The sequence below is a fragment of the Vanellus vanellus genome (genome assembly GCF_965231255.1).
Source record: "Vanellus vanellus genome assembly, contig: HAP1_SCAFFOLD_34, whole genome shotgun sequence".
Taxonomy (NCBI): Eukaryota; Metazoa; Chordata; class Aves; order Charadriiformes; family Charadriidae; genus Vanellus; species Vanellus vanellus.
The window spans coordinates 3,167,144-3,308,000 of NW_028128340.1; the positions used below are offsets into that span (position 1 = coordinate 3,167,144).

The window sequence follows — 140,857 nt, forward strand, 5'->3', positions numbered from 1 at the left end:
GTCTTTTACAAGTTTTTCATACAGAAATTTTATTGATTGAGTGTATCCTTTAACCCATAATTTACAGTACTCTAGTAACCTTAAAATATTCTTTATTTCACATTTCGTTCTTGGGACACTTAATGCTGTAATTCGTTCTGGATTGATTTTTCTTTTTCTTTTGTTAATTAGATGCCTTAAATACTTTACTTCTTTTTGTACAAACTGCAGTTGTGTTGTTGAGACTCTTAACTCTTGTTCTCCAAAAAAAACCATTCAGCAAACATATCGATGTCTCTTTCTGACTTTTTGCTCCCTCTCTCCCAATACCAACAGATCATTTACATATTGCAAGATTCGTACTGCGGGTTCTGCCTGGAACTCCCCTAAAATTTTCTCTAGCGTCTGTCCAAATAGATTTGGGGATTCTGTGAACCCTTGAGGCAGGGAGGTCCAGCGGAGTTGCTGCTTCCTCCTGGTGTCCGGATCTTCCCATTCAAAGGCAAATAAGTTTCTACTCTCCTCTGCTAATGGACAGGCCCAAAAGGCATCTTTAAGGTCTATTACACTAAACCATTTACGATTCTGCGATATTTTACTCAGGAGGGTATATGGGTTCGAAACCACAGGCTGCCGAGTCTGTACTCGTTTATTGACTTCTCGTAGGTCTGCGACTAATCTCTATCTCCCCTCAGCCATCCTGACCGGTAGAATTGGACTATTGTAAGGTGACATCCAGGGTTCCAACAATCCATCCTTCAACAATGAATCAATTACTGGTTTTAGACCTTTCCTCCCCTCATAAGATACGGGATATTGTTTTATCCTTACTGGCCGGTCCTCTTTAACTTCTAGTTTCACGCAGGTTCATTTACTTGTGCTGTTTTCTTCTCCTGGCAACGCCAGCAGCAGAGTGGTCGGAGGAGAAGGGTGAGTGCCAGGCTGGTGGTGCGGAGGGGCGTGTGAGTGTGATGTGCGCGGTGGCCCCGGAGGGCACTGAGAAGGGTCGGTTGGTCTGGCTGTGCGGGAGGATGCTCTGCCTGCAGCGACGGCCCGAGCAAGCGCGGCCTTGGGGAAGTGTCTGGTTGAGCGTTTGTTGGTGTGCTGGAGAAGAGCTGGGCAGGTGTCCCAAAGGGCAGCGTTTGGTGGGACGTCCTTCACCCCAAAGCTTTGTGGGACCTTTTTGAAGCCACCCTGGTGAGGCCTCTGCTCCTTCCACCCAAGTACTTTACGTTTCACACCGTGGAGTGGTCATTTCTGACTGCATCCTCAGCAGGACCTGGGGCCGGTGGCAGTAGCTTCAACTGTGGAGCTGTAGAGACCTGGGAAGGATGGAGGAGAAGGAATGAGGCTCCTGGTGAAGGGAGGGAAGTGAGGAGGTGCAGTGTCCACGCTGGCCTTGAGGACTGGCTGGGCAGGAGAGGACATGTTGGTGTAGGAGCCATGGAGCAGCCCGTGGCCAGAAGCAGAGGGTGGACATGGGGAGCACGGGCTCAATGTGAGAGGGAGCATGACCTCGGCGCAGCGGGTTTAACTAGAGGGCTGGGAGCGAGAGTGGCGTCCAGCCTGGGCAGGGGAGCTGGGTCTGCTCCTTCTCCATGTGAGCAATGGTGGTTTGCAGGTAGCATCTGGTTGCACTTGCTGGAACGCAGAGCGGGAGAGAGTTGTGTCCTGGTTTTCCCCTACAAAGGCAAGACATGGGTGGAAACGTGGCAGTGGGGAGGGACTGGGAGTAACTGGGACCCCCCATCCGCCTCCCAGCCCCATCGCGCTGGGATGGGGCTGCACATCACCCCAGGGTTTCAGGGCTTGAAGGGTTGTCCCCGTGTCCCTGCCGGGCTCACAGTGGTGGCACGCTGCTCTGTGTCGGGCTGGGGGTGGCTGGGAAAGGTCTGGCACGCTGGGGCCATCACTGACTCTCATTTTCTCTCCCACCATAGAGCTCCTGGGCGTACCTCTCGGGTCTGTACGGAGCCCCCCTGGCCGGCGCCTGCTCCAGGCTGAACAACCCCAACTCTCAGCCTGTCCTCCCAGCAGAGGGGCTCCAGCCCTCACAGCATCTCCGTGGCCTCCTCTGGCCCCACTCCAGCAGGTCCATGTCTTTCCTATGTTGGGGGCTCCAGAGCTGGATGCAGTACTCCAGGTGGGGTCTCACCAGAGCAAAGCAGAGTGACAGAACCCCATCCTTCGCCCTGCTGGCCACACTTCTGATGCAGGCTGGGATATGTGTGGTTTTCTGGGCTGTGATCACGCATTGCCATCTCATGTTGAGCTTCTCATCAGTCAGCACCCCCAGGTCCTTCTCCTCAGGGCTGCTCTCCATCCATTCTCCGCCCAGCCTGGATTTGTGCTTGGATTGCCCCGACCCAGGTGCAGGACCTTGCACTGGGCCTGGTTGAACTTCATGAGGTTGGCATGTGCCCACCTCTCCGGCCTGTCATTAGTAGAAGGCCAGGCCTGCAGCACCCCGGTTATCAACCCGGCTCGGGTGGCAGGGGATGCTCCTACATGGTGGGGTTGCCCTGCGCTGGGGGGGACATCCCACCGAGGGAAGGTCTTGCTGAAGTGGGGGCCGCGCTCATGCTCCCTCTCCCTCATCCCTCCCCAGATCGCCCCGTCAGAAGGTCCCAAGGCCAGTGAGCGGATGGTCATCATCACAGGGCCGCCCGAGGCTCAGTTCAAGGTGCGCTGGGTGGGGGCTGTGGGTGGGGGAGACGGTAAGGGACAAGTCGAGAGCATCCCTGTGGTCACCACGGTGCTGCCAGCCTGGCTTGGCCTCCCTCAGCGCCAGGGGAGCTCTTTGCTGGGTACCGTGGTTTTGATGCTGCTGGACGTGGGGACATCATCAGCTTTGGGGATGGAGGGGCACAGCGGGCGCTGCCTGATGGTTTTCCTTCCTGTCCGTCTCCTCCCCAGGCCCAGGGGTGAATATTTGGGAAGCTGAAAGAGGATAACTTCTTTAACCTGAAAGAAGTGAAGCTTGAAGCCCACATCAAGGTGCCTTCCTTCGCCGCCGGCCACGTGACAGGCAAAGGTGGCAAAACGGTGGGGGGTGGTGCCCCGGGGATGCAAAGTTGGGCATCACCCATCACCCCTGCCCACCCCAGGGGGACAAATCCCGGGTGCTCAGTGGCCTCAGTGATGTCTTGACCCTCAGCCCCCATGTCCTGGTAGTGGTTCTCGTTGGTCCCAAGGAAGGGGGAGACACACAGGGTGCCTGGTGCCGTTGTGACTGTGGCAGTGGAGGATTTTGGCTCTGCCACAACAGAAGCCTCTTGTGGTTCGCTCCAGGTGAACGAACTGTAAAACTTAACCAGCGCGGAAGTCCTTGTGCCATGAGACCAAACCCCGGACAAGAACGAGGAGGTCATCGTTAAAGTCATTGGGCATTTCTTTGCCAGTCAGGTACAGTTTGGCCGCGGCTTTACCCGATCCTCCCCGGCCGCTTTCATCCACCGAGGAAAGGCGTGGGGCTTGCTGAGCCCAGCACCACCCGAGCACCCTGCCACTCTTCTTTTGGGAGGTCCCTGTGCCCCCAAGATGCACTGAAGGTGTTTTGGTAGCTCCCCCTGGCTGTGCGAGCACTGAAATTGAAGATTGGCTTGATTGAGCTAAAAATGTGTGTTTTGAATGCCGTGCAGAGCAGCACCCAGGGTGTGAATGGACTCCTCTGTGCAGGCAAAGCCATGCGCATCCCATCTGGGTGCATTTTCCATAACCTTGTCTCCTGTCCACTCGAGCAGGATCGCAGCCCCCCAGAAAAATTCAGGTGCTCTCGAGGAGCAATGGAGGAAGCACAAGTTAAAAAAAAAAAAAAAAAGAAAACAAAAAACAACACCCAAAACCGCCCCCCGAATTAATTATGGCTTGTCCAGAGTGACAAGTTGGGAGCAGCAAGATGCTCGGTGGGGGCTCGGGAGTGGTTGGTGGTGGGAGAAGCGGTGCCCTGACCCCCACCTCTTGCTTTTCCCCTCTCCTCCCCAAGACTGCACAGCGCAAGATGAGGGAAATGCTCCAGCAGGTGAAGCAGCAGGAGCAGCAACACGCTCCGGGAGCCCCGGCCTCGCAGCACAGCAAGGGAGGCTCCTGCCGTGCCGCCCAGCACCGCCCGATGAATGTAACCCCACACACCCCCTCCCCCACCCACAGCAGGTCAGGGGAGCAAACCAAAGACCCCCCCAAACACACAGCCCCCCATTGCCCGCGGCGCTGCGAGGATGCACAGCCGAGGGGTACGGGGAGGGCTCTCTCCATCCCACAGCCTCCCCCTTCCTCCTCCCTCGCCTCCCGACGCTATCCCTTTAGTTGGACTAACAGAGGCAGAGAGAGAGAGAGTTTTTAGTATTTTTTTTATTATTTTTAATTTACTAAAAGCCACCTGTTTTTCACCTCAGGCACAGCCGGAGGAGCCGGAGGATTTTTCACTTTTGTAAGGATTTTAATTTTTTTTTTTTTTTTCAGAGGGGGTGGGGGCGGGAGGAGGATGTTTGGTTTTTAGCCAAAGCTGGCTTTTCTCGAGGTTCAAGGACAGGAACTAGTCCAGTGGTTCTCTAATGCCCGGTAGAGCAGGGATGTAGGATTGCCAGCAGGGGGTGAAACCCCCCATAATAATTAAAGGAGCGTTAAAAAGCGATTTCTTAAGGGCTTTGAGAAGAGCAGTGCCTGTATGAGCCAAGAGAAGGGATCCCGTCTCCTCAAAGAGGCATTTCTCTTTCACGCGCCCTTTCCTCTTTGCTTCCCTGAGTCCCAAACTGGGGTTGGCATCTGCTGCGTCCCCCTGTCCCGGCTGTCCCTCTGTCCCTTCGCTCTCCATCACCGCCCCGACGCGGCTGAAAGATGCGGGTTGCAGGAGAGAAGGGGGGAAAGAGGGGCGGGGGGTGTCCTGGTTCCGGCAGGGATGGGGTTAATTTCCCCGAGGAGCCGGCAGGGACACAGGTATCCCATCCCCTGTGAGCCATGCCCGGGGCTGGGGGGAGCTCGCCGGGGGAGGGGGCGGGAAGTGGCGGCTGGGAGCGGGCTGCGGCGGTGCGGGGCCGGTCGGTGCGCGGAGGCGCTGTCATCGCGTCCGTCTATTCCTTTACCGCTGTTATTGGGATTGTTTGCCCTTCCCGTTGCTCTTCTCTTAAACTGCCTTTATCTCAAGCCGCGAGTTTTTTGCCTTTTTCTTCCGATTTTGCCCCCGGCTGCGGGAGTGGAGCGAGCGGCCGCGTGGTTCTTTGTTGCCGGCTGAGGCCAAACCACGACGGGGGAAACACCGGATTTCCAAGAGGTTGTCAGCCCAGGGCTGGGAAAAACAAAAAAAACAAACAAAAAAAAAAACCTAGCAAAATTATTATTTTTTTAAAATTTCAAAAATAAAGCACACACAACCCCCAACCCCAGATGACACACACACATCCACACAGAAAAAAACACCTCAGGTTTTCATACCTCAGCACCTTGCGTTTGTGTTTCCCTTCTAGAGATTTTGTGTCCCTTGTAAAACTGATACTTGGAGCTTTTTTTGTTGTTTAATTTGTTAAAAAAAAAAAGACGAGTTGGAAAAAATGATCTCTACCGAGTGTGAAGCAGGAGAAGGAAACCACTCCCACGGGTGCCAATGCTCTTCCGTAGTCTCCTTTGGCTAGCTGAGAGCCAGGGGCTGTTCCTTTGGAGAAAGCTTGAGAAATGTTAAAAAGGAGGAAAAAAAAGGGGAAAAAAAAGTGGTGGAAAGAAAAAGGGGGAAAAGAAAAAAAAGCAAAAGAAAAAAGGAGAAAAGAAAAAAAAAGGAGAAAGAGAAAAAAGGGGGGGAAGAAAGGTGGAAAAAAAAGGGAAAAAGAACCCCAACTCAAATATAAAAAAAGGTTGTAAGGAAAAAAAAAAAAAAAACCAAACACAAAACAAAACCAAGCAAGGAAAGTGGTGAAAGCCGCTGGGAAGAGGAGGGACGAGGGACGGGAGCGAAGGGGGGAGGGGGGTGAGGTGGCGGTGCCAGTGTGGCCCCAGGGGCTGTGACACCATATTTTTGTCCTCTACTGCAAAGTGTTCCGTGAAAAAAAAACAACCAAACCCCACCCAACGACAACATCATCACAAGAAAAAGAGAAATCTCTCCAGCTCACAGGAGCCTGAGCTTGCTCTCCGTTGCTCTCTTTCCAGTGTCTCGGGGGGGTCATGGCCGAGCTGAGATTGGGGGGTGGTGGTGGTGGGAGTTTGCCCCATGGCTGTGATGGGGGGAGAAGGGGTGGGTGGGGAGTGGGGGCTGTGCTGTGGGGTTTTTTTGGGGTGGTGGTGGTTTTTTGCCAGGTGCAGCTTTACCCAGTGGCTTGGGGAGGTGTTGGCATCAGGAAGCCTGTGCTAAAGCGGGGTGGGGGCCTCGCCGCAGTTGGTTAGCAGAGCCAAAGTGGTTACTAATGGTTATTAATGGTGCACTAATTACGCCCGTGTAACTGGGAAGCTCAGATGCCCCCAGTCACACACCCCCACCCCCCACCCCCCCCCCCCCCCGGTGCTTCTCTAGCCAGGCGAGCGCTGGGCGTCCCCCCCGCAGGAGAGGAGCGCACCTCCGGGGTGGGTGGAAGGGCATCACCCAACGGGGAGAGGACCAAGATGGGGCTTGGGTGTCCTTGGGGTGGCCGTGTGGCGGGGTAGGGCTGCTGGGGGCTGCCACGATGAGGGACACCCCCACGCCTTTCTCCATGGCTCCCAGAGCTCTGCTCCCTCCCTCCCTCCCACCCATCCAGTGCCACCGGAGAGGTGGTGTCCCCCCTCCCAGGGCGGGCAGGGGCTGCTGCCACCCCATCTAACACCTCAACGCACCAAACCAGCTTTCAGCAGTCACAGCCACCCGGGCGCTGCCAAGGGGGCAGCAGGGGCTCCCCAAAGGGGGCTTACAGAACACAGAGGGTGTCCGTACACCACTAACCCCTCTCCAGGGGCGGATTTTCGGGATGCTGCTTGCTCATCTCACCGCTGAACGACACCTCGATTGCCCCTTCAGCACGTTGTGACAATCGCTTCGCGGCTTTTGTGCTCCGATACTCATCCTGGCTCCAATCCTCTTCCTGGGGGATTGTGAGGGAGCGAAAAACCACATCGCTACATCCAACTTTTTTCAGTTAAATAAAAAAAAAGAATAAATCACCCTCTCTCATTACCAGGTAGAGGTTCGTTCCCTTAAGGCTCTTTGTATGAAAATAAATATTTAAATTATATAAAGAAATAAATACTTCTCTTTTCACATTAGATAACTCCCTGGAGACAGCAAAAAACAACCCAACACCACTGTGCACCAGTGTCCACCAGGGCTTTATACTTTTGTGGCTCTCATGTGCCAGGCCATCGAATCCACACAGTCCAATAAATTCGGTTGTCCCTCTCCTCCTCCTGGCTGGAGGCAGGGCACCTCCACTGTTGACCGTAGTACCTACGATTATCAGATTGGTTCCTACCTGGTCCGTAGGATCGCCTACCGTAGGTTGGAGCAACCTTCTTCCTGTAAGAATCCTTTCTTCTATCGGCTTCATTCTGCAGCTCAAGCACCCGTGCCTGTAGGGCTGAGGTAGGTTCTCCATCCCTCTTCTTCATGTCTTCTGCATATTCACAGAGGCAAACCCACAGGATATCTCGCATCGGGTTTGATTTGTCTTGAGTCGGAGGGTGGTTTTTCTCTTGAGTAGGAGGGCGTTTCCTCTTAGCAGCTGCAACATGAGTCTGTACAGGGAAAGCATGGAGTTTTTCCTCCACCTTGGTTAGTTTATCAAACAGTTTATCGGTTTGCTCAACTAATCTCTGGGTCATTTGCTCTATTTTCTCAGTCAGTTTCTCAGTCATTTTCTCGGTGGTCACAGTCAGCTTTTCTATGGCTGCCATAGAGAAGGGACCAGAGAGACTGTCTTCATACTGTCGTACCTTCTTAACCCCTTCATTTACAGTTGGTGTGTCAGTATCGGATCCTCCCCAGACCATTGTTGACAATGGGTGGGAATATGTTGATGGTGCACTTTGTACAAACTTTTTGAGCAGAGATCCTTTGCATGGCATTTCCTCAGGGTGTACTATCACTTTGCCCATCACTATAAATCACCTCTCGCACAGCCATTTCTCTCAGGTACTTAATACCTTTTCCCATGTTGGTCCATTTACTTGGACGGCATTCGATATCGTCCTTGAAGGGATACCTGCGCTTTATGGCTGACACCAGTCGCCTCCAGAGACTGAGAGTGCTTGTCTTTCTCCCAATTTCTTTATCAATCCCCCCATCCTTGGCCAGGTTTCCCAATTGCCTAGCTTCTCTGCCATCTCAATCTAGGGTATCTGCCCCGCTATCCCAGCATCGGAGCAACCAGGAGACAAGTGTTTCACCTTCATGACGACTAAAGTCCTTCCTGATATTTCTCAGATCTTTCATAGAGAAGGATTTAACAACTCCCTCTACATCTGAGTCCTCCTGTGGTGAGGCTGCCCCAGAAGGGGCCTCTCCAGCATCTGCTCTAGAAGGACTCTGGCCTTTGTCTGTTTTCAAAGGTCTCTTTCCCTTCTGTGGTCTTGAAGGACCCTCCCCTGGATCTTGTTCAGAACTCTCCCCCAAGCTATGTGACTTGAGGTGGTCTTTGTGGTAAGGGGCAGGGGAAGGAGTTGACCTCCTCTTCCTGCTCCTGGTTCCCGGGGCGGCTTGTACCGATTTTGATGGAGTTGGAGTAGTTTTGGTACTGGTTGTAGTGGCTGCAGTAGGTTGTGCCGGGAGAGGCGGCGGCGTGGCTTGTGCCGCTGCAGGGGGGGGCGCGGCTTGTGCCGGGACGGGCGGCGGAGGGGCCGGTGTTGTTGCGGTGGGGGGGGCGGCTGCCGGTGGTGCGGGTGCCGGTGCCGGTGCAGGCGGCGGCGGAGGCGCCTGTGCCGTGGCGGTGGGGGGGGCGGCTGCCGGTGGCGCCGGTGCCGTGGGGGAGGCGGCTGCCGGTGGTGCCGTTGCTCCGGGGGGGGCAGCTGCGGCCGGGCCGGGCGGGGCCGCGGTTCGCGCCGCTGCAGATCGCCGAGCGGCTGCGCGGGTCTGAGTGGCGGCAGCGCACGGTCCCCTCCAGCTCCCCCTGCACAGATGTTTCACATGAAACCACCCCTGCACCACATTCAGGAGCATCAACAACAAAATCACGATCTTAACAAGGTACCAGTCCTTATCCTCAGAGCCCAGAAGGTTGCCATGCCCCAGCTCTGATGGGGTCACATCAGCATAATTATCAAAGGGCGAAGTAAACATTCCCCAGGTAGAACCGAAAGTGTAACTAATAACAGAATCCATCACCTGATGCCCGAGATATACAGGTAGAGCCGTTACCCAACTCATCATGTTACACATCTGAATTGCGAACCACACTAAAACAGCACCTTTAAATCTTCGCATAAAAAGACAAAGAATAAATGAACTTTGTAACACATTTGGCAGGTTAGACCAAGTTGACTGCATTAAGGTCCAACAAAGCTGTTTAAAGGCATGATACACGATTTCATCTAAGAACGACATGATGCAAGCTGTCTGTTCTAATCTCTGAGCAAACTGGAATTCAAACTATTTGGACAATTTATCACAGCTCTGGTGGACCACTGCTCGGGCCCCACGTTGGGTGCCAATTAATCTGTCATGGTTTAGGCCAAATCCACCACTGGGGACCCGAGGGACCCCAAATGGGACCGACAGATGCTCCCCTCTACCCCTCTTCAAAGAGAGAGGCAGAGGAGGAAAAAGAGACTTAGGAGTTTAGAAGGAACTAAACTACTTTAATGAAATATTAATAATAAAATAAAAAGAAATAATGAAAAATATATACAAAACCGTATCAAGCTCCCGAGATGACAATCACGTCACCGGCTGGCACTGGGGCAGTCCCAGGCTGGACTCAGTGACGGACGGGAACTGGATTCCGGATCTGCATTCAGGATGGGGATCACAGGCAGACAAACAGAGTCCCCCTCAGACATCGGCCATTGAAGGAAGAGCACTGACCCTTTGATCCCTCAGCTTTTCTACTGAGCATGAGGCAGATGGGATGGAATACCCTGTTGGTCAGTTTGGGGTCACCTGTCCTGTCCGCTCCTCCCTGCAGGTGGGACCCCACTATGCTTTTCTGCTTCCGACCCTCCAATGGCGCAAATCACAAAGTTGTTTGGCCGTGGGGGTTATAGCAATGAGTATAAGCAGAGCCTCTCTGCATCCCATGCCCGGGCATCAGCTGTAACCATTGGTCTGACCTCTCTGAGAGAGTGAACACTGTCTGCACAATATGCAGTTAACTTCAGTAGTTAGAAGAGGCCCCGCTAAGAAGCGAAGTTACTGAACAAAATTGGTTCTGTTTTACCTCAAACCAGGACACAGGTAGAGTTTCGTTCCATTAAGGCTCTTTTTATTAAAATAAAAATTTAAATTATATAAAGAAATAAATACTTCTCTTTTCACATTAGATAACTCCCTGGAGACAGCAAAAAACAAACAACCCCAAACCAGCCCAAATGACAGGGGCTTTGGTGAGAAATCAAGAGATGGTAAATGCTTTCTTTCCGTGGTCATGACAAATCCAGTTTTAGGAATCAAGTAGACGGTAGATATTCCAGAAACAGAGGAAAACTCTCTTTGAGGAGACGGTAGTTCAGCACGTTGTCGTTGGGAAGGTAAGTTGGGCAAACACGACTGTAACCACCACCACAGATGTTTCCCATTTGTCTGTAACGTGGTCGCGTGCGCTGCGAGGCGCGAGCGTGCGGCTCAGCCATGGAAGTTGACGACGTTCCTTCTTCACTCTGCCCTTAACGAGGTCACACCCATCTTTCTGGCTCTCGCTTAAGGTGCGTTAGCTAATTTCAAAGACAGTTACTGTCTCCAAAATAAGGGGGGGGGGGGGGCGGGGAAATAAACTGTCTTAACCCACTACTTCATAACTTGAAGAGGAAAATTTGTGTGCCTGCTGCTGTTCCAAATGAGGTCTAAGAAATGTAACTACAATAACAACTAGTCACCCGGAGGTGATCACAGCGTTGTTCTAATAGTGCACATCTCACAGCAGCTGTTGGTGGTGTTGGCAAAAAAAAAAAAACAGAACCCCAGAGTTACTGTCTCCAAAATAAGGGAGGTGGGGGGAATAAACCATCTTAACTTCTACTTCATAACCTAAAGAGGAAAATTCATCTAAAAAATGTAACTACAGGCCTAAGAAAACTAACTAAAGGTCTAAGAAATGTAACTAAGGTCTAAGAAACGTAACTAAGGTCTAAGAAACGTAATTAAAATAAGAACTCTAATAGTCCATGTGTCACAGCAGCTGTTGGTGGATTATCTCCCACACCATCTTCTTGCGGAAGTATGGCATGTGACTCTGAAAAGAGAAGAGAAATCCATTACATAATGACGTCACGGTAGAAAGAGGCAGCAAACAGGCATAAACGCCCAGCGGAGTCCTTAATATGAAGTTCCCTTTAAGAACTGTCAACCGTTTGGGTACAACACCCCACGCGGCTCCTAAGAGGGTGACACGACAACCCGACAAAACCAGATTGACTTGACTGCGCGACAGCTTACAAGCACGCTAATAAAAGACCGGTCTAAAACGAAATCAAGAAAAAGAAGCGGTGTCTTGACTGGTCAAAGGGTAGAAGCCATTTCTCCAAAAGATACCGAGCCCAGATATGCCAAACCCGCTGGCAGCAGTATCTTGCCCAAGAGGAATCTCACCGGCAGCAGCTCCCAAAGGCGGGGATGGAGAACCACAGCTCTGCCCTGCCCAGGCCACTTGGAAGTTCTGACCCCAGCAACTACGCACCGAAACGGGGCACGAAACCTCAGCCCCTGCCCCGGACACAATTAAGAGCTGCTGCGTAACCTCCCCGGCTCCTGTCCCTGCGCGAAAGGGGCTGGAGGGGTTTATGACCTTCACTCACCTGGGTAAAGTTGAACGGTTTCTCTCTGGCGATGTAATCTGCGTATTTGCACATAAAGACGCCGCAGTCGCTTCCGTTCAGCTGCTGAGGGATCTCCTAAGGAATGCAAAGAAGATGGAGGATTTCCCTCTGTCTCAAAAGAAAAGCAACTTGGAAATAGCGCACATTACCCACACCGACACTGCGCTCACCGCACACTCCTGACCCTACTTGCGTAATCCCCGATACCCACTCCCGCCCACGAGGAACAGACCCAGTTCACTGCGCACCATCCCTCCCCTCTGCCTCCCGGACTTGGACACTACAATCCAAATTCTTGGCAGGCCCAGAAGGGGCAGCAGCCCTCCTCCCTGCGAGGCCTCTCGAGGTTCGCACCGCCTTTTTCTTAAGTGACCTTTCTTAAATCCAGTCTTTAGGGACTGCTTTTTACTATCAACTCCTCGAGAAACATCAGCTCAGCCCTTTCTTTGTCACGGGCCAGGATCTGGGCCCCAAAGAAGCACTGACAGTTCCCATTTCAAACCCAAGTGGTGCTCACGTACACGTGGCTCCATGCTGTGAAGAGTCCACTCCGAAACATTCAGCTCCAGGTTTCTTTTTTCCCGGCTTTCTTTTTGCAGGTATTGGCTGGTTAAAACAAAAGGGAAAAAAAAAATCCCTTTTCATCTCTGTAATTTAGGCCAACAACAAAATAAAGTGGCTGAAGGATCACAGGAAGACGGATGGCAGGACGGTAAAACGTCAGAGGATCCTCACAGCAGCTGATTTAAGGCTGATTTTGAGGAAAAATCCCAATCTGAAACTTACAAACACGGGGAGAGGCTGTGAGCTAATGGTCAAGAACTAACAAAGTTGGCACACGTGTGCCACGGGGCTATGGCGTATTTGGCTGTGCCTCTCACGGGAAGGTGGCAGAATCCAGGCACCCCAGACCCTGGGCGGAGGGGACGCTGTGACACCAGATAAGCAGCCGATGCCAGACAACTCGCAGCAAGCAACTCCAAGATTCCGGGTTGGTTATCTACAAGCCATGTGAAAACTTGCAGTCGCCTTACAGGGACTCAATCTAAAATCCCTCTCCTCATTCACACCAGAAAAGCAGTGACGGAGCGGTTACTTACAGCAAAGTCTGACAAATCTTGTCCCCTTTCTGGCCCAGAGAGTCCAAGTACATGATGGTCTTCCTCCTGAGATCTATGACCTGTTATTAAAAGGTGACCATTAGACAAAGCACAACCTTCTGCCGCACACCCCCCAACACCTAAATGACTTCTCTTGCCAGTTTTTGCTCCCCGTCCAATTCTAAAGAAAAAGCCCGTGGGACTCACGGCTAGTGTCCAGTGTGCTTGCAAGTTCACAGGCACGAAGATGATGTCCTGCTTGAAGACATCGACACTTCTGGTCCATCTTCTTACTGCTTCGTAGCCCCCAGATGTTAGTTTGGCATAAAAGAAAGTACTGAACGCGTGGACCGCTGGATAGCCTTCCTTCTTGCCTCTTTCCATCAGCAGACCCATGTAGAAATTAACAACCTGTACCATAAAGAGGAAACGTGAGGTGTCAAAATAAGACGCTGCCTTCCCCAACCAAAAATACAGCACCATGTCTTTTCTGGCCACCCTTAAGCACGCAGCGGAGAGAACTCCAGCCTCAGCTGGAGGCTTTTGTTCCCAGAATTTCACATGGGGTTACATCGGCAGTTTGATCAAAACACCTGCCACCCACACCAAAAACCCGGACGAACTCCGGGAAGCTGCGTCATACAAGAAGTAACGGAACTTCCAGAAACACTCGACCCTTCAATACCTCAAATAAGACCTGTACAGAGATTTCTAGGATCTGCCGCGGAGGTCGTCAAAGAACGTTGACGCGACTTCTGTACACGGCGGAGGGGTATTTTTCAATAAAGGCTGAGTGAGACTAGCCCTGTGCTGCAGCTGGTTTTACCTCATCGTTTAGCCAGCAAAGGTTCCTGAGCGTGTGGATGTCTTCGCGAGTGACCTTTAGTTTGAAGGCACTGCTCATGATCTCATCTGGCTCACCTCTGCCAAATGCGGCACTGACCTCTCTCTCCATGGCCTGAAAGGAACAATTCAATGGGGAAGGACTTGTGAAACAGAGCATGGAGCACGCTGACCTGGGGGCAGCTTTCCACTGAAACACGGCCTGTAAATTCAGCTCAGCTGACAGAGAAACTGCCTTCGACGGTTTCCTGCCTCAGTGAGCGATAGCGCTTTTGCCTTGCTTGGTTGGTTTCAGCATCCCAACTTTGAACTTTAGAGCCCAGGCTTGCTGCCATTTCTTTTCACCAAGGACGTTGGGATAAAACCCGTAAACTCAGCAAACACGCTAAAGCAGCTGAAAATGGAACACAACTCTGGCAAACCCCTTTCCCACGTGCTGCCGCGGCCCTCGCAATACCCAGGTTTAAGCCAACCCCAGCGGGGAATGCAAAGAAACCACTACGGATGGTGGTATAAAATACTCTGATCTGCAATAGCATCTCCTTCTTGCTTGAATCTGGGCGAGCAAAATAAGAAAACCACCCGGTTTCCCTTGTACCCAGCATCAACGCTGCAGACCTTGTAAACTCTGCATTTGCTCGCCCTTTCCAAGTCCATCCTCAACAGGCAGGAAAAGGTGGGGGGAGCTCAATTAGACTGCAACTCCGAAGAATAAAAGCAGCCAAAATTCATACAAGCAGGGGAAACTGAACTCCCACTCCCCGGTGGACGGCACCACGGATCAGCACAAGCTGATCTTTCAGGTTCTATCACCACGGTAGGACAAGAGGCACATCCAATATAACTGGATGAGTCGGGTTAGCACTGCTCTGGAGACTGGTGTTCAACCTGGACTCATTTTTTGTCCTGCTAACAGAAGGCCCACAAACCCTCAGGGCAGCACAACTGAAGGAGCGCTGGAGCACACGAAATCCTTCAAACCAGCTTTAGTGCTGACCCTCGCACTGCAAAGTCACAGCCGCAGACACTCGCTAACAGGTTCAATGCAAGTTCTTCAGATTTCAAAGAGCCTTAAGAACCACCGAGAATAAGAGGAGTTCCCTGCAGCTCTGTCACAACCTTCTCTTTTGTCTAACAGACTGTCGGCTGTGGTACCTCTGTGAGCGGAGGAAAGCGTTCCGCTGTTTTTCCCAAGCCTGGCACTTTCTTTCCTTCCACATTGAGGCTGGCTGACTTTTTGGACTGAACACGTGTTGGGTGTCCTCGGAATAACGCATCTTCTGAGATTTCAGTGCCACGCTGCCTCTGTTAGACAAACGGACGTTAAGCTAGCAATCAAGCACAGATCTGTTTGCTTGGGAATAGGACAGAAAATCTTGCTTATATAGGAAACTGGAAGGGTTTTTGTACACACATCCAAACAGCAAACCCCAAAGTGACTTTTTATTGACGACTGCATTCCAACTGTGCACCCATGGAGTGCTGCACTTGGAGGCAAGAGAGGCAGAGAGCTCGTTTGGCTTGGGCTAGCGTTAAGAACCCCAGCAAAGCCTCCACGTGTAGGTATTAAGTTGAGAGTGAGACTACTATTTATGATTTCCATGATTAAAATTTTATTTTTGACCTCAATCCTGACCAGAGGTGGAAGTCGGAGATGTACTTCCCATCCCAGCAAACAAGATAAGACTAAAGACACCCCAGTCCAGCTTTGCAGGTCAACTAAGGCTGTGCGCTAAAGATTTTGAGGCTATACCCAACACATGAAAGGGGAAGAATCAAAATGCTATAGTGTAGTGTGCTCCTAATAGTCCAGAAACAAAATTAACGGTAGCGGAAAACACTTTGCCATAGCGCTACTCATCTAATAATGCTCCCGCTTTCCCGGGGAAAAACAACCTGGGCAAATACAGATATTGTTGAGTAAGTCACGTGAAGTGGAGAGTGCTGAAGTTTCTGATCACAAAGAGCTCTATTTTCCTTGTGAATAACGCAAGCTTACCCCCGCAATGGTTTGTTTCGCTGCTCCTTCCTCTTCCTGAGAGTTTTCTTCTGGTGTGCAGTACCTGCCAGGAGAGGGAGAGAGAGAAGTGAGCTTTGTATCCGTCCTCTCCCATGGAATTCTCAGGAATTCACCTTCTGGACAAGAAAGGCTTTTTCAAGGCTTATTCTGACTACAGCCCCAGTTGCACACATCAACACGTGACAATATCGCCTCAACGTGCAGCACCATTCTTTCTTAGCAGCAGGACTGGGATAGAATGAAGAGCTGGGAGCTTTGCAATTTTTTTTTTTTCCATTTACTTGTACAAGACTCCTTTTCCTTCTCTTTATCAGTTGCATTATTTAGAAAACAGAGAAGCAACCAGCACTTCCTCTATCGAGGGCTTTGTGATCTACTGCTGATAAACACTGCACGCTGGGTGTTCTACTGCAAGGTGTAACAGGAACATCTGCAACTAGACTTGCACCCAAACAGAGTGAGCTTCGGGAAACTAAGGCCAGCACACTGAATTCCAAATGGGACAGCCACAGGATGTTTACTTGCCTTCTACAGGCCAGTCAAGAGAGTGACTATCCCCATTTGGAGAGGATTGTCATTCAAACCACGCAGACTCTGAAGAGCAAACAAATACACAGACATTAAAGTTGTCCAGATATATGTCCCTGCTTCAAAAACAAGAATTCACATTGTCACCAAAAGACCCCTTTGAGAGAGGCTGCTGGCCTCTCAAACCCAACCGCACGCTGCTTTTTTCCCCCTCCTAGTCAAACCCCACGCATCCTCTAAGTCCCAAAAACTGCCCCAAGTCCCACCAGGCTTTACAAGCTCTCTCATCCTTATGCTCAGGATGCGAGTTTCCAAGTGAAAGAAATGAAATGTCAGCTCCTTGATGGCTCGGCAGAACGACTCACAAACAAAAACGGATTCTGCACATCCAAGGACAACTTGGGACGGCCACCACTCGCACCCTTACTGGCTTTCTTCCCACAGCAAACACCACACCAGCACAACCCTCTTTGTCACGCAGCACGGCTCTCGCATGGCAGCTGTGTTGGAGATGCAACAGGCTTGCGAGCAATTCCAGAGCCGCAAGGTAGCTACTCATTACTACATTAAAAGAGACTCTACCTGATCGTATCACCTCTCTGCGACCGCTGTGGGCAGCAAACATCTATACATTCGACACCTGCACAGAAAAGAAGTAGTAAGAAAACAAGAAGTTGATTTTCAATCACCATTGGATGTACATAGCTCTCCATTTCTGAGTGATAAATAAAAAAAAAAAGAAAAACTTTGAATGCTGACTGTATGGTCAGGAAGTTCGAATTCTGGCAAGCGCTTTGAACATCATCTGCCAGTGTATAAGAAATGCCCTATTCCGATTTGAAGTCTACCTACAAAGTGGAACGGATTGGAATCAGGGGGATACTCACCGGTCCTTAGTGTTGGACGTGGATAGACCTCTCCTCCGTATTTTGGTTCTTCCCGGTGACTCACAGTCGTCACTGGTTCCTTAGAGGAGGCTTGAACGCTTTGGGGCAGGAAACAAACAACAGAGGAGAATCACAATTTTTATATGTGGGGCATTTGTTATCAGTGTATACCAATTCACAGTGGCTTTTGGGGGTTTTCTTTGAAAAGAAAAAAATATTCTTTGCACATCCGACAAATATCTGCATCAACCTGAGGAGGCCACTTTACTCTGCGGGACAAGACAGCGTTCATTTCAACCAGCCTTGACCAATTCTGCTCAATCTATTTGTTAAAGATTATGCTGACAGTGAGAATGGCAATGTCCACAACATCCACACTGCTGGGACATTTTACTTCAGACCTGCCCTGCTCTGACCTCAGGGACTATATGCTCAGTAGCAGTTGGAGTGCATTAGACACGTTCCCCAGGAACCTTCTCTGGTTTAGCTTCCTCTGAAAGGAATCTCTTTCTCATGCTCCAGATCTGCTCCAAAATATGAGCCAAACCACAATAAGCAACGACTGGCAGATTAGACGCCGAAAGCAGACTCTTGACCCGCTCTCAAATGCTATTGCCAGCGCACTTAAGATTACATGAGAAACTGTTTTCTGTATCATTTTCATGATATGGATTTTCATCTGAAGTGGCGGATTCTGGCACAGCGCGCTCCTTAATGGGCGGCCTCAGGGGTAAGAAGCTGTCTGGAGCAGCTTTGATGCTCTGTTTGCCGTTCCGGCTTGTGCTGAAAACATCAACGGCAAAATAAATGGTATCCAGAGAACATTCCAATATGCACCTCCACCACCAACTACTTTGTCAAGCACGTACACCGATGATGATGGAGACAGACACGAGATGTTCATGACTTTCAGATGAAGACCTGATGTCTTCAACTGGCTAATGGGGAATTACAGAGAAGTGAAAGTGAAAATCACAACAACTGCCTTGAAGATACGCTGTTGATTGTGTCCTCAGCCTCCTCTCAAGTTCAACACTTCCTCTTACCGCAGACCTTTAATCTCTACCTAATCTCCTGCATCAATTAAGTAGCTGGGTTTAAAGAAAATGTTGAAAATTGGTTCTTCTGGGAGGAAGCAGCTGGAGACCTCCCTTACCATAGGCAGTAAACCTTTTGGGGAAGAAGTCGAAGAAAACAGAAGGATTTTTACCTCAGACATGGAATTATCTTGTGAGGACGAGATAGTGTTTCCTTAGTCAAGTAAGCATGGGTTCCACACGGCATTTGACCTACGAGAGAAGAGCGTAAGGCATCAGGAACTATGAAAGGGAACTGAAGAGGTTCATGAGTTTACAGTAACGAGCACACACCGGCAACTACAGCAAGTTGTGCGCACAAGGTATTGCCAGCCAAAACCTGAAATACAAAAGGCTTCTCGGGATCTACTACATAAAAGGAGTATTGAAAACAATTTACTTCTGGCAAGCTAACAGTGGACGGATCAGAATGGAAGGACTGCATCCAAGGCAGCTCTGGCACTGAGACGACAAGATAAACGCTCAGCCCCACTCCAGAAGCAATGCAAGGATGCAGGTAAGAAACAGACGTCACGCTCAAGTCTTCCCAGATGCTGCCTCGTCCTGTGCCTGCAATAATCTGTACAGAACCCCAGGGGTAGGCTTGGACGGTACAAAAGGTAGGGTGAAAATGAAACAAGTCGTATAACTTGATGTCAGCCTTACCAATTTGCAGCATTGCTACATCGAGCGATGAAAATCTTGGTCTTTTACTTGAAGTCTCAAAAGAAGTGGACCGAGTCTTAAAAGAAAACAAAAAAAAGTACCAATGTGAGTATAACCTGAATGTGAATCCAAGCAAACACACTTCCTGAGGCTTAGTCAGCTCTGCTATGACTCGGGGACCATGACTTGCTGGGTCAGATTGCAGAAGAATGCCAATCTTTGCAGGACCTTTGACAGGGACGCTTTAATTTTTGAATACAGGCTCTCATACGTGCAGTCAGCTCCTAAACATTCCAAAGTGTGATAATTCAGCCCTTGAAAAATATATTTCGTACAAATAAGAGTTAACGACTCTCTCAGGAATGAAGAATTAGAGCCCGACAGTCTCTTAGCCCTCTAATCCCATGGGGTAATAAGAAAAATAGCACTACACCTTTGAACCAAACTAGGGAGTCAAGCAGTCGGTGGCTCGTTTTTACAGAGCCAAAGTCCTACAGGAATCCTCTCCTGAACTGTTGGATAATGAGCAGAAATAGGTTTATCCACAGAAAGTATGCAGTTTTTCTTGTAAGGTAGTGTATTTTGATTCCTTAACCACAAACTCGAGAAAGAGAATAACGCAGACTTGAGTAAGGCAAACCCAGCCCACATCATAGCTGCCTGCTAGAAATGGAAAAGAACCACCTACAGCTGTACAGGCTCAGAGCAGGCTCAACCTCAAGATGCATTAGGGAGAGCCGCTTGCTCTTGCACCTTGCACAGATCCTAATATTTCAAACCCCTCGCTAACCTCTTCCGCACACTCTGTGCCTGGAGCATCTTTGCTGACGGAAGCCGCCGGGCGTTTGGTTGCCTTGGTCGGCAACTGCACCACAGCAGAAACTTCTTCAGCTTTCTCCTTCCGCTCAGAGATGGCATAATCTAAAAAACAAAGACAGGCCATGTAAGAACATGATAGAAAACCAACAGAGGTACATTGCGAATACAGCCAGGAGGGAGCACACAGCTTTGATTTAAAATACTCTTTCTGCTGACACGCGTGGGCTCACCGCCAGAGACCTGGGCTATCTCCTGCTGGCAGTAAAAGTACTGTGCCCTGCCACAGTCACCGCAGATAACGTCATACAGAGGGCTAAGCCCTACCGTACACCCTCAAGCCATTGGCTATAGGGATAGATAGCCACAAGGAAAGAACAGCTTGAAAAGCCACAGTTTCAGGAACAATGCCAGAGCACAAAAGCCAGACTTTTCCAAGGGACACGAAACCTCAGAAAAATCAGGCATATTCAATACTTCTGTAATGTGCAATACCTGATGTTCTCTTTTTCGGCAGACTCTCGTCACCATCGTCCACAGGTATCCAAACGCTGAGGAAAGAACACACACAACAGTGTTTTGCAACCCTAGGGAAGCTCCCAAGAGGCTGACTTCCCTTCACAGCGCCCAAACTTCCAAAGTTACCTTTCCTATCCCGAAGGTCTCCCCCTCCAAGCGCCCCTGAGATCATCTCAGGCACACACACACCTAACTGCACCCCTCCTCAACACCCCCCAACCTCTCCCAGCCAACGACCGCTCTCAGAGAGCTAATTATCCCGCTGCAGCACATTAGGCCTCTTTTTCTCATTCGGTTAATGCTTCCTAACTTTTTACATTTGTTCCTATCGCCAAAAACTTAAGTTCATATGTAAAGTTTTCCTCTTTCCTCGGGGAAAGCAGCACACCAGAGATTACTACGCCATCTCATTTCGTAAATCACTACACTGAGTTGCAAAGAAAAGTCTAAGGAGGACAGGAAATAAAAGGTGGGAAAGCAACTCGTGCATACACCCACTTCAATCACTTTTTCCTTTGGGAATGGAGCACAAAGGATGGTCCTAGGTGGGTTTTTGCCTCTATTTGCCCCCCCAAATGTCATGACAGACGGCAAGGATTCTTTGAAGAATTCTTTGGTCTTTCTTACACAGAGGAATTTCTTTGAAACTGTTATGCCCCCAAACCCTGCTGATATCATTGCTTCTGGACTATCTTCTCTCTGTATCAGGAGCACAAAAAAGTCCCTAACGGCACCTTTCATACAACGTCAAGAGTATTGGCTATTACTATGCTATTAAAGTCAGGCAGAAAATATTGGGGGGTAGGCATTAGAGGCAAATACCCTCCCATAAAGATGCATTCTTACTCAGCATATTTCATACTTCAGAAGGCAAAAGTAAAGAAGGCAAAATCTTTGTATCCTCCTGCTCAATTGTTCGCAGGAGCTAACTCCTTCTGAGCTGCTCTCCAGGCTCAAGGCTACGTCCTGAGAGAAGCGCAGTTTCAATACCTGACGGCACTTACGGCAACTGCCTGTGAACAGAAATGCCGCTTTCTCCAGCTTTACCAGAGCACCCGGCACCTGGGAGAGCCTTGTTTTGTCCTTTTTTACCTTACCAGCCACTTGGAGGTTTAGAATCAGTTTGATGGCGAGAAAAGAGGAATTCTCTCCTGGGAAGTTGTACTAAGCTGCTCCCCGCTCCTTCACCACTCCAAGTCTCCACCCCCTCTTTTTCCCTTTTCAAGCCCCCGCTGTGCAGACGGAAAGCCAACGAGGGGGTGGCTTTGCCCACGGATTTGGGGGGAACATCTGGAAGCCACAGTCATCTCAGCATCACAGGGGAACGACTCTGACTGCGGCCCGGGGCGAGCCCACAGCGGCAGGAGCCAGAGCCGCCGCACAGGGCCGGAAGGACGGGGCTGCCGGGCTGGGAGAGGGCGGGGGGGGCACGGGGCTGCCGGGGCCCACCACGAGCCCCACCGCCCCGGAGGGGGGGCTCTGGGCGGGCAGAGGGGCCGAGGCCAGAGCCAGGGGAGCCCCAGAGCAAGACCCCGCCCTGCACCCGAGCCCACAGAGCGACTAACGCCGCTCCCGGCCGAGGCGCCGGGCGGGCTCCCGCCAAGGAGCCCCGGGGGTCCCGCAGGCCCCAGGCGGAGGGGGGAGTGGGCGCCGGGGCGATGCCCGGAGGCGGCCCTGAGGCGGCGGGGCGGCTCGCTGACCTGGGGGGCGGCCTCTTGCGCGGCGGCGGGGCCGGGGGCGGCGAGGAGGGCGCCGAGGGCCCCCCGCAGCCATCGGTACAGGGGAGGCTGAGGGGGGAGAGAGGGGCGGGGCGGTGGGTGCGCGCGCGCAGGCGCGCCGCGTCTGTGCTCTGCCTGAGGGAGCCGTTAGCGGCCGCCCGGCCCGCTTCTGCCCCTGCCCTGCGGTGGGGCCGGGCCGGCGCCGTCCCGCCTCGCCCTCCTCTGTCTTGGGGAGGCACTGGCCCTTCTCCGGAAGCCCCGAGCCGGGCCCCGGCTGGCAGCTGGGCGCCGGGAGGCGGGGGGTGCCCGGAGGCGGGGGAGACGCCTGTCTGCCCTCGGGGAGAGGCCCCCCCAGAGGCCGGAGGGGCCCCCCAGAAGCCCTCCAGAGACGGAGGGGCCCCCCAGAAGCCTCCCAGAGAGCGGAGGGCCCCCCCCCCCCGAGAGCGGAGAAGCTTTCCGGCGTCCCGCAGGACTGAGGCGAGCGGCACCGCCCGGCGGCGCGGGCTCTCGCGCGCCCCCTCCTGCCTCCTCTGCCCTCGGTGGGTGAGGGAATGCCAGTCCCGGGCTTACCGAGCCCTTTCCTGCGCGCTCGCACGGCGCTTTGCGCCCCTCTGGCGGGGAGCTCCGGTAGCCGCACCCGGCTGCGCCATGGCTGCGGCGCGACTGGAAGGACGCGGACTGCGTTCGGCGTTCCACCATGGTGAGCGGCTGTGACGGAGCGGCGCCCGACCGCCGGCCGCGGGCAGCCCCGCTCGAGCCGCTGCTGCGGGGGCCGGCGAGCGTGTGGTGAGCGCTGAGCTGTGTGCGGGGGGTTGGCTGGCTCTTGGGGCGCTGCCTCGCCCTGCCCTTGCTCCTAAGGGGGCTTTTCAATGCGGTGCTCGCCCGTCGTTAACGGGGGGTGGACATGTGCGGGTGTTGCTGCAGCCCCGTGGCGGAGAGGCTTTTCCAGAGGGGTTTTTAAGTGTAAGAGGAGCGAATGTTCTGAGCAGGACGTGGTGTCGGTTGTTATAATTTGATCCCACAAATTGATGCGAGACAGAGTCAATTAAAAATTTGGAATATTTATTTAGCAAGTGGCAGCAAGCAAAACAGCGCTGGGCGGCCCGGGAGTCTCACTCCGCCGACGGCTCGCGCCCGGTTCCCGAAAGTCCCTGGTTTTATACTCTGCTTTTTCCGGTAGAGAGGTACTCTGCATCTGCACGACACGACTTGTTGCTAGGGGGTCGTTTTCTGCTTTCCTTTTCCTCCTGGTGGTCGCAGGGATGAAAGATTCATGTCTTCCTCACATCATGTACTCTTCGTCTTCATGAGCCCCCCTCCCCTCCTCCAAGTCTTTTTCACATCCTACTTTGTTTGCATAACCTGACCTTTGCAGTTTTAGCCTTGCTCGCTCAACAGGATGCTGGCTATCTTGCAACAGCAGGTTCAGCAATTGCCTTTTTGTAAAACAATGTAACAGTGTAAGTTTCTAGTTTTGGTGAACAAACAGCGCTGAGCTTATCACATCGGTGGCTGTAGCTTCATCTGTGGAGCTGTAGAGTCGTGGGAAGGATGGAGGAGAAGGAACGAGGCTCCTGGTGAAGGGAGGGAAGTGAGGAGGTGCAGTGTCCAGCCCGGCGTCGAGGAGTGTCTGGGCAGGAGGGGACACGTTGGTGTAGGAGCCATGGAGCAGCCCATGGCCCAAAGCAGAGGGTGGACACGGGGAGCATGGGCTCAATGCGAGGAGGAGCACGAAACCTCGGCGTGGGGGGTTTAACTAGAGGGCTGGGAGCGAGAGCGGCCCTCAGCCTGGGCAGGGGAGCTGGGTCTGCTCCTTCTCCCCCTGAGAAATGGTGGTTTGCAGGTAGCATCTGGTCGCACTTGCTGGAACGCGGAGCAGGAGAGAGTTGTGTCCTGGTTTTCCCCTACAAAGGCAGGACACGGGTGGAAACGTGGCAGTGGGGAGGGAGTGGGAGAAACCGGGAGCCCCCATCCACCTCCCAGCCCCATCGCGCTGGGTTGGGGCTGCAGCTCACCCCAATGCACCCTCGGGTGCACACACCCTCTGTGAGGGGAGGAGTTCAGGGCCTGAAGGGTTGTCCCCGTGTCCCTGTTGGGCTCACGCTGGTGTCACACTGCTGTGCATGGGGCTGGGAGCGGCGGGGAAGGATCTGGCACGCTGGGGCCGTCACTGACCCTCATTGTCTCTCCCACCATAGAGCTCCTCAGCATACCTCTCGGGTCTGTATGGAGCTCACCTGGCTGGCACCTTCCCCCATCAGCACCCGGTAAATGCCTGGCACCCCTTCTTCGCTTGGGCACCTTGGGAGGGTGGGCAACTACTACCATGGGATGGTGGCATGGGACCTCCGGCAGGTCCCCTGACCCTCTCGCTCTTCTGTGCCCCCGCAGCTGCTGGAGCAAGAGGCTGTGAACCTGTTCATTGGGACGCAGGGGGTGGGGGCCATCATCGGGAAGAAGGGGCAGCACATCAAGCAGCTGGTGCGGTTTGCGTAGCCTCCACCAAGGTTAGGAAGGTGCTGCGGGGCTGGTCCTGTGCTTCGTGCCTCAGTTTCCCCTCCCCACTGCTGAGGGCAGGGAATGGGAGTCTGCGGGTTGCGGTGTTGCTCTCCAAATTATCATAGAATGGGTTGACAGAGACCTTGAAGACCATCCAGTCCACCCTGCTGCCCTGGTCAGGGACACCTCCCACCACCCTAGGTTGCTCGAAACCCCGACCAACCTGGCCTTGAACACCTCCAGGGATGGGGAAGCTACAACTTCTCTGGGCAACCTGGGCCAGTGATTTACCACCCTCACAATGAAAAATTTCTTCCTGATATCTCATCTCAATCTCCCCTCTTCCAGTTTGAAGCCATTCCCTGTCGTCCTATCACTCCATGCCCTTGTAAAAAGTCCCTCCCCAGTTCTCCTGTAGCCGTTTAGGGACTGGAAGGGGCTCTAAGGTGTCCCTGGAGCCTTCTCTTCTCTGGGCTGAACCCCCCAACTCTCTCAGCCTGTGCTCCCAGCAGAGGGGCTCCAGCCCTCACAGCATCTCCAGGGCCTCCTCTGGCCCCACTCCACCAAGTCTGTGTCCTGCTGCTGTTGGAACCGCCTGAGCTGGAGGCAGCACTGCAGAGAGGTGTCCCCAGAGTGCAGCCGAGAGGCAGAATCCCCTCCCTCGCCCTGCTGGCCACACTTCTTCTGATGCAGCCCAGGATACCAGGATACGGGTGGCTTTCTGAGCTGTGATCACGTGTTGCCGGCTCATGTTGAGCTTCTCATCAATCAGCACCCCCAGGTCCTTCTCCCCAGGGCTGCTCTCCATCCATTCTCCGCCCAGCCTGGATTTGTGCTGGGGATTGCCCCGACCCAGGTGCAGGAGCTTGCACTTGGCCTGGTTGAACTTCATGAGGTTGGCATGTGCCCACCTCTCCAGCCTGTCGTTAGTAGAAGGCCAGGCCTGCAGCACCCCAGTTATCACCCCGGCTCAGGAGGGAGGGGATGCTCCTGTATGGGGAGGTTGCCCTGCGTTGTGGGGGGGACATCCCACCGAGGGAAGGTCTTGCTGAAGTGGGCACTGTGCTCATGCTCCTTCTCCCCCATCCCTCCCCAGATCACCCTGGCAGAAGGTCCCGAGGCCAGCGAGCGGATAGTTATCATCACGGGGCTGCCCGAGGCTCAGTTCAGGGTGCGCTGGGTGGGGGCTGTGGGTGGGGGGGACACTAAGTGACAAGATGAGAGCGTCTCTGTGGTCACCACTGTGCTGGCAGCCTGGCTTGGCCTCCCTCAGCGCAGGGGGAGTTCTTTGCTGGGTACCGTGGTTTTGATGCTGCTGGACATGGGGACATCATCCGTTCTGCGGATGGAGAGGCACAGTGGGTGCTGCCTGATGGTTTTCCTTCTGTCCGTCTCCTCCCCAGGCCCAGGGGTGAATATTTGGGAAGCTGAAAGAGGATAACTTCTTTAACCTGAAAGAAGAAGTGAAGCTTGAAGTCCACATCAAGGTGCCTTCCTTTGCCTCCAGCTGTGTGATAGGCAAAGGTGGCAAGACAGTCGGGAGGGGGGGGGGGGGGGGGCGGGGGTGCATGGGTGCCCCCCCCCCCCCCCCCCTTTGCCCCGGGGACGCAGAGTTGGGCATCAGCCGTCACCCCTGCCCACCCCAGGGGGACAAATCCCGGGTGCTCAGTGGTCTCAGCGATGTCTTGACCCTCAGCCCCCATGTCCGGGTGGTGGTTCTCGTTGGTCCCAAGGAAGGGAGACGCACACACAGGGTGCCTGGTGCCATGGTGACACCAGCAGCAGAGGATTTTGGCTCTTCCACAACAGAAGCCTCTTGTGGTTCGCTCCAGGTGAATGAACTGCAAAACTTAACCAGTGCGGAAGTCCTTTTGCCATGAGACCAAACCCCGGACGAGAACGAGGAGGTCATCGTTAAAATCATTGGGCATTTCTTTGCCAGTCAGGTACGGTTTGGCCATGGCTTTACCCCATATTCCCCAGCCGCTTTCGTCCACTGAGGAAAGGCGCGGGGTGGCTGAGCCCAGCACCACCCGAGTGTCCTGCTGCTCTTCTTGGGGGCACAGGGACCACCCAAAAGAGGCACTGAAGGTGTTTCATCAGCTCCCCCTGGCTGTGCGAGCGCTGAAATTGAAGATTGACTTGACTGATCTAAAAATGGGTGTTTTGAATGCTGTGCAGAGCAGCACCCAGGGTGTGAATGGCCTCCTTGGTGCGGGCAAAGCCACGCGCATCCCACCTGGGTGCATTTTCCATAACCTTGTCTCTTGTCAACTCGAGAGGGAGGGCGGCCCCCAAAAAAAATTCAGGCGCTCTTGAGGAGCGATGGAGGAAGCACAAGTTAAAAAAAAAAAAAAAAAAAAAAGCAAAAACAAAACAAACCAAAAAAACAAACTTGAAATTAGTTACACCTTGTCTGGAGTGAAAAGTTGGGAGCATTGAGATGCTCGGTGGCAGCTCGGGTGTGGGTGGTGGGGGGAGAAACAGTGCCCTGACCCCCACCTCTTGCTTTTCCCCTCTCCTCCCCAAGACTGCACAGCACAAGATGAGGGAAATGCTCCAGCAGGTGAAGCAGCAGGAGCAGAAACACGCTCCGGGAGCCCCGGCCTGGCAGCACAGCAAGGGAGGCTCCCGCTGTGCCGCCCAGCACCGCCCGATGAATGTAACCCCGCCGCCGGACACCCACCCCTCCCAAATCCTCCTCCTCCACCCCCAGCAGGTCAGGGGAGCAAACCAAAGACCCCCCCCAAACACACAGCCCCCCATTCCCACGGCGCTGCAAGGATGCACAGCCGAGGGGTACGGGGAGGGCTCTCTCCATCCCACAGCCTCCCCCTTCCTCCTCCCTCGCCTCCCGACGCTCTCCCTTTCGTTGGACTAACGTGGGCAGGTTTGGGTACCTCAGCACCTCACGCTTGTGTCTCCCTTTTAGAGATTTTGTGTGCCTTGGAAACCTGAGAGTTGGAGTATTACTTTTTTTTAATTTTTTAATAAAAAAAAAACGAGTTGGAAAAGCGATGGGGATAGGCAGCACTGTGGTCATTCTCTCCGGGGCGTTGTGGAGGAAGGCTGCCAGTCTTCCTCCCAGTGTACTTTTCCCCGTTGGCTCCAGACTGCTGCTGGGGCTGAGCTCTGAGCCGCCAGAGCGGTTCTCAGCAGACGGTCACTCGGCGCAGACAATGAGGCCCTGAATAGCCCTTCCTGTGCTCTTGATGGCTCCGGACGGCTCTGCTCCTCTGCTGCTTCTAAGGTGGGGCTGCCCCAGTGCCCTCACTCAGGAGCCTTTTGTCTGTGCGGGTCTCACTCAGGGGGTGGGGGTGTTGCCAAACTAACTGCTGTGTTGCGATGTGTGAGTGGGTGTTCCTGCCCGTGTCAGTGCCAGAGCTCTTCCGTAGGCTCCTTCTGCCAGCGGAGAGCCAGGGGCCGCTCCTTCGGGAGAGAGCTTGTTTAAAAAGAGGGGGAAAAAAAAAGGGGGGGGGGGGGGGGAATTGTGGGAAAAGAAAAAAGGGGAAAAAGAGAAAAAAAGGGGAAAAAAGTGAAAAAAGGAGAAAAGTGAAAACGGGGGAAAAGGTGAAAACAGAGAAAAAAGGGGGGGGGAGCAAAAAAAAGGGAAAAAGAAAAAAGGGGAAAAAGAGAAAAAAGGAGGGGGAAGCAAAAAACAAAAGGGAGAAAGAAGAAAACCCCACATATTAAAAAAGGTAGAAAGGAAAAAAAAAAAAACCAAACAAACCAAGGAAGGAAAGTGGGAACAGCCGCCGGGCAGGAGGAGGGACAGGAGCCGGGGGAGGGGGGGGCGTGGGGGGAGGTGGCGGTGCCAGCGGCGGCCCCGGGGGCTGCGACACCACGTTTTTGTCCTCTACTGCAAAGTGTTCTGTGAAAAACAACCAACCAAATCCCACCCACCGACAACATCAAAACCCAAAGAGAAATCTCTCCAGCTCACACGAGCCTGAGCTCGCTCTCCATTGCTCTCTTTCCAGTGTCTCGGGGGGGTCACGGCCGAGCTGAGATTGGGGGGGGTGGTGGTGGGAGTTTGCCCCATGGCTGTGATGGGGGGAGAAGGGGTGGGTGGGGAGTGGGGGATGTGGTGTGGGGGTTTTTTGGGGGGTGGTGGTTTTTTGCCAGGCGCAGCTTTACCCAGTGGCTCGGGGAGGTGTTGGCATCAGGAAGCCTGTGCTAAAGCGGGGTGGGGGCCTCGCCGCAGTTGGTTAGCAGAGCCAAAGTGGTTACTAATGGTTATTAACGGCACAGTAATTAGGCCCGTGTAATGGGGAAGCTCAGATGCCCCCTAAACAACCCCCCCCCCCGGTGCTTCTCTAGCCAGGCGAGCGCTGGGCGTCCCCCCCGCAGGAGAGGAGCGCACCTCCAGGGTGGGTGGAAGGGCATCACCCAACAGGGAGAGGACCAAGATGGGGCTTGGGTGTCCCTTGGGGTGGCCGGGTGGCGGGGTAGGGCTGCTGGGGGCTGCCACGATGAGGGACACCCCCACGCCTTTCTCCATGGCTCCCACAGCTCTGCTCCCTCCCTCCCTCCCACCCATCCAGTGCCACCGGAGAGGTGGTGTCCCCCCTCCCGGGGTGGGCAGGGGCTGGTGCCACCCCACCTAACACCTCAACGCACCAAAGCACCTCACTGGGGGAGGGACCCTGTGCCTGGTAGCCCCGTGCGCCCCAGCACTGTAAGGATGGGGCTGAGCCCCCACCACGGCCACCCTGTGCAAACCAAAGACCCCCCCAAACACACAGCCCCCCATTCCCCGTGGCGCTGCGAGGATGCACAGCCGAGGGGTACGGGGAGGGCTCTCTCCATCCCACAGCCTCCCCCTTCCTCCTCCCTCGCCTCCCGACGCTATCCCTTTAGTTGGACTAACACAGGCAGAGAGACAGAGACAGGGACAGAGAGGTTTTATTATTCTTTTTTTTATTATTTTTTTATTTCCTAAAAGCCACCGGTTTTCATCCCAGGCATGGCCAGAGGAGCTCGCCCAGCGTTGAGGGGGGGAGGTTGGGCTGCGTCACGCAGCGCAGCGGCTCATCAGTTTTTAGAATTAATGTAACGATAACGAAACTAACGGTGATTTTTAAGTTTTGTAAGGATTATAATTATTTATTTAATTAATTTCAGAGCGGGTGGGGGCAGGGGCAGAGGGGGTGTTTGTTTTTTAGCACAAGCCGGCTTTTCTAGAGGTTAAAGGAAAGGCCGTGCTTGGATATAAATGCTTTGGGGAAAGATCCCGGTTGCAAAGAGAGAAAGGGGGAAGAGCCAGATTTCCAACAGGTTGTCAGCCCAGGGCTGGGGGGAAAAAAAAAAAACAAAACACTAGCAAAATTATTATTTTTTTTTAATTTCAAAAGTAACACACACACAACCCCCAATCCCAGGTGACACACACATCCACACACAAAAACTACCTCAGGTTTTCGTACCTCAGCACATTGCGCTTCTGTTTCCCTTTTAGAAATTTTGTGTGCCTTGTAACACTGATAGCTGGAGCATTATTTTTGTTTATTTTCTTAATAAAAAAAAAAAAAAAAAGAGTTGCAAAACACGCTCTCTACTGAGTGCGAGGCGGGAGAAGGAAAGCAATCCCACGGGTGCCAGAGCTCTTCCATAGTCTCCTTCTGCTGGCTGAGAGCCAGGGGCCATTCCTTCGGAGAAAGCTTGAGAGATGTTTTTTTTTTCTTTTTCTCTTTTTAAACAAAAGAAAAAAATGGGGGGAGAAAAAAAAAAAGAGGGGAAAGAAGAACAAAGAGAAAAAGAGATAAAGGGGGGGAAGAAAAAAGGGGGAAACAGAAAAAAAGGGAAAAGGAAAAAAGGGGGGGGGGAAGATAAAAAAAAAGGAAAAGGAAACAAAACCCCCAAATATAAAAAAAGAAAGGTAGAAAGGAAAAAACAAAACCAAACAAACCAAGCAAGGAACGGGGTGAAAGCCATCGGGAAGAGGAGGGACAAGAGCCGGGGGTGAGGTGGCGGTGCCAGCGCCGGCCCCGGGGGCTGTGACACCACACTGCAAAGTGTTCTGTGAAAAAAACCAACCAAACCCCACCCAACGACAACATCAAAACCCAAAGAGAAATCTCTCCAGCTCACACGAGCCTGAGCTCGCTCTCCGTTGCTCTCTTTCCAGTGTCTCGGGGGGGTCATGGCTGCGCTGAGATTGGGGGGTGGTGGTGGTGGGAGTTTGCCCCATGGCTGTGATGGGGGGAGAAGGGGTGGGTGGGGAGTGGGGGATGTGGTGTGGGGTTTTTTTGGGGGGGTGGTGGTTTTTTTGCCAGGTGTCGCTTTACCCAGTGGCTCGGGGAGTGTGACAAAACGGGAAAAAGGGCTTCACTGAGAGGTTCAAATTAACAATTTCTTTGGACTTCGCTCACAGGCCCAATACGTCACTATTGCAAGTTCTGTGTGTGTGATGGCGATTACACTATTGCGGTTTAAAAGAAATTAGTGGAATCCACTATTGCGAGCTACAAATGCCCCCGACAAGTAGCAACACAAACCACAAGGGCGCTAGATATTAATGCCTTAGAAGAGCGCACCAGTCACAAACTCAATCGCATGCCCTATACCGTACGGATGTTTCTTAGTCACTTACCCTCTCTCTCTCAGGTGAGGTCGCTCCGTCCCTGGGAAGTTACCCTGTACAGCGTCCTGGATGGGGGGGGCGGATCTCCTAGGGGCCAGCTGTATCCTTGGAGGATTCCCCATTTGTCTCCCCAGACCCTGCGGTTTATATTTCCTGACTCGGTGAGGGTGCAGGATTATGCCCGAGTGGATTACACTGTCTGGGATATTTCCCTCTGGTGGTGCCATAGCGAAGTCTCTGTTGCCAATTTGTGATGTCCAGTGCTCAACGTCACGGGAAGAGTGGTGGGATGGGACTCGGGGCATTTTGTTTGTTAAGGGCCATTTGGTTTTGGTTGTTCTGTGCCATCTGGAGATAAGCCCGGGCTGAGCTGTTTTGCAGCTCCCCCCAAGTTCTCTCTGCACAGCCAAGGCACGGCGGGGATGGAGCTGAGTGGGATGGCAGCTCCCTGCCTCTCACCTCTGGTGCTCTGAAACCGGCTTGGCTGGCTGCTCCCACACAGTGTGTTACTGGCTTGCCCAGCAGGTAAAGAACCCAGATTTGGGACGCCACTGGGGTGTCCGTAAGGGGTCCTGGGGGGGACTCTTGCAGGCCAGAGGGTGTCTGGGGCAGCCCTTCAAGGATCTGGGGGTCCCCTCTGGTGCCTCTGGGGAGGCTTTTGTGTCTGGAGAGGGCCGAGCTGGTTTCAAGAGGTGCTTCCTCCCTTTCTCCAGCCCACCCAGCTCCCCCGACACCACCACCCCCCAGGTTGGTGGGTGCCAGCAGTGCCAGCCTGTCCCACTGGGTCGGGCACTGAGGGGGGCACAGCCCCAGCCGCGGGATGGCAGGATGAACCACAGCACCAGGGATAGAGACCGACATTTTATTTCTTTAACATTTCCCATGGGGGGCACCCCAGGGTTGCGCGGCTGCACCGCAGCTGGTGCCAGGAGGGACTCCAACATCCCCCCCACAGCTCACCTGGCTCCGCTCGTGATGCTTTTGATGGGGCTCAGTGCGGTCTCTTCTGTGCTACGGACCAAGCGGCTCCAGGTAGGCGACTGCTGCACCGCACTGTGCCGCAGCGTGGGGAGGGGTGGGGGGCTGCGGCGCGGGGCTGGGAGCTGCTCCCGTCTCACCCAGCTCCCGGGGTCCTGCAGAGGGACTGGAAGAAGCCAAAGCAAGGGACGACGGACGCGAGAGCCCGCCCAGAGGAGCAGAGCAGTGAGTGGCCCTGGCACCGAGCACCATGCAAACAGCCCACACCCCACGGCAGCCCTGAGCCGGGGCTGTGCCGGGGGCTGCCGGCCGCTCACTCCGTCCCCTCCCTCAGCAGCTTCTCGGCTAGCGGATGAAGGATGGGAGCTCAAGTCGACACAGGAGAAGCAGGGAGTGTGGGGGAGACCCCCAGATCCTGCCCCAGACCCTCAGCCCGTGCCCTGCCTGCGCTGGGCAGCCCTGCCCGCCTGCTGAGGAGGGGGTGCTGCCCGCGGGCCCCGACGGAGGAGACGGGGTGCAGCGGGTCTCTTCTCTCTCCTCCTCTGCAGGGCAACCGAGGAGGGAGCACCGGGCCCCACAGGACCCACTGGGCTCCCTGCCAACCATATACCATCTGAGCAGTGATGCCTCTCTCTACCCCCTGACCCCCCCAAGCCCCCAGGTCCCCCTGCCCTCCTCTGCCGCCTATAGGTCCTATCAGTGGGGACAGCTCCTTCTGGTCCAGGGAACCCCCCGGGATCCTGGGCCCCCCAAGGGCTACCGCAAGAGCCCCTGCAGCCTGTGCTCGCTGGCCAACTCGGAGGACTGCAGCAGCCTGTTGAGGAGCAGCTCCTCTTCCCAGAGCTCCCTCTACCACTTCCTGGAGCCCTGGCCCAGTGCAGCAACAGAGCCAGTGGTGCTCACACACTCAGGACAACCCCGCTCTCCCATGGCTGCTGGTGGGGCAGTGGGGAAACTGGGGCTGGTCCTCGGCCAGGAGCCTCCACAGGAGCTGCCAGCAGGGACCAAGAAAGAGCGGGTTCCCAGGCAGGGAACGGAACTGAGCGTGGAAGCATACGCTGTGGGGCTCTGAGCTGCTGCGTGGTGCCAGGTCTATCCAACGTCAGGCAGTATGTTCCCAGGAGACATCACCGCTGACAACTCTTCCAAGGAAGTGGGGCCATTTCTGTAGTCGTAGCCTGCCTGGAGAAACAGCCCCACGGAGCCAATAGTCTGCTGAGCAGCAAGGGAGCAGAGTCGCTGACTCTCAACCAAGGACTGAAGTACAGCAACTCACTCTATTGCCTTCCCCCTTCGCCCGCTGCCTCCCACAGTTTGGAAGAAACCAACCAGGGAGCTCCAAAGGAAGGGACCACTCCCCCACTCTCCCAAATCTGCCCAACATCCCCAAAGCTCCCCAAACATACGGGACTCCTCCCACACACCTCCACTCCCCACACCGCCAACCCTCCCCCTCCCCCAACGCTCCAAAAAGCAGCAGTCCTTAGGGCAGACTCCTTAAGCTGACTCCACAGCTACGGCTCCCCGTCGGCTCTGGGGGAGACAAGGGGGCCCCGGGGGGTCTCCGTGGGATTTGAGGGGGTCCCAGGGCTGCCCACGGGCTCCCAGCAATGCCCGTGCCCACCACCCACCCCCGCTTCAGGGGGCCCAGCGCTGACACCCCCCGACCCATCTCGGGGGTACCTGGGGGGACTCGGCCGTGGGCTGGAGGCGGGCGAAGGGGGCACGGCCGGGCTGACCTGCCGGGGGGGGCTGAGAGCGGAGCCAAGCGCCCGGCCAGGCCGGCCCCGGGCACCCTGCGCTGCGGCCGGGGCTGCCGCCACCTGCGGGGAGCGAGCGGGGGGTGAGGGGGCGGCAGCGGGGGACGGGGGAGCCTGAATCGGCCCTGTTCTCCCCGGGGACCCCCCACTCGGCTCTGTCCCCCCCAAAGAGGCCCAGGCCGCACCCCGAGCCCCCCAGCCCGGTCCCGCCACCCCACAACCCCCCGAATTGGACCCGGAGACCTCCGCACCGCTCCTGCCGCCGCCGCCGCCCCACCCCCACCCCGCTCCCGCCCCCACCCCCCTCGGCCCCGGTCCCCCCGTCTCTCCCGGTACCAAACGCCGCAGCTCCCGACCACCGCCGCACACCGGAAACGTTCTCCTTCGCGTCCGCCCAACCGCGCATGCGCCGAGGGGCAGATCCGGGCCACGCCCCCCAACGTCGCCGAGGCAACGGCGGGCGAGAGGGGCGGGGCCGCGCCGAGGAGAACGAGGCCCTCTCAGCCCCGCACCACCGCTTCTTTCCGCCCCGGGCACTGCGAGGCCGAAAACAGCGCAGCCCTCCCCCAAATGCGCCGGGACCCCCCTAAACTAGCCCAATCCTCCGCAAAATGAGCCGGGACTCCCTGAAATCAGCTCAGCCCTCACCAAAATGAGCCACACATCTGCCTGCAGAGCTCCGCCAGCCCCCCCGGCGGACATCACGGGGATGGGGGGAAAGAAAACAACCAGAAAGGTACTGAAAACAACGTGGAGACGGTGCTTAGAGATCCTTCTGAGAGGCAAAACTCGGCCTTTATCCTCATTTTTGAACACGGGGTTTCGCAGTGCTTCGCGGGCAGTGGTTATCCAGAGGCATCAGCTATCCCGGGAAGCGAACGTTCCCATCCCATGTGGCAAAAGTCCACTCGCATGAATAACTTAGACAAAACCAGCCCACAAAAGGGCAAGAGGCACCTTTGGTCACCTTTTCCTTGAAGCTTCGCTAAAACTGTATACTCAGATTGGCCCTTTCCTGCAGTTTCTTTCCCAGAGTTTTGCCCCAAACCCACGCTTCTAGCCCCGCTCCCCAAGCCCTCCCTCGGGGCCCACCACCTTTCCCCAGCCCAGCCTGTCCTTAAAGCTTTTCTTTCCACACACAGCCCTTTCCACTCAGCTCCCCCCGGGGCCTCCTCTCTCACAGACACCTCACAGCCCTGCAAACCTCCGCTCCTTCACCTCTCCCGCTCACGAAAATCTATTCCCCCCTCACAAACATCCATTCCCCTCACTCCCCCCTCACACGCTCACTCCCACACCCCCAACCATTCCCCCCACCATTCTCCCCTCCCCCCTCGACCCACCTCTTCTCTTCTTCTCCTTTTTTCTTCTCCTACCCCTCTCTCTGCCCGTGGGCAGCCCTGGGACCCCTTTAAAGCCCACGGAGACCCCCGGGGCCCCCTTATCTCCCCCAGAGCCCACGGGGAGCCGTAGCTGTGGAGTCAGCTTAAGGAGTCTGCCCTAAGGACTGCTGCTTTTTGTAGCGTTGGGGGAGGGGGGAGGGTTGTCGGTGTGGGGAGTGGAGATGTGTGGGTCCCTTCTGCCAAAGTGCAGTGAGAACCACGTTCACTGAACCCCCATTCTACATGGACAGGGTCAGTTGGATGTATAGGACCAAGTTGTTGGAATAACCTCAGCTCTTTTATTAGCAATTCCAAGGCATTGGTATGTTGGTCAGTCCATTCCCAGGATTTTCCCTTCCTGAGCAAATCATCAAGGGGCGAGCAATGATGGAAAAGCCAGGGGTGTGTTTACGCCAACAGCTTAAAGTTCCTAGAACTTGCTGTAACTCCTTCACACTGGGTGGATTCTGCCCCTGTTCTGTTTTTTTTAGGGTATCTTGAGGGACCGAAGCAGCTCCTTTAATCCACCAGAGCCCCAGGAATTGCACTTCCTGCGCCGGTCCTTGACACTTGGTGGGGAACGGCCCCAGTTTCAGATCTGACCTTGGGGGACGAAACCAGGCTTGGGTCTAGTGGGAGGTGTCCCTGCCCATGGTGGGGGGGTGGAACTCCATGATCTTCAAGGTCCCTTCCAGCCCAAACGGTTCCGTGAGTCTATGATGGTGTCTGTCCAGCTGATGAGCTCCCACCCGAGTTTCACTCGGCGAAAAGCAGCAGCCGGTGCTTGGGTACCCAAAGGCTTCTTTTACATTTTCCCTCTTCTTTGTTTCTTAACTTTTTCAACTCAAACCAAAGGTGTTGGAAAGGGCGGCCCCGTGGGCAGAGAAATCATTCCTCCCTGCGAGATGGGCTGTGGCACCACAGGGCCATCTCACCTGAAAGGAGGAAACCCACAGGTCACTCCTTTGGTCCAAAGAGTGGAAAAAAATAGAAAAGAGAACCACCACCACCACCACCACCACCCCCCACCCCCCACCACCCCCCACCCCCCCACCCCCAACCACCAAACCAGCCCCTCGCTGAAGGCGTAAGGTGGGAAATACTGCAACAACTGTATTTTTTGCAACAGCCCCACTTAAAAAACGCTGTAATGATTCATAACGACCCATCCGACTAAAACCAGGAGTAGCGGTGACCTACCCGTCAGCTTTTAGCATCCTGCTAACCAGCTTAAAGGCACCGGTGAGGAGAAGAGTTCAGCCACAACCAGCTCGAAGGAGGAAAAGAGGATCTTGCTTTTAGGGGAACGGCTGTCTTTGCAGAAGGTAAGTGCCCCCGCGGCTCGACCACCCCTTCAAACCTCGATTTCTCCGGCTCAGTTTTCTCTGTAACTGCTCCCACAGCACCGCGGATCCTGCAGCTTTCCCTAAATCATAATAAAACCTTCCCTAAATCCGGCTGCCGGTTTCTGACGTCTCCAACGCCTCCGAGCATCGCGTGGGGATCCCGCACACCACCGGTCTCCTGGGATTTCCAGGCTCTGACCCCTGGCTTGGCTCAGGTGCCCTCTTTTTTCACTCAATTCCTCAAGTTTTAGGTAAAAGGGCACTGGGGATGCGCCTGCCTGACCCCACAGACCTGTGCCAGAGGGGGGGTTGAAAGAAATGAATAAAAAAAATACTATATGAAAGATAACTAGAATCTCTTTGGATTTAATGTAATGCTAATTAACTATTGCAGATGGGCAAAAATATACCCCCAAGAATGTAGGGAGGAAGAAATGCTCAATTTCTGTTGTGCGCCAGCCCCTCCCTCCCCCCAGTCCCCTTTCTGAGCTCCCTGAGCACCCCACGGTCTGGCAGAGGGGACACGTGTGACACTGCTGTCCCCTCCCTCCTGCAGCACAGAGCTCATTGCAATTACTTGCACAGAGAAACAACCAAAATTATATAAAAAAAAAAATTAAAAAATTTAAAACCCCAAATTAAAGTAAACAACAAAATTTAAACCCCCAAATAACCCAAATTAAAAAAAAAAAAAAACACAAAATTTAAAAACCAAAACATAGTTAAGTCATTAAATTTTTCAAACCCCAGACCCGCTAATTTCAGCCCTTTCCCCAGTCAGCTGGTTCCCCACCCCCAGGCAAATGGGCTTTCCCCCAAAAATCAGTGCTGCCCACTCCCCCGTCCCCTCCAGCCCCCCCCCAAAAAGCTTCGCAGCCCCCTCCGCCTCCTCCCCGCCCTCCCAAAGACACGGCAGCGGCACAGTGAGACAAACGAGAGGTTTATTCCATTATTTTTCCCATAACGTTCAATGGGCAACAAGAGAAAAAGGGCCGACAGTCCCGGCTCCGGCGGGGGGAACCCCTCAGTCCACAGTGACGCTCCACCGACGGGACCCACGTGACAGCAACAGGGATTTGTGTCATTTGTGTTCCACAGAATGAACCCAAAATAAATTAAAAAAACCCAATGAAACAAAAAAACTAAAACCAAACACAAAACCACACAAAGATTCAAAGTGATAACTAACACAGATTCGCTTGGGGGATTCCCCCACCCCCAGTTTTATTTACAACACGGAGCCTTTCCAAACTAGGTCATCTCTTACAATAAAAAAAAAATATATTTCAGCATCTGCGCAACAAAAAGAATTGCTGTATTTCGACATGTAGTGCACTGGGGGGGGGGGGGGGGGGGAGGAGGGGGAATTAAAATAATTAAAAAAAAAAAACACCCTTTTTTATTACCTTTTTACATTACCACCCCCCACCCCGCTTAAGGATCTCTATTATGCGCATCATTTTAGGAAACTTCTTTTGAGGGGCCCCCGGGGGTGGGAGGAGCTGTTTGAAGGCACCGAAGCGCACAGCAGCCCCCGTCCCGCCTCGCTGGGAAGGGGCTTTGCTGCCAACTAAAGCATTGCGGGGCACTGCAGGGATATCTCTTTTGATTCCTAAAGCGACTCCAGGAGCAGCTTTGAGAGGGATTTTTCCTCCCGACTCCTCCCCGTAAAATTCTCCTCTGCACAGGGAAATATTAAATCCTCCCAAAATACGGAACCGGCTGTGGGATCACGGGGCACGAAGGGGGGGACAGGCGCAGCACTGTGTCCCACAGTCAGCCCGGGGGGTTACAGCCGCCTTTTAGGTGGCTCAGAGTCACGTTGTTAACCAAGACCTCAGCTTTCATTTAATTAAATACATAAATACATAAATAAATAAAAGATCTTACCCTGTAAGCAGCAAAAACCCCCGAGCTTCGAATGCAGAAGAGGGCCGCGCCGGGGAAATCTGCTTTGCTTTTTAAATAAGGAATTTTGGAGGCAGCCGCCAAGGTTTTGTGGCCCCTGGGGAGGGGGGAGATGTAGAGCCGGACTCAGCCCGCTCTGCCCCAAAACCGTCCGCGTTTTCCCTCCAGGGTGATTTTCTTCCTTTCTGTCTCTGCCGGAGTGATGCCCGGCACGTGCTGAAAACCATCCCAGGCTCTGGCCCCGGTCCCGGCCAGGAGGGAGTGAAGCTCAGCCCCGCTCCCTCCTTTTACAGGGAGGAAAACAAAATGGAAGAAAAAAACCAAATTGTCCTATATTCGAAGTGTATAATTCCGTTTTAGAAGTGTATAATTCCATTTTAAGGGCAGGGCAGCAACAGGGCTGGTACCACAGCCCCACAGCCACTGTGGGTCACCAGCGTAACGATTAAATTAAAGTTTCTTTTGGGAAGGGGGGAGAGACGGGGACTCTCCTGCTCTGGGACCTTTCCCCTCCGGGGAGGCAGAGCCGGAGCAGCGAGCACGGTCCTGCCCGGAGGGCAGTGTGGAGGGGACGCGCACGGGCATCCCGGAGGAACAGCAGCAAGGAAACCCGGTGCTGCACCTTTCCCTTCCTCCGAGCCTTTTTCTTTTCCTCTTTTTAAGGGCTCAACCAGTTTCTTCCCCCTCCGACCGTCACTGTGGGGCACTGGCACCAGCCGCTTTGCAAAACCCCATCCCGTAAAAGCCGCCTGATTTTGGCCCTGTTTGGGGATGCGCCGCTTCCATCCTTACAGAGCAAACTGATAGATGATTTGTTTTTCTCCCCCCTCCCCATTTAGCAAGAAGCACCAACGTGCCGTTGTCGCTTTGGGTCGGTTTGCTGCAGAAAAAGGCTCCCGCAGGGGACGGGATAAGCCGATGGCAGGAGGGTCCCTGCACCCATCCCACCGCTGCTGGTGGAGGGCGGCAAGGGGACCTTTTCTTCGGGGTTGTCCTCTCCTCCCGGGCTCCGCGGCCCCACACCGCAGCCCAACGACCCCCCCGAGACGGGAAGAGAGCACGAGAACCATCTCTGCTCAACAGCTTCTTCCTGCAAAGGGGCAGGAAAAAGGAGGAGGAAAAGGCACCTTCCCACTTGCCTCCGGGCTCATCCCACCCTGGAGAGAGACGCGGCTTTGTGAGGAGAGGGGAGGAGGAAAAAACACCACAGCGAGAGAGCCAGGGAGGGAAAAGGAAGGAAAGCGGAGGGACAGCGGAGGGGCCGCCCGGGGACACAGAGCCCCAGGTCTCGCCTGGCCGCTCCCGCCACCACCCGGCGGATTGGAGGGGTTTGATCTGAAGCGCTGCCTTATATTAATTTAACAGCCGGGGGAGGAGAAGGCGCCGTTTCTGCCTTTTGCAGCTGCCAGGCTGACGGCAGAGCCGAAGGAAGAAAAATAATTATAATAAAAACAAACAAACAAACAAACAAAAATTCCGAAAAAACTCCAATGTAAAACTGGAGCGCAGGGAGCAAATGCTTTTCCTTCGCCTCGGCCCAACCGCTCGGGCACTCCGCGCTGCCCCGCCACAGAGGGCATCCCTCTCCTGCCAGGGAGAGACAGGAGGGCGAACTGAAGGCAGGACCCCAAACCAGACCCGAGAACCTGGTCGCGATGAAGAAGAAAGTGGAGAATGCGTCACATACAACAGAAACATTCAGAGTTTATTTTGGGGGAACAAAAAAAAAAAGAGAAACAGAAGAGGAGGAGTGAGATATTAAAAAAATAGCACTGAACGATGAAGCGGCAGCAGTCCCTCTACCGCTACAAAACGGCAACAACCCACACACGAACACGCGAGGCGGAACACCACCGAACTCCCACTGACTGTCATGTGCACCTCAGTTTGCTGCTCTGGAGAGAGAGAATGCCTGAAGCACACCAAGGACAGCTGAAACCATCGCCGTGGCTTAAAGGGGAATCCGCCAACTGGAAAACAAAATAAAAGCGGTTTCTGCCCATGTCTGCGTGGGCACATCCCCGAGTCACATTCTCACGCCTCTCCTTCAAAGTCAAGATTCCTACACATGAAAACTGGAGTCGGGGGGGAGGGAGGAGAGAGAAAAGGAGGGAGAGCGTCATCAGTGGGGCTGTTGCCCCGCTCGTGGGACCGCGCCGGCAGAGAGGAGCTGGTTCGTGTGCCGCAGCCCTCGCCGCTTGCGCGGCATTGCCAGCAAAAAAATACAAAAAGCCGTAGGCACGTGCCACTGCTTGCAAAGGAGCACGGCCACGTTCCCACGCGATCCTTTACCTCTTTCCTCCCCAAATTCAGACTGTTTCCGTGCTCATAGTGAGAGCCTTCCACACGGGTGTTTTTGATATCTCATCCGAGATATTAATCTCCGAAGGATCAGTCCTGCAATAAATATTTGAGACAGCAATCTGTGACTGTGGGAACTGACGCCACCCAGCGCATCAGCACCAGCAACAGGAACGGGGGGGAGGAGAACCAAAGCTGCGCATAAGCACAGCGGGTTGGGCGGGATGAGGAGGTTTGGAAGGCGAGCCGGAGAGCCGCAGAGCTACAGCTCTGTGCAAAGGCTCTGCACAGAATCCCAGACTGGTCAGGGCTGGAAGGGCCCTCTGGAGCTCACCCAGTCCCACCCCTGTCAGAGCAGGGGCACCTACAGCAGTGGCACAGGACACCTCCAGGCGGGTTTGGAATGGCTCCCGAGTGGGAGACTCCCCCACCTCTCTGGGCAGCCTGTGCCAGCGCTCTGCCGCCCGCCCTGCCCATAAATTTGCTCTTCCCACCAAGCTGAGTGCATGGCGCTGGGATGCTCAGCAAAGATAAACGTGGAGAAAATTCTGCCAACCCCCTTCAGGCTAATCTTGCCGGGGGTCCTGCTGCTTGGTGGGGCTTTACCTGTCGCTGCTTGGCTTTGGGATATCCGCGCTGCTGGTCTTGCCCAGCTGCAGCCGAACGGAGTTTGCAGCAGCAGCTTCCATCATCTCCTGGGACTCCTGACATAAAAAGGGACAAATCAAAGTTCTCTGTCTATGATCGAAGTGGAGATAAACTAAAGACCCAGCAAAGCCCACGTGCTGCCCTCTCCTTCTGACCTTCTGTTAGCGCAGCCGGGGAAAGACCTTTCACTCCAAACATTTTGGGGGGGGTTAAAACCACCCTTATGAGCAAATCTTTCCATCATAATGATAATGTTTATTATAAATGGCACCTTTAAAAATTATACCGCTATTCAAGTGTTAAGCTCACTGCTAATTTAAAAACAAGGTTATGATGCGGGATCCAGGCTGTCAGGATCTATTTCTATTGAGTTCGGATCTTCCCCCAACATTTCAAGAGAAGCTCTGACAGAAAGAGGCAATCTCAGAGCCCGAGGGAGACATCCAGCCCCGAGCACCCAGCAAGCATCACCTCTTCTTCTTTGGCTTCATTTTTGGCATCGGACAACTTCTTCCTGCTTTCTGGCATAAGGTCATCCAAAAAGCTGAGCTCCCGCTTTGAGAAGCAGAAGTCCATCACTTTCCGGACAAACACGAGAGCCAAAACCTTCACAAAATAAGAAGGAAGAGGGGGTGAGGTCTGAGATGATGCTACGTCTCACTCCGACGCTGCAAACGTCCCGCTGCTGAGCAGCACCGGCTCTTACCATCATGGGAAAGATGATGGCAGCACGGGACACCTTGATGGCCCAGAGCAGGACGAGGCAGATGAGCTGGATCAAGGTGAAGAAATGCACCTTCCGCAAGGGAACGTGCCGCAGGTAGATGAAATCCGGCTGGTGTTTTGCCGGCATCCAAAAGAGCTTCAAGCGGTCAAAGAACTGCAAAATAAAAGCGGAAAAGTTACCCCTTGGGGCTGCGGAAAGTTTCCGGCCCTGTTGGGACATGGAAGGAGTTTTCAGGATCTCGCGTGCAGTGAGAAATCCTGGATCCCACTTTGTTCCTCCCAGGAGCAGCACCCGTTTTCCCTTTGCTCCATCTATAAACCAGTGTGTCCATGAGAGCTGCCCACCAAATTGCAATTATTCCACATCCTTCTATTATAGAATCACAGAAGGGTTTAGGTTGGAAGGGACCTCGAAGACCAGCCAGTCCCACCCCCTGCCCTGGGCAGGGACACCTCCCACCAGCCCAGGTTGCTCCAAGCCCCGTCCAACCTGGCCTTGAACACCTCCAGGGATGGGGCAGCCACAGATTCTCAGGGCAACCTGCGCTGGTGCCTCACCACCCTCAGAGTGAAAAATTTCTCCCTGATATCTCATCTCAATCTGCCCTCTGTCAGTGTCAAACCATACACCCTCGTCCCATCGCTCCCCTCCCTCATCCAGAGTCCCTCCCCAACTCTCCTGGAGCCCCTTTAGGCACTGGACTCCCCGGAGCCTTCTCTTCTCCAGGCTGAACACCCCCAACTCTCCCAGCCTGTCCTCCCAGCAGAGGGGCTCCAGCCCTCCCAGCATCTCCGGGGCCTCCTCTGGCCCCGCTCCACCAGGTCCATGGCTCTCCTGTGCTGCGGCCCCCGAGCTGGAGGCAGCACTGCAGGGGGTCTCCCCAGAGCAGAGCACAGCAGAGGGCACAATCCCCCCTCGCCCTGCCGGCCACACTGCTGATGCAGCCCAGGATGTGGTCGGCCTTCTGGGCTGCGATCGTGCATTGCCGGCTCACGGTGAGCTTCTCATCAGTCCGCACCCCCAGGTCCTCCTCAGATCATCTCACCCCCCCTCCCTGTTCTTCTATAAAAATATATTTTTAATATATTCTATTCTTCTGTTTGTTATTTGGCATTTCTCAGCCCACTGAATCCCCCAGCGAGGATTCCCACCGGCAGTAGAAATCGCCTTCGCTTTGCACTGAATTCCCCCATTTTCACCACACCAAACACTGCCCTGTCCCAAACCGTGACGCAGAGTGCGCTGAACTTGCCTGGTCCTCCCACCCTACGTACCTCCTGTGCCCCCACCAATCTTTTCCTTATACAAAATACTTTCACTGCCTGCTTTTGGGGAGGTTTTCTCCCACCCCACTGCTTTTTTCCTGCTTCTCTGGAGATGACACAGCAGGGAGCTGCACGCTGTAAGAGTCCGTACCTGAATCCCTCTGAGCGATGACACGCCCATGTAGAGAAAGACACCGTAAAGCACAGGCATGGGTATAAACTGGGAAATTAAAAAAAAAAAGAATGCAATAATTTATTTTTTAATTGCTTTTTCAGTATTAGTGCTTTCTTCTAGAGGCACTGCCTAAAATTGCCTAAAACTTTCCAGTTTCCACAGGGTTGGAGATGTGTCACCTCTTAACCTGTAGAGGTTTTGTGCGTGCGAGTGAGTGAGTGAATGCTCTGCTTTAGGCTGAGCTTCTGAGTTACGTTTCATTAGAATAATCCTATTTTCCTGAAAGGTTGGAGGAAAATAGACCATTTCACCCATGCTACTGTACACCACGTTCTGTGACGGCAGAAGAACATTTCTACACATTCTTGCGGCAACACCCAAAAGCGAAGTGCCTCCTTTTAGCCTAGAGCTGAGGTGACTTTGTGGGAGTGTCCTGGTTTGAGAGACACAGGACTAATTTCTCTTCTAATGCTTGGGAAAATCTTCGCTTTTTTAGAAGACTCCAGTGTCTGAATTTGTGAAAATATTTACTTTACAGCCAGCTGTGGTGTGTGGGTCTCAAGGTCTCAGTGTTTTCGAGCTAGCCAGGTGCAGGGATGAGGAGGAACGAGACCCGGGCACTTGACCCAAGCTGGCCAACAGGATTATTTCATACCATCAACATCACACTCATTATAAATTAGAAAGTTTGCTGCGAAGTTCTCTCTCTCCCTTGATGGCTGCCATCCTGAGAACTTCGTGCCCTGGTGCCGGAGCCCTGAGGCCTTCCCTTCCTCCTGAAGCCATAGCACTCGCAGTGTCCCACATTAGCTGTCCACTGCTGGGAGTGCACAGCTTCCTACTGATAGAATTGGCTGAGTATAATCTTTGCATATTCTGTATTGGTGTCGGGATCAATATCAGTTCTTTAGTGCTGTTAATGTTAATTATCTAATCTTATTCTATTAAATCTGTTTATACTTCAGCTCTCGGGTTTTCTTGTTTTTCCCAATTTCCCTTTCCCAGGTGGGGAGGGGTCATCGGGTGATAGAATGATTGTCTAAATGACAACAAATTGTTATGGGTCTCTCAAACCGTAACAGGGAGGAACACACAAGGAAGCCCACGGGGATGATTTTGGTGTGTTTAGCTACTGGGAAAGGCTGTTGGGAGGCATTTGGGGGAGCAAATTGCATCCCATAAGGTGCTGCCTGCTTGAAAGAGAGCAGTGTACTGGTCTGAATCCGCTTCATCGGAACCCATAAACACAGGTGGGCCTGAGAGACACCTGGGAATTAAAGCAGTTGTCCTGCTCGCTTGCCTCGAGGACACCAAACTGGGGTGTGAAGGGCTGGAAAGGGTAACTGAGGCTGCTTCCCACCGTGGGCCAAGCCTCAAGGTTTGGGATTGCCTCCTCCTCTGCTCCACACCTACTCAGGCCTGGATGGAGGGGATGTTTTTTGTATAACCTCCAAAAAGTTCACGCTTGTTGGGCGTTTTGCATTTTCCTCTTACCTTTAACACCGAAGTGAAGAAGACAGAGCAGCCCATGAGCACAAAGATCATCAAGCCGGTGACTCTCTGCTCTCGTATCCCCAGAAACTTGGGTTGTTCTCCTGGAGCTGAGCAGCCAGACTCCACTTTGAGGCTATTGACGTGGGTGATGGACAGGACAGTCGCAGCCACAAACCAGGGCAGCCCCATCACAGAGCACACCCCGAGCATCACGGCCACCATGAAAAGGTCCAGGTGGTACCCGCATCCTTTCTGTGGGCAGCAAAACAAGGAACAGAGCATCCCACAGCACAAGAGCGAGGACAACGTCGCGACTCAGACTCAAACCCTACTTGGGCGCAAGTCACCCTCTTGAAAATTTAAGAGAAGAATTGGCAAAAATAAGGATGGATCCGGTCTTTGCGCAAGCACCTTGCATGAAAATCTGGCAGGAGTTCAGACCAAGTGGATTTGGGAGGTTTGTGCAATAGCTACTTCTCAAACAAACACACAAACAAACAGACTATTTTCATTCATAAAGAAATTTCTACTGCTTGTAAGCAAGATGTGACCCTGAGTTATCCCTGGCAGTGCGTCAAAACAGTTCGTTCCCCCAGCTCCTGCTGGCGTTTTGAAACAAAAATACGCTTCTATAGTGCTCGAAAATTAATTTGCTCCTCCAAAAGATTGCTCATCTGAACTGCCCTCGTTTGCTCCCTGTGACATCACTAATCCAGCAGAGCATCCTGCCACACAGCCTGACATTGTCCCAAACCAACGCCTTCACAAAGCACTTGGCATAGGAGCTTCTCCCCACACCTGCAGCCCAGAGTGGGGTGGGGATGGGGTCAGCTCTTGCAGCCCCTTACCTTCAGCTTGTGCTCCTTCCTGTTGACAATGACAGCCGTGATCTGCTGGTCCATGAATATCAAGATGGTGCAGAGCAGAGCTGGGATGGGCGCGGCCAACACCGTCCACCAAGGGTTGGGCCCTATGGGGTTGACCAACCACCCGCGGTCGTCTCTGGTAGGCTGCAACAAAGCCAAAACACACATCAGGATCAACTCCCAGCCCAGCCACTTCACTGGCTTTGATTTTCCTCTCCATCGCTGTGCCGCCTCATCTCCTGGCCCTGCCTTCATGTCACCCTCTCCTACGGGGTTCAGCAGTGCCAGCGTCCTCATCGCAAGCACCTATACATACTTCTGTAGGTATCAAGTTTTGGGGCTGGCGTCTTCTTTCCAGAAGGAAACGATGCATTCGGAGGTGGAAGAGGAGATGGTAACACCACCAGCATCCCCAGACTCAGCCCTGTCCTGTCCCAGCATCACCCTGTGGCATCCCCAAGGGCCGAAAGCGGCTCCACACCAAAACACCCCATTACCTTGAACATGTGGGGGACGTGGAGCTTCGGCGACGGGATCCCAACCAGGAAGTCAATGAGCACCATGATGACGATGGTGAGGAAGACACCAAAGTCACTTACTGTGGACCGTACCTGGAGCAAGAAAGCAGAGCTGAAAGGGACAGCACAAACGGGGCCATACCGTGAGATGGAAAAGTTAAAGACATCAACAGCATTAAGGCTGGTTAACAAATTCCCACCACTCTGAGAAGATGCAGCCAAATCCCTCGGTTAGATACTGTTGCTGTGTTTGTACCTGCGAGATCTGGTGTCAGGCAATAAAAAAAGTTTAATTAGGTGGAAAAGGGTGGTTTAAATTCAAACTTAAAAAAAAAGCCAATAAATATTAAAAAATAACGGAACAGACGTCTGCCACTACAGCTGCACTCACAGCTACAACGGGAATAAGGCACTGAGGCATCATTTGCTCCTCAAAAGGAAGAAACGGTGTCTTTTGTGTCTTTTTCTATGGCAGTTCCTCATTTGAATCAACTTTCCCCTTGGGCACACCAGGTGAAAAACACCACAAATGAAAATACAACAAACAACCAACTTTGGAAGACCGATTTCCCACTGCCTGGGGAAAATACCACTCCGGGGCAGGTCGCGAGGCAGGTGGGAAACGCTACGATCGTTTTGCACTCCTGGAAATGAGTGAGGGACATCCAAGTTTGGCCTTCAAGGTCCAATATTTCCCAGTTTGACCAAGCGGTGGCAAACACTGCTTAGTGCTCCGGGAAAGCCATTTTGGGAAATGAGTGTGGAGACTGCTGCTGGCCACCGTCTTCTACCTACTCTGGTCGGGAAGTAGCGGCTGGTTTTAAACTTCTTCAATAAGCCCGACAGGACAAAGGTGGAGAAGAAGAGGATGCAGCACCAGAAGAGGACATCGGGCGTGTAGGGGCCATCGTGTCCACAGGCAGGTCCACGAAACTCTCCATGCAAATACCGACATTCCTGGGGAAACAGAGCATCAGGACACAAAGGTAGTGCACATGCGTCAAGGAAACCTCGGATAACTTGGGGGTAACTTGCTCCAAGATCTGTGACCTCGGGACTGCTGCAGCTAGCGGAGATTTATATTTAACGATCAACAGCAGCTGAATAAGTGACACATGGAACTACACAGACAGCAGAGAGAGGAGATGTGATGGGACACCGTACCACAGACCTATGGCACATCCTCCGCTTGAACGGCAGGTAACCGTGGCTGAAGACACCAGAGGGGAAGGAAACACTGGGAACTCTTGGGGAGAGCGAAAGAGGGAACGGGGAAGGAGGGCTAAGACAACAGCGACAGGAAAGGAGAAGAGACAAATTGTCCCTTCCCAGGGGCGGGTTCACAGGACACGGCCAAGGGGGGTGAAGATGTCCATAAGAGCGTCCCACCCTGTGCCTGAGCTCTGCTTCCAGCAACAACGGCCCAAGGGGCTGCTCAGACATGCAAGTTTATGCACGTACCTTCAGACAGCGCTGAGTAAGAAAGCAAGGCCTGGAGTTACTAGGAACCAATTAAGGAAGCTAATTACAGCCTTCAAGCATGAACTTAAGTCCTCCAACTTCTCCAATAACCAAAGCACCCACTGAACCTTGCTCCCAGACAGAACCGCTGTCCTGAGGATAACAGTTATTGCCCACCATGTCGGGGATGAGGTGGAGAGGTGGACTCTCCTTCCCAGGCCCAAGGAGGTTAAACACACTGAAGTAATGACTTTTCAGAGCAGCACTGGCACAAGTTGAAGCCCACCATCACCTGAAGGGCTCTGAGCTTTGCACCAGGCCAGTGCCCCTGGACCCCGCGGCCGCAGCACGAGGAAGCAGTGACTCGGGGCACTTACAGTCACCGTGAGGTTCTCCCAGGTGATGCCAGACACATTGATCTTGTTGCTCTCCCAGAACTGCAGGGTTTCATTGCTGGGATGGGTCGGTGCCTCACACTTACAGCTGGGAGGAGAGAAGCCAAGACGGGGGTGAGGGGAAGGCGATGGAGGTGCAGCCCTGAGCTCCTGCCAAGGGGCAGCGGTGTTTTAGGAGGAAGAAACCCACTAGGAGACGGTGAGGAAGTCCAGCTTGCTGTGCGTGTGCACAGGGTAGGTCTCTCGCAGGTGACTCAGCTTCTCCAGAGCCTCATAGATGAAGATGATGCAGATGAGGGAGGCGAAGGCTTCTTCGGTGAAGCGGGTGATATAGCACACCAAAGAGCTAGCATCAGTGGCCACCAGCACTATGCAGAAGAAGGCGGTCCACAGACCAATGCATGCCCGGAGAGAGAGATAGGAGAGCGCGTAGTCCCTGGGAAAGCAAAAGAAAACGCAGGGTGGAGAGGGCAGCAAGAGGCTCCGAGCCGTGCCTTCCTTCGGGGAAAGTCGGCAGCAATTCAGGAGCGTGTCAAGGCTGCGGATGGTAAATGCAGTTTCCACGTCCTACGACAGACAGCCTCAGGGCTGCGGCACAGGGTGTGGGCCCGCAGGAGGAGAGGCTAATTATTTAATTATCCTTATTTAACAACGACCTTGTGTTAATGCCTCGGAGGCTAACTGAGGTCAGGTCCCTGTTGTGGAAGGTGGTGTTCTCCCACATCACCCCGATGCCCTAACAGCAAAACCGGCTGGGTTTGCACCCAGTTACCTGCTGCCAGCAAGTTGGGGCTTCATAATAAATTTAATTGCAATAAGGGGGTTAATCTCCCATCACAGTTGCCACAACAAAAAGACTGTCATGGAAAATATCCATTTTGCCTGAAAAGCTCCTGCTTTCTCAAAAATCATCAAAACATTTGACCAGAAAACTCTTTGGATATGTGGGTAAAATATATTTCCACTTCCAGCAAAAATCATGCAAAAAAGTGCCCAAGTTTGTACTGAGAGGAAAGCAAATCTTCCCTCATTCCCAAACCAGAGTAATTTGTCTCATCTTCCCTGTGCAGCCCATCTCGGCCATCCACATCCTTGTGGTTTCTCCTCCTCCTGCTCTTTCACTTTAACCCTAAAAACCCCGAACCGCCCATCCATCCTTCAGAGACTGAGGGCTCCTGCACCGTCACATACTAAAGCAGCAGCGCGTGATGTCTGTGACACAGAAGACAACTTAAATCTACCAACTACCACTAAGAAAAACATCTTTTCTCCATCCCTGCCTTCTGAAGGCGCTCGCAGCACCTGGCCGCAGCAGCCAGCCTTACTTGCAGAACTTGTAGAGGATCTTCTCGAACACGAGGACGGGGCCGGTGCTGCCGAGGATGGTGAGAGGTTGGCCAGCAAAGAGGTAATACACCACGCCGGTCATGGATGCGCCCAGCAGCGACTCCATGGCACTCTGTCCGGGGAAGAGAGGCAGCAGTGAGTAATTAAATTATTAGGGGGAAAAACACAAGTGCAAATTCACTGCAGCAAGGACTTCTGCAGGAGTTTTGTCCTCCCCTGTGCCACCCAACAGAGAGAGGTGCTCACTATGTGGCCGTTGGTCGCCTCCCCCAGCAGTCCCCCAAAGGTGATGATGGGGGACATGCAGGCACAGTAGAGGAAGAGGAAGGACGCCAGACACTGCAGGCTCAGACCATCCCGAAAGTCACTCCAGAACCAGGGGGCTTTTCGCTTCACATCCCGGATCAAACCTCCAAAGAGCCTGGAGGAAGGAAAAAAAAAAAACCACAACATTTTCGTGGAAGACCGCGTTAAGTTTTCTTGGCTGAGGAAGGACAATCATAAGCACAGAGTAACTTCCGTTGCTAAAAAGAAGTCTCCTTCTCCCATTTTAGCCCCAGTAGAAACTGAGGCATACAAAAAACCCCTCCAACAAAAAGAGACCAAACCTGAGAGCCCGTCCCCTCTTATTGCAACAGTCCCTCACTTTGAGAAGCAGCAGAGCTCTACCTGGAGGTACTTACACATCTGCTTCCACCCCAAAGCAAGAAAACCTCTGTGCAACCACGGTGCGGCTGAGCCCAGCTGCCCAAATCTCCCACCCACCCAGCCCAGGGGACCAAGCTGGGAACCTGGAGCCCCTTCACTGACCCAGTTCACCCCAAAACTCTGCTAGAAGGGAGGTGCACACTCAGATTTTAGGGGCAAACAGAAAAACACCCCACCAAACTATTTCAGTTCACACCTTCCTGTCCGCTCCAGTTCAGGACCGCTGTGCTTCTCCGGCTTGCTGTGAGAAGCGCTGTCATCGAGAGCTTCTGGCACCTTCCTTTTTTCCTGTTAAAATGGAAATAAGATAAAGATATGTCTTTGCAGCCACTGGCTTGTTTTGCTTTTTGGGCTGGGTACGTGACCTGTGAAGTTGGGCCCCTGAGCAGCACCCCCAGCCGTGCTGCCCTCCTGCCCGTCCCCATTGTGCCTCCTTCTGCCGCAGCACCCACCTGCGAAGGGACGTTTTTCGGGGGCTCAATTCGTATGGAGGGATCCCACTCTCCTGGCGGCAAAACCATGACCTGATCCAGAAACTCATCGATGCCAGCCACCAGGTCAGCCCGGTTCTTGGCTTTATAGGCAACATCGTGGAAAACCTGCCGTAGGAGACAACCTGGTGAGAGCATGACCCATCTCGGATGTCCTAACCAGTGCAATAAGCTCTTGGCTAAATGCAAGGTCATTTCCCCCAAATCGCCTGTTGGAAGTGGCAGGAAATATTCCCCCCAAAGCAAAAATCTGTGCATCTCAGTATTTGTAACCATCTCCACCAGGCTCCCGTCCCCCATGGCACACCACAGCCTTCTGCTTCAAGCAGAGAAGTTTCACTGGCCCTGGCAATGCCACCACTGGGGACAGCGTGCTGGGGACTCTGGGGAGAAGGATGAGGCGCGGGCTGCAGCCCAGGTGGGATTTTAGCCTCCAGCAGGCAGCTAACAGGGACAGCAAACCCTCTTCCTCACTACTACAGAGACAGGGAGAGGTGAAGAAAGCCCCAAAAAATGACCCGGAGATATCTCTTATCTCGTCACACCTCATCCGTCATGATAGTAGCCATGGACCTGCCGATCTCATGGTACTGATGGGCTTTTCCTCCTGGTCCAAGCAAAACAAACAGGAACCTAGGCAAGAAAACCAAAATGAGAGAGAAGAACATGGCCTCACTCAAAGGGCGCCCAAGGAAATCCCTGGGAGCTCCCAGCCCAGAGCGTGGCTCCAGGGGGGACGTGTAGGCTCACCGACTCCGGTGATGAATTTGAAACGCATCAAAACCAAACACAAATTTGAGGTTTGGGCCAACTTTCATTAAAATTGGCCAATGGGTTTAAAAGCTCCAGCAGGGAAGGGAGGAATGAAAGCACGGAGATGTGGGTGGGAGAAACGTGCTTGCTCCCACTGGCTGTGTTCTCCTGGGACGCCCAACTGATGCATGAATTTGGTGTTTTGTTGTGGTGTTTTTTTTTTTAAATAAAAACTTTGCGCTTCTCATTCAGACCTCGTTGGGATGGGAACTTCCATCATGCCCGAGAGGAGGACAGCTGGGGTCAGGCGGACAAATGCCACGATGGGCTGGCGAAGGAAATCCAGCTCTCCTACGAGCACGCTGCACGCTTCAGCCCCGGTAGGAATTTTCTTCATGAAGCGCAGCTCCGCCTGGGCATGACAAAGGATTTTCAGGCCATTACCCCAAAAGTAAAGCCCACCGCACTCTGCAGAACACTCTGCAGCCAAGTTTGCAAGAGCAAATCTGGCCTAAAAGCGTAAGAAAGCTACGAGTGTCTCACCTTGCTTAGATCCATCGCATGGCTGTCATGGTTCACCCCATTTTTAGCTTCTGCAGTGGTGGGAGATGGATGAGGAGTGAGTGTTTGGGTTGGGAGGAGAAAGAAAGACACTGAGAAAGACAGGCAAGGAGCAATCGGGACACTTCTCCTTTGCTGGGAGAAGTCTAATGGGGCCAAGCCCTGCAGAAACCTTCACCTGGTGCCAAAGCCTGGCAGAAACCCTCACCGGGTACCAAACCCTGCAGGAACCCTCACCTGGCTTGTCAAGGGGATGCAGGTCTAACTGCTTCTTGCTCATGTCAGCAAATGAGCAGACGATGGGGAGAAGGTTGTTTCTTTTCTTCTCGTTCTGATGGTGATGCTTCTTCAAAAGCACTTCTCGAACTTTCGCCCGCACGCGCTCATCAAACCCCGCGGACTGCTCTTGCTGGCCCAGGATCATATCTGGAGATGGCAACGGGAAACGAAGCCGTCAGAGCAGAAAGTCCCCAAGCCCCGACCCCTCAAGCCCCCAGCGAAGGCTGCGCCACGCAGGATACCCTAACGCGGGCTCAGCCTTGCTTAGCAAGACGTTTTAATGCAGTTCAGCCTTTGCAGCGAAAGGAAGAATTCTCTTTTGCTAAAAGCCATCATCAAAGTGCTTATTCATCACTCCGCTCAGATAATTATTCCCCATCCTAGATAATGACATTTTTTTGCCCAATCTGGCGTTTCTAGACAGACTCTCTAGACTCGACACATTTCAACAAATTATGAGCAATCTCTAGCACAGACTTTCCCAGAGTTTCCTTTGCCCATCAACTGCAATTTGCCAAACACAGGGAGAAACGTGCTAAGAACGGCTCCGACTTCTCCAGCTCTTGCAAGGGCTGAATGGAGACCTGCCAGTCAAAGATAATTTCTCCAAAGCCGCTTTTTCAATTAACTTCAATTATCTTCCCCACAGAAATATGCTGCTTGGTCACCTGCCAAATAAACTCTGCCTTTAAAGCTCTTAAATCCTGGATGTTAAGGCAAGAGGAAAAAAAAAAAAAACAAAGAACGGGAGGAAACAGCTTGTAGTAAGCAGTTTATTTAAGGAGGTTCAGCTCTTACGCAGACTCCGTGTTCCTGAGAGCAGCCTGCCAAGCCCTGACACTCCTTTCTGGCAAGAGAATATTCTCTAATCGCCTCTCTGACCCCACAAATTGCTTTCAAAAGGCTCCCATACTGGGAGAAAAAGCTGATGTGACTGTTGTACACCCAGTCTACATCCAAAAAGCAACCCACCATTTAAAAACACAGCGGAGGTTCTGGAAAAGGACGTGCCATTGGGGCAGGGTTTGATACGGGAGTGAAGGGCACCGCGGCAAATTGAGCTCGGCTGTTCCCGGCGGGACGCAGCGTGCTCAGTACCTGCGATCTCTTCAATGCTGTTGGCACAAACGTCCAGCAGCACCATCCCGTTGCTGATGCAGCTCCGCAGCTCAAAGAGGCTGTGCAAGGACAGCGTGGCCACGTAGGGCTTGCTCCAGCGCTCGCCGCCATCTTCCACGTCCTCCTCAAACTTCAGCCACCTGCGGACATTGGGCACGATCAGCCCCGTTACAAGAAAACAGCCTCAGCTCTGCAACCCCTTCGGTGCAGCTACGGGGCGGCAAGAGGAGAAGGCTCCGCGCATCGGCACCTGCAGCTGCAAAAGCTTCACGTCCCGGAGAGCGGAAGGCAGAGCCCACGGCCGCCACCGCAGCCGGCGGCAGGGATTTACCTTGCCGTTTCCTTCCACTCGGCATCTTCACCCTCCTTCAGGAAGATCTCATCCAGCTCAGTGAACAAGTGGTGGGGAACGTGCTGCTCATCCTCCTCGGTGCTGAGGATGAACTGCACCCGCTGGGATGGGGTGTCTGGGGGCAGAAGATAAATCCCGTTACCACACCTGCATTCGACCCGTCACGCTCACACGCAAAGTGGCCATCGATCGGCACCAGTTCAGCCCTAAATATTGGGCTGGCCCCTCTCCCCCAGGTCTGGCCGGGCTTGCACAGAGCCACGGAGAAGGAGAAGCATCTATTGCACCTCTGCATAAGGACGGGCCACTTTCCTTCCCCACGTTTCCATTTTTAATGGCAGGATCCCTCTAAGGAAGACCAGCCTCAATCCATTATGCCTTCAACTGCCTCCCAAATAATGCCACTTTCCCTCAGAAGAACAGCAAACCACACAAATCAGCCACACGGACCTGCTTGCAGAGGACCCCGGCACCCACGCAGCCCCGAGAAGGCTCGTGAACGCTGCGGCGGGACTTACAGTGGTAGCCCTGCTCCATCGGGGCACAGTCCTTCTCCCGTTCCTTCTTCCGATGCTTCTGGCGGTGGGGTCGGTGGTGCCGGTGGCACTGGTGGCTTTGCCTCACCAGTGGCATCTGCACGCCCACGGACAGGGTGCGGTGGCCTGCGAAAAAAGCAGTGTTCGCATCACTCTCGATATTGCGGAGATGGTTGACACCGCTGCCACGATTAAACCAGCGCATCCATCCCAGGAGGAAACACCAACTTCTCTTCATTTTAGTTTCACTGCATCCCTGAATGTCAGAGACCCCTCCCTTTTTCCAAGCCTGTTTTACTCTAACTTTGCAACAACAGAGCAACAACAAGCGATGGCTCCGGGTCACCTAAAAGTGCCCTGAAAATATCAACCCTTGTCTAAAATTCCAGCTTTGGCTGGACAACACTCAGACCTGCTCATTAAGCAGCCACAGAAGGTAATTATTTTTAAAATCTTTGTATGGCACAAGGCAACAAGAGGAGATCCAATCAGTCCTGTGATAATGAAGTCTGGAACAAAAAAAAAAGAAAATCACAGCCCCGTGTCTGCAGCCATCAAATTATTCTCCTGACCTCTCCAAGCCAAGAGCAGCCTCTGAGAAAACAAGCTGGGAACTACCAAGCTCTGTGGCCAACGCTCACACCGCAGATGCCATGGGGGCTTTTTCCCCTCTGTCTAAAAGCCATAATATTAAAACAATGTGAAAATAACTGTGCTTGCTTATTTAGAAGCACGCCACGTTTCGCTGCAGGTGATGCATACGCTGAGCACAGGACGCGGCAGGGACTTAGCGCGACGGAAAACGGAAAAACGCGTGGGGCTGGTGGCACCTCTCCCGACTCACCTTCCAGCTCCTCCTTCTCATAGTGAATAGTGACAGCGGTGCTCGTTCTTCCCTGGTCAATCACCGCCTCCTCGTCGTGTCTCTGTTTAGTGAGGAGAAGAAGATACAAGTTGGGACCAGGTGAGGAGAGCTCCCTTACGTCTTCCCAGTCATCACCCATCCCTGCGGCCACGTGAGCCCAAGAGCATCACACCTCTGCGTGTCTCCTCCTCCAGGCACAGCCCTAAAAACACGGACTTGGAGGTTTTTATTCCCATACCCAAATAAAACCACCTGTAATGTCACCTGTATTGTATATACCGTGAGTCTGGAAGGATTTACTAAAAGGGGAGACAGTTGAGTGTTTCAAACCAAAACCAAACCTCCTGCTTCGTTCTTGTGGTTCCTTTCGAAAAATTAAAAATTAAAAAAGGGATTTCCAAACTGGGGGTGGAGTGGGGTGGGGGAACCCAACTCCACACTTTTGAGCACAGCCAGTTTCATTCTCCAAAAGTGATACCTGCAGATACTCACTAGATGGCACTTGGCCACAGGACATGGCCACCATCAACCTCCAAAGGCCCTCAAGAACCTGCAAGGGTGAAGCTGCGACTTCAACCCAACCAGGCTCGGGCTTCTCTTGCTGCAAGCCTGCTTTCCACACAAAACTGCGTTTTTCTCCTCAAAAGAAAAGCCAAAGACTAACAGCTAATGCCCTCCTTGGCTGAAATACCACTGCCAGTGCTGCACAAAGAGCATCTGTGCCTTAAAAGCTGAAGGAGAATTACAGGCGTTCTCTTCTCCCCTTGCCCCTGGGCTGGGGAAGGGCATCACCGGGATTACCACGCTCAAAGAAATAAAAACCCAACCACGTCTCACACTCGAGTCACAACTGCAACTTTGAAAGGGCCTCCAGGAAACCCTTCTCTTTAGAGAAGAGCAAAATACCGGAAATCTGCTTTTTATCCTCCAAATCCCTGCTTCGACTGAATGGCATCATCTGCTGCCGCGCAGCAGCGACACTCGGGAAGCTCACACCTCCCGCTCACCAGTTAATTTAATGAGCAAAAGGAACAAATGTTCCCATCTGGGAATGAGTTTTTTCTGGCCCCCGAGTACTAATTTCAAAGCCGACTTGCTGCGACCTCCCCGCCACCTCCCGGCACTCGCCCGCGTCACCCGGCAGCCGGATTATGACACGCCTGTGGCTTTCCCGTCCTCTCTCCCACGACGATCTCCACCACCCTCCGTCCCTTCTTAGCAATGCGTCTGCTCCCCTCCAGATTTACCGGAAAAAAAACTCAAAAACCCAAACCCCATCCTCAGAAAAGGCACGGGACAAAAGGGGCTTAATCAAATCGCTTTAAATGGCAATTTTAGTAAAATCATTACTTAAGTAAAACACCAATTTGAATTAAATCACAATTTAAGTAAAATCGCCACCGAAATAAAACCCCAATTTGAATTAAATCACTGTTTAAATTAAATCGCAACTTAGATACAATCACAATTGAAATAAAATCGCAATTTAAATACAATAGCGAGCTTGAGTGTGTTACAGGGGTGTCAGAGTGGGAATAAACGGAGCGATTTGGGCATCACAGCTCCCCAAATCCCCCCCGAGCGACATGGGGAAAGTCTGCTTCTCTCTCAGAAACCATTTTGGCTCCGTGCTCCCACCCATGATGCTAAACCTGCCCCCGGCAGGGCACAAAGCATCGTCCCCCCGCATCCTTCCCTGCTCTGGCGACATGCCAGTGGGATTTTGGGAAGTCTCCCCCCCTTTTTGGGGGATGCGCAGACCCTTGGCACAGCCCTCCCACCTGTAACTCTTCCAGAAGTGTCATTTTGGGACGCTCCTCCTGCTTCATCCTCAAGTCGGTCACCGGTTTTGGGGGATAACTGAGCCTCCAGATCAATCAGAGGACCAAACCCTCCGACTGCAGCCCAGTGACTCCCAGTTTGCACCATCTCCAGCACATAAACAGCGACCGTTGCTGGGATCGGAATGTTCAGGGTGACCCTGGCAGTTATTTAAAGCTATACACCCCAATACTGATCCCGCTTGGAAAACTTAGCGGATGGGGAGAAACCTGCTCTGTTTTGAGGAAAAACTATCCAGAATAGAGAAAAGGGGTGGAAACGCTGCATCTCGGCAGGGCAAAAGGTGTTACACAGTGTTTGGGTGTATTTGAAAGCCCAAACTGCCAAAAGACCACGTGAGGCACAAACCCTTGGGGAAATGCCCGTTATGGGGCAGCCCTGATTTTCATCAACATTTCCTGCATCAAATCAGGGTGTTTCAGGGAGGTCTCCCTTCGGCACAGCCTCCGTCCCTTCGCGGCTTCCATAAACCCTCGTTAGCCAGACCAAGTCCTACGCCGTACGGAAATGGCCAGAGAAGCCCCATGTTTTACTCTCCTCGCTTCCGCCAGCTATCTCCAGCCCTACTTTATGTTCCGAGTGGAGCTAATCCCTCATTTCCAGCCTACAGATTCATTTGCTGTCATGAACTTCCTCCCCGGCGCTGCTCAGCACAAAGGTTAACGGCCCCGGCTCGCCCTGAAAGGTGACATGGGATGTAAAATAACACAGCGAAGGAGGGTGACAATGAGGTCTAATCCGTTAAAATCCCATCGGGATCCAAGCTCAGATCTCTGCTGCTTTTTTATTATTTAGTATTAAAGCTTCAGGCGCAAATACAGGAGAAAGAAGCCAAGCGGGTCCGTGGCAAGACACTCCGAGAATCCCATCGCCCTTCCCCAGTTGTTGCAGCAGAAATCGCGGCAAACCTCGCACAGAGATGCCACCGAAGGAAACGGTGCCACTCAAAACCCTCTTTTTCCCAATTAAGACACCCAAATGGACTCAGAAAGGTTATTTCATTGAGGAAATAGCTGGAGGATTTAAGGATTTAATAAGTCTATGGGATCTGTGGACGTGTGGGCTTGGGATGGGATGGAGCAGGATGGAGAGATGCCTCCAGAAAGCAAATTATCCCATCCCAGGATGGGTACCAGCACTTGCAGACACTTCGCCTTCCCTCTTTGTCCTTCTCCGCTGCTGCCAGGCGCCTGGAAAACATCAAATCATCGAAACTGGGCTGGGAAAGGGGATGGCGAGCTCACTTTTGACTTTCGGAGCAGAGAGTGTTGTTCCCTCTCAAGAAAACTTCTCCAAATTATTATTTTGCTGCAGGGTTTTTTTTGTCCCAGCAGGAGAGAGAGGGATTTTTGACTGTCCTGCCTCAGTTTACCTGTCTCAGTGCAACTCCTCCAGTTAGAAAGAAAAATCTTTCCCTGGGGAAGCTTTGGTGTAATTGAGGATGAGGAAAAGCACAAAGCAGAGGTTCAGGTCCGGCTTTGAGTCCTCCCGGTGCCAGGGGAGGCCAAAAGCATCGCACGAGCAGGCAAACTTCCCATCTCAGCCCCCTCATTCCGTCACTCGCAAGCTGGACTGGCCACCAGCAGCAGGAGGGAGGATTGATGTAATTAATCTCACGCAAAGTGTAATTAATAACACTGATCCCAGTGTTATAAGGGGATGAGGGGCCAAACCGGGGGAGCTGCTCTAGTGGTGGAGCAGGAGACCCCCCTCCTCGCCCCGCTCCATCTCCATCCTACCCAGACGAAGCCACCAGTCCTGTGGCTCCCTCCTTTGCTATCGTGGGGGTCAGCACCATCCCCTGCAGGGACCCCTCCGGCTCCTGAGCCAGGATTTGGGCTGTGACGGGGACTGGACCTGGGAGAGGACACATCTCCAGAGCCCCAAAGTGGGGCTGTGAGGGGGGGACACACGCAGGTCACAGCTGAGCATCACCAGGACGTGACCGTCTTCCCTTGCTGGCAGAGACGCAAATTCCTCTCAGTCTTTCCCGTGAGCTGTAATTTCAGGGCAGATTAATTAATTCCCCACCTCTCGTTTGCCCCCGAGAGCACCTCCTGCAGCTGGGTCCCATGGGTGCAGCGGGGGGGCGGACAGGCCCTCCCCCGGGCCAAGGAGATGCAGAAAGAGGGGGGGACCACCCAGCCACCTCCTGCCTGCACCCCAACACCGGGCGCATCCGTGCAAGCGCCCGGTGGGACAATAGCTGAGGTGACCGGGTAGCATGGGGCTCTGTGGGGACAGTGGCCTTTGTCCCCCTGCTCTGAAGGGCCACAGCATCACCAGGGGGTCACATCGAGATGCGGAGGAGGGGGGGTCTGGTGGGGAGACCCCCAACAGGCATTGCCCAGGTGCCTTCCTCCCCTCCTCACATCCCTCCCGCACCCAACTTGGGTACCCCTCGCCTCCCCCTTTGAGCCCCCACCCCTCTGCCTTGCAGATGCCTTGCTGATGCCTTACACCCCCTTTCAGCGGCCTGCTGTCCCCCCTCCTTGCACACCCCCAGCACCCTATTTTAGACACCTACCACCCTCCTTACCCCCTCCAACCTTGCAGATGCCCTTCACTCCCCTTTCCATGGCCCTCACAGCCCCTTGCAGATGCTTTGCCTCCCCCATTCACCCCCACCCCCTGCTCCCAACGTGTTTCCCCCCAGCCATGAGAAATGCCGCAGTGAGCAGCCATGGAGCATTCTCCAGCCACACCGTCGGCATGGCCCGCCCGGGGGTACCAGGCATCGCCCTCCCTGCCCTGGTGCCGCTGCCCCCCACCTGACAGCTGAGGATCCCATCGGCCTGTTGCTGCTGGTGGGCATGGCGGGGCTGGGGGGGAGATAATTGCTTGATAACGATACTCTTAAGACATCCAAACAAAACACAAACAAAAATCACTACGATCACAAAAATGAGTAGGTTTCACAATAGGCTTTGCAGCTGTCAGCTCAGGGCAAAATCAAAGCCATGCAAGATTTTGTTCAACCATCCGACTTCTATTGCCTCTCGTAGATTTCTGCCATCCAAGTAGAAAACAAATTAATTTTTCTTATTTTCTCTTTTGACTGATTCCCTGTCCAATCAATACACCAAGGAGGAGATCGCGTGTAATGCCATTCTCCGTGTTCTGCCGTCTTCCAAACTGAAGGGAACTGCATTCGAGAAAGTGCTCGAAAGCCCAGCAGTTATCGCCTCTGTTTTGGACCCGCACTTCAAGGAGATGCAGTTTCTCAGCCCCAGCCTGAGAAGCGAGTTGCACCAGTCAGTGAGAACCACGCTGTTGTGGGTTTGCAACCACCAGTCCCCATCTGCCACCCAGTCTGGGGTGCCAAACTCAGATTCCAAAGCCACGGGCGCAGATGCCGGCAGCCAGCTGCCTGCTCGCAAGGACCCATGCGCCAGCGCCCCGTCTCAGAGTAGCTACGACATCCTTCTGGGGTAGGACCCGATGGAGAGCATGCCTGAGATCCACCAGCAACTGGAAAACTACATCCTGGAGCCCCTCTGCAAGTACAGCACCAGCTGGTGGAAGAAGAACGAGCATCGCTTCCCGGCCGTGGGGCGGCTGAGCCGGCAGTACCTCGCCATCCCCGCCACCGCCCTCCTGCCAGACCAGGCCTTCGCTGCTGGGGAAAGCGCCCTGGAGCATCGGTGCACTGTCCTGGTGCCGGAGAATCTGGTCCAAATTCTGTTCTTGCATCCACATTCTGATTTTTTAGAATCAATGTGAAACAGCAACAAGACTTGGAACAGGAACTGGCACGTGGAGCCCTTCCCTGGGTCAGTGGGGGGTTAAATCGACCCACGGGGTTTTGGACACCACAGTTAGATAGGGTGCCGGGTATTTTTCCCAAACTCCCGCCTTTTTGGCATCGCTTGGGCAGCACCGGCAGTGAGGAGCAGGCTTAGGGAAGAGGTGTGAACACGCCGATGGCTCTTCTGACTTTTAGGGTAGTTTTTTTATAAATACAAGTGATGGGAAACAAAAGGAGAATGTTCGTACCCGCTCTGCAAAGCGGGCGCTTCAGGGAAAGAAGTTTACCATGGCCCAGACCTGAAGATCAATACTTTAAAGACAAAACAGAACCAAAATACAGATTTGCCTCAACCGGGCGGGAATATTCAGCCACACAAAAAAAAAACCAAACCAAAACAAAACAAAACAAAAAAAAACAAACAAAAAACCAAAGCCATGAAAATCAGGTGGCCTGGCAACGAAAAGTAAACCTTTTCTCCCTCCCGGTACACCGCCAGCAGAGACCAGCCCCCTTCTTTAGATGTCATTCCCTGAACTAACCCAACCACCATTGTCACTGCCAAACGCTGCGTTATTTGTGCAAACAAACACCGATGGGCGCTACAGCGCAGCACGAAAGGCCAACGCCGACTCTGGCAAATAACCAAGAGGCCTCGCAGACATCCAATGCCTTCACCCGCCCCAATCCTGCTGCCGGCTTTGTCATGGCAGTGCCGCTGCGCTCTCCAGTGGGAAAACCAACCCGGGAACAGCACTGTGTGGCGCAGGCCCAGGTTCTCCTTTGCTTCGCACCACCAACCGCACAGAATGGGTTTTGACGGCTTCGATTATTTCTGGCTCAAACCCAGCAAGAGCAGCCCCAGGACTTGAACGTTCAACAGCTCAATTTAATAAATTGAGGAGAACACATAAAAAAAAACCTTACTCCTCTCAGAAGAACAACAAACCTTACTCCTATCAGAACAACACTAAAGCCTAAAACTAAGAGCTAAAAGATGCCTAACTAAGACCGAAAATCTACACGTCACTATCACCTAAGGGGGAAACACTATTAAATACAATACCTTATTCTCTGCTGTTCTTATCTTCTGGGTCTTTCTGGAGTGGGGGTGACCTCGTGGTGGTGGACCCTCCGCAGAGCTCAGGCGCTGCTGGAGGCGAGAGATGGTGGGTGAGGTTTTCTTAGTGGTGGAAAGGGACCTGGTCGCTGGGCTGCACCGGCAGTTGCCCAGTTGCCAACGGGAGGAGGTCACCCTCTGGGCTTCTGCCGGCTTCGCCGCCCTTTGAAGACGTCCCCAGGGCCTTCCGATCCTCCCGTGGGCGATGGTATTTCACATGCGCGTTCCTCCCGTTGACTGTCCCAAACACCCTGGAAGGGAAAAAACAAACGGGGATTTTTAACTCCTTTTCTAAGAAAAAAAAATTTGTTAGACGACGTTTTATTACTTCTAATTTTGTGAGTTTCTTGTGCGTTTTGCTGCGTGGTGCCACACAGTCTCTGCCGGTACCCCCGGCTGGGTGGGACCTCGTTGGTTAAACACGGCAGATCATTGGGGATTAAAATAGGAGAATTAACATCACGATGGATCAAAATCGGGTCGGACTGAAACTCGAGTGGCTCTGCGTGGCACGAGCAATGTCGCTTGGCACGAGCGACTGCAGCGCAGGAGACCTCGGGCCGCAAACCGCAAGAAGGAACTTCAGTGGAACCTTTTTCTCAGCCAAACAAAGGAGAAACGCTGGGATTCTCGCCCAAGGAGATGAACCGCCCCGAGCCTGTAATGGGAGGAAAGGGCCTTCAAAGAGAGAGAGAGAAACCGTTGAGGCTGCAGTCAGCGGGAGACGGAGGAGCCCCGAGTGCAGGGGAGACGGGAGGAGGATGGAACTGAGCAGGAACAATCCCGACAGGTTCGTTGCTCCAACAGGCGCAGAGGAAAAGCGGCTATTAAACAAATGGTGGTGACAACACGTGGCCATGTGCGGCATGGGACAGGTGCCCCAACACCTCAGGGAAGAGACCGTGAGGCCTTCAAAGGCACAGGAAAACACAGCGGTTTCAGCTAAAAGTCCAACAAAAGCAGCAGGTGGCGGCGGGACAGGGGGAATCCTCCAGCTGCCCTTAGTTCTGCTCCCCCCCAGACATCTCGGAGAGTTTCCATCTGTTTGAGCCCAAAGCAGTGAGTTTCAAGAAGAAAAAGCGAGCAGCTCACCTTCCACACTGCCCGCAGGGAAACCCAGCTGCATCGCCTGCGCCTCCAACCCCGCGCGGAGCGTCCCCGGGATGGCGGGAGGGACTGCCTGTGCCACGGGGCGTCTTTTCGCTGCTCTTCTGCTTCTTGGTGGGCCCAAGCTGGCGCCTCTTCTTTGGGCTGCAACCAGCCTGTAAACCAGACAGCTTGTGCTCATTTCTCCTGCTCCTCAGCAAGGGGGACAGCTAAAGCGAAAAACTGGCTGGAAACATCCCCAAACGGCCCAGGCAGTGAGGGGTTTATTTGTGTGCTGGGTGGAACGCGTTCTATCAGCCCCAGCCTGCCCCGCTGAGCTCCTCCGAACGCTAAAACAGCCAAAACAATGCTGAAATTCGACGGGGAGGATGGGGTGCAAAGACAGATGGTGAAAGAAAAACCGTATTATTTCTACTGTCCTCAGCAGAACAGTAGAATTACAGAGAACTGAAGTGACATGCTTACCCAGTGGCTGCCATCAAAAAAAAAACCCTAAATAATATGTATTTCTGTGAGCCACATTTCTGCTTCCTGGCAAGGAACATTTTGGCAACACCCACACAGAGGCGGATCACCGGCAGTTCCTGTGACGGAGCACTGGGACGTCATGAAACATCCCCGAAAATCATCAGAAGCAAGTTTAATGCGAAGGGGATCGTTTCCCAGAGCCCGAGACAATGCGTCCATGGGGCATCTCGCACCCACCCCCGGCAGTTCTCTTACCTTCTCTTCAGCCGCCTCCACCTCATCCGTGCCTCGCTGGAGCCTTTTGGCTGTCTGTCCTGGTCGGGTGGCGCCAAACCTGACGTGTTTTTTCCAGGTGTAGTAATATTCCACACACTGGGCCACGGTCTTCGTCTGAATCTGTCAGGAAAAAAACAGAAGCGATCGATGAGGGAAATACTGCAGGAAAACACTGAAGGCACAGATCCACAACAAATCTATCCAGTGCTCTTTGTCTGTCCCCCCCTCTGTCTGCAGTCCCCACAGCACAATGAACAGGTGAGATCAGGCCGAAAACGAGCCCCCTTCTTCTGAAAGGGCCGTAAAGAAGCCTTGGGAGGGCAGAACTGTACGTTATATGCCGATGGTCAGCGGAATGTGTCATTATTCTTTTAATATTTCCCATATTTTGTACCGGAGAGATTCAATTTCTTTGGTAATTACACATTAGGAAAATTATGTTTCGTACCGGTGTCTTTTTAGCATGAAGCTGCATCCCAAGGACAGGATTCCGACACGCCGTTCAAAAGATGACTTTTCTGGGTTAAAACTCCCCTCCACACTAACAACCCGCAACCCGCCTTGGTCTAACGGCTTTACCTTCTTCTGGATCAGGTGGAAATTCTTCTTATGCACATAAAAAGCCTCTTTAAACAACTGCTCCTCCAGGGGCGTCCAAGTGTCTGAGCCTGGGAAGAAATAGCCACGTGCAAATGATTAGACCACTCGCAGCCTACCTGAAATCCGCACAAGTTATTCATCACACATCCACATCTCTCCTCCTGTGGAAAGTGATTAGCCAATGCCGCAGGGAGTTCGTTAGCACGAGCAGTTATGGCTGCCAGCAGAGCTGCCGTGAAGCCGGCGTGTGAAAGGAGAAGCGTACAGCAGCGTGGGGCATCACTGTACAGGACAGCAGTGGGCTGGAATACAGGGACAAGGCACTCCCCATGCCAAAAGACCCCCGGAACAGATTAAAACAACTATTTTCCCTGCCCCGAAGAACATGAACCGTTGCTCGCACGTTTTTAAAAATCACTTCTTTCAATCAGAACAAAGGGAACGGCAGTACCCGCTCGCATTCCTGGAGAAGCAACAAGCTCTGCTTCCGCTTTACCTGCGTAATGATAATCAGCCAGGGGATGGGATTCAGGTCGCTGGGGTGCCCCAGACTGCAACATCTCCAGACCCTCCTGCAGGAGTTCAGAGAACAAGACTTAGATTCCCCCTCAGGAGGGACCTCAACTCTTCAGCCCACTGTAGGAAGACGGTGCTCAGTCGATGCTCAGCAACAGCGCGTCGGGGTCACCTCCGCCCACGGCAGTCGATGGGAATATTTCCTCAATCCACACTGATGTGTTTTAAGAAACTAGAACCCGCGCAGATCTCCGGGGACCAAGCTGTGGCACCCCAACGGCCACTGCTTGCTGCTGGAGTCCTTCTGGGCTCGTCCCCGCTGCAGGCAGAGCTGCCTGCAGGAGTAGGAGGACTTCTATTCTCCAAATTGTCAGAATTGACAAGAGACAGAACAAGCTCTTATTGATACACAGGGTCTGTCATCCCACAAGACCTTAATGCAGACGGCGGCCAACAGGCAGCACGCAAGAACTCTGCCCCTTTAGCAAAGGGATTCGAGCCTGCGGAACAGAAAACTCAGGAGCGACTCCCAGCTCACCCCAGTAATTAAGTCTGTCCTACTCCAGCAGGAATTCGAAAATAGCTGCTTCTTACCAGGGCTTCATGCAGGCGGTGCAAGGCGTGCTCCAGGTTGCCTCTTCCCCCCGGCACCACATTGGAGCAGGCGAAATTGAGCAGATTTGTCACTAGAAATGCAACAAAAAACAACAGAAAGTCAGTTCCCATCAAGAAAGAGGAAAAGGTACGATACAAGGCCGAGGGCAAATAGAGCACACAGACTGGAGACCCAGAAAAGCCACTGCAAAAAAGGCAGGTTATCCACTATCGCTCTCTCTCCCTTCAGAGCAGCTTTGGGACCAGAAGCTCCAGAGACAGATCTCCCCTCTACCGAGGTCGCTGCAGTTGAGGTGGGACAGCTACAAACACCCCTGACCGTCTCTCCCAGAGGACGCGACTGAGAGTGCCACCAGTTATCTGTTCACTGTCCCATCAGATCTGAGCACCCTCGGGTGCTACCAGCCACGAAGGCAGTCAAGGAAAGGAGGGAGAGGGTCCCAACGGACAAACAGCTGCTGTGAAAACGTGCAGTTTTCGACCCTTAGTATCTCGGGGGGGAACTGACAAGAAAAGCATTAAGAGAAACCTCTGTCCTGTGTTTCCGGGTTCGTTGCGATGTCTCCCCAGGGCTTCCACACTAGCGACGCTCCCTCCTCCTCCTCTTCCAACCGGGATCTGTCCTGCAGGTCTGGGATCTCGGCCTGAAAGTCGCTGCCAATGTTGACATGACTGAAATTGTTAAGGCAGAGGAGGTGAGAAAGCAGAGCTGGGAACAGCACGCTAGCACGCACCCGCTTCGAAGGAGGGGACGTGTCAGGTATGGCAGTTATTTCCCAGCACAGCATCACCAACTGCCCTCTGACAACTCCCACAGCCCCTTCTCGCCACCAACAGCATTACCGTTCCACCACGTGAGCCCTTTTGCGCCCCATCGGGCAAGAAAATTGCCGCTTCCTTCCTCAAAAGCCTGAGCAAACTCGCAAAGTTCACTCCGAGACCGACAGCCAGCAGCAGAAGAGCTGCAACGGTGGGCCAAGACCACCGTCGGAATGTTGTGTAGAAGGCGGGAGGCCGGCAACCGGCATCATGAGGTCAGCCTGAGTGGCAAGCCCAGCCTGGGCTAGCTCTGGCCATTTCTGGCCAGCACAGGGGTATACTCCAGCCAAAAATAACCCTCCATGACCCTCCGCAGTGCTGTGGGGCAGTGGGAGAAGTGGCCGATCCACAGGGAGAAGGTCAACGGCAACAGCGACGGCTGGCAGAGCCCCGGCGCCGAACCAACCACGCACCCACTCCTCAGCCCCCTTTCCCCAGGGTTTGCAGTTATTCTGACCGCTGGGCTGGAACTCATGGCCCAATGCGGATTTTAGAGTTGACCTTCATCGGCCTAAACACAAAGTCCCCGGCCATTCTGCCCAAAAGATATATGAAAAAACCCACTCACGGTAAAAATCATCAAGACCATCCTTTAGCCTTCCTCGCCACCCTCATCATTGCACCACTCCCCATTCTCCCAGAACTTCCCTCTTTTCGGGGAAATCTCTCACTGGACACGGAAGGTGTGGAGATGGACCCTCCGGATCTCCTGGCACAGCTGCCCCTCACCTGGGTCACAGTCGGCCCCACAGGGATTGAGCCGTTTCGGGCTTTTTCCAAGCCAAAGCCAGGAGCGGAGCAAAAGCCCGGTGGGCTGTTTCCATCCCCTCTGACACAAAAGCAATCCCAAAGGAGAAAGGCACATCCTTTTTCACTTTTCCAGACTTTCTTTGGAAGGCAGGAGTCTTTTAACAATATAGTTTAATCACAGTCAACGTTAGATCTGCACTCGCATTCCCTCCGTAGAGCTCACTGCCTGTCTAGCTGGAAAATCTCTGCCGCTCAATTAGCCGCAAAAGATGGGAACTGGAGAAAAATCTCCAGCGGGACATCAATCCCTGGCGTTATCAGGATACAGCCTGAAATAAGAGATGCGGTTAAGATCCCTTCTCCTTCCAGCGACTACGTGAATTGCACCCATTGACAAATATGTACAAATATTTGTTTCAAAGTTACAGACGTCACTTTTTAATTGCGACACCAAAAAGGAATGACCTGCATTAAAAGTTCCAGGAGCGTTTTCTTCCCATACCGTGCTGGAATTTCTGAAAAATCCTGTTTCCTGCACAGAAAATCGCATCATTTGTGGATAACAAATGGCAAACTCAGCGTTTGGGGAAGGTGAGCTCCAAAGTGCTGAGGATCCATCTCTCCATTCACAGGAGGAAGATAGCAAAGGCAGTCAAAGCTTCCCAGCACAGCATCCTTACTGCCTGCCTGTTCCTATAGCCCGGGAGATCCTCGGAGCCTTCCCACAGGGAAAGGGAGGAGGGGGCTGACCACTAAGGCCGGCTGGACCGGGTAACGATTGTCACCATATTCATTTCTTGCCAAAGAACAATAAAATTCATCCATCTAACAACATAGCAGGTCCCTTCCCTGCCATGGTTCCAGCGCTGGAGGAAAGGTGCCTCTCCCAAGGCTGCATTGGGATGGCAGTGCTGCACAGAAGGACAGAGATTTTTAAATCTCTTTTTTTCCTTCCAGGGAAAAACTTGCTTTCTCACTCAGTAAAGGACAAGCTCCCCAGGCCGGGCAGGAAGGCGGCACAGCCACGATTTACTTACAGAGAAAGGACCAGAGGGGTGTGCAGTCCCTGTGCCCAAGGAAAGCGGCCATTGCCAAAGCAGAGGGAAGGACGTGTCTCATCTTCAGCAGAGAGAACCGAGTCACAGACTCACTCTAAAGGAAAAAAGCATTAACCACAAAATTAGCTAATGGCTTCCCAAACCTAAACTCAGGGCCTGTCTCTGTGGTTATAATGCAGTAACGGTCTTAACAGGCAGGCAGCTCACCAGGAATGAGATGGAGAGTGACCCCTGTATTCCCCTGGAAACCCTTCGATGAGGCAAATCCCTGAACGCCCTCCCAGATTGTCGGTTCTTTACCTCCACGAGGAACTTGTGGCCTTTTATTGTCATATTGGGTGACCAGAACAAGCCCTGCCATTCCTTATTCCAGCCTTAACAGCCTTCAGCGTTTCACTCCGGTCACCTCCCTGTCCCACTTCTGTCCCTGCACAGTTTTTAAGACGGCAACTGAGAAATTAGGTCTTGTGGTTCCCATTGAAACACCCATTAATTCATACAACCAAAAGCTAGGCAAATGAAAAGGCCATGTTAAACCTCAGCCCCCCCCAGGGAAAAGAAATGTGCCCGACGAGGTGCTAAAAGGCGCTCTGGCAAACCACCCCCCTCTCCAAACTGCAGTTTGCTCCAGGAAACTGACAAGTTTTCTTCCTCTGCGGCCTTAGCGAGGCTATAGAATTTTCCCACCCCGCAGGGAAAGAAACAATCCTCAAAAGCAGATGTCATTCTGCCTGCAAGGAAAGCTTTAAAATAGGCATTCTGCCTTTAAAAAAAAGAAAAATAAAGGGAACATCTGAGCTGGTTTCTCCATGAAAATAACACTTTGCACTTGCGCAGCAAAGCAACGCTCATTAACCAATCTCGTAAAGCTTCACAGGCATTAAGAAACACTCCAAGTAACACACGTGCGTGCACCCTGTAAGCACACGTGCACAGAGGAATCCCCGTTTACACACCCCGGCTATATCAAACCGCACTATTTCCCTCACAAGCTGTGATGGAAACGGGCCACGCTCCCATTCCTCAGCTCCAGAGCTCTGTCGATGCCGGGATCATGCCGACCCTCAGCTGCTGCGGGCATCAGCTCTGCTAACACCCCGCTGACGGGTCAGCGACAGGAATCTGGGAGCAGGAAGGGGATTGTACCACCCAGGCTCCCCAAAATCCCCCGCACTTAAGAGGAATGCAAATCTCAGGCTCCCCTAAGCCAACACATTTCTCACCGTGACCGCCGCACTAACACCCAGAGCAGTTTTTAAGCAGCACACACTGGGTTTAGCCTCTGCACTTGAGAAAGTCCCTGTCCTGAAGGCTGCCGGTCCCCTCGGCCCAATGCAGGAGGCAGCAGCAAACCCCTCCAGACAGGGCAAGAGGTGCTTCTAAGAGTGACATCCAGCTAATAACCAAAGAGCACTTAAACCAACCCCAAACTTTGGAGACATTTAGTCTCGGGCCGGCAGCAGCATGTTGCTCAGTAAGGCACGCTTCCACGACTCCCCTCAATTAACCGTCACCTCCAGAGTGCGACCTCTGAAGGTGAGAAGTTCCTTTAGGTTGACTCTTGACGTCCCTTTCCCTCCCACAGGCAACGAGACCCCAAGTATTTCCACTTGAGAGTGCAGTTCCCCTTCCACGGGCACCCAGCTCGCTCTGCAGTTTTGGATTATCACCGACCTCTGTGCCAGCTCCACCAAGAAGCCAGGTGAGAGGCTCCGAATCACGTTACTAAAGATCCCAAGGCTTGACCTTGTTCCATTTATTTCTAAACCTTTGGCCCTGGATTAATGAGTTCATTGTTTTCAGGGAGTTCCAGATGTAAGCGCTGAGTACTGTTATTGGTGAATCCAGAACTGTCAACAGTGATAAAAAACAGAGTGCAGGAAGACAGTAAGGCCTCCGAGTCCCAAACTCAAATAACAGATGGCTAAAAGGGAAGGAGGAGCACACAGACATACTCAAATCCTGCTGAAAATAGTCAGCCATGGCCAACAGGAGCCGAGGAGGCAGTGGCCATGGCCACCTGGCTCGGGGGAGCCGCGCAGCTCAGCACGTATTTCGAGAGCTTTTCAGAACAAGTAATAAAAGCTTGACAGCAGCAGGGAGTGCGGGAGTCGCGGCAGCAGTTGCATCGATAAGCAATCTGTGCAACACTTCCTAAAACAGGGGCTGCCCACAATCAGAAGTTGACTCTTTGGTACAAACTCCCTCCACACCAGTCATCACACAGGGGAAAAAAAACCAACCAAGCTATTGTAGGGCTCAGTATTACCCATTTCTCTGCAGCTGGACAGAAATACACACTTCTGCGGCTTTTCCCACACTGGAAAATTCAAAGCACCCAAACAGGGCGCGCTTTTAGAGACATCAGCAATTAAGTTCTCTGTCCCCTCCAGAAAAGCCTTTTCCTAAAGGCGCTCTCCTCCCAAGGGCAGACCCACAAAAAGAAGCCCTCTCTGCTTAATCCATTTCACAGAGAATTTGAAATGCAAACAAGAATTAAACAGGACGTCTTTTCCCCGCTTCAGGAAAAGCCACTAATATAGACCTCGGCAACATATTTAGCAAATCTGTCATTGTAATGCCTTTGCATTGCCCATTTCCACCTGGAGAGCAGGCTGAAAGGACTCTTATAAAAAAACCCAAACCAACCACAAAACATATTCCTGTCTAGGGGGTAATTTTATGAAACGATTTGAACACCTTAACGATTTGAACATCTTTTTACAGGTACAAGGCAACAAGAAACATTCTCGAGGTGAAAAAAAAAACAAACCACCTATTCACCTCTTTACCCCAAAGATCTTTTCACCACACGGATTCCACCACCAATACACAGCTGCTAAATATCCCCGGCTGCTGCCGATCCGTAAGAAACCCTTCAAAACACAAGAGAACGCTGAGCCCAGCGCGCTGACGGTGCTGCCAGGGCTGTGAGTCGGAGCCCCTGAGGACGGAGTCGCAGCCCCTGAGGTTGAAATCAGCCCCACACTCAGGCACAACCCGGGGTTTTAAGCCTCGCTACAAACCAGCCCCCCGCTTTTCAAGAAAAACAGGGAGATTCACCTCAAAATAAACCACGTTCTCGACGCCAAAGGGGCGCTGGTCCATGGCCGCCGCCGCCCTTAGGGCCAGTTCCATGGGGCTTCGCTTGACCTGGAGCAGAACTCGCGGGCGTGAGGACAACGAGCCCCCTACACAAAATCTGAAAAAAAGGAAAAGTTAAATAAGATTTGCTGTTACTCACCCACCAAAGCCTAACCACTACAACTGGCCCTTTCACAACCATGCCTGATGGCAGAAGAAAACTGAAATATCCCAATTCCCGCTTCAAACACAAGGCGTGGAGCTGCCCACACCCCACGTGTGGGCTGGGCAGACAGGGGGCTCTACTCAAAACCCGCAGGAAGAGAAAGGGCAGGAGTGTTTTCCCAGCCCTGGAAGAGCTGTGGGGAGAAGGTGGGAGGGAGGAAAAGGCTGCCCAGGAGTGGGGTAGGGGGAAGGAGAGGGCTCCATCCATGGGGGAAACGCCGTTCCTGGCCACACAGGCGGCTGTGGGACCACCCTGGGGATGGATTTGAGGGCTCTCCCTGAGGGAAACACTGCTCCCAGCCATGCAGGAGGCTGTGGGACCACCCTGGGGATAGGTTTGGGGATGAGGGGGGATCTATCCCTGAGGGAATCACTGCTCCCAGCCATGCAGGAGGCTGTAGGGCAATGACAGAGATGGATTTGGGGGCTCTCCCTGAGGGAAACCCCATTCCCGGACACACAGGAGGCTGTGGGGCCGCCCAGGGGACAGATTTGGGGGCTCTCCCTGAGGAGAGCCTGTGGGGAGGAGGGAGGCGGGGGCCGCCCCAGGGAAGGGGGGGGATCTCCAGCCGCCCACGCGGGGCTGCCCGAAGCCTGAGGAGATGAAAAGAAGAAGAAAAAAAATTCCCTCCCCGCCATCGCCTCTCACAGCCCCGGCCCTCCCCGCCGCGCCTCATGGCGGCTGTGTGCGGTGTCACCTGAGCGGGGGGCGGGGGCTGAGGCAGGAAAAGGCGGGAGGGGGAGGGAAGGGCCATTTTGAATGGGAGGAGAGGGGAAGGGGGGGTGAAAGATGGGGGGAGGGGGAAGGGAGGAGAGAGGATGGGGGGAGGGGTGGGAGCGAGTGTGTGAGGGGAATAGGTGTTGCGTGAGGGGGGAGCGAGGGGGGAATGGCTTTTCGGGAGAGGGAGGTTTGCAGGGCTGTGAGGTGCCTGTGAGAGAGGAGGCCCCGGGGGGAGCTGAGTGGAAAGGGCTGTGTGTGGAAAGAAAAGCTTTAAGGACAGGCCGGGCTGGGGAAAGGCGGTGGGCCCCGAGGGAGGGCTTGGGGAGCGGGGCTAGAAGCGTGGGTTTGGGGCAAAACTCTGGGAAAGAAGTGCCCGCGAAGCACTGTGAAACCCCGTGTTCAAAAATGAGAACAAAGGCCGGGTTTTGCCTCTCAGAAGGATCTCTAAGCACCGTCTCCACGTTCTTTTCAGTACCTTTCTGGTTGTTTTCTTTCCCCCCATCCCGGTGATGTCCGTCGGGGTGCTGGCGGAACTCTGCAGACGGATGTCCGGTTCATTTTGGGGAGGGCTAGGATGGTTTCGGGGGGTCCCGGCTGATTTTGGGGAGTGCAGGGATGGTGTCGGCTTCGCATTGCCCGACGCGGAGAGAAGCTGTGATGTGGGGCTCGTTCTCCTCGGCGCGGCCCCGCCCCCTCGCTCGCGTTTGCCGCGGCGACGCTGGGGGGCGTGGCCCGGGTTTTCGCCTCGGCACATGCGCGAGTGGGCGGACACGAAGGGGACCACTTCCGGTATGCGTCGGCGGTCGGGAGCTGCGACGGTTGGTACCGGGGGAGAGGGGGGAACCGGGGCCGTGGAAGGCGGGAGCGGGAGCGGGAGCGGGAGCGGGAGCGGGAGCGGGAGCGGGAGCGGGCGGGCGGCGGCGGCGGCGGCGGCGGCGGCGGCAGCGGCAGCGGCAGCGGCAGGAGCGGTGGTGCGGAGGTGTCCAGGGCCAGTTTGGGGGGTTTGTGGGGTGCCGGGACCGGGCTGGGGGGCTCGGGGGGCGGCCTGGGCCTGTTTGAGGGGGGCAGAGCCGAGTGGGGGGTCCCCGGGGGGAACAGGGCCGATTCAGGCCCCCCCCCCTCCCCCGCTGCCGCCCCTTCACCCCCCGCTCGTCCCCGCAGGTGGCGGCAGCCCCGGCCGCAGCGCAGGGTGCCCGGGGCCGGCCTGGCCGGGCGCTTGGCTCCGCTCTGGGCTCCGCTCTCAGCCCCCCCCCCCGGCAGGTCAGCCCGGCCGTGCCCCCTTCGCCCGCCTCCAGCCCACGGCCGAGCCCCCCCAGGTACCCCCGAGATGGGTCGGGGGGTGTCAGCGCTGGGCCCCCTGAAGCGGGGGTGGGTGGTGGGCACGGGCATTGCTGGGAGCCCGTGGGCAGCCCTGGAACCCCCTTAAAGCCCACGGAGAGCCCCGGGGCCCCCTTATCTCCCCCAGAGCCGACGTGGAGCCATAGCTGTGGAGTCAGCTTAAGGAGTCTGCCCTAAGGACTGCTGCTTTTTGGAGCGTTGGGGGAGGGGGAGGGTTGCGGTGTGGGGAGTGGAGATGTGTGGGAGGAGTCCCGTGTCTTGAGGGAGGTTTGGGGATGTTGGGCAGATTTGGGGGAGTGGGGGAGGGGTCCCCTCCTTTGGAGCTCCCTGGTTCTTTTCTTCTAGACTGTGGGAGGCAGCGGGCGAAGGGGGAAGGCAATAGAGTGAGTTGCTGTACTTCAGTCCTTGTTTGAGAGTCAGCGACTCTGCTCCCTTGCTGCTCAGCAGACTGTTAGCTCCGTGGGTTGTTTCTCCAGGCAGGCTACGACTACAGAAACGGCCCCACTTCCTCGGAAGAGTTGTTAGCAGTGACATCTCCTGGGAACGTACTGCCTGACGTTGGATAGACCTGGCACCACGCAGCAGCTCAGAGCCCCACAGCGTATGCTGCCGCTCTCAGTTGGCTCCATCAAATCCTCTGACCTGAGAATGCCAAAGGTACGGAGTTGAAACGGGCCATTCCTCACCCGCTGAGTCAGATGAACCTTTTTGCGCCCAAGTCGGCTGGGGACTGCTCCTGCCTTGCCGCCTTCAGGTGGAGCATGGCTGTGAGCAGGGGAGCTCAACACACAGTGCTTGCTGATTGCAGCCTGCTCCCTCGGGGGAGCACCCGCAGCCGTGGGATGGGAGGAGGGAGGACTGCACGAGGGCTAGAGACAAACATTTTATCTTTAATGTTTCACATAGGGGGTACCCCAGAGGGGTTCCCGGCCCCACACGCCACAGCCGCTCAGTATTCGGGGCACTGTTGGTCTTCTGGGCCTGGCGCTGTCACCACTTGCAGGGCTGGCGGAAGCAGACACATCTAGTGGCATCTCCACCAGCCCTTCAGGTAGCCCCACAGCTGGGCGCAGCCCTGCCGCAGGCACCTTCCTGCCCTGCACAGCCCTGGGTCTGCCTGGCCACACTCCCTGCCGATGGTCTTGCAGGACTCCTCCGTCTTTGCGTTCAAGGCCTGGAAAGCATACGTGATCTCCCGCACCCGCTCCACCTTGTCCATGTCCATGGCTGGGGGGCTTCCGGGGGACAGGTGCTCGTCCATGGGCCTCTGTGCCCTGTCCATCCCCTGCCGGGGAACCCACTCTTTCTTGGTCCCTGCTGGCAGCTCCTGTGGAGGCTCCTGGCCGAGGACCAGCCCCAGTTTCCCTACTGCCCCACCAGCAGCCATGGGAGAGCGGGGTTGTCCTGAGTGTGTGAGCACCACTGGCTCTGTTGCTGCACTGGGCCAGGGCTCCAGGAAGTGGTAGAGGGAGCTCTGGGGAGAGGAGCTGCTCCTCAACAGGCTGCTGCAGTCCTCCGAGTTGGCCAGCGAGCACAGGCTGCAGGGGCTCTTGCGGTGGCCCTCGGGGGGCCCAGGAGCCCAGGGGGTGCCTGGACCAGAAGGAGCTGTCCCCACTGATAGGACCTATAGGCGGCAGAGGAGGGCAGGGGGACCTGGGGGCTTGGGGGGGGCGGGGGGTAGAGAGAGGCATCACTGCTCAGATGGTATATGGTTGGCAGGGAGCCCAGTGGGTCCTGTGGGGCCCGGTGCTGCCTCCTCGGTTGCCCTGCAGAGGAGGAGAGAGAAGAGACCCGCTGCACCCCGTCTCCTCCGTCGGAGCCCGCGGGCAGCACCCCCTCCTCAGCAGGCGGGCAGGGCTGCCCAGCGCAGGCAGGGCACGGGCTGAGGGTCTGGGGCAGGATCTGGGGGTCTCCCCCACACTGCTTCTCCTGCATCGACTTGAGCTCCCATCCTTCATCCGCTAGCCGAGAAGCTGCTGAGGGAGGGGACGGAGTGAGCAGCCGGCAGCCCCCGGCACAGCTCCGGCTGTTTGCATGGTGCTCGGTGCCAGGCCACTCACCACTCTGCTCCTCTGGGTGGGCTCTCGTGTCTGTCGTCCCTTGCTTTGGCTTCTTCCAGTCCCTCTGCAGGACCCCGGGAGCTGGGTGAGACGGGAGCAGCTCCCAGCCCCGTGCCGCAGCCCCCCACCCCTCCCCACGCTGTGGCACAGTGCGGTGCAGCAGTCGCCTACCTGGAGCCGCTTGGTCCGTAGCACAGAAGAGACCGCGCTGAGCCCCATCAAAAGCATCACGAGCGGAGCCAGGTGAGCCGTGGGGGGGACGTTGGAGTCCCTCCTGGCACCAGCTGCGGTGCAGCCGCGCAACCCTGGGGTGCCCCCCATGGGAGACGTTAAAGAAATAAAATGTTGGTCTCTATCCCTGGTGCTGTGGTTCCTCCTCCCATCCCGCGGCTGGGGCTGTGCCCCCCTCAGTGCCCGACCCACTGGGACAGGCTGGCACTGCGGGCACCCACCAACCTGGGGGGGTGGTGGTGTCGGGGGAGCTGGGTGGGCTGGAGAAAGGGAGGAAGCACCTCTTGAAACCAGCTGGGCCCTCTCCAGCCACAAAAGCCTCCCCAGAGGCACCAGAGGGGACCCCCAGATCCTTGAAGGGCTGCCCCAGACTCCCTCTGGCCTGCAAGAGTCCCCCCCAGGACCCCTTACGGACACCCCAGTGGCGTCCCAAATCTGGGTTCTTTACCTGCTGGGCAAGCCAGTAACACACTGTGTGGGAGCAGCCAGCCAAGCCGGTTTCAGAGCACCAGAGGTGAGAGGCAGGGAGCTGCCATCCCACTCAGCTCCATCCCCGCCGTGCCTTGGCTGTGCAGAGAGAACTTGGGGGGAGCTGCAAAACAGCTCAGCCCGGGCTTATCTCAAGATGGCACAGAACAACCAAAACCAAATGGCCCTTAACAAACAAAATGCCCCGAGTCCCATCCCACCACTCTTCCCTTGATGCTGAGCGCCGGACATCACAAATTAGCAACAGAGACTTCGCTATGGCACCACCAGAGGGAAATATCCCAGACAGTGTAATCCACTCGGGCATAATCCTGCACCCTCACCGAGTCAGGAAATATAAACCGCAGGGTCTGGGGAGACAAATGGGGAATCCTCCAAGGATACAGCTGGCCCCTCGGAGATCCGTCCCCCCCATCCAGGACGCTGTACAGGGTAACTTCCCCGGGATGGAGCGACCTCACCTGAGAGAGAGAGGGTAAGTGACTAAGAAACATCCGTACGGTATAGGGCATGCGATTGAGTTTGTGACTGGTGCACTCTTTTAAGGTATTAATATCTAGCGCCCTTGTGGTTTGTGTTGTCAATTGTCGGGATCATTTGTAACTTGCAATAGTGGATCCCGCTAATTGCTTCTAAACCGCAATAGTGTAATCGCCATCGCACACACAGAACTTGCAATAGTGACGTATTGGACCTGTGAGTGAAGTCCAAATCAATTGTTAATTTGAACCTCTCAGTGAAGCCCTTTTTCCTGTTTCGTCACACTCCCCGAGCCACTGGGTAAAGCGACACCTGGCAAAAAAACCCACACCACCCTAAAAAACCTGACACCACATCCCCCGCTCCCCACCCACCCCTTCTCTCCCCATCACAGCCATGGGGCAAACTCCCACCACAACCCCCCCCCCACTCTCAGCTCCGCTATACCCCCTTCCCCTTCCCCTTCCCCCCCCCCCCCCCCCCGAGTCACTGGAGAGAAAGCAGCGGAGAGCAAGCTCAGGCTCTTGTGAGCTGGAGAGATTTCTCTTTGTTTTTTGATGTTGTTGTCGTTGGGTGGGTTTTGGTTGTTTTTTTTCACAGAACATTTTGCAGTGTGGTGTCACAGCCCCCAGGGCCGGCGCTGGCACCGCCACCCCACCGCTGGCTCTCGTCCCTCCTCTTGCCGGACGGCTTTCACCACTTACCTTGCTTGGTTTGGTTGGTTTATTTTTTCCTTTCTACCTTTCTTTTTTTTATATTTGGGGTTGTTGTTTTTTTTTCCCTTTTTTTTTCTTCCCCCCCCCCCCCCTTTTTCCTTTTCCCTTTTTTCTTTTTCCCCCTTTTTATCTTTTTCCCTTTTTTCTTCTTTCCCCTCATTTTTTCTTTTATTTTTCTTTCTTTTTCTCTTTTTAAACATTTCTCAGTCTTTCTCCGAAGGAACGGCCCCTGGCTCTCAGCCAGCAGAAGGAGACTATGGAAGAGCTCTGGCACCCGTGGGATTGCTTTCCTTCTCCCGCCTCGCACTCAGTAGAGCATGTTTTCCAATTCATTTTTTTTTTATTAAGAAAATAAACAAAAATAATGTGCCACTTATCAGTTTTGTAAGGCACACAAAATCTCTAAAAGGGAAACAGAAGCACAGTGTGCTGAGGTATGAAACCCTGAGGTAGTTTTTGTTTGTGGTTGTGTGTGTGTCATCGGGGGTTGAGGGTTGTATGCGTTTTATTTTTGAAATTAAAAAAAAAAATTATTTTGCTAGTGTTTTTTTTTTTTTTTTTTCCCCAGCCCTGGGCTGACAACCTCTTGGAAATCTGGCTTTCCCGCCCGGCCCCTCTTTCCCCCTTCTCTCCTTGCAACCGGGATCATTCCCCAAAGTGTTTACGGCCGAGCACGGCCTTTCCTTTAACCTCTAGAAAGGCCAGCTTGTGCTAAAAACAAACATCCCCCTCCCGCCCCCACTCCCTCTGAAATGAAATAAATAAAGAATTAAAATCCTTACAAAACTTAAAAATCGCCGTTAGTTTTGTTATCATTGCATTAATTCTAAAAACTGATGAGCCGCTGCGCTGCGTGACGCAGCCCAACCTTCCCCCCCCTGAACACTGGGCAAGCTCCTCTGGCCATGCCTGGGATGAAAAACCGGTGGCTTTTAAGAAATAAAAAATTTAAAAAAAAAGAATAATAAAAACTCTTTCTCTCTCTCTGCCTATGTTAGTCCAACTAAAGGGATAGCGTCGGGAGGTGATGGAGAGAGCCTTCCCCACACCCCTCGGTTGCGCATCCTCACAGTGCCATGTGGAATGGGGGGGGGGGGGGGCTGTTTGGGAGGGGTCTTTGGTTTGCTCCCCTGACCTGCTGGGGGGGGGGGGGGGGGGGGGGGGGGCGAAGTCTGGCAGTGGGGTTACACTCATCGGGCAGTGCTGGGCATCATGGCGGGAGCCTCCCTTGCTGTGCTGCGAGGCCGGGGCTCCCGGAGCGTGTTTCTGCTCCTGCTGCTTCACCTGCTGGAGCATTTCCCTCATCTTGCGCTGTGCAGTCTTGGGGAGGAGAGGGGAAAAGCAAGAGGTGGGGGTCAGGGCACTGTTTCTCCCCCTACCACCCACCCCCATGCCCCCACCGAGCATCTCGCTGCTCCCAACTTGTCACTGCAGACAAGCTGTAAGTAATTTCAAGGGGTTTGTTTTGGTTTGGTTTTTTTGTTTGATTTTTTTTTTTTTTTTTTTTAAACCTGCGCTTCCTCCATCGCTCCTCAAGAGCACCTGAATTTTTCTGGGGGGCCACCATCCCTCTCAAGTGGACAGGAGACAAGGTTATGGAAGATGCACCCAGGTGCGATGCGCGTAGCTTTGCCCGCACCGAGGAGGCCATTCACACCCTGGGTGCTGCTCTGCACAGCATCCAAAACACCCATTTTTAGCTCAATCGAGCCAATCTTCAATTTCAGCACTCCCACAGCCGGGGGGAGCTACCGAAACACTTTCAGTGCCTCTTGGGGGCACAGGGACCACCTGAAAGAAGAGCGGCAGGACACTCGGGTGGTGCTGGGCTCAGCACACACTGCGCCTTTCCTCAGTGGACGGAAGCAGCCGGGGAATATTGGGTAAAGCCACGGCCAAACTGTACTTGACTGGCAAAGAAATGCCCAATGATTTTAACAATGACCTCCTCGTTCTTGTCCAGGGTTTGGTCTCGTGGCACAATGACTTCCACACTGGTTAAGCTTTGCAGTTCATTCACCTGGAGCGAACCACAAGAGGGTTGTGTTGTGGCAGAGCCAAAATCCTCTGCTGCCGGTGTCACCACGGCACCAGGCACCCTGTGTGTCTCCCCCTTCCTTGGGACCAACAAGAACCACCACCAGGATATGGGGGCTGAGACATCGCCGAAACCACTGTGCACTCGGGATTTGTCCCCCTGGGGTGGGTGGGGGTGATGGCTGATGCCCAACTCTGCGTCCCCAGGGCACCACCACCTACCATCTTGCCACCTTTGCCTATAACATGGCCAGTGGCGAAAGAAGGCACCTTGATGTGGGCTTCAAGCTTCACGTCTTTCGCGTTTTCCTCTTCCAGCTTCCCAAAATATTCACCCCTGGGCCTGGGGAGGAGACGGACAGAAGGAAAACCATCAGGCAGCGCCCACTGTGCCTCTCCATCCCCAAAGCTGATGATGTCCCCATGTCCAGCAGCATCAAAACCACTGTACCCAGCAAAGAGCTCCCCTGGCGCTGAGGGAGGCCAAGCCAGGCTGGCAGCACAGTGGTGACCACAGGGACGCCCGCGACTTGTCCCTTACTGTCCCCCCCACCCACAACCCCCACCCAGCGCACCTTGAACTGAGCCTCGGGCAGCCCCGTGATGATCATCCACTCACTGCCCTCGGGACCTTCTGCCGGGGCGATCTGGGGAGGGATGAGGGAGAGGGAGCACGAGCGCAGCCCCCACTTTGGCAAGACCTTCCCTTGGTGGGATGTACCCCCCCCAACGCAGGGCAACCCCCCCATGCAGGAGCATCCCCTCCCACCCGAGCCAGGCTGATAACCGGGGTGCTGCAGGCCTGGCCTTCTACTAATGACAGGCTGGAGAGGTGGGCACATGCCAACCTCATGAAGTTCAAGGAGGCCAAGTGCAAGGTCCTACACATGGGTCGGGGCAATCCCCAGCAAAAATCCAGGCTGGGCGGAGAATGGATGGAGAGCAGCCCTGAGGAGAAGGACCTGGGGGTGCTGATTGATGAGAAGCTCAACATGAGATGGCAAGAGAAGCTGTGGCTGCCCCATTCCTGGAGGTGTTCAAGGCCAGGTTGGTCAGGGTTTGGAGCAACCTGGGCGGGTGGGAGGTGTCCCTGACCAGGGCAGCAGGGTGGACTGGATGGTCTTCAAGGTCTCTGTCAACCGAAACCATTCTATGATAATTTGGGGAGCAACACTGTAACCCGCAGACTCCCATTCCCTGCCCTAGGCAGTGGGGAGGGGAAACTGAGGCACAAAACACAGGACCAGCCCCGCGGCCTCTTCCTCACCTTGATGGAGGCACCCAAAAACCACACCAGCTGCTTGATGTGCTGCCCCTTCTTCCCGATGATGGCCCCCACCGCCTGCGTCCCGATGAACAGGTTCACAAACTCTTGCTCCGGCAGCTGAAGGGGCACAGAAGAGCGAGAGGGTCAGGGGACCGGCCGGACAAGGGACAAGGGAGGTGGCTGTCCCCATGCTACCATCCCATGGTAGTAGCTGCTCACCCTCCCAAGGTGCCCAAGCGAAGATCTCCTGGAAAGGGGTACCAGGCACTTACTGGGTGCTGATGGCAGAAGGCACCAGCCGGTGGGGGCTCCATACACACCCAAGAGGTACATCGAGGAGCCCTATGGTCGGAGAGAAAACGAGGGTCAGCGACGGCCTCAGCGTGAGACCCTTCCCGGCCACTCCCAGTCCCACGCAGACCAGTGTGCCACCACCGTGAGCCCAGCAGGGACACGGGGACAACCTGTTGGTTTTCTATCATGTTCTTACATGGCCTGTCTTTGTTTTTTAGATTATTCCATCTCTGAACAGAAAGAGAAAGTTTCTGCTGTGGTGCAGTTGCCGACCAAGGCAACCAAACGCCCGGCGGCTTCCGTCAGCGAAGATGCTCCATTCACAGAGTGTACGGAAGAGGTTAGCGAGGGGTTTGAAATATTAGGGTCTGTGCAAGGTGCGAGAGCAAGCGGCTCTCCCTAATGCATCTTGAGGTTGAGCCTGCTCTGAGCCTGTACAGCTGTAGGTGGTTCTTTTCCATTTCTAGCAGGCAGCTCTACTGTGGGCTGGGTTTGCCTTACTCAAGTCTGCGTTATTCTCTTTCTCGAGTTTGTGGTTAAGGAATCAAAATACACTACCTTACAAGAAAAACTGCGTACTTCCTGTGGATAAACCTCTTTCTGCTCATTAGCCACCAGCCCAGGAGAGGATTCCTGTAGGACTTTGGCTCTGTAAAAATGAGCCACCTACTGCTTGACTCCCTAGTTTGGTTCAAAGGTGTAGTGCTATTTTTCTTATTACCCCATGGAATTAGAGGCCTAAGAGACTGTCGGGCTCTAATTCTTCATTCCTGAGAGAGTCGTTAACTCTTATTTGTACAAAATATATTTTTCAAGGGCTGAATTATCACACTTTGGAATGTTTAGGAGCTGACTGCACGTATGAGAGCCTGTATTCAAAAATTAAAGCGTACCTGTCAAAGGTCCTGCAAAGATTGGCATTCTTCTGCAATCTGACCCAGCAAGTCATGGTCCGCAAGTCATAGCAGAGCTGACTAAGTCTCAGGAAGTGTGTTTGCTTGGATTCTCATTCAGGTTATACTCACATTGGTACTTTTTTTTTGTTTTCTTTTAAGATTCGGTCCACTTCTTTTGAGCCTTCAAGTAAAAGACCAAGATTTTCATTGCTCGATGTAGCAATGCTACAAATTGGTAAGGCTGACATCAAGTTATACGACTTGTTTCATTTTCACCCTACCTTGTGTACCGTCCAAGCCTACCCCTGGGGTTCTGTACAGATTATTGCAGGCACAGGACGAGGCGGCATCTGGGAAGACTTGAGCGTGACCTCTGTTTCTTACCTGCATCCTTGCATTGCTTCTGGAGTGGGGCCGGGCATTTATCTTGTCATCTCAGTACCAGAGCTGCCTTGGATGCAGTCCTTCCATTCTGATAGGTCCACTGTTAGCTTGCCAGAAGTAAATTGTTTTCAATGCTTCTTTTAGGTAGTAGATCCCGAGAAGCCTTTTGTATTTCAGGTTTTGGCTGGCAATACCTTGTGCGCACAACTTGCTGTAGTTGCCGGTGTGAAAACCTGAAAATGTCCTCAAGTGACATAACAGAAATAATATGATGATGTGAGAGAGAAAATGACAGTTTATCTTTGTTGAAGCTCGTTACTGTAAACTCATGAACCTCTTCAGTTTCCTTTTAGAGTTCCTGATGCCTTATGCTCTTCCCTCGTAGGTCAGATGCCGTGTGGAACCCATGCTCACCTGACGAAGGAACCACTATCCCATCCTCACAAGATAATTCCACATCTGAGGTAAAAATCCTTCTGTTTTCTTTGACTTCTTCCCCAAAAGGTTTACTGCCTATGGTAAGGGAGGTCTCCAGCTGCTTCCCCCCTGAAGAACCAATTTTCAACTTTTTCTTTAAACCCAGCTACTTAATTGACGCAGGAGATTAGGTAGAGATTAAAGGTCTGCAGTAAGAGGAAGTGTTGAACTTGAGAGGAGGCTGAGGACACAATCAACAGCGTATCTTCATCTGAAAGTCATGAACATCTCGTGTCTGTCTCCATCATCATCGGTGTACGTGCTTGACAAAGTAGTTGGTGGTGGAGGTGCATATTGGAATGTTCTCTGGATACCATTTCTTTTGCCGTTGATGTTTTCAGCACAATCCGGAATGGCAAACAGAGCATCAAAGCTGGTCCAGACAGCTTCTTACCCCTGAGGCCGCCCATTAAGGAGCGCGCTGCGCCAGAATCCGCCACTTCAGATGAAAATCCATATCATGAAAATGATACAGAAAACAGTTTCTCATGTAATTTTGTGTGCACTGAGTTTAAGCGCACTGCATTTGAGAGCGGGTCAAGACTCTGCTTTGGGCGTCTCATCTGCCAGTCGTTGCTTATTGTGGTTTGGCTCATATTTTGGAGCAGATCTGGAGCATGAGAAAGAGATTCCTTTCAGAGGAATGTAAACCAGAGAAGGTTCCTGGGGAACGTGTCTAATGCACTCCAACTGCTACTGAGCATATAGTCCCTGAGGTCAGAGCAGGGCAGGTCTGAAGTAAAATGTCCCAGCAGTATGGATGTTGTGGACATTGCCATTCTCAGCGTCAGCATAACCTTTAACAAATAGATTGAGCAGAATTGGTCAAGACTGGTTGAAATGAACGCTGTCTTGTCCCGCAGAGTAAAGTGGCCTCCTCAGGTTGATGCAGATATTTGTCGGATGTGCAAAGAATATTTTTTTCTTTTCAAAGAAAAACCCCAAAAGCCACCGTGAATTGGTATACACTGATAACAAATGCCCCACATATAAAAATTGTGATTCTCCTCTGTTGTTCTTTCCTGCCCCAAAGTGTTCAAGCCTCCTCTAAGGAACCAGTGACGACTGTGAGTCACCTGGAAGAACCAAAATACGGAGGAGAGGTCTATCCACGTCCAACACTAAGGACCGGTGAGTATCCCCATGATTCCAATCCGTTCCACTTTGTAGGTAGACTTCAAATCGGAATAGGGCATTTCTTATACACTGGCAGATGATGTTCAAAGCGCTTGCCAGAATTCAAACTTCCTGACCATACAGTCAGCATTCAAAGTTTTTCTTTTTTTTTTTAATTATCACTCAGAAATGGAGAGCTATGTACATCCGATGGTGACTGAAAGTCGACTTCTTGTTTTCTTACTACTGCTTTCCTGTGCAGGTGTCGAATGTATAGATGTTTGCTGCCCGCAGTGGTCGCAGAGAGGTGATACGATCAGGTAGAGTCTCTTTTAATGTAGTAATGAGTAGCTACCTTGCGGCTCCGGAATTGCTCGCAAGCCAGTTGCATCTCCAACACAGCTGCCATGCGAGAGCCGTGCTGCGTGACAAAGAGGGTTGTGCTGGTGTGGTGTTTGCTGTGGGAAGAAAGCCAGTAAGGGTGCGAGTGGTGGCCGTCCCAAGTTGTCCTTGGATGTGCAGAATCCGTTTTTGTTTGTGAGTCGTTCTGCCGAGCCATCAAGGAGCTGACATTTCATTTCTTTCACTTGGAAACTCGCATCCTGAGCATAAGGATGAGAGAGCTTGTAAAGCCTGGTGGGACTTGAGGCAGTTTTTGGGACTTAGAGGATGCGTGGGGTTTGACTAGGAGGGGGAAAAAAGCAGCGTGCGGTTGGGTTTGAGAGGCCAGCAGCCTCTCTCAAAGGGGTCTTTTGGTGACAATGCGAATTCTTGTTTTTGAAGCAGGGACATATATCTGGACAACTTTAATGTCTGTGTATCTGTTTGCTCTTCAGAGTCTGCGTGGTTTGAATGACAATCCTCTCCAAATGGGGATAGTCACTCTCTTGACTGGCCTGTAGAAGGCAAGTAAACATCCTGTCGCTGTCCCATTTGGAATTCAGTGTGCTGGCCTTAGTTTCCCGAAGCTCACTCTTTGGATGCAAGTCTAGTTGCAGATGTTCCTGTTATACCTTGCAGTAGAACACCCAGCGTGCAGTGTTTATCAGCAGTAGATCACAAAGCACTCGATAGAGGAAGTGCTGGTTGCTTCTCTGTTTTCTAAATAATGCAACTGATAAAGAGAAGGAAAAGGAGTCTTGTACAAGTAGATGGGAAAAAAAATAAAAATTCCAAAGCTCCCAGCTCTTCATTCTATCCCAGTCCTGCTGCTAAGAAAGAATGGTGCTGGACGTTGAGGCGATATTGTCACGTGTTGATGTGTGCAACTGGGGCTGTAGTCAGAATAAGCCTTGAAAAAGCCTTTCATGTCCAGAAGGTGAATTCCTGAGAATTCCATGGGAGAGGACGGATACAAAGCTCACTTCTCTCTCTCCCTCTCCTGGCAGGTACTGCACACCAGAGGAAAACTCTGAGGAAGAGGAAGGAGCAGCGAAACAAACCATCGCAGGGGTAAGATTGTGTTATTCACAAGGAAAATAGAGCTATTTGTGATCAGAAACTTCAGCACTCTTCACATGACTTACTCAACAATATCTGTATTTGCCCAGGTTGTTTTTCCCAGGGAAAGTGGGAGCATTATTTGATGAGTAGCGCTGTCGCAAAGTGTTTTCCGCTGCCGTTAATTTTGTTTCTGGACTATTAGGAGCACGCTACACTATAGCATTTTGATTCTTCCCCTTTCATGTGTTGGGTATAGCCTCAAAATCTTTACTGCACAGCCTTAGTTGACCTGCAAAGCTGGACTGGGGTGTCTTTAGTCTTATCTTGTTTGCTGGGATGGGAAGTACATCCCTGACTTCCATCTCTGGTCAGGATTGAGGTCAAAAATAAAATTTTAATCATGGAAATCATAAATAGTAGTCTCACTCTCAACTTAATACCTACACGTGGAAGCTTTGCTGGGGTTCTTAACGCTAGCCCAAGCCAAACGAGCTCTCTGCCTCTCTTGCCTCCAAGTGCAGCACTCCATGGGTGCACAGTTGGAATGCAGTCGTCAATAAAAAGTCACTTTGGGGTTTGCTGTTTGGATGTGTGTACAAAAACTCTTCCAGTTTTCTGTCCTGTTCCCAAGCAAACAAATCTATGCTTGATTGCTAGCTTAATGTCCGTTTGTCTAACAGAGGCAGCATGGAGCTGAAATCTCAGAAGATGCGTTATTCCAAGGACATCCTATACCTGTTCGGTCCAAAAAGTCAGCCAGCCTCACCGTGGAAGGAAAGAAAGTGCCAGGCTTGGGAAAAACAGCGGAACGCTTTCCTCCGCTCACAGAGGTACCACAGCCGACAGTCTGTTAGACAAAAGAGAAGGTTGTGACAGAGCTGCAGGGAACTCCTCTTATTCTCGGTGGTTCTTGAGGCTTTTTGAAATCTGAAGAACTTGCATTGAACCTGTTAGCGAGTGTCTGCGGCTGTGACTTTGCAGTGCGAGGGTCAGCACTAAAGCTGGTTTGAAGGATTTCGTGTGCTCCAGCGCTCCTTCAGTTGTGCTGCCCTGAGGGTTTGTGGGCCTTCTGTTAGCAGGACAAAAAATGAGTCCAGGTTGAACACCAGTCTCCAGAGCAGTGCTAACCCGACTCATCCAGTTATATTGGATGTGCCTCTTGTCCTACCGTGGTGATAGAACCTGAAAGATCAGCTTGTGCTGGTCCGTGATGCCGTTCCCCAGGGAGTGGGAGTTCAGTTTCCCCTGCTTGTATGAATTTTGGCTGCTTTTATTCTTTGGAGTTGCAGTCTAATTGAGCTCCCCCCACCTTTTCCTGCCTGTTGAGGATGGACTCGGAAAGGGCGGGCAAATGCAGAGTTTACAAAGTCTGCAGAGTTGATGCTGGGTACAAGGGAAACCGGGTGGTTTTCTTATTTTGCTCGCCCAGATTCAAGCAAGAAGGAGATGCTATTGCAGATCAGAGTATTTTATACCACCATCCGTAGTGGTTTCTTTGCATTCCCCGCTGGGATTGGCTTAAACCTGGGTATTGCGAGGGCCGCGGCAGCACGTGGGAAAGGGGTTTGCCAGAGTTGTGTTCCATTTTCAGCTGCTTTAGCGTGTTTGCTGAGTTTACGGGTTTTATCCCCACGTCCTTGGTGAAAAGAAACGGCAGCAAGCCTGGGCTGTGAAGTTCAAAGTTAGGATGCTGAAACCAACCAAGCAAGGCAAAAGCGCTATCGCTCACTGAGGCAGGAAACCGTCGAAGGCAGTTGCTCTGTCACCTGAGCTGAATTTACAGGCCGTGTTTCAGTGGAAAGCTGCCCCCAGGTCAGCGTGCTCCATGCTCTGTTTCACAAGTCCTTCCCCATTGAATTGTTCCTTTCAGGCCATGGAGAGAGAGGTCAGTGCCGCATTTGGCAGAGGTGAGCCAGATGAGATCATGAGCAGTGCCTTCAAACTAAAGGTCAATCGCGAAGACATCCGCACGCTCAGGAACCTTTGCTGGCTAAACGATGAGGTAAAACCAGCTGCAGCACAGGGCTAGTCTCACTCAGCCTTTATTGAAAAATACCCCTCTGCCGTGTACAGAAGTCCCGTCAACGTTCTTTGACGACCTCCGTGGCAGAGCCTAAAAACCTCTGTAGAAGTCTTATTTGAGGTGTTGAAGGGTCGAGCGTTTCTGGAAGTTCCGTTACTTCTTGTATGACGCAGCTTCCCGGAGTTCGTCCGGGTTTTTGGTGTGGGGGGCAGGTGTTTTGATCAAACTGCCGATGTAGCCCCGTGTGAAATCCTGGGAACAAAAGCTGACAGCTGAGGCTGGAGTTCTCTCCGCTGCGTGCTTAAGGGTGGCCAGAACAGAGGTGGTGCTGTATTTTTCGTTGGGGAAGGCAGCGTCTTATTTTGACACCTCACGTTTCCTCTTTATGGTACAGGTGGTTAATTTCTACATGGGTCTTCTGATGGAAAGAGGCAAGAAGGAAGGACATCCAGCGGTCCACGCTTTCAGTACTTTCTTTTATGCCAAACTAAGATCTGGTGGCTACGATGCAGTAAGAAGATGGACCAGAAGTGTTGATGTCTTCAAGCAGGACATCATCTTCGTGCCTGTAAACTTGAAAGCGCACTGGACACTAGCCGTGAGTCCCACGGGCTTTTTCTTTAGAATTGGACGGGGAGCAAAAACTGGCAAGAGAAGTCATTTAGGTGTTGGGGGGTGTGCGGCAGAAGGTTGTGCTTTGTCTAATGGTCACCTTTTAATAACAGGTCATAGATCTCAGGAGGAAGACCATCATGTACTTGGACTCGCTGGGCCAGAAAGGGGACAAGATTTGTCAGACTTTGCTGTAAGTAACCGCTCCGTCACTGCTTTTATGGTGTGAATGAGGAGAGGGATTTTAGATTGAGTCCCTGTAAGGCGACTGCAAGTTTTCACATGGCTTGTAGATAACCAACCCGGAATCTTGGCGTTGCTTGCTGCGACTTGTCTGGCATCGGCTGCTTATCTGGTGTCACAGCGTCCCCTCCGCCCAGGGTCTGGGGTGCCTGGATTCTGCCACCTTCCCGTGAGAGGCACAGCCAAATCCACCATAGCCCCGTGGCACACGTCTACCGGCTTTGTTAGTTGGATCCCAGTATGTGGGATGAAGGCACACGGTGGAATTATGGCATTACAGTTCCTTGCTTGGTTTGTCTCTTTGTCTTCTGATAACATGTGATTTGGGGCTTTTTGACCTCTCTGAAGCAATGGAATCATTGGCCTTGTTCTTGACCATTAGCTCACAGCCTCTCCCCGTGTTTGTAAGTTTCAGATTGGGATTTTTCCTCAAAATCAGCCTTAAATCAGCTGCTGTGAGGATCCTCTGACATTTTACTGTCCTGCCGTTTGTCTTCCTGTGATCCTTCAGCCACTTTATTTTGTTGTTGGCCTAAATTACAGAGATGAAAAGGGATTTTTTTTTCCCTTTTGTTTTAACCAGCCAATACCTGCAAAAAGAAAGCCGGGAAAAAAGAAACCTGGAGCTGGATGTTTCAGAGTGGACTCTTCACAGCATGGAGCCACGTGTACGTGAGCACCACTTGGGTTTGAAATGGGAACTGTAAGTGCTTCTTTGGGGCCCAGATCCTGGCACGTGACAAAGAAAGGGTTGAGCTGATGTTCCTCGAGGAGTTGATAGTAAAAAGCAGTCCCTAAAGACCGGATTTAAGAAAGGTCACTTAAGAAAGAGGCGGTGCGAACCTTGAGACACCTCGCAGGGGGGAGGGCTGCTGCGCCTTCTGGGCCTGCCAAAAATTTGGATCGTAGTGTCCGAGTCCGGGAGGCAGAGGGGAGGGATGGTGAGCAGTGAACTGGGTCTGTTCCTTGTGGGCGGGAGTGGGTATCGGGGATTAGGCAAGTAGGGTCAGGAGTGTGCGGTGAGCGCAGTGTCGGTGTGGGTAATGTGCGCTGCTTCCAAGTTGCTTTTCTTTTGAGACAGAGGGAAATCCTCCATCTTCTTTGCATTCCTTAGGAGATCCCTCAGCAGCTGAACGGAAGCGACTGCGGCGTCTTTATGTGCAAATACGCAGAGTACATCGCCAGAGAGAAACCGTTCAACTTTACCCAGGTGAGTGAAGGTCATAAACCCCTCCAGCCCCTTTCGCGCAGGGACAGGAGCCGGGGAGGTTAGGCAGCAGCTCTTAATTGTGTCCGGGGCAGGGGCTGAGGTTTCGTGCCCCGTTTCGGTGCGTAGTTGCTGGGATCAGAACTTCCAAGTGGCCTGGGCAGGGCAGAGCTGTGGTTCTCCATCCCCGCCTTTGGGAGCTGCTGCCGGTGAGATTCCTCTTGGGCAAGGTACTGCCGCCAGCAGGTTTGGCATATCTGGGCTCGGTATCTTTTGGAGAAATGGCTTCTACCCTTTGACCAGTCAAGACAGCGCTTATTTTTATTGATTTCATTTTACACCGGTCTTTTATTAGCGTGCTTGTAAGCTGTCGCGCAGTCAAGTCAATCTGGTTTTGTCGGGTTGTCGTGTCACCCTCTTAGGAGCCGCGTGGGGTGTTGTACCCAAACGGTTGACAGTTCTTAAAGGGAACTTCATATTAAGGACTCCGCTGGGCGTTTATGCCTGTTTGCCGCCTCTTTCTACCGTGATGTCATTATTTAATGGATTTCTCTTCTCTTTTCAGACTCACATGCCATACTTCCGCAAGAAGATGGTGTGGGAGATAATCCACCAACAGCTGCTGTGACACATGGACTATTAGAGTTCTTATTTTAATTACGTTTCTTAGACCTTAGTTACTTTTCTTAGACCTTTAGTTAGTTTTCTTAGACCTTTAGTTACATTTCTTAGATGAATTTTCCTCTTTAGGTTATGAAGTAGAAGTTAAGATGGTTTGTTCCCCCCACCTCCCTTATTTTGGAGACAGTAACTCTGGGGTTTTGGTACACAAGTTTTCCTCTTCAAGTTATGAAGTAGTGGTTAAGACAGTTTATTTCCCCACCACCACCCCCCACCCCCCCTTATTTTGGAGACAGTAACTCTCTTTGAAATTAGCTAACGCACCTTAAGCAAGAGCCAGAAAGATGGGTGTGACCTCGTTAAGGGCAGAGTGAAGAAGGAACATCGTCAACTTCCATGGCTGAGCCGCACGCTCGCGCCTCGCAGCGCACGCGACCACGTTACAGACAAATGGGAAACATCTGTGGTGGTGGTTACAGTTGTGTTTGCCCAACTTACCTTCCCAAGGACAACGTGCTGAACTACCGTCTCCTCAAAGAGAGTTTTCCTCTGTTTCTGGAATATCTACCGTCTACTTGATTCCTAAAACTGGATTTGTCATGACCACGGAAAGAAAGCGTTTACCATCTCTTGATTTCTCACCAAAGCCCCTGTCCTTTGGGCTGGTTTGGGGTTGTTTGTTTTTTGCTGTCTCCAGGGAGTTATCTAATGTGAAAAGAGAAGTATTTATTTCTTTATATAATATAAATATTTATTTTAATAAAAAGAGCCTTAATGGAAGGAAACTCTCCCTGTGTCCTGGTTTGAGGTAAAAGAGAACCAATTTTGTTCAGTAACTTGGCTTCTTAGCTGGGCCTCTTCTACCAACTGAAATTAACTGCCTATTGTGCCGTCAGCGTTCACTCTCTCAGAGCGATAAGAGCAATGTTTACAGCTGATGCCCAGGCATGGGATGCAGAGAGGCTCTTGCTTATACTTATTGCTATAACCCCCACGGCCAACCAGCTTTGTTATTTGCCCCGTTGGAGGGTCGGAAGCGGAAAAGCATAGTGGGGTCCCACCTGCGGGGAGGAGCGACAGGACAGGTGACCCAAAACTGACCAACAGGGTATTCCATCCCATCTGCCTCATGCTCAGTAGAAAAGAGACCAAAGGGATCAAAGGGTTCTTCTACCTGGGGAATGTTTACTTCGCCCTTTGATAATTATGCTGATGTGACCCCATCAGAGCTGGGGCATGGCAACCTTCTGGGCTCTGAGGATAAGGACTGGTACCTTGTTAAGATCGTGATTTTGTTGTTGATGCTCCTGAATGTGGTGCAGGGGTGGTTTCTTGTGAAACATCTGTGCAGGGGGAGCTGGAGGGGACCGTGCGCTGCCGCCACTCAGACCCGCGCAGCCGCTCGGCGATCTGCAGCGGCGCGAACCGCGGCCCCGCCCGGCCCGGCCGCAGCTGTCCCCCCCGGAGCAACGGCACCACCGGCAGCCGCCTCCCCCACGGCACCGGGGCCACCGGCAGCTGCCCTCCCCCGGAGCAACGGCACCACCGGCAGCCGCCTCCTCCACGGCACCGGCGCCACCGGCAGCCGCCCCCCCCACCGCCACGGCACAGGCGCCTCCGCCGCCGCCTGCACCGGCACCGGCACCCGCACCACCGGCAGCCGCCCCCCCCACCGCAACACCATCGGCCCCTCCGCCGCCCGTCCCGGCACAAGCCGCGCCCCCCCCTGCAGCGGCACAAGCCACGCCGCCGCCTCTCCCGGCACAACCTACTGCAGCCACTACAACCAGTACCAAAACTACTCCAACTCCATCAAAATCGGTACAAGCCGCCCCGGGAACCAGGAGCAGGAAGAGGAGGTCAACTCCTTCCCCTGCCCCTTACCACAAAGACCACCTCAAGTCACATAGCTTGGGGGAGAGTTCTGAACAAGATCCAGGGGAGGGTCCTTCAAGACCACAGAAGGGAAAGAGACCTTTGAAAACAGACAAAGGCCAGAGTCCTTCTAGAGCAGATGCTGGAGAGGCCCCTTCTGGGGCAGCCTCCCCACAGGAGGACTCAGATGTAGAGGGAGTTGTTCAATCCTTCTCCGTGAAAGATCTGAGAAGTATCAGGAAGGACTTTAGTTGTCATGAAGGCGAAACACTTGTCTCCTGGTTGCTCCGATGCTGGGATAGCGGGGCAGATACCCTAGACTGAGATGGCAGAGAAGCTAGGCAATTGGGAAACCTGTCCAAGGATGGGGGGATTGTACCTGAAAGAAGTGCCTGTGCGAGAGGTGATTTATAGTGATGGGCAAGCGATAGTAGACCCTGATGAAATGCCATGCAAACAATCTCTGCTCAAAAAGTTTGTACAAAGTGCACCATCAACATATTCCCACACATTGTCAACAGTGGTCTGGGGAGGATCCGATACTGACACACCAACTGTAAATGAAGGGGTTAAGAAGGTACGACAGTATGAAGACAGTCTCTCTGGTCCCTTCTCTCTGGCAGCCATAGAAAAGCTGACTGTGACCACCGAGAAAATGACTGAGAAACTGACTGAGAAAATAGAGCAAATGACCCAGAGATTAGTTGAGCAAACCCATAAACTGTTTGATAAACTAACCAAGGTGGAGGAAAAACTCCATGCTTTCCCTGTACAGACTCATGTTGCAGCTGCTAAGAGGAAACGCCCTCCTACTCAAGAGAAAAACCACCCTCCGACTCAAGACAAATCAAAGCTGATGCGAGATATCCTGTGGGTTTGCCTCTGTGAATATGCAGAAGACATGAAGAAGAGGGATGGAGAACCTACCTCAGCCCTACAGGCACAGGTGCTTGAGTTGCAAAATGAAGCCGATAGAAGAAAGGATTCTTACAGGAAGAAGGTTGCTCCAACCTACGGTAGGCGATCCTACGGACCAGGTAGGAACCAATCTGATAATCGTAGGTACTACGGTCAACAGTAGAGGTGCCCTGCCTCCAGCCAGGAGGAGGAGAGGGACAACCGACTGTATTGGACTGTGTGGATTCGGTGGCCTGGCACATGAGAGCCACAAAAGTATAAAGCCCTGGTGGACACTGGTGCACAGTGGTGTTGGGTTGTTTTTTGCTGTCTCCAGGGAGTTATCTAATGTGAAAAGAGAAGTATTTATTTCTTTATAGAATTTAAATATTTATTTTCATAAAAAGAGCCTTAATGGAACGAACCTCTACCTGGTAATGAGAGAGGGTGATTTATTCTTTTTTTTTTATTTAGCTGAAAAAAAGTTGGATGTAGCGATGTGGATTTTCGCTCCCTCACAATCCCCCAGGAAGAGGATTGGAGCCAGGAGGAGCATCGGAGCACAGAAGCCGCGAAGCGATGGTCACACAGTGCTGCAGGGGCAATCGAGGTGTCGTTCAGTGATGAGATGAGCAAGCAGCATCCCGAAAATCCGCCCCTGGAGAGGGGTCAGTGGTGTACGGACGCTCTCTGTGTTCTGTAAGCCCCCTTTGGGGAGCCCCTGCTGCCCCCTTGGCAGCGCCCGGGTGGCTGTGACTGCTGAAAGCTGGTTTGGTGTGTTGAGGTGTTAGGTGGGGTGGCAGCAGCCCCTGCCCGCCCCGGGAGGGGGGACACCACCTCTCTGGTGGCACTGGATGGGTGGGAGGGAGGGAGGGAGCACAGCTCTGGAAGCCATGGAGAAAGGCGTGGGGGTGTCCCTCATCGTGGCAGCCCCCAGCAGCCCTACCCCGCCACACGGCCACCCCAAGGACACCCAAGCCCCATCTTGGTCCTCTCCCTCTTGGGTGATGCCCTTCCACCCGCCCTGGAAGTGCGCTCCTCTCCTGCAGGGGGGGACGCCCAGCACTCGCCTGGCTAGAGAAGCACCGGGGGGGTGCTTAGGGGGCATCTGAGCTTCCCAGTTACACGGGCATAATTAGGGCGCCCTTAAGAACCATTAATAACCACTTTGGCTCTGCTAACCAACTGCGGCGAGGCCCCCACCCCGCTTTAGCACAGGCTTTGTGATGCCAACACCTCCCTGAGCCACTGGGTAAAGCGACGCCTGGCAAAAAAACACCATCACCCAAAGAAAACCCCACACCACATCCCCCACTCCCCGCCCACCCCTTCTCCCCCCATCACAGCCATGGGACAAACTCCCACCACCACCACACCCCAATCTCAGCTCGGCTGTGACGCCCCCAAGACACTGGAAAGAAAGCAACCGAGAGCAAGCTCAGGCTCCTGTGAGCTGCAGAGATTTCTCTTTGGTTTTTGATGTTGTCCTTGGGTGGGTTTTGCTTGGTTGTTTTTCACACAACACTTTGCAGTAGAGGACAAAAACGTGGTGTCGCAGCCCCCGGGGTCGGCGCTGGCACTGCCACCTCCCCCCCCCAGCTCCTGTCCCTCCTCTTGCCCCGCAGCTGTTCCCACTTTCCTTGCTTGGTTTGGTTGGTTTTTTTTCCTTTCTACCTTTCTTTTTTAATACGTTTTCGCTTCCCCCTTTTTTCTCTTTTACCCCTTTTTTCTTTTGACCTTTTTTGCTTTTTCCCCCTTTTTTTCTTTTTCTCTTTTTTCTTTTCCCACTTTTTTTTTCCTGCTTTCCCTTTTTTTTTTTCCCCCTTTTCTCTTTTTAAACATTTCTCAAGCTTTCTCCTGAAGGAACGGCCCCTGGCTCTCCGCTAGCAGAAGGAGCCTACGGAAGAGCTCTGGCACTGACATGGGCAGGAACACCCACAAGTGAGAACTGGATAGACAAAAGGCTCCTCAATGATGACACTGGGGCAGCCCGACCTTAGAAGCAGCAGAGGAGCAGAGCCACCCAGAGCCACCCAGAGAACAGGAAGGGCTATTCAGGGCCTTATTGTCTGCGCGAAGTAACCATCTGCTGAGAACCGGTCTGGCGGCTCAGAGCTCAGCCACAGCAGCACTCTTGAGCCAAAGGGGAAAAGTACACCGGCAGGAAGACTGGGAGCCTTCCTCCACAACAACCCACAGATCATGACCAGAGTGGTGCCTATTCCCAGCCTACACTAATGAATACGTACGCCTTTGCATCAGAAAGGAACGCTTGCTTTACCAGCCCCTGGGCGAGTTGGGAGCCATCCCCCTTGCACCCAGCGCTGCAATAAACATGCTGCTTTGTAACTCGCCCCGAGTTGGGGAGTTTCTTTCCGCACGTCAGCACCCCTGGGATTGCTTTCCTTCTCCCGCCTCGCACTCGCTCGACATGGTTTTTTCCAACTCAGTCTTTTTTATTAAAAAAATTAATGAAAAAATGCTCCAACTCTCAGTTTTACAAGGCACACAAAATCTCTAAAAGGGAAACACAAGCGTGAGGTGCTGAGGTACCAAAACCTGCCCCTGTTAGTCCAACTAAAGGGACAGCGTCGGGAGGCGACGGAGGAGGAAGGGGGAGGCTGTGGGATGGAGAGAGCCCTCCCCGTACCCCTCAGCTGCGCATCCTCGCAGCGCCGCGGGAATGGGGGGCTGTGTGTCTGGGCGGGTCTTTGGTTTGCTCCCCTGACCTGCTGGGGCTGGTGGAGGAGGTTGGAGGGGGTTGTCCGGCAGTGGGGTTACATTCATCAGGCGGTGCTGGGCGGCACAACAGGAGCATCACTTGCTGTGCTGCGAGGCCAGGGCTCCCGGAGCGTGTTTCTGCTCCTGCTGCTTCACCTGCTGGACCATTTCCCTCATCTTGCACTGTGCAGTCTTGGGGACGAGAAGGGAAAAGCAAGAGTTGGGGGTCAGGGCACTGTTTCTCCCACCACCACCCACCCCTGAGCCCCCACCGAGCATCTCGCCGCTCCCAACTTTTCACCCCGGACAAGCCCTAAATAATTTCAGGTTTCTGGGTTTTTTTAACTTGTGCTTCCTCCATCGCTCCTTGAGAGAGGCTCAATTTTTTGGGGGGGGCCGCCATCCCGCTCGAGTGGACAGGAGACAAGGTTATGGAAGATGAACCCAGGTGGGATGCGGGTGGCTTTGCCCGCACCGAGGAGTCCATTCACAATGTCCTCACGTCCAGCAGCATCAAAATCATGGTACCCAGCAAAGAGCTCCCCTGGCGCTGAGGGAGGCCAAGCCAGGCTGGCAGCACAGTGCTGACCACAGGGACGCTCTCAACTTGGCCCTTACTGTCCCCCACACCCACAGCCCCCACCCAGCGCACCTTGAACTGAGCCTCGGGCGGCCCTGTGATGATGACCATGCGCTCGCTGCCCTTGGGACCTTCTGCCGGTGCAATCTGGGCAAGTATGGGGGAGAAGGAGCGTGAGTGCAGCCACCGCTTCAGCAAGACCTTCCCTCGGTGGCATGTCCCCCCACAACGCAGGGCAATCCCCCCATGCAGGAGCATCCCCTCCCACCCGAGCCGGGCTCATAACCAGGGTGCTGCAGGCCTGGCCTTCTACTAAACACAGGCGGGAGAGGTGGGCCCATGCCAACGGGTACAGGAGAGCTGGGGAGAGAATTTTTACAAGGGCATGGGGTGACAGGACGAGGCGGAGTTCCTTCAAAGTGGAAGAGGGGACATTTAGAGGAGATAACAGGAAGAAATTTTTCACTGTGAGGGTGGTGAATCACTGGCCCAGCTTGCCCAGAGAAGCTGTGGCTGCCCTAGCCCTGGAGGTGTTCAAGGCCAGGTTGGACGGGGCTTGGAGCAACCTGGGCTGGGGGGAGGTGTCCCTGAACAGGGCAGGGGGGTGGGACTCCATGATCTTCAAGGTCCCTTCCAACCTCAACCGTTCTGTGATAAGTTGGGGAGCAAAACTGCTCCCCGCACACTCCCATGCCCTGACCTCGGTAGTGCAGAGGGGAAACTGAGGCACGAAGCGCAGGACCAGCCCCGCAGCGCCTTCCTCACCTTGATGGAGGCACCCGCAAACCGCACTAGCTGCTTGATGTGCTGCCCCTTCTTCCCGATGATGGCCCCCACCGCCTGCGTCCCGATGAACACGTTCACAACCTCTTGCTCCAGAAGCTGCGGGGGCATGGAAGAGTGAGAGGGTCAGGGCACCAGCTGGACAGGGGACAAAGGAGGTGGCTGTCCCCATCCCACCATCCCATGGTAGTGGTTGCCCACTCTCCCAAGGTGCCCCAGCAAAGATCTCCCGGAGAGGGGGGACAGGCACCTAAAGGGTGCTGATGTGGGAAGGCGCTGACTGGGGGAGCTCCGCCGAGAGCTGGCTGAGAGCTCCGCAGAGGAGCTCTATGGTGGGAGAGAAAATGAGGGTCAGTGATGGCCCCAGCATGCCAGACCCTTCCCGGCCACCCCCAGACCCACGCACAGCAGCAAGACACCACCATGGGGCTGGGAGGCAGACGGGGGCTCCCAGTTACCCCCACTCCCCCCACGCTGCCACCTTGCCGCCCGTGTCCCGCATCTGCAGGGGAAAACCACGACACAACTCTCTCCTGCTCTGCATTCCAGCAAGTGCAACCGGATGCTACCTGCAAACCACCACTGCTCAGCTGGAGGACGAGCAGACCCGGCTCCCCTGCCCAGCCTGGACGCCGCTCTCGCTCCCAGCCCTGGAAAAAAAGCCTCTCCAGGACGGGGCTGCAGCAACAGCCGCACATTTCCACCCCACAGGAAACAGCTCGTTAACGAGGGGCGAGCACCGCATTTCAAAGCCCCCTTAGGAGCAAGGCAGCGCCCCAAGAGCCAGCCCAACCCCCCAGCACACAGCTCAGCACTCACCACACGCTCGCCGGCCCCCGCAGCAGCGGCTCGAGCGGGGCTGCCTGCGGCCGGCGGTCGGGCGCCGCTCCGTCACAGCCGCTCACCATGGTGGAACGCCGAACGCAGTCCGCGTCCTTCCAGTCGCACCGCAGCCATGGCGCAGCCGGGTGCAGCGAGCGCAGCTCCCCGCCAGAGGGGCGCAAAGCGCCGTGCGAGCGCGGAGGAAAGGGCTCGGTAAGCCCGGGACTGGCATTCCCTCACCCACCGCGGGCAGAGGAGGCAGGAGGGGGCGCGCGAGAGCCCGCGCCGCCGGCCGCTGTCGCTCGCCTCAGGCCTGCGGGACGCCGAAAGGCTTCTCCGCTCTCCGAGGGGCCCCTCCGCTCTCTGGGAGGCTTCTGGGGGGCCCCTCCATCTCTGGAGGGCTTCTGGGGGGCCCCTCCGGCCTCTGGGGGGGCCTCTCCCCGAAGGCCTCTTCCCCTCCTCCGGGCACTCCCCGGCCTCCCGGCGCCCAGCTGCCAGCCGGGGCCCGGCTCGGGGCTTCCGGAGAAGGGCAAGCGCCTCCCCCAGACAGAGCAGGGCCGGGCGGGACGGCGCCGGCCCGGCCCCACCGCAGGGCAGGGGCAGAAGCGGGCCGGGCGGCCGTTAACGGCTCCCTCAGGCAGAGCACAGACGACGGCGCGCCTGCGCGCGCGCACCCACCGCCCCGCCCCGCCCCGCCCCTCTCTCCCCCCTCAGCCTCCCCTCCACTAATGGCTGCGGGGGGCCCTCGGCGCCCTCCTCGCCGCCCCCGGCCCCGCCGCCGCGCAAGAGGCCGCCCCCCAGGGCAGCGAGCCGCCCCGCCGCCTCAGGGCCGCCCCCGGGCATCGCCCCGGCGCCCACTCCCCCCCCATCTCCCCGGCCAGAAGCAATGCTATCAGCAGGGGTCGGGGGCATAACAGTTCAAGAGAAATTCCTTTGTGTAAGAAAGACCAAAGAGTTCTTCAAAGGATCCGGCTGTCCTGACATTTGGGGGGGCAAAGAGAGGAAAAAACCCACCTCGGACCAACCTGTGTGCTCCATTCCCAAAGGACAAAGTGATTGAAGTGGGTGTATGCCCGAGTTGCTTTCCCACCTTTTATGTCCTGTCCTCCTTAGACTTTTCTTTGCAACTCAGTGTAGGGATTTCCGAAACGAACTTAATTTGTTGGCGATAGGAAGAAAGGTAAAATGTTGGGAAGCATTAACGGAATGAGCCAAAGAGGCCTAATGTGCTGCAGCGGGATCATTAGCTCTCTGCGAGCGGTCGTTGGCTGGGAGAGGTTGGGGGGTGTTGAGGAGGGGTGCAGTTAGGTGTATGTGCCTGAGATGATCCCAGGGGCGCTTGGAGGGGGAGACCTTTGGGATAGGAAAAGTAACTTGGGAAGTTTGGGCCCTGTGAAGGGAAGTCAGCCTGCTGGGAGCTTCCCTAGGGCTGCAAAACACTGTTGTGTGTGTTCTTTCCTCAGCGTTTGCATAGTTGTGGATGATGATGATGACGAGACTCCGCCGAAAAAGCAAAAATCAGGTATCGCACATTACACAAGTACTGAATATGCCCGATTTTTCTGAGGTTTCGTGTCCCTTGGAAAAGTCTGGCTTTTGTGCTCTGGCATTGTTCCTGAAACGGTGGCTTTTCAAGCTGTTGGCTTCTTGCCTTGTGGCTCTCTATGCCTATAGCCAATGGCTTGAGGGTGTCCGGTAGGGCTTAGCCCTATAGATGACGGACGTTCTCTGCGGTGACTGTGGCAGGGCCCAATACTTTTACAGCCAGCAGGAGATAGCCCAGGTCTCTGGCGCTGAGCCCGCGCCTGTCAGCAGAAAGAGTATCTTAAATCCAAGCTGTGTGCTCCCTCCTGTCTGTATTCGCAATGTACCTCTGTTGGTTTTCTAGCCTGTTCTTATACGGCCTGTCTTTGTTTTTTAGATTATTCCATCTCTGAGCAGAAAGAGAAAGTTGACGTTTCTGCAGTGCTGCAGTTGCCGACCAAGGCAACCAAACGCCCGGCGGCTTCCGTCAGCGAAGATGCTGCCGGCACAGAGTCTGCGGAAGAGGTTAGCGAGGGCTTTGAAATGTTAGGGTCTGTGCAAGGTGCGAGAGCAAGCGGCTCTCCCTACTGCATCTTGAGGTTGAGCCTGCTCTGAGCCTGTACAGCAGTAGGTGGTTCTTTTGCATTTCTAGCAGGCAGCTCTAATGTGGGCTGGGTTTGCCTTACTCAAGTCTGCGTCCTCTGCTCCGGCACTGGCAGCTGCAGAAGGAGCAAAATGTTTGTTGTCTTCCAGATACTTGACAATCGTTCAAGTTTATAGTTTTAGTGTGTTTGTAAACTGTTATTCTCTTTCTCAAGCTTGTGGTTAAGGAATCAATATACACTACCTGACAAGAAAAACTGCATACTTGCTCTGGATAAACCACTTTCTGCTCATTATCCACCAGTCCAGGAGAGCGTTCCTGTAGGACTTTGGCTCTGTAAAAATGAGCCACCTTGACTGCCTAGTTTGGTTCAAAGGTGTAGTGCAGTTTTTCTTATTGCCCCATGGGATTAGAGGGCTAAGAGACTGTTGGGCTCTAGTTCTTCGTTCCTGAGAGAGTCGTTAACTCTTATTTGTACACAATATATTTCTCAAGGGCCGAACTATCACCCTTTGGAATGTTTAGAAGCCGACTGAGTGATAACTCAGTGACAAGACTGTATTCTTTTAATTGCTGCACATATGAGAGCCTGTATTCAAAATTTAAAGCGTACCTGTCAAAGGTCCTGCCAAGATTTGCCGCCTTCTGCAATCTGAACCAGCAAGTCATGGTCCCCAAGTCATAGTAGAGCTGACTACGCCTCAGGAAGTGTGTTTGCTGGGATTCACATTCAGGTTACACTCACGCTGGTGCTTTTTTGTTGTTTTCTTTTAAGCCTGGGTCCACTTCTTTAGAGCCTTCCACTAAAAGACCACGATTTTCGTCACTCGAGGTAGCCGTGCTGCAAATTGGTAAGGCTGACATCAAGTTATACGACTTGTTTCATTTTCACCCTACCTTGTGTACTGTCCAAGTCTACCCCTAGGGTTCTGTAGGGATTATGGCAGGCACGGGACGAGGCAGCATCTGGGAATACTTGAGCGTGACCTCTGTTTCTTACCCGCATCCTCGCATTGCTTCTGGAGTGGAGCCGGGCGTCGATCTGGTCGTCTCGGTACCAGAGCTGCCTTGGATGCAGTCCTTCCGTTCTGATAGGTCCACTGTTAGCTTGCCAGAAGCAAATTGTTTTCAATGGTCCTTTTAGGTAGTAGATCCTGAGGAGCCTTTTGTATTTCAGGTTTCGGCTGGCAATACCTTGTGCGCGCAACTTGCTGCAGTTGCCGGTGTGAAAACCTGAAAATGTCCTAAAGTGACATAACACAAATCATATGATGATGTGAGAGAGAAAATGACAATTTATCTTTGGTGAAGCTCGTTACTGTAAACTCATAAACCTCTTCAGTTTCCTTTTATACTTACCGATGCCTTACGCTCTTCTCTCGTAGGTCAAATGCCGTGTGGGACCCATGCTCGCTTGACTAAGGAACCACTCTCTCGTCCTGACAAGACAATTCCCCGTCTGAGGTAAAAATCCTTCCGTTTTCTTTGACTTCTTCCCCGAAAGGTTTACTGCCTATGGTAAGGGAGGTCGTCAGCTGCTTCCCCTCCCGAAGAACCAATATTAAACTTTTTCTTTAAATCCAGCTACTTAATTGACACAGGAGATTAGCTAGAGATTAAAGGTCTGCGGTAAGAGGAAGCGTTGAACTTGAGAGGAGGCTGAGGACACAATCAACAGCGTATCTTCAAGGCAGTTGTTGTGATTTTCACTTTTACTTCTCTCTACTTCCCCATTAGCCAGTTGAAGACAGCAGGTCTTCATCTGAAAGTCATAAACATCTCGTGTCTGTCTCCATCGTCATCGGTGTACGTGCTTGACAAAGCAGGTGGTGGTGGAGGTGCACATTGGAATGTTCTCTTGATACCGTTTCTTTTGCCGTTGATGTTTTGAGCACAAGCCGGAAGGGCAAACAGAGCATCAAAGCTGCTCCAGACAGCTTCTTACCACTGAGGCCACCAGTTAAGGAGTGCGCTGCGCCAGAATCCGCCACTGCAGATGAAAATCCATACCATGAAAATGATACAGAAGAGAGTTTCTCATGTAATTTTGGGTGCGCTGAGTTTAAGCGCACTGCATTTGAGAGCAGGTCAAGACTCTGCTGTCGGCGTCTCATCTGCCAGTCGTTGCTTATTGTGGTTTGGCTCATATTTTGGAGCAGATCTGGAGCCTGAGAAAGAGATTCCTTTCAGAGGAAGCTAAACCAGAGAAGTTCCTGGGGAAGGTGTCTAATGCACTCCAACCGCTACTGAGCATATAGTCCCTGAGGTCAGAGCAGGGCAGGTCTGAAGTAAAATGTCCCAGCAGTATGGATGTTGTGGACATTGCCATTCTCAGCGTCAGCATAACCTTTAACAAATAGATTGAGCAGAATTGGTCAGGGCTGGTTGAAATGAACGCTGTCTTGTCCCACAGAGTAAAGTGGCCTCCTCAGGTTAATGCAGATATTTGTCGGATGTGCAAAGAATATTTTGTTCTTCTTAAAGAAAAACCCCAAAAGCCAGCGTGAATTGGTACGCACTGATAACAAATGCCCCCCGTATAAAAATTGTGATTCTCCTCTGTTGTTTGTTTCCTGCCCCAAAGTGTTCAAGCCTCCTCCAAGGAACCAGTGGCGACTGTGAGTCACCGGGAAGAACCAAAATACGGAGGAGACGTCTATCCACGTGCAACACTCAGGACCGGTGAGTATCCCCATGATTCCAATCCGTTCCACTTTGTAGGTAGACGTCAAATCAGAATAGGGCATTTCTTACACACTCGCAGATGACGTTCCGAGTTCAAAGTGCTTGCCAGAATTCGAACTTCCTGACCATACCGTCATCCTTCAAAGTTTTTCCTTTTTTTTTATTTATCACTCAGAAATGGAGAGCTGTGTACATCTGATGGTGATTGAAAGTCGACTTCTTGTTTTCTTACTACTGCTTTTCTGTGCAGGTGTCGAATGTATAGATGTTTGCTGCCCGCAGTGGTCGCAGAGAGGTGATACGATCAGGTAGAGTCTCTTCTAATGATGCTTCTTGTTCCTTTTGGCTCTGCACGTGTATCTCTTTCAGCCGCTGGTAGAGTCTCGAAGATGACCAACGGTCTTTGATCGTCTCAGTGCTGTGAAAGAGAAGTAGCTAGCTTGCGGCTCCGGAATTGCTTGCAAGCCAGTTGCATCTCCAACACAAGCGAGAGCCGTGCTGCGTGACAAAGAGGGTTGTGCTGGTGTGGTGTTTGCTGTGGGAAGAAAGCCAGTAAGGGTGCGAGTGGTGGCCGTCCCAAGTTGTCCTTGGATGTGCAGAATCCGTTTTTGTTTGTGAGTCGTTCTGCCGAGCCATCAATGAGCTGACATTTCACTTCTTTCACTTGGAAACCCGCATCCTAAGCAGAAGGATTAGAGAGCTTGTAAAGCCTGGTGGGACTTGAGGCACTTTTGGGGACTTTGTAAGTCCCAAAGGATGCCTGGGGTTTGCCTAGGAGGGGGAAAAAGGCAGCGTGCAGTTGGGTTTGAGAGGCCAGCGGCCTCATTGGTATTGGCTGTCTGAGCTGGCAGGACTGTGAGTTGCGACGGCTTTGCGGTCTTTATGGAAACAGGTCTTGGTTTCCCGAAGCTCACTCTGTTTGGGTGCAAGTCTAGTTGCAGATGTTCCTGTTATACCTTGCAGTAGAACACCCAGCATGCAGTGTTTATCAGCAGCAGATCACAAAGCACTCGACAGAGGAAGTGCTGGTTGCTTCCCTGTTTTCCAAATAATGCAACTGATAAAGAGAAGGAAAAGGAGTCTTGTACAAGTAGATGGGAAAAAAAAAACAAACTTCCAAAGCTCCCAGCTCTTCATTCTATCCCAGTCTTGCTGCTAAGAAAGACCGGTGCTGGAAGTTGAGGCGATATTGTCACATGTTGATGTGTGCAACCGGGGCTAGTCAGAATAGGCCTTGCAAAAGCCTTTCTTGTCCAGAGGGTGAATTCTTGAGAATTCCATGGGACAGGACGGATATAGAGCTCACTTCTCTCTCTCCCTCTCCTGGCAGGTACTGCACACCAGAAGAAAACTCTGCGGAAGAGGAAGGAGCAGTGAAAGAAACCATCGCAGGGGTAAGCTTGTGTTATTCCCAAGGAAAATAGAGCTCTTTGTGGTCAGAAACTTCAACAAATCTGTGCTTGATTGCTAGCTTAACGTCCGTTTGTCTAACAGAGGCAGCGTGGCACAGAAATCTTAGAAGATGCCTTATTCCGAGGACACCCTACACCTGTTCCGTCCAAAAAGTCAGCCAGCCTCGATGTGGAGGAAAAGAAAGTGCCAAGATTGGGAAAAACAGCGGAACGCTTTCCTCCGCTCACAGAGGTACCGTAGGCGACAGTCTGTGAGACAAAAGAGAAGGTTGTGGCAGAGCTGCAAGGAAGTCCTCTTCTTCTCAGTGGTTCTTAAGGCGCTTTGAAATCTGAAGAACTTGCATTGAACCTGTTAGCGAGTGGCTGTGGTTGTGGCTTCACAGTGCGAGGGTCAGCACTAAAGCTGCTTTGAAGGATTTTGTGTGCTCCCCGCGCTCCTTCAGTTGTGCTGCCCTAAGGGTTTGTGGGCCTTCTGTTAGCGGGACGGCTGCCTCAGTTTCCCCCTTTGCCGTTCCCTTTGAAGTCCCCCACCTTCACGTTCTTTCAGGCTCCTGGCTTAGCTGCCTCGGTACGGAGGATGCCCGCTGGGGTTGGCTTAAACCTGGGTATTGCGAGGGCCGCAGCAGCACCTGGGAAAGGGGGTTGCCAGAGTTGTGTTCCATTTTCAGCTGCTTGAGCGTGTTTGCTAAGTTTACGGGTTTTATCCCCACGTCCTTGGTGAAAAGAAACGGCAGCAAGCCTGGGCTGTGAAGTTCAAAGTTAGGATGCTGAAACCAACCAAGCAAGGCAAAAGCGCTATCGCTCACTGAGGCAGGAAACCGTCGAAGGCAGTTGCTCTGTCACCTGAGCTGAATTTACAGGCCGTGTTTCAGTGGAAAGCTGCCCCCAGGTCAGCGTGCTCCATGCGCTGTTTCACAAGTCCTTCCCCATTTAATTGTTCCTTTCAGGCCATGGAGAGAGAGGTCAGTGCCGCATTTGGCAAAGGTGAGCCAGATGAGATCATGAGCAGTGCCTTCAAACTAAAGGTCACTCGCGAAGACATCCACACGCTCAGGAACCTTTGCTGGCTAAACGATGAGGTAAAACCAGCTGCAGCACAGGGCTAGTCTCACTCAGCCTTTATTGAAAAATACCCCTCCGCCCTGTACAGAAGTCGCGTCAACGTTCTTTGACGACCTCCGCTGCAGAGCCTAGAAATCTCTGTACACTTCTTATTTGAGGTGTTGAAGGGTCGAGCGTTTCGGGAAGTTCCGTTACTTCTTGTATGACGCAGCTTCCAGGAGTTCGTCCGGGTTATTGGCGTGGGTGGCAGGTGTTTTGATCAAACTGCCGATGTAGCCCCGTGTGAAATCCTGGGAACAAAAGCCTCCAGCTGAGGCTGGAGTTCTCTGCGCTGCGTGCTTAAGGGTGGCCAGAACAGAGGTGGTGCTGTATTTTTCGTTGGGGAAGGCAGCGTCTTATTTTGACACCTCACGTTTCCTCTTTATGGTGCAGGTCGTTAATTTCTACATGAGTCTGGTGATGGAAAGAGGGAAGAAGGAAGGCTATCCAGCAGTCCACGCGTTTAGTACTTTCTTTTATCCAAAACTAACATCTGGGGGCTACGAGTCGGTCAGAAGGTGGACCAAGAGTGTCGATGTCTTTAAGCAGGACATCCTCTTCGTGCCTGTGAACTTGCAAGCACACTGGACACTAGCCGTGAGTCCCACGGGCTTTTCCTTTAGAATTGGACGGGGAGCAAAAACTGGCAAGAGAAGTCATGTAGGTGTTGGGGGGTGTGCGGCACAAGGTTGTGCTTTGCCTAACGGTCACCTTTTAATAACAGGTCATAGATCTGAGGAAGAACACGATCACGTACTTGGACTCGCTTGGGCAGAAAGGGGACAAGATTTGTCAGACTTTGCTGTAAGTAACCGCTCCGTCACTGCTTTTCTGGTGTGAATGAGGAGAGGGGTTTTAGATTTAGTCCCTGTAAGGCGACTGCCAGTTTTCACGTGGCTTGTAGATAACCAAGCAGGAATCTTGGAGTTGCTTGCTGCGACTTGTCTGGCATCGACTGCTTATCTGCTGTCACAGCGTCCCCTGCACCCAGGGTCTGGGGTGCCTGGATTCTGCCACCTTCCCGTGAGAGGCACAGCCAAATACGCCATAGCCCCGTGGCACACGTGTGCCGACTTTGTTAGTTCTTGACCATTAGCTCACAGCCTCTCCCCGTGTTTGTAAGTTTCAGATTGGGATTTTTCCTCAAAATCAGCCTTAAATCAGCTGCAGTGAGGATCCTCTGACATTTTACCGTCCTGCCGTCCGTCTTCCTGTGATCCTTCAGCCGCTTTATTTTGTTGTTGGCCTAAATTACAGAGATGAAAAGGGATTTTTTTTTTTCCTTTTGTTTTAACCAGCCAATACCTGCAAAAAGAAAGCTGGGAAAAAAGACAGCTGGAGCTGGATGTTTCAGAGTGGACTCTTCACAGCATGGAGCCACGTGTACGTGAGCACCCCTTGGGTTTGAAATGGGAACTGTAAGTGCTTCTTTGGGGCCCAGATCCTGGCACGTGACAAAGAAAGGGTTGAGCTGATGTTCCTCGAGGAGTTGATAGTAAAAAGCAGTCCCTAAAGACCGGATTTAAGAAAGGTCACTTAAGAAAGAGGCGGTGCGAACCTTGAGACACCTCGCAGGGGGGAGGGCTGCTGCGCCTTCTGGGCCTGCCAAAAATTTGGATCGTACTGTCCGAGTCCGGGAGGCAGAGGGGAGGGATGGTGAGCAGTGAACTGGGTCTGTTCCTCGTGGGCGGGAGTGGGTATCGGGGATTAGGCAAGTAGGGTCAGGAGTGTGCGGTGAGCGCAGTGTCGGTGTGGGTAATGTGCGCTGCTTCCAAGTTGCTTTTCTTTTGAGACAGAGGGAAATCCTCCATCTTCTTTGCATTCCTTAGGAGATCCCTCAGCAGCTGAATGGAAGCGACTGCGGCGTCTTTATGTGTAAATACGCAGATTACATCGCCAGAGAGAAACCGTTCAACTTTAGCCAGGTGAGTGAAGGTCATAAACCCCTCCAAGCCCCTCTCGCCCAGGGACAGGAGCCAGGGAGGTTAGGCAGCAGCTCTTCATTGTGTCCGGGGCAGGGGCTGAGGTTTCGTACCCCGTTTCGGTGCGTAGTTGCTGGGATCAGAACTTCCAAGTGGCCTGGGCAGGGCAGAGCTGTGGTTCTCCATCCCCGCCTTTGGGAGCTGCTGCCGGTGAGATTCCTCTTGGGCAAGATACTGCCGCCAGCGGGTTTGGCATATCTGGGCTCGGTATCTTTTGGAGAAATGGCTTCTACCCTTTGACCAGTCAAGACACCGCTTCTTTTTCTTGATTTCGTTTTAGACGGGTCTTTTATTAGCGTGCTTGTAAGCTGTCGCGTGGTCAAGTCAATCTGGTTTTGTCGGGTTGTCGTGTCACCCTCTTAGGAACCGCGTGGGGTGTTGTACCCAAACGGTTGACAGTTCCTAAAGGGAACTTCCTATTAAGGACTCCGCTGGGCGTTTATGCGTGTTTGCCACCTCTTTCTACCGTGACGTCATTATTTAATTTCTCTTTTCTTTCTCTTCTCTTTTCAGACTCACATGCCATACTTCCGGAAGAAGATGGTGTGGGAGATAATCCACCAACAGCTGCTGTGACACGTGGACTCTTAGAGCTCTTCTTTTGATTACGTTTCTTCGACCTTAGTTACTTTTCTTAGGCCTTTAGTTAGTTTTCTTAGACCTTTAGTTACATTTCTTAGACGAATTTTCCTCTTTAGGTTATGAAGTAGAAGTTAAGATGGTTTATTCCCCCCACCTCCCTTATTTTGGAGACAGTAACTCTGGGGTTTTGGTACACAAGTTTTCCTCTTTAGCTTATGAAGGAGAAGTTAAGGTGGTTTGTTCCCCCCACCTCCCTTATTTTGGAGACAGTAACTCTGGGGTTTTGGTACACAAGTTTTCCTCTTCAAATTATGAAGTAGTGGTTAAGACAGTTTATTTCCCCACCTCCACCACCACCACCCCCCCCCCCTTATTTTGGAGACAGTAACTCTCTTTGAAATTAGCTAACGCACCTTAAGCAAGAGCCAGAAAGGTGGGTGTGACCTCGTTAAGGGCAGAGTGAAGAAGGAACATCGTCAACTTCCATGGCTGAGCCGCACGCTCGCGCCTCACAGCGCACGCGACCACGTTACAGACAAATGGGAAACATCCGTGGTGGTGGTTACAGTCGTGTTTGCCCAACTTACCTTCCCAAGGACAACGTGCTGAACTACCGTCTCCTCAAAGAGAGTTTTCCTCTGTTTCTGGAATATCTACCGTCTACTTGATTCCTAAAACTGGATTTGTCACGACCACAGAAAGAAAGCGTTTACCATCTCTTGATTTCTCACCAAAGCCCCTGTCCTTTGGGCTGGTTTGGGGTTGGCTTGTTTTGCTGCCTCCAGGGAGTTATCTAATGTGAAAAGAGAAGTATTTATTTCTTTATATAATATAAATATTTATTTTAATAAAAAGAGCCTTAATGGAAGGAAACTCTCCCTGTGTCCTGGTTTGAGGTAAAAGAGAACCAATTTTGTTCAGTAACTTGGCTTCTTAGCTGGGCCTCTTATACCAACTGAAATTAACTGCCTATTGTGCCGTCAGCGTTCACTCTCTCAGAGCGATAAGAGCAATGGTTACAGCTGATGCCCAGGCATGGGATGCAGAGAGGCTCTTGCTTATACTCATTGCTATAACCCCCACGGCCAACCAGCTTTGTTATTTGCCCCGTTGGAGGGTCGGAAGCGGAAAAGCATAGTGGGGTCCCACCTGCGGGGAGGAGCGACAGGACAGGTGACCCAAAACTGACCAACAGGGTATTCCATCCCATCTGCCTTATGCTCAGTAGAGAAGGGACCAAAGGGATCAAAGGGTTCTTCTACCTGGGGAATGTTTACTTCGCCCTTTGATAATTATGCTGATGTGACCCCATCAGAGCTGGGGCATGGCAACCTTCTGGGCTCTGAGGATAAGGACTGGTACCTTGTTAAGATCGTGATTTTGTTGTTGATGCTCCTGAATGTGGTGCAGGGGTGGTTTCTTGTGAAACATCTGTGCAGGGGGAGCTGGAGGGGACCGTGCGCTGCCGCCACTCAGACCCGCGCAGCCGCTCGGCGATCTGCAGCGGCGCGAACCGCGGCCCCGCCCGGCCCGGCCGCAGCTGCCCCCCCCGGAGCAACGGCACCACCGGCAGCCGCCTCCCCCACGGCACCGGCGCCACCGGCAGCTGCCCCCCCCGGAGCAACGGCGCCACCGGCAGCCGTCTTCCGCACCGCCACGGCACAGGCGCCTCCGCCGCCGCCTGCACCGGCACCGGCACCCGCACCACCGGCAGCCGCCCCCCCCACCGCAACAACACCGGCCCCTCCGCCGCCCGTCCCGGCACAAGCCGCGCCCCCCCCTGCAGCGGCACAAGCCACGCCGCCGCCTCTCCCGGCACAACCTACTGCAGCCACTACAACCAGTACCAAAACTACTCCAACTCCATCAAAATCGGTACAAGCCGCCCCGGGAACCAGGAGCAGGAAGAGGAGGTCAACTCCTTCCCCTGCCCCTTACCACAAAGACCACCTCAAGTCACATAGCTTGGGGGAGAGTTCTGAACAAGATCCAGGGGAGGGTCCTTCAAGACCACAGAAGGGAAAGAGACCTTTGAAAACAGACAAAGGCCAGAGTCCTTCTAGAGCAGATGCTGGAGAGGCCCCTTCTGGGGCAGCCTCCCCACAGGAGGACTCAGATGTAGAGGGAGTTGTTCAATCCTTCTCCGTGAAAGATCTGAGAAGTATCAGGAAGGACTTTAGTCGTCATGAAGGCGAAACACTTGTCTCCTGGTTGCTCCGATGCTGGGATAGCGGGGCAGATACCCTAGACTGAGATGGCAGAGAAGCTAGGCGATTGGGAAACCTGTCCAAGGATGGAGGGATTGTACCTGAAAGAACTGCCTGTGCGAGAGGTGATTTATAGTGATGGGCAAGCGACAGTAGACCCTGATGAAATGCCATGCAAACGATCTCTGCTCAAAAAGTTTGTACAAAGTGCACCATCAACATATTCCCACACATTGTCAACAATGGTCTGGGGAGGATCCGATACTGACACACCAACTGTAAATGAAGGGGTTAAGAAGGTACGACAGTATGAAGACAGTCTCTCTGGTCCCTTCTCTCTGGCAGCCATAGAAAAGCTGACTGTGACCACCGAGAAAATGACTGAGAAACTGACTGAGAAAATAGAGCAAATGACCCAGAGATTAGTTGAGCAAACCGATAAACTGTTTGATAAACTAACCAAGGTGGAGGAAAAACTCCATGCTTTCCCTGTACAGACTCATGTTGCAGCTGCTAAGAGGAAACGCCCTCCTACTCAAGAGAAAAACCACCCTCCGACTCAAGACAAATCAAACCCGATGCGAGATATCCTGTGGGTTTGCCTCTGTGAATATGCAGAAGACATGAAGAAGAGGGATGGAGAACCTACCTCAGCCCTACAGGCACAGGTGCTTGAGTTGCAAAATGAAGCCGATAGAAGAAAGGATTCTTACAGGAGGAAGGCTGCTCCGACCTACGGTAGGCGATTCTATGGACCAGGTAGGAACCAATCTGATAATCGTAGGTACTACGGTCAACAGTAGAGGTGCCCTGCCTCCAGCCAGGAGGAGGAGAGGGACAACCGACTTTATTGGACTGTGTGGATTCGATGGCCTGGCACATGAGAGCCACAAAAGTATAAAGCCCTGGTGGACACTGGTGCACAGTGGTGTTGGGTTGTTTTTTGCTGTCTCCAGGGAGTTATCTAATGTGAAAAGAGAAGTATTTATTTCTTTATATAATTTAAATATTTATTTTCATAAAAAGAGCCTTAAGGGAACAAAACTCTACCTGGTAATAAGAGAGGGTGATTTATTCTTTTTTTATTTAACTGAAAAAAAGTTGGATGTAGCGATGTGGTTTTTTGCTCCCTCACAATCCCCCAGGAAGAGGATTGGAGCCAGGAGGAGCATCGGAGCACAAAAGCCACGAAGCGATGGTCACAATGTGCTGAAGGGGCAATCGGGGAGTTGTTCAGCGGTGAGATGAGCAAGCAGCATCCCGAAAATCCGCCCCTGGAGAGGGGTTAGTGGTGTACGGACACTCTCTGTGTTCTGTAAACCCCCTGTGGGGAGCCCCTGCTGCCCCCTTGGCAGCGCCCGGGTGGCTGTGACTGCTGAAAGCTGGTTTGGTGCGTTGAGGTGTTAGGTGGGGTGGCAGCAGCCCCTGCCCACCCCGGGAGGGGGGACACCACCTCTCCGGTGGCACTGGATGGGTGGGAGGGAGGGAGGGAGCAGAGCTCTGGGAGCCATGGAGAAAGGCGTGGGGGTGTCCCTCATCGTGGCAGCCCCCAGCAGCCCTACCCCGCCACATGGCCACCCCAAGGGACACCCAAGCCCCATCTTGGTCTTCTCCCCGTTGGGTGACGCCCTTCCACCCACCCCGGAGGTGCGCTCCTCTCCTGCGGGGGGGACGCCCAGCGCTCGCCTGGCTAGAGAAGCACCCGGGGGGGGGGGATGGGGGTGGGTGACTGGGGGCATCTGAGCTTCCCAGTTACACGGGCGTAATTAGTGCACCATTAATAACCATTAGTAACCACTTTGGCTCTGCTAACCAACTGCGGCGAGGCCCCCACCCCGCTTTAGCACAGGCTTCCTGATGCCAACACCTCCCCGAGCCACTGGGTAAAGCTGCGCCTGGCAAAAAACCACCACCACCCCAAAAAAACCCCACAGCACAGCCCCCACTCCCCACCCACCCCTTCTCCCCCCATCACAGCCATGGGGCAAACTCCCACCACCACCACCCCCCAATCTCAGCTCGGCCATGACCCCCCCAAGACACTGGAAAGAGAGCAACGGAGAGCAAGCTCAGGCTCGTGTGAGCTGCAGAGATTTCTCTTTTTCTTGTGATGATGTTGTCGTTGGGTGGGGTTTGGTTGTTTTTTTTTCACGGAACACTTTGCAGTAGAGGACAAAAATATGGTGTCACAGCCCCTGGGGCCACACTGGCACCGCCACCTCACCCCCCCCCCCCTTCGCTCCCGTCCCTCGTCCCTCCTCTTCCCAGCGGCTTTCACCACTTTCCTTGCTTGGTTTTGTTTTCTGTTTGGTTTTTTTTTTTTTTTTTTTTTTTCTTACAACCTTTTTTTATATTTGAGTTGGGGTTCTTTTTCCCTTTTTTTTCCGCCTTTCTTCCCCCCCTTTTTTCTCTTTCTCTTTTTTTTTTTCTTTTCTCTTTTTTTCTTTTGCTTTTTTTTCTTTTCCCCCTTTTTCTTTCCACCACTTTTTTCCCCTTTTTTTTTCTCCTTTTTAACATTTCTCAAGCTTTCTCCAAAGGAACAGCCCCTGGCTCTCAGCTAGCCAAAGGAGACTACGGAAGAGCATTGGCACCCGTGGGAGTGGTTTCCTTCTCCTGCTTCACACTCGGTCGAGATCGTTTTTTCCAACTCGTCTTTTTTTTTTTAACAAATTAAACAAAAAAAAAAGCTCCAAGTATCAGTTTTACAAGGCACACAAAATCTCTAGAAGGGAAACACAAACGCAAGGTGCTGAGGTATGAAAACCTGAGGTGTTTTTTTCTGTGTGGATGTGTGTGTGTCATCTGGGGTTGGGGGTTGTGTGTGCTTTATTTTTGAAATTTAAAAAAAATAATAATTTTGCTAGGTTTTTTGTTGGTTTTTTTTTTTTTTTTTTTTTCCCCAGCCCTGGGCTGACAACCTCTTGGAAATCCGGTGTTTCCCCCGTCGTGGTTTGGCCTCAGCCGGCAACAAAGAACCACGCGGCCGCTCGCTCCACTCCCGCAGCCGGGGGCAAAATCGGAAGAAAAAGGCAAAAAACTCGCGGCTTGAGATAAAGGCAGTTTAAGAGAAGAGCAACGGGAAGGGCAAACAATCCCAATAACAGCGGTAAAGGAATAGACGGACGCGATGACAGCGCCTCCGCGCACCGACCGGCCCCGCACCGCCGCAGCCCGCTCCCAGCCGCCACTTCCCGCCCCCTCCCCCGGCGAGCTCCCCCCAGCCCCGGGCATGGCTCACAGGGGATGGGATACCTGTGTCCCTGCCGGCTCCTCGGGGAAATTAACCCCATCCCTGCCGGAACCAGGACACCCCCCGCCCCTCTTTCCCCCCTTCTCTCCTGCAACCCGCATCTTTCAGCCGCGTCGGGGCGGTGATGGAGAGCGAAGGGACAGAGGGACAGCCGGGACGGGGGGACGCAGCAGATGCCAACCCCAGTTTGGGACTCAGGGAAGCAAAGAGGAAAGGGCGCGTGAAAGAGAAATGCCTCTTTGAGGAGACGGGATCCCTTCTCTTGGCTCATACAGGCACTGCTCTTCTCAAAGCCCTTAAGAAATCGCTTTTTAACGCTCCTTTAATTATTATGGGGGGTTTCACCCCCTGCTGGCAATCCTACATCCCTGCTCTACTGGGCATTAGAGAACCACTGGACTAGTTCCTGTCCTTTAACCTCGAGAAAAGCCGGCTTTGGCTAAAAACCAAACATCCTCCTCCCGCCCCCACCCCCTCTGAAAAAAAAAAAAAAAATTAAAATCCTTACAAAACTGAAAAATCCTCCGGCTCCTCCGGCTGTGCCTGAGGTGAAAAACAGGTGGCTTTTAGTAAATTAAAAATAATAAAAAAAGAAAAATACTAAAAACTCTCTCTCTCTCTGCCTCTGTTAGTCCAACTAAAGGGACAGCGTCAGGAGGCGAGGGAGGAGGAAGGGGGAGGCTGTGGGATGGAGAGAGCCCTCCCCGTACCCCTCGGCTGTGCATCCTCACAGCGCCGCGGGGAATGGGGGGCTGTGTGTTTGGGGGGGTCTTTGGTTTGCTCCCCTGACCTGCTGGGGGTGGGGGAGGGGGACTGGGGAGGGGGGGAGGGAGATGTCCGGCGGCAGGGTTACATTCATCGGGCGGTGCTGGGCAGCACGGCGGGAGCCTCCCTTGCTGTGCTGCGAGGCCGGGGCTCCCGGAGCGTGTTTCTGCTCCTGCTGCTTCACCTGCTGGAGCATTTCCCTCATCTTGCGCTGTGCAGTCTTGGGGAGGAGAGGGGAAAAGCAAGAGGTGGGGGTCAGGGCACCGCTTCTCCCCCCACCACCAACTCCCGAGCCCCCACCGAGCATCTCGCTGCTCCCAACTTGTCACTCTGAACAAGCTGTAATTAATTTCGGGTTGTTTGTTTTGTTTTTTTTTTTTTTTTAACTTGTGCTTCACTCCTCGAGAGAGCCTGAATTTTTGGGGGGGTCGCCATCCCGCCGAAGTGGACAGGAGACAAGGTTATGGAAGATGCACCCAGGTGGGATGCGCATGGATTTGCCCGCACCGGGGAGTCCATTCACACCCTGGGTGCTGCTCTGCACAGCATCCAAAACACCCATTTTTAGCTCAATCGAGCCAATCTTCAATTTCAGTTCTCGCACAGCCAGGGGGAGCTACCAAAACGCCTTCAGTGCATCTTGGGGGCACAGGGACCTCCCAAAAGAAGAGTGGCAGGACGCTCGGGTGCTGCTGGGCTCAGCAAGCCCTGTGCCTTTCCTCGGTGGATGAAAGCGGCCAGGGAGGATCGGGTAAAGCCGCGGCCAAACTGTACCTGACTGGCAAAGAAATGCCCAATGACTTTAACGATGACCTCCTCGTTCTTGTCCGGGGTTTGGTCTCGTGGCACAAGGACTTCCGCGCTGGTTAAGTTTTACAGTTTGTTCACCTGGAGCGAACCACAAGAGGCTTCTGTTGTGGAAGAGCCAAAATCCTCCACTGCCACAGTCACGACGGCACCAGGCACCCTGTGTGTCTCCCCCTTCCTTGGGACCAACGAGAACCACCACCAGGACATGGGGGCTGAGGGTCAAGACATCGCTGAGACCACTGAGCACCCGGGATTTGTCCCCCTGGGGTGGGCAGGGGTGATATCTGATGCCCAACTTTGCATCCCCCGGGCACCACCCCCCACCGTTTTGCCACCTTTGCCTGTCACGTGGCCGGCGGCGAAGGAAGGCACCTTGATGTGGACTTCAAGCTTCACTTCTTCTTTCAGGTTAAAGAAGTTATCCTCTTTCAGCTTCCCAAATATTCACCCCTGGGCCTGGGGAGGAGACGGACAGGAAGGAAAACCATCAGGCAGCGCCCGCTGTGCCCCTCCATCCCCAAAGGTGATGATGTCCCCACGTCCAGCAGCATCAAAACCACGGTACCCAGCAAAGAGCTCCCCTGGTGCTGAGGGAGGCCAAGGCAGGCTGGCAGCACAGTGGTGACCACAGGGATGCTCTCGACTTGGCCCTTACTGTCCCCCCCACCCACAGCCCCCACCCAGCGCACCTTGAACTGAGCCTTGGGCGGCCCCGTGATGATGACCATCCGCTCACTGGCCTTGGGACCTTCTGACGGGGCGATCTGGGGAGGGATGGGGGAGAGGGAGCATGAGCGCGGCCTCCACTTCAGCAAGACCTTCCCTCGGTGGGATGTCCCCCCCCAGCGCAGGGCAACCCCCCCATACAGGAGCATCCCCTCCCACCAGAGCTGGGCTGATAACCGGGGTGCTGCAGGCCTGGCCTTCTACTAATGACAGGCTGGAGAGGTGGGCACATGCCAACCTCATGAAGTTCAACCAGGCCCAGTGCAAGGTCCTGCACCTGGGTCGGGGCAATCCAAGCACAAATCCAGGCTGGGCGGAGAATGGATGGAGAGCAGCCCTGAGGAGAAGGACCTGGGGGTGCTGACTGATGAGAAGCTCAACATGAGATGGCAATGCGTGATCACAGCCCAGAAAACCACACATATCCCAGCCTGCATCAGAAGTGTGGCCAGCAGGGTGAAGGATGGGGTTCTGTCATTCTGCTTTGCTCTGGTGATACACCACCTGGAGTACTGCATCCAGCTCTGGAGCCCCCAACATAGGAAAGACATGGACCTGCTGGAGTGGGGCCAGAGGAGGCCATGGAGATGCTGTGAGGGCTGGAGCCCCTCTGCTGGGAGGACAGGCTGAGCGTTGGGGTTGTTCAGCCTGGAGCAGGCGCCGGCCAGGGGGGCTCCGTACAGACCCGAGAGGTACGCCCAGGAGCTCTATGGTGGGAGAGAAAATGAGAGTCAGTGATGGCCCCAGCATGCCAGACCTTTCCCAGCCACCGCCAGCCCGACGCAGAGCAGCGTGCCACCACTGTGAGCCCGGCAGGGACACGGGGACAACCCTTCAAGCCCTGAAACCCTGGGGTGATGTGCAGTCCCATCCCAGCGCGATGGGGCTGGGAGGCGGATGGGGGGTCCCAGTTACTCCCAGTCCCTCCCCACTGCCACGTTTCCACCCATGTCTTGCCTTTGTAGGGGAAAACCAGGACACAACTCTCTCCCGCTCTGCGTTCCAGCAAGTGCAACCAGATGCTACCTGCAAACCACCATTTCTCACATGGAGAAGGAGCAGACCCAGCTCCCCTGCCCATGCTGGACGACGCTCTCGCTCCCAGCCCTCTAGTTAAACCCGCTGTGCCGAGGTTGTGCTCCCTCTCACATTGAGCCCATGCTCCCCGTGTCCACCCTCTGCTTCTGGCCACGGGCTGCTCCATGGCTCCTACACCAACATGTCCTCTCCTGCCCAGCCACTCCTCAACGCCAGCGTGGACACTGCACCTCCTCACTTCCCTCCCTTCACCAGGAGCCTCATTCCTTCTCCTCCATCCTTGCCAGGTCTCTACAGCTCCACAGTTGAAGCTAATGCCACCGGCCCCAGGTCCTGCTGAGGATGCAGTCAGAAATGACCACTCCACGGTGTGAAACGTAAAGTACTTGGGTGGAAGGAGCAGAGGCCTCACCAGGGTGGCTTCAAAAAGGTCCCACAAAGCTTTGGGGTGAAGGACGTCCCACCAAAGGCTGCCCTTTGGGACACCTGCCCAGCTCTTCTCCAGCACACCAACAAACGCTCAACCAGACGGTTCCCCAAGGCCGCGCTTGCTCGGGCCGTCGCTGCAGGCAGAGCATCCCCCTGCACAGCCAGACCAACCGACCCTTCTCAGTGCCCTCCGGGGCCACCGCGCACATCACACTCACATGCCCCTCCGCACCACCAGCCTGGCACTCACCCTTCTCCTCCGACCACTCTGCTGCTGGCGTTGCCAGGAGAAGAAAACAGCACAAGTAAATGAACCTGCGTGAAACTAGAAGTTAAAGAGGACCGGCCAGTAAGGATAAAACAATATCCCGTATCTTATGAGGGGAGGAAAGGTCTAAAACCAGTAATTGATTCATTGTTGAAGGATGGATTGTTGGAACCCTGGATGTCACCTTACAATAGTCCAATTCTACCGGTCAAGAAGGCTGAGGGGAGATAGAGATTAGTCGCAGACCTACGAGAAGTCAATAAACGAGTACAGACTCAGCAGCCTGTGGTTTCGAACCCATATACCCTCCTGAGTAAAATATCGCATAATCATAAATGGTTTAGTGTAATAGACCTTAAAGATGCCTTTTGGGCCTGTCCATTAGCAGAGGAGAGTAGAAACTTATTTGCCTTTGAATGGGAAGATCCGGACACCGGGAGGAAGCAGCAACTCTGCTGGACCTCCCTGCCTCAAGGGTTCACAGAATCCCCAAATCTATTTGGACAGATGCTAGAGAAAATTTTAGGGGAGTTCCAGGCAGAACCCCCAGTAAGAATCTTGCAATATGGAAATGATCTGTTGGTATCGGGAGAGAAAGAGCAGAAAGTCAGAAAGAGACATCGATACGTTTGCTGAATTTTTTAGGAGAACAAGGATTAAGAGTGTCAAAGGCAAAACTGCAGTTTGTACAAAAGGAAGTAAGGTATTTAGAGCATTTAATTAGTGGAGGAAAAAGAGAAATCAATCCAGAACGAATTTCTGGGATTACAGCTTTAAGTGTCCCAAGAACAAAAAGAGAAATAAGGAAGATTTTAGGGTTACTAGGGTACTGTAGACTATGGGTTGAGGGATACACTCAATTAGTAAAATTTCTGTATGACAAACTAGTAAAAGAAGGTCCAATACAGTGGACAGAAGACAAACAGGAGCCATTACAAAAACTGAAGCAGAAGCTAATAAAAACCCTGGTTTTAGCCCTCCCCTCCCTAGAAAAAAAAAAAAAGAAACCAAAATCATTTCACCTTCTTGTAAACGTGGCAGAAGGGATAGCGCATGGAGTCCTAATGGAGGGACGGGGCGGAAAAAGGAAACCAGTGGCATACCTATCCAAATTAATGGACCCAGTACGTGGGGGTGGCCCACATGCATGCAGGCAGTGGCGGGGACCGAGGCAGTCCCAGGCGACCGAGCTACCAGCACCTGAAACACCCCATCTCTTCAGCGATGGAGCAAACCTTCTTCTGTGGGTACTCTGCTATTCCAGCACCACGTTTGGCAGGTGGTCAAGGAGGAATGATGAGAGTGGCCACACTGCACAGACAACTGGAGGAATGGTTGGGGTCCGTGTGGGCAGAGGCATCTAGCAGGGCCAGCAGTGCCCAGGAAGCCGCATCAGTAATGCCATGGCGGTCCCAGGCGACCGAGCTACCAGCACCTGAAACACCAAATCTCTTCAGTGATGGAGCAAACCTGGGAGGAGAGGGAGGAAGTGACCTGGGGTGGGTCCCTTGTTTGGGAGGAGAGACAAGGGAGGAGAAAGGGAGGAGTCAAGGAAGATGAGGGGGATGTTCAAGCAGGGAAAATGGAGACAAGGGGGGATCAATCCCCCGTTAACTACCCCTGAAATCCAGCTCTTCCTTCTGGGACTGAGAGCCCTGTTGGCTTCTCACTCTTTGCTGTGGTCAGCAATTTCTCTTGTCACGCTCAGGAGTTTCACACCGTCTGTTCGATTAGCTACGGCTTACACTGGGCCCTAATCTCCAGCTGAGTGCCTTAATGCATAGCCCCAAAGTTGTCTGCAGGTCACATCACTGTTTCCTATCCTCCATGTGCCAGTCTTCTCCGTCCCATGGTGGCTCTGAGCACCCTCCTCTCTGACCAGGCACCGTTTCAGCCCTTGGGAGTCACTCTCCCTTCGTGCCCTGCTGTCTGCCTGCAGCCTCATTGGCAGGCGCCGGGCATGCAAGTCCTTGCCTTGCACCGGAGACTGAATTGGACTCAAGCACGCTCAGCTGTGAAAATCAGGAACTTTATTTCTACAACCGAGTCAACATCAGCCCTTCTGCGCTCAGAGGAGCGCGGGCAGGACAGAGCAGGCCTTGGCACTGAGGCTGCCTTTGGCTCAGCAGGCATTGCCCCGGAAGGAAATGGTCGTGGAACAGCGCAGCCTGCTCTGGAGCCTGTTTGTCATGCTGCTCGAGTCTTTTTCCCCCACAGGACCTGCAGCAGCTCCTGCAGCAGCTTAAAAAATTCCACCAGCTTCTGGCGTGGAAATGGACATGGTGCAAACCCGCCCGACTGTGTGGGTATTGGCCTTGGCCTCTGATAGGGGGTTGAAGTAAAGACTGGCTGTGGTGTTGTAGTAGCCGATGGTGCTGGGCGCAGTCCCATCTGGACCAGGATCCAGTCATAGAAGTGCTGGGTGGAGGTGTAGACTCCGGGCCGTTTGGCTCTGGCACAGCCTCTCCCCCAGCTGGTCACCCCAACAAGCCAGAAGTAGTCCGCGTTGTTGTCTTTGCACACCAGAGGACCACCGCTGTCACCCTGCAGGGGAGGAGAGAGGGTTGAGGTGGTGGTGGGTGGCCGCTGTCAGCGCTCTGGCCGGCTCCTTCTCTCTCCCAGCACCTGCCAGAGCTCTGCTCACTGCACACAACGGCGCTGCTCCGGCACTGGAGCCTACAGAGCCTCATCTGGGAGAGGGTGGAGGGCCTGTAAGGTCGGGCGCTCTCTCATCTCTGCACAGTGCTCCCGGCTGTGTGGAAGGGGGATGCTTTGGGATCTGGACCTATGGGCTGCCGGGAGCACAGGATGGGCTTTCTGGGCAGCGTCCCCGGGCTCTGGGACAAGGCGGGCACTGGGCAAGGACCTGCAGCTGGGGAAGGGGAGGTGAGCACCAGCAGCGGTGGAGACCCAGCGGTGGCAGGGTGACTTGCCAGGCCAAGCACGTGCCGGGCGATGTTTGGGCATTGCGAGAGGGCTGCCGGTGCTGCCGGGGCTTGACTTGCAGCATGTCCTACCTGGCAGGTGTCGATGCCACCCTGCGGATAGCCAGCACACAGGTTGTGGCTGTGGATGGCCCCTCTGTACCACCCGCTGCTGTTGCAGAGGTTGACATCAATGAGCTGGACCTTGGCCTCCTGCAGGACATCCGTTGACCCTGCAGCTGTGAGCACAGAAAGCAATGAAGCCCCAGCAGCTCCCCCCCTGCCTGGGTGAACCCCTTCCCTAGGGCTTGGCTTTGCGTCCTGAAGGCACTGTGCCCGTGTTTCCCCTCTGTCTGGCTTTGGGCGGTGGGTCAGCCCATTCTCTCTGGAGGCATACGTCCCCGCAGCCTGACTCTGGCTTTCGCCTCCGCTCTCGGGAAGCCCAACCCCTCTCCCCAGTGTGCCGAGCTTGCACTCAGGACACCAGCACTTTTGGGGAACTCACATCTTGCAGTGGTGGCGCCCCAACCGCTGACGTAGCAGGTGTGCAGCTCTGACACTCTCAGTGAGGTGTCGGGCACACAGGCAAGCTGGGTGTAGTAGTTGCACTGGACCGGCTGGTCCAGCTCCAGCAGGGCGATGTCGTTCCTCTGCGTGATATTCCTGTAGTGCTCGTGAACCAGCAGCCGCTTAATATGGCGCACTTGGGTCCCGGGGCCCAGCCGAGTCAACTGGGTGGCCCCGATCACCACGCGCCACATGCTGATGTGCCTGGAAGGCAGATGGAGAGGGGGGTCAGAGGGAGCGGAGCCACGCGCTGCAGCAGCCCCGCCGTTCCCTGCCTTCTGCTTCCCAGGGCAGAGAGGAGAGCAGTGCCACGCAGGCTGCCACCGCCCTGGCATGCCTTAGGCACGAGCCATGTGGCGCTGGAGGCTGCTAGGAAGCAGTGGCCCGAGCCCAGCCTTCTCCTGAGCAGTCTCTGGGCTGGGCTCGGCAGTGCCCAGGCACTGGGCGTACTGGCAGGGACCGGGATGGGAGTAGCAGGCGGTGCTGCACGCAGGGCACCCGCGAGGGTGGTGGGGACAGCCCCCTTCCCTGGCCCTCCTTACCTGGCCTCGATGAAGCAGTGTGCCGCCGTGAGGACCCACTGTGGGCTGATGAGGGACCCTCCGCAGATGTGCCCCGTGCCTGCTTCCCAGGGGTCCTGGATGCTGACGATCCAGGGCCAGGCTCCTGGACGGGCATCGGTGCCACCCACCACGCGCGACATGCCGTACTGGTAAGCCATGGGCCGGAGCCCGCAGGTCCCTCTGTAACCAGAAACTCATGACTGTCCTGCTCCACGGCGTGCTGCGCTTCAGGCTGAAGGTCAGCCCTCTTCCCTCCCCACAAGGTGCTGCACGGACAGCAGGGCCAGGGAACCCCCTGGGGCGGGCGGGCGTGCGCCCCTGTTTCTGCCTGAGCCCCGCAGAGGAGCTGTGCCAGCAGCCGGGGTGCTGGCCAGGATCTGAGGCTCCCAGGCGGGGTTGGGGAAGCTGTGGCCACGGGGGACAAGCGGGCTCCCTCCAGTGAACCCCATCAGGGTTGCCCAAGCTCCCCCCCAGAGCCTGGGGCCACTTACCCACAGCTGTCCCACGCGCCTTGCACAGGCCAGCACAGGGCCAGCAGGACGACGACGAGGAGCAGTTTCATTGCTGCCAGTGGCGGCACGTGGCACCTGCAAGAAGCGAACCGAGGGCCTGTCGCCACCAGTGCCGCAGCCGACGTAGTGCCCACAGTGCTCACGCTGCCCACGGTGCTCTTGTTCCCGGGGCTGATGTCACAGAGTCGCTGGTTCCGGGCACCGGGCCCGGTGGCCTCTTGGCAGAAGGGGGGGCACCATGGGGGGTTCCCGGCAGGAGGGGAGGCAGAAGCCGGCATGGGACACCCCCGACAGACCCCTGCTGAACACTCTGCCTGCGGGACGAGGCTGTGCAGGCCCCGCGGCAGGCAGCAGCGCCTGGCTGCGAGCGCTGCCTGCTGACAGCTGGCAGCAAAAAACCCCGTGTGGCATCGCGGCCTCTTGGGGAAGTTCACTGCCACCCCGCTCTCTGCAGCCCTGTGCCACCAGGGCCTTCCCAAAACACATACACCAGAGAACAGAACAGAACTGCTACAGGCAGCATGCACGGCTTTGGGTGTTGAGGGGCCCATCTGGCTACAGCCGCAGCAGGCAAGTGGTGATGTGCGAGCGGGACGAGTCCAGCACACCCACATGCTGCACTCCGTACCTATGCGCACGCCTGGGCGCACACACAGAATCACAGAATGGTTTAGGTTGGAAGGGACCTTGAAGACCATCAAGTTCCAACCCCCCTGCCCTGGGCAGGGACACCTCCCACCAGCCCAGGTTGCCCAGAGCCCCGTCCAACCTGGCCTTGATCACTTCCAGGGATGGGGCAGCCACAGCTTCTCTGGGCAACCTGCCCCAGGGTCCAACACCCTCACAGTCAAGAATTTCTTCCTAAGATCTATTCTAAACCTCCCCTCTTCCAGTTTGAAGCCCTTCCCCCTCATCCTGTCACTACACGCCCTTGTAAAAAGTCCCTCCCCAGCTCTCCCGTCGGCCCTTCAGGGACTGGGAAATGCCGGCACGTCAGTTTGTGTGCTGCACTCTGTGTGTGCACGCATCGTGTGTGCCCTGTGTGTGGGTGCACTCGGTGTCTGGGTGCACTCCGTGTCCCGGTACCCACACGGTGGGTGCACACTGTTTACGTGCAGTGTGGTGTAGATGAGCCTGTGAGCGTGCGCACTGCAGGTATGCATTCACTGGGTCGAGCGCGTGCCGTGTGTGCGGGCATTTTGTGCGTATGCTGGCAGGCTGTGTGTGCCCGCACTTCGTGTGTGTGTGCATGCTGCATGTGCATGCCTTCCACGCTCTGTGCATGACGTGCACGAGCACTGTGTGCATGGCGTGGGGTGTTCCATGTGTGGTGGGGGCGTGTGTGGGATGTTAGTGTGTGTTGGTCTGTAGTCAGTGTGTGTGTTCCTATGCAGTCGGGGTGTGTGTCAGTGTGTGTTGCTGTTGTAATAAGTAATTTAGCAAAAGAATTTTGCTTCAGCTAAAATAGATGTGTGCTCACTATGGCTTCAGCTAAGATGGGTCTGTGCTCGCTGTGCGTTTGGGAAAGGGATAGTGTTAGACAGGATATCAGACGAGAGCAACAGTTGGAAGTACAGAAACTTGCAGGGCAAAGGGTGGTGTCGTTAGCTAAGATAACCACAGGAGTGTAAGGAATGAAGAAGCCACAAGCAGGACATGGTGGTAAAGACTTCGAGCCTCCCTCCAATGACTATTAGGAAGACTCGTGAGGAAGCACAGCGCCTGCGCTGCTGGAAGGGAGGGGGCATGTTCAGGGGTGGGCTGCATTCCAAGAACTCATTGATTATGTATTTGGGGGTGGGTTGTGTTCCAAGAACTCAAAGAGGAATCGCCGATGGAACAGTTGAAGAGGCTCTGAAGGAATATTCAGCAGTTTTCTGGGACTGATCCAGAGACTTTTGCTGGCCAGGAATTATTAAAAAATAAATTTTGTCACCCATGCCTGGCCAGCTATTAGGAAAAAAATGGAAAAGATGGAAGACTGGCATGAGAGAGGAATCAATGAGCTGTTACGAGAAGCACAAAGAGTGTATGTGAGGCGCGATGAGGAGAAGCAGAGGGCAAAAGCAAAACTAATGGTGGCGACTGTAAAAGAAATAACAAAGACTAAAGATAAAGCGCCCCAGAATCCAGGGCCAGGGATGAGAGCACACAAGATACAGGGAGCCCATCTGCTGTCGCTCAAAAAGCCCATGTGAATGAAATCAGGAGCCCCAGAGGGCGGAAAGTGTTACCATTGTGGGTAGGAAGAACATTTTAAGAGAGAGTGTCCCAGGCAAAAGAGAGATCAACGAGTGTTTAAAATCTGTCAACAGGAAGAATAAGGGTGTCAAGGGCTCTACCTGCTGGGGGAAGAAAGAATTAGTGAGCCCTTGATAAATTTAAAATCAGGCCCCCAGGAGGAAATTTACACCTTTTTAGTAGACTCAGGAGCTGAGAAGTCTTGTATTATGAAATTGCCTTTGAATGGGAAGATCCGGACACCGGGAAGAAGCAGCAACTCCGCTGGACCTCCCTGCCTCAAGGATTCACAATATACCCAAATCTATTTGAACAGACACTAGAGAAAATTTTAGAGGAGTTCCAGGCAGAACCCGCAGTAAGAATCTTGCAATATGGAAATGACCTGTTGGTATCAGGAGAGAGGGAGCAAAAAGTCAGAAGGAGACATCGATACGTTTGCTGAATGGTTTTTTTTGGAGAACAAGTGCTAAGAGTCTCAACGACACAACTGCAATTTGTACAAAAAGAAGTATTTAAGGCATCTAATTATCAATAGAAAAAGAAAAATCAATCCAGAACGAATTACAGCATTAAGTGTCCCAAGAACGAAATGAGAAATAAAGAAGATTTTAAGGTTACTAGAGTACTGTAAATTATGGGCTAAAGGATACACTCAATCAATAAAATTTCTGTATGACAAACTTGTAAAAGACAGTCCAATACAGCAGACAGAAGACAAACAAGAGCAATTTAATAATTAAAGCAGAAATTAATAGAAGCCCCGGGTTTAGCCCTCCCCTCCCTAGAAAAAAAAAAAAAAAAGAATTTCACCTTCTTCTAAACACAGAAGAAGGGATAGTGCATGGAGTCGTAATGCAGGAACGGGGCGGAGAAAGGAAACCGGTGGCATACTTATCCAAAATGAATGGACCCGGTAAGTTGGGGGTGGCCCACATGCATACAGGCAGTAGTGGCCACAGCAATATTAGTAGAAAAAAGCCCAAAATTAACCTCTAGAAGAACCCTAATCGTACATACCCGCCCCCACTGTAAGAACTATCTTATCTCAAAAGTCTGGCCAGTGGTTAACAGATTCCAGAACTTTGAAGTACAAAAACATTTTAATAGAAAAGAATGATTTGACCCTCGTAGTAGACGGAAACCTGAATCCTTCACAACTCCTGTAGGAACAGGCAAGTGGGGAGCCGCATCATGATTGATTAGATTTTATAAATTACCAAACCAGGGTAAGAGAAGAGCTAATAAACACACCAATGCCCTATGTAAAAAAAACCCAAAAACCAAAACCAAAACCAAAACCAAAAAACTATCCAACAACTTTTTATAGACAGTTCCTCCTGATGTATAGATGAAAAGAGAGCAAGTAGTTATGTCATCATTTTGGGGGAAGAAAAAGCAGTAATTGAAGAAGGAGGATTACCAGCAAATTAGTCAGCCCAGAGTTGTGAACTATACGCTCTGAAGAGAGCTTTAGATTATCTCCAGGGAAAAGAAGGCATTATCTATACAGATTCAAAGTACGCATGTGGAAATTAACCATGAGAAGGAAGTCTGGTGTTTTTGCTTTGACAGGAAAAGGCCCTGGAGAGCCTTCAGAAGGCGCATAAGAGTCAGTACTGCTGCATGAGAGCAACAGACAGCAAAAGCCTCGAAAGTGCCTTCGGACTCAGGCAGCACCCAACCCCTTCGACCCTACTTTGCTGCGATTGTAATTGTTGCGTGTACCTACGGGTTAAGTGTAATAATTGTAATAAGGTCGTTTTAGGTCCCCATTGCAGACAGGAGCAGTACCTCTCCCAAGTCTTTGATCTTTAGTGTATCCGATGTGAGTATACAACCCCAATAGATAAGTGTAAGTGGATTAGACATTATTGTCGCAGAACCCACAGAGAATTACGTAATGTGGACCGACCCAACCAGAATGTTCACATATCCTCGAAATATCAACTCCAATATGAGTTCCTGAAGAAAGGACCCTATTGTGCCACAAGAATCAGAGATACCGGACTAAAGAGAATGGAGGGCAAGACCAGGTTGGCCTCTGGACTCGCTGCCAAGAAGAACTATTTCTCGGCTGTTGGAGGCACCCCAATAGGCACGAGAGGTAGGAGTATAAGCCATGCTGGACCTCCACTGCCAGTGGTATTATCACTAGTGGTATCTCTAGTATCTGGTGACGAATGCCGGAAGTGCTCTCAGACCTTCTCCTGGGGTAGGTTTTATACTATGACTGTGCACACGCATATCAATCACCAGTGTTATACCCGTGAGAGTTTAAAAGTGTGCAAATACGGCGGACAAGAATATTGGGTTGGACAGAATTTAGGAATAGGCGGAACAAGATTAGGAGTAGGGTGTCCTAAAAGGAAAAAATGGCTCTGCTTCACTAAGGCAGGTCACTGGGATATTCCAGACGGAGGGGGAGTACAAGAGATGGTGAAGGAAGAACTAGTGAAGAGCGTGACAAAGGTCACAAAACAGAGAAGAAAAAAATTAGAAGTACAAAACGAGAGCATATACCAGAAGCTGCAAAAACAGTTACAAAAAGAGTTAGGATTCCCCACTCTTGGGCAAAACTTGTTTTTAAATCTAGCAACAGACATAGCTAAAGAATTAAATGTGACTGACTGCTGAGTCTGTGGGGGAGCTTGAATGACTGAAGAGTGGCCGTGGAGAAGTGCAAGTTTGAGTCCGATTGAAATCCTGGAATGGAATTATACCCTCACCATGAGAAAAAAAAAAAAAAAAAGGAGGCCTAACAAGTGGGTGATAAGTTCCACAGTAATTGGAAAAGTCTGTTTGACCTGGGAGGGGGGGAACTTTTCAGATCGAATGGGGGAGACACCATGTAAAAAAATAAAGTCTTAAAAATAGATTCAAATTTCACCCGAACTTGGTTTCCTTGAAAACCAAAGTCATACCTAACGTTTCAAAATGAAACCAAAAATTGTACCCGGTGTCCTGGTTTGAGGTAAAACAGAACCAATTTGGTTCAGTAACTTTGTTTCTTAATTAATAAAAACACTCTGTCGGTCCCATCTGGGGTCCCCCATGTCCCCAGTAGCGGATTTTGGCCTAAACCACGATACCTGGGTACCAAAAAGTAGTCTCTTTAAACGTAAGAAGGAGGGTATGAATCCATTCTCAGGAATGAAAAACAGCTCACAATATTAAGAAAATGTAGAAGATACAATGAAAGAGTTTTGGCAGGCACCGGATGCGTTGTTCTGGATATGTAGAAACTGGGCATTCCCAGAATTACCACCTCACTGAAGAAAGACCTGCACCTTGAGAATAATTCAACCAGGACACACAAACCAGCCACATGGGCCCAAGACGGTAGCTGGGGATATAAAACCCCATCTATATACTGAATCAAATTATAAGACTACAAGCAGTAGTTGAGCTGATCACTAACAAAACGGCTTCAGGACTAAAACTGTTAACCCACCAACAACCTCAGACAAGGGCAGCGTTCTACCAGAATCGGCTCGCACTAGACTATCTGCGAGCAGTAAAAGGAGAGGTGTGTAGAAAATTTAACATACCTGATTGTCATTTAAAAATTGATGATAATGAAAAAGCAGTATGAGAAATCGCTGCTGATATCCAAAAAAATAACACGTGCTGGTGCAAAAAGGAAATTCAATGGTAAATGCCAGTTGGTGAAATGAATTACTGAAAATCGCTTGGTGGAAGAAATTAAGACTGATTCTGCTGTGTGCCTTTTGAAAGTTTCTTATTTCTGCCTTGTTTAAATACCCCGTTTCATAAGATTAATTCACAGTGTAGTCCAAAGACTGCAAGTGGCAGCCACTCCTCAGAAAATCACGATCTTGAGAAAAGCCAAAAAAGAAGAAAACCTCGAAGAAGCCACTCAAATTCTTGCCAAAATAGAAGAATCCTGCGAGATAAATGTAAAACGCTTCAGCAAAATTAGATGATAAAAAGAAAAAGGGTGGAATTGTAATAAGTAATTTGGCAAAAGTTTTGCTTCAGCTAAAAATGAATGTGTGCTCGCTATGGCTTCAGCTAAGATGGGTCTGTGCTTGCTATGCCTTTGGAAAAGGGATAGTTTTAAATAGGATATCAGACGAAAGCAACAGTTAGAACTACCGAAAATTTGCAGAACAAAGGGTGGTGTAGTTAGCTAAGATAACCACAGAAGTGTAAAGAATGAAGAAGCCACAAGAAGGACATGGTGATAAAGACTTTGGCCCTCCCTCCATGGACTATCAGGAAGACCCCTGAAGAAGCATAGCGCCTGGGAGGGGGGCATTTGCATTCCCAGAACTCATTGATTATGTATTTGGGGGTGGGTCACGTTCCAAAAACTCATTGATTATGCAAACTATGTTCCAAGAAGAAACACAAATGATTATAAGGAATATGAAATAAAAACAAGCGGTTGTAAAGGGAAAAATGAGACACAGGAGGAGAAACCCCCTGTGTAACTCCCAGCGCTGTAATAAATATTCTTTGCTCCACCGAATTTGCCCCGGACTAAAATTCAATACAGTGAGCGCGTTTCTCACAAAGGGAGAAAAGGCAAAAAAAAAGGGAAAAAGAAGAAAAGGGGAAAAAGGGAAAAAAGGAGGGGGAAGCAAAAAACAAAAGGGAGAAAGAAGAAAACCCCCACATATTAAAAAAGAATGGTAGAAAGGAAAAACCAAACCAAACCAAGGAAGGAAAGTGGGAACAGCCGCCAGGCAGGAGGAGGGACAGGAGCCGGGGGGGAGGGGGGGGCGTGGGGGGAGGTGGCGGTGCCAGCGCCGGCCCTGGGGGCTGTGACACCACGTTTTGGTCCTCTACTGCAAAGTGTTCTGTGAAAAACAACCAACCAAATCCCACCCAACGACAACATCAAAACCCAAAGAGAAATCTCTCCAGCTCACACGAGCCTGAGCTCGCTCTCCGCTGCTCTCTTTCCAGTGTCTCGGGGGGGTCACGGCCGAGCTGAGATTGGGGGGTGGTGGTGGGAGTTTGCCCCATGGCTGTGATGGGGGGAGAAGGGGTGGGTGGGGAGTGGGGGATGTGCTGTGGGTTTTTTTTGGGGTGGTGGTGTTTTTTTGCCAGGTGTCGCTTTACCCAGTGGCTCGGGGAGGTGTTGGCATCAGGAAGCCTGTGCTAAAGCGGGGTGGGGGCCTCGCCGCAGTTGGTTAGCAGAGCCAAAGTGGTTACTAATGGTTATTAACAGCACAGTAATTAGGCCCGTGTAATAGGGAAGCTCAGATGCCCCCTAAGCACCCCCCGCGGTGCTTCTCTAGCCAGGCGAGCGCTGGGCGTCCCCCCCGCAGGAGAGGAGCGCACCTCCGGGGTGGGTGGAAGGGCGTCACCCAACAGGGAGAGGACCAAGATGGGGCTTGGGTGTCCCTTGGGGTGGCCGGGTGGCGGGGTAGGGCTGCTGGAGGCTGCCACGATGAGGGACACCCCCACGCCTTTCTCCATGGCTCCCACAGCTCTGCTCCCTCCCTCCCTCCCTCCCACCCATCCAGTGCCACCGGAGAGGTGGTGTCCCCCTTCCCGGGGCGGGCAGGGGCTGTGCCACCCCACCTAACACCTCAACGCACCAAAGCACCTCACTGGGGGAGGGACCCTGTGCCTGGTAGCCCCGTGCTCCCCAGCACTGTAAGGATGGGGCTGAGCCCCCACCACGGCCACCCTGTGCAAACCAAAGACCCCCCCACAGACCCCCCCACCCCCATTCCCCGTGGCACTGCGAGGATGCACAGCCGAGGGGTACGGGGAGGGCTCTCTCCATCCCACAGCCTCCCCCTTCCTCCTCCCTCGCCTCCCGACGCTATCCCTTTCGTTGGACTAACACAGGCAGAGAGAGAGAGAAAGAGAGGTTTTATTATTTTTTTTTTTTAATTTTTTATTTTTTATTTCCTAAAAGCCACCGGTTTGTCCTCCCAGGCATGGCCAGAGGAGCTCGCCCAGCGTTGAGGGGAGGAGGTTGGGCTGCGGCACACAGCGCAGTGGCTCATCAGTTTTTAGAATTAACGATAACAAAACTAACGGCGATTTTTAAGTTTTGTAAGGATTTTATTTATTTATTTATTTATTTCATTTCAAAGGGGGTGGGGGCGGGAGGGGGATGTTTGTTTTTTAGCACAAGCCGGCTTTTCTAGTGGTTAAAGAAAGGCCGTGCTCGGCCGTAAACGCTTTGGGGAAAGATCCCAGTTGCAAGGAGAGAAGGTGGGAAAAGAGGGGCAGGGGGGGAAAAACAGATTTCCAAGAGGTTGTCAGCCCAGGGCTGGGGGAAAAAAAAAAAAAACAAAACACTAGCAAAATTATTATTTTTTTTTTAATTTCAAAAATAAAACACACACAACCCCCAACCCCAAATGACACACACACATCCACACACAAAAACTACCTCAGGGTTTCATACCTCAGCACATTGCGCTTCTGTTCCTTTTAGAGATTTTGTGTGACTTGTAAAACTGATAGCTGGAGCATTATTTTTGTTTATTTTCTTAATAAAAAAAAAAATGAGTTGGAAAACACGCTCTACTGAGTGCGAGGCGGGAGAAGGAAAGCAATCCCACGGGTGCCAGAGCTCTTCCATAGTCTCCTTCCGCTGGCTGAGAGCCAGGGGCAGTTCCTTCGGAGAAAGCTTGAGAGATGTTTTAAAAGAGAAAAAGAAAAAAAAACAAAAGAAAAAAATGGGGGGAGAAAAAAAAAGAGAGGAAAGAAGAACAAAGAGAAAAAGAGATAAAAGGGGGGAAGAAAAAAGGGGGAAACGGAAAAAAAGGGAAAAGGAAAAAAGGGGGGGGGAAGAGAAAAAAAAAGGAAAAGGAAACAAAACCCCCAAATATAAAAAAAAAAAGGTAGAAAGGAAAAAACAAACAACCAAACCAAGCAAGGAAAGGGGTGAAAGCCATCGGGCAAGAGTAGGGACGAGAGCCGGGGGTGAGGGGGCGGTGCCAGCGCCGGCCCCGGGGGCTGTGACACCACACTGCAAAGTGTTCTGTGAAAAAAAACCAACCAAAACCCACCCAACGACAACATCAAAAAACAAAGAAAAATCTCTCCAAAGAAAAATCTCTCCAGCTCACAAGAGCCTGAGCTCGCTCTCCGTTGCTTTCGTGTGTGTCTCGGGGGGGGGGTCACGGCCAACCTGAGATTGGGGGGGGGGGGGGGTGAGAGTTTGCCCCATGGCTGTGATGGGGGGAGAAGGGGTGGGTGGGGAGTGGGGGATGTGGTGTGGGTTTTTTTTTGGGGTGGTGGTGTTTTTTTTGCCAGGTGTGGCTTTACCCAGTGGCTCGGGGAGTGTGACGAAACAGGAAAAAGGGCTTCACTGAGAGGTTCAAATTAACAATTTCTTTGGACTTCACTCACAGGTCCAATACGTCACTATTGCAAGTTCTGTGTGTGCGATGGCGATTACACTATTGCAGTTTAAAAGCAATTAGCGGGATCCACTATTGCGAGCTACAAATGCCCCCGACAAGTAGCAACACAAACCACAAGGGCGCTAGATATTAATGCCTTAGAAGAGTGCACCAGTCACAAACTCAATCGCATGCCCTATACCGTACGGATGTTTCTTAGTCACTTACCCTCTCTCTCTCAGGTGAGGTCGCTCCATTCCTGGGAAGTTACCCTGTACAGCGTCCTGGATGGGGGGGACGGATCTCCTAGGGGGCAGCTGTATCCTTGGAGGATTCCCCATTTGTCTCCCCAGACCCTGCGGTTTATATTTCCTGACTCGGTGAGGGTGCAGGATTATGCCCGAGTGGATTACACTGTCTGGGATATTTCCCTCTGGTGGTGCCATAGCGAAGTCTCTGTCGCCAATTTGTGATGTCCAGCGCTCAACGTCACGGGAAGAGTGGTGGGATGGGACTCGGGGCATTTTGATTGTTAAGGGCCATTTGGTTTTGGTTGTTCTGTGCCATCTTGAGATAAGCCCGGGCTGAGCTGTTTTGCAGCTCCCCCCAAGTTCTCTCTGCACAGCCAAGGCACGGCGGAGATGGAACTGAGTGGGATGGCAGCTCCCTGCCTCTCACCTCTGGTGCTCTGAAGCTTGGCTGGCTGCTCCCGTACAGTGTTACTGGCTTGACCAGCAGGTAAAGAACCCAGATTTGGGACACCACTGGGGTGTCCGTAAGGGGTCCTGGGCGGCCCTTATGGGGTCCTGGGGGGGACTCTTGCAGGCCAGAGGGAGTCTGGGGCAGCCCTTCAAGGATCTGGGGGTCCCCTCTGGTGCCTCTGGGGAGGCTTTTGTGGCTGGAGAGGGCCGAGCTGGTTTCAAGAGGTGCTTCCTCCCTTTCTCCAGCCCACCCAGCTCCCCCGACACCACCCCCCCAGGTTGGTGGGTGCCAGCAGTGCCAGCCTGTCCCACTGGGTCAGGCACTGAGGGGGGCACAGCCCCAGCCGCGGGATGGCAGGATGAACCACAGCACCAGGGATAGAGACCAACATTTTATTTCTTTAACATTTCCCACGGCGGGCACCCCAGGGTTGCGTGGCTGTACCCTGCAGCCTGTGCTCGCTGGCCAACTCGGAGGACTGCAGCAGCCTGTTGAGGAGCAGCTTCTCTTCTCAGAGCTCCCTCTACGACATCCTGGAGGCCTGGCCCAGTGCAGCAACAGAGTTAGTGGTGCTCACACACTCAGCACAACCCCGCTCTCCCATGGCTGCTGGTGGAGCAGTGGGGAAACCGGGGCCGGTCCTGGGCCAGGAGCCTCCACGGGAGCTGCCAGCAGGGACGGAGAAAGAGCGGGTTCCCAGGTAGGGGATGGGACTGAGTGTGGAAGCATACGCTGTGGAGCTCTGAGCTGCTGCGTGGTGCCAGGTCTATCCAACGTCAGGCAGTATGTTCCCAGGAGACATCACCGCTGACAACTCTTCCGAGGAAGTGGGGCCGTTTCTGTAGTCGTAGCCTGCCTGGAGAAAGAGCCCCACGGAGCTAATAGTCTGCTGAGCAGCAAGGGAGCAGAGTCGCTGACTCTCAACCAAGGACTGAAGTACAGCAACCCACTCTATTGCCTTCCCCCTTCGCCCGCTGCCTCCCACAGTTTAGAAGAAAAGAACCAGGGAGCTCCAAGTGAGGGGATCCCTCCCCCACTCCCCCAAATCTGCCCAACACCCCCAAAGCTCCCCAAAGATACGGGACTCCTCCCACACACCTCCACTCCCCACACCGCCAACCCTCCCCCTCCCCCAACGCTCCAAAAAGCAGCAGCCCTTAGGGCAGACTCCTTAAGCTGACTCCACAGCTACGGCTCCCCGTCGGCTCTGGGGGAGACAAGGGGGCCCCGGGGCTCTCCGTGGGCTTTAAGGGGGTCCCAGGGCTGCCCACGGGCTCCCAGCAATGCCCGTGCCCACCACCCACCCCCGCTTCAGGGGGCCCAGCGCTGACACCCCCCGACCCATCTCGGGGGTACCTGGGGGGGCTCGGCCGTGGGCTGGAGGCGGGCGAAGGGGGCACGGCCGGGCTGACCTGCCGGGGGAGGCTGAGAGCGGAGCCCAGAGCGGAGCCAAGCGCCCGCCCAGGCCGGCCCCGGGCACCCTGCGCTGCGGCCGGGGCTGCCGCCACCTGCGGGGAGCGAGCGGGGGGTGAGGGGGCGGCAGCGGGGGACGGGGGAGCCTGAATCGGCCCTGTTCCCTCCGGGGACCCCCCACTCGGCTCTGTCCCCCCCAAACAGGCCCAGGCCGCCCCCCGAGCCCCCCAGCCCGGTCCCGCCACCCCACAATCCCCCGAACTGGCCCTGGACTCCTCCGCACCACCGCTCCTGCCGCCGCCGCCGCCCCGCCCGCCCGCCCGCCCACCCACCCACTCTCCCTCTCCCGCTCCCGCTCCCGCTCCCGCTCCCGCTCCCGCTCCCGCTCCTGCTCTCCTCGGCCCCGGTCCCCCCCGTCTCCCCCGGTACCGACCGCCGCAGCTCCCGACCGCCGACGCACACCGGAAACGTTCTCCTTCGCGTCCGCCCAACCGCGCATGCGCCGAAGGGCAAACCCGGGCCACGCCCCCCAGCGTCGCCGCGGCGAAAGCGGGCGAGAGGGGCGGGGCCGCGCCGAGGAGAACGAGGGGGCCCGGCCCCACCGCAGCCCCGCACCGGGCACTGCGAGTTCGAAACCATCCCTGCCCTCCCCAAAATCAGCCGGGACCGCCCGAAACCAGCCCAGCCTTCTCCAAAATGAGACGGACGTCCGCCTGCAGAGCTCCGCCAGTCCCCTCGACGGACATCGCGGGGATGGGGGCAAAGAAAACAACCAGAAAGGTACTGAAAATAACGTGGAGACGGTGCTTAGAGATCCTTCCGAGAGGCAAAACACGGCCTTTGTTCTCATTTTTGAACACGGGGTTTCGCAGTGCTTCGCGGGCAGTGGTTATCCAGGGGCATCAGCTATCCCGGGAAGCGAACGTTCCCATCCCGTGTGGCAAAAGTCCACTCGCATGAATAACTTAGACAGAACCCGCCCACAAAAGGACAAGAGGCACCTTTGGTCACCCTTTGCTTGAAGCTTCGCTAAAACTGTATACTCAGATTGGCCCTTTCCTGCAGTTTCTTTCCCAGAGTTTTGCCCCAAACCCACGCTTCTAGCCCCGCTCCCCAAGCCCTCCCTCGGGGCCCACCACCTTTCCCCAGCCCAGCCTGTCCTTAAAGCTTTTCTTTCCACACACAGCCCTTTCCACTCACCTCCCTCCGGGGCCTCCTCTCTCACAGACACCTCACAGCCCTGCAAACCTCCTCTCCTTCGCCTCTCCCTCTCACGAAAACCCATTCCCCCCTCACAAACACCCATTCCCCTCACTCCCCCCTCACACAGTCGCTCCCGCACCCCCCACCATCCTCTCTTCCTCTCTCGCCCCCCCTTATCTCTCGCCCCCCCCTTTCCCTCTCCTCCCATTCAAAATGGCCCTCCCCTCCCCTCCCCCTCCCCTCCCCTCCCCCCTTTTGTTGCTTCAATGACGTAACTACTTACTCTCTTTCCATCTATACATCAGGAGGAACCGTCTATAAAAAGTTGTTGGATAGTTTTTTGGGTTTGGTTTTTTGTTTGTTTTTTTTTTTTTTTTTTTTTTACATAGGGCATTGGTGTGTTTATTAGGTCTTCTCTTACCCTGGTTTGGTAATTTATAAAATCTAATCAATCATGGTGCGGCTCCCCACTTGCCTGTCCCTACAGGAATTGTGAAGGATTCAGGTTTCCGTCTACTACGAGGGTCAAATCATTCTTTTCTATTAAAATGGTTTCGTACTTCAAAGTTCTGGAATCTGTTAACCACCGGCCAGACTTTTGAGATAATATAGTTCTTACAGTGTGGGGGAGGTATGCATGATTAGGGTTCTTCTAGAGGTTAATTTTTGGCTTTTTTCTACTAATATTGCTGTGGCCACTACTGCCTGTATGCATGTGGGCCACCCCCAACATACCGGGTCCATTCATTTTGGATAAGTATGCCACCGGTTTCCTTTCTCCGCCCCGTTCCTGCATTACAACTCCATGCGCTATCCCTTCTTCCGTGTTTAGAAGAAGGTGAAATTCTTTGTTTTTTTTTTCTAGGGAGGGGAGGGCTAAACCCGGGGCTTCTATTAACTTCTGCTTCAATTCTTTAAATTGCTCTTGTTTGTCTTCTGTCCGCTGTATTGGACTGTCTTTTACAAGTTTGTCATACAGAAATTTTATTGATTGAGTGTATCCTTTAACCCATAATTTACAGTACTTTAGTAACCTTAAAATATTCTTTATTTCACATTTCGTTCTTGGGACACTTAATGCTGTAATTCGTTCTGGATTGATTTTTCTTTTTCTTTTGTTAATTAGATGCCTTAAATACTTTACTTCTTTTTGTACAAACTGCAGTTGTGTTGTTGAGACTCTTAACTCTTGTTCTCCAAAAAAAACCATTCAGCAAACATATCGATGTCTCTTTCTGACTTTTTGCTCCCTCTCTCCCAATACCAACAGATCATTTACATATTGCAAGATTCGTACTGCGGGTTCTGCCTGGAACTCCCCTAAAATTTTCTCTAGCATCTGTCCAAATAGATTTGGGGATTCTGTGAACCCTTGAGGCAGGGAGGTCCAGCGGAGTTGCTGCTTCCTCCCGGTGTCCGGATCTTCCCATTCAAAGGCAAATAAGTTTCTACTCTCCTCTGCTAATGGACAGGCCCAAAAGGCATCTTTAAGGTCTATTACACTAAACCATTTACGATTCTGCGATATTTTACTCAGGAGGGTATATGGGTTCGAAACCACAGGCTGCCGAGTCTGTACTTGTTTATTGACTTCTCGTAGGTCTGTGACTAATCTCTATCTCCCCTCAGCCTTCTTGACCGGTAGAATTGGACTATTGTAAGGTGACATCCAGGGTTCCAACAATCCATCCTTCAACAATGAATCAATTACTGGTTTTAGACCTTTCCTCCCCTCATAAGATACGAGATATTGTTTTATCCTTACTGGCTGGTCCTCTTTAACTTCTGCTTTCGCGCGGGTTCATTTACTTGTGCTGGTTTCTTCCCCTGGCAACGCCAGCAGCAGAGCGGTCGGAGGAGAAGGGTGAGTGCCAGGCTGGTGGTGCGGAGGGGCGTGAGTGTGATGTGCGCGGTGGCCCCGGAGGGCACTGAGAAGGGTCGGTTGGTCTGGCTGTGCGGGAGGATGCTCTGCCTGCAGCGACGGCCCGAGCAAGCGTGGCCTTGGGGAAGCATCTGGTTGAGCGTTTGTTGGTGTGCTGGAGAAGAGCTGGGCAGGTGTCCCAAAGGGCAGCGTTTGGTGGGACCTCCTTCACCCCAAAGCTTTGTGGGACCTTTTTGAAGCCACCCTGGTGAGGCCTCTGCTCCTTCCACCCAAGTACTTTACGTTTCACACCGTGGAGTGGTCATTTCTGACTGCATCCTCAGCAGGACCTGGGGCCGGTGGCAGTAGCTTCAACTGTGGAGCTGTAGAGACCTGGGAAGGATGGAGGAGAAGGAATGAGGCTCCTGGTGAAGGGAGGGAAGTGAGGAGGTGCAGTGTCCATGCTGGCCTTGAGGACTGGCTGGGCAGGAGAGGACATGTTGGTGTAGGAGCCATGGAGCAGCCCGTGGCCAGAAGCAGAGGGTGGACACGGGGAGCACGGGCTCAATGTGAGAGGGAGCATGACCTCGGCGCAGCGGGTTTAACTAGAGGGCTGGGAGCGAGAGTGGCGTCCAGCCTGGGCAGGGGAGCTGGGTCTGCTCCTTCTCCATGTGAGCAATGGTGGTTTGCAGGTAGCATCTGGTTGCACTTGCTGGAACGCAGAGCGGGAGAGAGTTGTGTCCTGGATTTCCCCTACAAAGGCAAGACATGGGTGGAAACGTGGCAGTGGGGAGGGACTGGGAGTAACTGGGACCCCCCATCCGCCTCCCAGCCCCATCGCGCTGGGATGGGGCTGCACATCACCCCAGGGTTTCAGGGCTTGAAGGGTTGTCCCCGTGTCCCTGCCGGGCTCACAGTGGTGGCACGCTGCTCTGCGTCGGGCTGGGGGTGGCTGGGAAAGGTCTGGCATGCTGGGGCCATCACTGACTCTCATTTTCTCTCCCCTGGCCCCCTGGCCAGCGCCTGCTCCAGGCTGAACAACCCCAACTCTCAGCCTATCCTCCCAGCAGAGGGGCTCCAGCCCTCACAGCATCTCCGTGGCCTCCTCTGGCCCCACTCCAGCAGGTCCATGTCTTTCCTATGTTGGGGGCTCCAGAGCTGGATGCAGTACTCCAGGTGGGGTCTCACCAGAGCAAAGCAGAGTGACAGAACCCCATCCTTCGCCCTGCTGGCCACACTTCTGATGCAGGCTGGGATATGTGTGGTTTTCTGGGCTGTGATCACGCATTGCCATCTCATGTTGAGCTTCTCATCAGTCAGCACCCCCAGGTCCTTCTCCTCAGGGCTGCTCTCCATCCATTCTCCGCCCAGCCTGGATTTGTGCTTGGATTGCCCCAACCCAGGTGCAGGACCTTGCACTGGGCCTGGTTGAACTTCATGAGGTTGGCATGTGCCCACCTCTCCGGCCTGTCGTTAGTAGAAGGCCAGGCCTGCAGCACCCCGGTTATCAACCCGGCTCGGGTGGGAGGGGATGCTCCTACATGGTGGGGTTGCCCTGCGCTGGGGGGGACATCCCACCGAGGGAAGGTCTTGTTGAAGTGGGGGCCGCGCTCATGCTCCCTCTCCCCCATCCCTCCCCAGATCGCCCCGTCAGAAGGTCCCAAGGCCAGTGAGCGGATGGTCATCATCACAGGGCCGCCCAAGGCTCAGTTCAAGGTGCGCTGGGTGGGGGCTGTGGGTGGGGGGGACAGTAAGGGACAAGTCGAGAGCATCCCTGTGGTCACCACGGTGCTGCCAGCCTGGCTTGGCCTCCCTCAGCGCCAGGGGAGCTCTTTGCTGGGTACTGTGGTTTTGATGCTGCTGGACGTGGGGACATCATCAGCTTTGGGGATGGAGGGGCACAGCGGGCGCTGCCTGATGGTTTTCCTTCCTGTCCGTCTCCTCCCCAGGCCCAGGGGTGAATATTTGGGAAGCTGAAAGCGGATAACTTCTTTAACCTGAAAGAAGAAGTGAAGCTTGAAGTCCACATCAAGGTGCCTTCCTTCGCCACCGGCCACGTGACAGGCAAAGGTGGCAAAACGGTGGGGGGTGGTGCCCCGGGGATGCAAAGTTGGGCATCACCCATCACCCCTGCCCACCCCAGGGGGACAAATCCCGGGTGCTCAGTGGCCTCAGTGATGTCTTGACCCTCAGCCCCCATGTTCTGGTGGTGGTTCTCGTTGGTCCCAAGGAAGGGGGAGACACACAGGGTGCCTGGTGCCGTTGTGACTGTGGCAGTGGAGGATTTTGGCTCTGCCACAACAGAAGCCTCTTGTGGTTCGCTCCAGGTGAACAAACTGTAAAACTTAACCAGCGCGGAAGTCCTTGTGCCATGAGACCAAACCCCAGACAAGAACGAGGACGTCATCGTTAAAGTCATTGGGCATTTCTTTGCCAGTCAGGTACAGTTTGGCCGCGGCTTTACCCGATCCTCCCCGGCCGCTTTCATCCACCGAGGAAAGGCGTGGGGCTTGCTGAGCCCAGCACCACCCGAGCACCCTGCCACTCTTCTTTTGGGAGGTCCCTGTGCCCCCAAGATGCACTGAAGGTGTTTTGGTAGCTCCCCCAGGCTGTGCGAGCACTGAAATTGAAGATTGGCTCGATTGAGCTAAAAATGGGTGTTTTGAATGCCGTGCAGAGCAGCACCCAGGGTGTGAATGGACTCCTCTGTGCAGGCAAAGCCACGCGCATCCCACCTGGGTGCATTTTCCATAACCTTGTCTCCTGTCCACTCGAGCAGGATCGCAGCCCCCCAGAAAAATTCAGGTGCTCTCGAGGAGCAATGGAAGAAGCACAAGTTAAAAAAAAAAAAAAAAAAAAGAAAACAAAAAGCAACACCCAAAACCGCCCCCCGAATTAATTATGGCTTGTCCAGAGTGACAAGTTGGGAGCAGCAAGATGCTTGGTGGGGGCTCGGGAGTGGTTGGTGGGGGGAGAAGCGGTGCCCTGACCCCCACCTCTTGCTTTTCCCCTCTCCTCCCCAGGACTGCACAGCACAAGATGAGGGAAATGCTCCAGCAGGTGAAGCAGCAGGAGCAGAAACACGCTCCGGGAGCCCCGGCCTCGCAGCACAGCAAAGGAGGCTCCCGCCGTGCCGCCCAGCACCGCCCGATGAATGTAACCCCACTGCCGGATATCCCACACCCCCCCTCCCCAAACCCTCCTCCCCCACCCCCAGCAGGTCAGGGGAGCAAACCAAAGACCCCCCCAAACACACAGCCCCCCATTCCCCGCGGCGCTGCGAGGATGCACAGCCGAGGGGTACGGGGAGGGCTCTCTCCATCCCACAGCCTCCCCCTTCCTCCTCCCTCGCCTCCCGACGCTGTCCCTTTAGTTGGACTAACAGAGGCAGAGAGAGAGAGAGTTTTTAGTATTTTTTTTATTATTTTTAATTTACTAAAAGCCACCTGTTTTTCACCTCAGGCACAGCCAGAGGAGCCGGAGGATTTTTCAGTTTTGTAAGGATTTTAATTTTTTTTTTTTTTTTTTCAGAGGGGGTGGGGGCGGAGGAGGATGTTTGGTTTTTAGCAAAAGCCGGCTTTTCTCGAGGTTCAAGGACAGGAACTAGTCCAGTGGTTCTCTAATGCCCGGTAGAGCAGGGATGTAGGATTGCCAGCAGGGGGTGAAACCCCCCATAATAATTAAAGGAGCGTTAAAAAGCGATTTCTTAAGGGCTTTGAGAAGAGCAGTGCCTGTATGAGCCAAGAGAAGGGATCCCGTCTCCTCAAAGAGGCATTTCTCTTTCACGCGCCCTTTCCTCTTTGCTTCCCTGAGTCCCAAACTGGGGTTGGCATCTGCTGCGTCCCCCTGTCCCGGCTGTCCCTCTGTCCCTTCGCTCTCCATCACCGCCCCGACGCGGCTGAAAGATGCGGGTTGCAGGAGAGAAGGGGGGAAAGAGGGGCGGGGGGTGTCCTGGTTCCGGCAGGGATGGGGTTAATTTCCCCGAGGAGCCGGCAGGGACACAGGTATCCCATCCCCTGTGAGCCATGCCCGGGGCTGGGGGGAGCTCGCCGGGGGAGGGGGCGGGAAGTGGCGGCTGGGAGCGGGCTGCGGCGGTGCGGGGCCGGTCGGTGCGCGGAGGCGCTGTCATCGCGTCCGTCTATTCCTTTACCGCTGTTATTGGGATTGTTTGCCCTTCCCGTTGCTCTTCTCTTAAA

The 140,857-nt window shown here is 53.5% G+C and overlaps 1 protein-coding gene across 1 annotated transcript; it reads right to left on the bottom strand.

The window, feature by feature from the left end:
• Positions 1 to 41,902: 41,902 nt before the first annotated feature.
• Positions 41,903 to 121,547, bottom strand: LOC309684559 (electroneutral sodium bicarbonate exchanger 1-like; the record flags this gene model as incomplete). Its single annotated transcript, XM_082500455.1, has 21 exons — positions 41,903 to 42,085; positions 42,186 to 42,359; positions 43,623 to 43,691; positions 45,141 to 45,392; positions 45,989 to 46,150; positions 46,504 to 46,617; positions 47,320 to 47,463; positions 48,618 to 48,816; positions 49,706 to 49,839; positions 49,974 to 50,148; positions 50,632 to 50,723; positions 50,888 to 51,034; positions 51,472 to 51,559; positions 51,934 to 52,073; positions 52,494 to 52,666; positions 53,618 to 53,778; positions 53,970 to 54,137; positions 119,686 to 119,879; positions 120,353 to 120,498; positions 120,765 to 121,030; positions 121,369 to 121,547. 21 exons carry the CDS (start codon positions 121,545 to 121,547, stop codon positions 41,903 to 41,905), a joined length of 3,360 nt encoding a protein of 1,119 aa, XP_082356581.1.
• Positions 121,548 to 140,857: the final 19,310 nt, after the last annotated feature.